This window comes from Melospiza georgiana, chromosome Z, assembly GCF_028018845.1.
Source record: "Melospiza georgiana isolate bMelGeo1 chromosome Z, bMelGeo1.pri, whole genome shotgun sequence".
Lineage (NCBI taxonomy): Eukaryota > Metazoa > Chordata > Aves > Passeriformes > Passerellidae > Melospiza > Melospiza georgiana.
This window is the reverse complement of record NC_080465.1, coordinates 21,201,314-21,336,720: the sequence shown is the minus strand read 5'-3', so window position 1 is coordinate 21,336,720 and position 135,407 is coordinate 21,201,314. Positions and strand designations below refer to the sequence as shown.

The 135,407-nt window shown below is 42.9% G+C and overlaps 1 protein-coding gene across 2 annotated transcripts; it reads left to right on the top strand.

Moving 5' to 3' along the window:
- Positions 1-22,957: 22,957 nt before the first annotated feature.
- On the top strand, positions 22,958-113,559 carry PIGG (phosphatidylinositol glycan anchor biosynthesis class G). 2 transcript variants are annotated; one of them, XR_009115912.1, is made up of 14 exons: positions 22,958-23,177; positions 26,377-26,582; positions 27,587-27,796; positions 29,290-29,478; positions 31,018-31,156; positions 34,733-34,945; positions 42,891-43,108; positions 45,477-45,758; positions 52,832-53,289; positions 60,565-60,756; positions 62,487-62,796; positions 72,763-72,926; positions 73,956-74,128; positions 111,908-111,984. XR_009115912.1 is itself a non-coding variant. In XM_058043919.1 (13 exons), the coding sequence occupies exons 1-13, from the start codon at positions 23,018-23,020 to the stop codon at positions 112,131-112,133; spliced, it is 2,967 nt and encodes a 988-aa protein (XP_057899902.1). In that variant the 5' UTR covers positions 22,958-23,017; the 3' UTR covers positions 112,134-113,559. The 2 variants fall into 2 exon arrangements, 1 of the variants encoding a protein (XP_057899902.1); XM_058043919.1 differs by lacking the exon at positions 73,956-74,128 and having other exon boundaries at positions 111,908-113,559.
- The last annotated feature ends 21,848 nt before the right edge of the window (positions 113,560-135,407 follow it).

The window sequence follows — 135,407 nt, the reverse complement described above, 5'->3', positions numbered from 1 at the left end:
GAAGGTGTTAGAGAAAGAAGAACACTTCTCTCTTGTTGACAGCTCCCAAATTTCATCTTTCTGGAGTTTCTAAAGCAATGGATTCACTAGACTTCATGTGGAAACCGGCCTCCAGCAAAGCAGAGCCAGAAACTGTTCTATAAGTAGAAACCAGACCTGCAGCAGTTAGCTCTCCCTTTCTTGCTGCACACCTGCTCCATCCACATCCTAAGTGGTGGCTCACCGTAGAGGCAGATGAGGTGCCAGGTTCTCTTCTAGGGATGAATGAACCACAATAACTGGACCCCTACATGTTTTTTCAATTGATTGAATTAAGGCTGTTGAACCCAGTGTATATTCTATCTCATTTCACACTGAGATATTTTTATATACTGTGGCTAAATTTGCCTCTCATGCCTTTACTGACTCATCATGGAACCAGGGATGAATGCAAGGTTTTTTTAGTTTTCCTTTTATTACCAATATTTGGGGTTTTTTCTCAGCTATCTTCACTATGGGAGCTGCCCTCCCTTTTTCTCCCGTCACTCACTTCTCACTAGGCTCTTCTGCTGCTCCTACCACCATGAGCCTAACACCTATTAGACCTGGAAATTCCTCACCTGCTTCTGTGCACACGCTGCAGCTGCTGCCCCGCGTGTGCAAAGTATGAGCCTCTGTCAGATCTCTATTTCTTTTTCCATGTGTGGGACTTAATGAAGACTACATCTCCTGTGGAGGGTTGAACTGCAATTGCTTACCATCTCCAGATGTATAAAAGGATGTTTGGGGGTTTCTTATAACATCTTTCTAGGAACTAATGCAAGGGGGAGAGGCAGAAGGGACATAATTCTCTGCCAGCTGCCTTGTGGTGGGTGGCAGCTGCATTGCTCCCCTGAGTAAAATGCACCTGATTTCATGTGGAATTATTTACCACCAGTAATCATGTCTCTTTATTTTGATTGCCATCTGCTGGCAGAATGATGTGTTCATCACCATTTCACACTCATGCCACATAGAGGTTTTTTTAATACTAAGCATTTTGAATGTGTTTGTGTAGTTTGCACATGTTGCAATAAAGAGCTGCTTTTGGATGTCTGAATTCACAGGCTGACAATGCCGGAGGCAGAGCTCGCAACCCATGAGAGTAGATGCTCCACTAAGTGGACAGAAGCAAGTAATCCATGCTGGAGAATGATGAAGAGGAGACATGCACCACAGGAGTCTTGGAACTTCAGGTGGGGATGGACACACAGACTGGAAACAGCGTAGGAGAACAAGGGGCCGGGCAGTAAGCATCCAGGTGGATCCCAGGGCTGTGCCCTGCATGTGCTCAGCCTCTGGTGGGTAGGTGTGACCTCAGCACAGACACACAGTGTTTTAGAGTGCAGGTATTCAGACAGCTGCAGTGGGAGGAGGAAGAACCCAAAGATTCCAGACAGTGCAAACAGCTGTATTGTCCTAACACCTGCTCTGAGTAAAGGAGGCTGTAAAATGAGGCCCTGACAGTTCCCAGGCTGCTTCCCCCGTGGGGAGGTTGTTGAGGTGACTGGGTGTGAGGTTCCCAGGTGACTCAGAGGACACCTGCCTGCAGGGCCCAGCACTAGACCAGGGTTAGCACCCTTAACAAGTGCTCTCATAGAAAGGCCATCTCTCACCAGTGTTCCTGTGCCCCACCATGAATGCCACAAAATTCATCTGGTCAGTATCTTGAATACTCAAACTCAGCTCCTGAATCAAGTTCTGCCTGGAATATTTCCTGTCTGAAAAAAAATGTTCACAGCTTCAAAGGAAAATTTACATGCATTTATTAATCCCAGTGCAGGATGGTATAAAACTCAGCCCAAATGACAGCAATTCAATAGGATTTAATACCAACAAGACCTCAAAAACAAAGTTTGAGTTTTACCTGGATGAATGACTGGAAACTGCATCTTTAATATGATGAAGCATCTTGTGTAAGGTAAATAAAATCAGATGAGTTTCAACTTTTAATTCCATTGCTGTGAAGTGTAATGTGTCTGCTTCAAATGAAAAATTATAAATGCTGTTCTTTAATTTCAGTGCTATGCAAATAGTATTAGAAGATTACTCCAGATGCTGGAAGATCACAATCTGCTGAATTTTTCAGCAGATCTTTAGCACAGACTGGAATTCCTGTGGCTGGGTCACAGCCGCAGGAATTCCAGTCTGTGCTAAAGATCTGCTGAAACAGCAACATGGTGGCATTTAATACTTCATATCCTTTTCCAAAGACAGACAGAAATGCAAATACATTTCCCAAAGACATGTCTCCTGGCAGTGTTTGCAGTTTCTGCAGAAGCATCCACAGAAGGAGATGTTAGAAGACCACGCTCCTATCCAGAATTGTGAGATGCAGCTCCAGTTCTGCAGAGCGGGGGTGTACCTCTGTATTCCCTAACAGGAAAAAGGCTGCATCAATTTTAAGGTCTGCCACTGGACAATGCACAGGAGAAGGCACACACCTGCCTACTGTGCCAGCTTTGTCCTCCAGACCCACCCTGCATTTTCTTTCAGGAAGTCACTCGAGTTCAAGGTAAAGAAAATAAAGCAAGTTTTTCCTACCTTTTGAATTTTCCCCCTATATTGCTCTCCTGGGATGGCACCTGTAGGACTGAGTCCATCTCTGTAGCCCTCAGCATAAGGATATGGACCTGTGGGAGTGAGTTCCAAGGAGGCCACGGAGATGATCAGAGGGCTGAAGCAGCTCTCCTTTGAAGAACTGGGATTACTCAGCATGAAAAGAGAAGGCCCTGAGGTGACCTCATTGTGGCCTTCCAGCGCCTAAAGGGGGCTCATAAAAAGGAGGAAAAGAGGCTTGTGGAGAGAGCATATAGTGATCGGACAAGGAGCAGGAATTTTCTTAGAGCTGAAGAACCTGGACATATGCTGGCTTTATCTTGGGCACAGCATTGCTCCTGAGCTGGCTTCTCCAACATAAGGAAAAGAGCAAAAATTTTGTCCTAAAAAGTACAATGGTCTGCTTATAGCACTGGTTACTTCATCAATATCTTGCCTTATCCCTTCCTTTCCATTTTCCTGGAAAATGTTTTGTGGATAATGGTTGCTATTTTTCTTCTTGTTCTTGGGTATTTTTATGGAGACCTTTGTATATATCAATCTTGCATGTACTGGTAGGTTATACGTTCTTGTCTGCTCTGGGTCCAGAGGGTTAATTATACCATGATTATTCAGGTCTGCTGTTTCTTTGTAAAAGGCACAATTTCTTAGGAAGGAAGAACAACACAATAAGCACAAGCTAAACAAAACTTACACTAAAAGGCATTTGAGGCAATATCTCAAAAAAAAAAAAAAAGCCCTAAGCCACAGGACAAGAGCAGGCACTGACCATCAGACAATTTTGCTGTTGCAGCTAAGACAAGCTAGGCAATAAGTGTCTAAGGTAAATTACAAATTATGCATCTCAACGTGCATTTTGCACGGATGGCCAAAATCAAGCAAAGATAGATTTAAGGCCTGACAACTTGAGGTCTAGTAAAGCAATGTTTTGAAGCTCAAGATCTGCTGTTAGTGTGGCTGAACTACAAGGTTACAATTTCTAGGTGAGAAAAGGCAAATCCAAGGCCTCTTTGATATGAAAGGTATGAAATGTCAGAAATTCTGTTTTCAGTGATTTGTTTGTGGAGAGCAAACATACGCTTTATTCTATAAGGAATTTCCAAGAGTTATGAGGAGTTAAGTCCTTGAAACAACCTATGGTACTGTGGACTTAGCAGTGGGAGGTCAGTACTTCTGATCACTTAGGCAGCTTCTAAAAAATCCAAGGTTTTCAGATTTTAGTACCTTTTAGCACAGGTGCTACGGGCCTATGCATTTCATATTTCCTGATATTTGACTGTGTCTGAAGTAATGTTTGCCCTTGTTTTACACATCCAGTTATTGATGCTGAAGCAATTTATTTTGGAGCAGTGAGCATGAACAAGAAAGCAGCCTGGCACTCTAGGCAAATGTGTGCTGAGGCAGAGCTTTGTTTTCAGGTATGTGTCTTTTGCAGAATTATCTGCCTACCCATCTCTGCAACTCCAGTGTCAGAGTAACCCAAAATAGTGCTGATTTATCTATTTTTCTCACAATGGAATTGTTTGAATTCTGAAGGTGTTCCCCTGGCCTTAAGTACTGCTGCAGTCATGCCTCCACTTATCTCTTTAGCTTTAACTCAGGTTTCCACAACAGTGGAAAGTGCTGGCCAGTGCTGTGGGATCCCTGGTTTGGGCAGAGGTGTCTCTGGGGACATGTGCACACCGTGTTGCTGGTGCTGCCTGGGCTCTGCTCCAAGCCAGGCCCAGGAATGGGTCTGCATGAGGACACAGAGGATTTCTGTGGCATTAGCAAAGTGCAGCCTTCCCAGCAGGAGAGTTTAGTAAGAAAATTATGCTTTCCATTTCTGCTCCTTGCTAAAGGGCAGAATAAATATTGATGTGCTAGTAAGGTCCAGCTGAGCTGTCTGAATAATCCTCTAATAAATTGTACAATAAAGAAGTGATTTCAGTAGGAGATCAGCTGTTTACACTGATGTGTAATTGATCTCTAGCAAATAACACATGCAGTTAGAATCTTTCTTGCTTTTAATATGGACATTTCAGCCCTGGGGACATGGAGGATGAGATGGCACAAGCCATTCCCTGCTCCTCGACTTGTAATATCATAGTTTGCAAAGCCACCAGGACCAGGAGCAGTGGGAGCCCCTGCTGGCCAGTTGAACCCTGAGGCTCTGCATGGGCAGCATGCAGCTACCCAGGCCAGGGACTGACGTCTGGCAGAAATACCTCGCTAGGCAGAGCTGGTTCTGCTCCTGCTGCTGCAGCCTCAGCACCAGGAGCTGACAAGGGAGCTGGCTCTGCATTGCTGCAGGGGAACTGTGTGCAGGAGCTTCATCCAGGGCTAACAGAGGCTGCTGCGGGAAGAAGGACAGCTCCGGGGTTCTGGATACCCCTGCTGTGGTCTTGGACCTCTGACTTCAGAGCAAATCTTTTGGAAACAAGGCACACGATAGCTGGGAATCTGCACACTGCTTCCTCAGGGATCCTGAAAGAGATCCACCCTCCCTCATATGGTCAAGACCCCTGGAAGTCAGTCTTTGAACAGTTATTCTTTTGGCTCCAGGGTTATCATATCCTGGATTTTCTGGAAAGCTTCATACAGTGTCTGTGGTGTTGGGAGCCTGAAGCATTGGAACAGCTGAATGGAGGTCTAACAGTCCAGCATCAGAGAGGGTATCTGTCCTTCTACAGGGACTGGTGTCATGCTAACAAACCCTTTTGTACCATGGGACAATGAACTGAATAAAAGGAACTGGATGCCTTCAACCAGCCCTCTATGCTCTCTCACTGTTTCCCCCTGATACACTTCATGCTTGGCCAGGAGGCAAAGGAACCTGCCTTTCCAGTCCTGGACAGGAAATCCTGTCCAAATGCCTTGGAGAGGCCTGCCCCTGCTCTTCTTTCTGTCACAGCAGCTACAAGGCAAGGGACACAATGTTCTCCTTGTAGTCCAAAGTTGCACTTCTCAAGTCTTCTACACACCTTTTGCAACAGACCCACCTCTGTGTCAAATAACAGCACAAGAGGCCCTGCTGCTCACCCTGTTTTTTCCTTGGTACCACAGAGGGACAGGCACTTCCCACAGGCTTCCCGCCTGCTGCCCAGCCTGTGACAGCCATGCTGAGCTGCCGGGCATCACACCTCTTACAGCTTGTCACCCTCTGCTGAGGACCTGCCCTGGCGCTGGGCTTTGGCCGCAGGGTTTGTGCCTAGCAGTGAGCGCTGGTCGCGCATTGGCCCCGGGACAGGGCTGGCGTGTGTCCTCGGGGTCCGGGAGCGTGTCTGCGTGCAGGGCTCGCCGGGCTGCAGGCGGTGCCGGGCCCGGGTCGCTGCCGCTGCCAGGGAGGCGGTGGCCGCAGCCTGTCCTGGTCCTGCCGTCGCTCAGCGCGGGGCTCTGCCTCCTCCAGAGGGCACAGCCCCAGCCTGCCGGAGAGCAGCAGGAAGCCTTGGGGATGCAGAGCACGTTGCCATACGCATGGCCAGCTTCAGCGCTAGGAAGGCTTTATTTAGAGCCTGTGAAATGAGATAAGCCAGACAGCGTTGTGTTGGTATCAGTGGACAAAAGAACTGAAAGTAAGGGCTCTGCATAACAGCAACAACAAAAAAAAGATGTATCGAGTCTGATGTTAGATGATTCATAAAATAATTAGCGTTTCCAAGTGTGTCCTAATTTCAGACAAAAATGAAAATACAACAAGATGAGCAGAAAATGACGGGTTATGCTTTTAGAACAAGGCACTTTAATTGAGCCAGATGGGCCCAGATGTTTCCTCACACTCTGACTGAAATGATCACCTATTCAGAGAGATATGTTGTGGGAGAAACTGTAACAAAGATGCAAGAGGAAATTTTCCACAAGCAATGAATACATTAAGGAGACTTGAGGCAGCTCTTACTGCTCTAGTGAGGCTAACTGTGTATGAAAATAGGAACATTTCATACTGACTTAAAGAGGCGCTTGCTGCTGCTAACGTTTCAGCTTGTATTTTGATCCAAGAAAGACTTAATAATCACTCTCCTCTCTCATCAACTAGTTTTGACTCCAGGTCTCCTTTTGGTCACCTGCTCTTTCTGTTCCTGGTTAATGCAAGCTAATCTCCCCTCTCTGTGCTTCAGCTTTCCTGATGAGGTTCATAACAGTGGCTGCTTGTCTTTGAACCTGCTTTTAGAGTATCAGTTTGAAGTTACACCTGAGACAAATGGTTTTAAATGCAACATTTGACATAATCAACCTAACCAGAGATCTCTAAAGAGTGTCTCACACTGTGAAGGCCTTCCTTCTTCCCTACAGATGCATTTGAAGCTGCCAAGGGATTCTGTGTTTGTGGGGAGGTGTAAAGCATGTGTGCACTTCTGCAGATGTGCCCACACAAGAAAATGGAAATTTAAGATGATAAAACTAGGACTCTATTTGGTATTAGGAAGATATTGAGGCCATCAGGTCTGGAATGGGTCTGGTGATGCTTGTTCTGTCTGTCCTGAGGGCTCCCTTGCTCCCTGCACTCCACCTCACCCTCTTGGCTGCAGTCAGTCACAGTGGTATGAGAGAGAAGGCTTGGTTTATTTTTCTGCTCAGGTTTGCTTTCATGTATTGGCTGTGGTGCTTAGGTGTGCAGCTGTGTGGAAGCTGTCCTTGGACAGCCGTGACTGCATAGCTCAGTATCCTGTTACTTGATCCTCTGCTTTGCTGTCCTTGTCCTTCCCTTTCACAGCTCAATCCCCTCTCAGATAAACAGAACATACAAAAATGACACAACAGGGGGATGGCTGGGAAAGTGAGGAAACCAAGTTCATCACTGTGAGAGTCTTTAATCGAAAACTCACCAGTCTGGGAGCCAAATCTCTTCTTCTAAATGCTCTCAGAGTGATGAAAGGGGGTCTTCCACCTGGCCTAGTCTTCAAAGTGCTCCACTGTCAGCCTCTGCACTGGATCTGTGGCTCTTGCAGCCCCACCACGTACATAGAAGGAGCTGATGGGCCTTGGATGACTTGGGGTAGGGCCTCTGTCTCTTCAGAGAGGTTCACTGGGAGCTGTGTACCCCTTCTCCATCAGCTGTATCTCAGTCTAGCTCAGCTGGAAAGGAAGGCGGGGTATAATTTTTTAGTATTATGCTAATTAACATTACAGAGCAATGTTTCTCTCTCAAGCGCACCTGATTCAGCTCCTGCACTGTTAGGAACTAGTTTCTGCTCAGGCTGCAGAGCAGAAACCTCCAATGAGATCTAGTGATTCCTCCTCTTCCTTGTATGATGAAAAATTAGTCCCAGGGACCTGGGTTTGCTTTACAGCCAAACAGGAGACTGCTCCCTGTGACTAACTTAGGGCAGCAGGCTTCTCTCCACGTGCCTCAAATGCTGTTGCAGAATGGCAGAGGACCTGCACAAACACAGCATCTGAGATGGTGCTTGAGGCAAGAGAAGCTGCTGCATCCATCAAACACAAACCAGTTCTTCTTGGGAAGGGATTCCTAAAAGGAGGACAGTGGAGAGCTGGACAGCAGTACCAACAAACATTGAGGCTTGTTCCTCCTCAGCTTGGCCCATTTCCTCTGAGCCCCCAGTGTGCACAATTGGTGTTCTGATGCTTGCTGTGGAGGTCTGTTTGCATGTCTCAAATTGTCTAGAGCTGTACCAGTAGCATAGTAGCCCCTGAGGTGAATTTTCTACTAGGTTCTATTCTTCATATAAGAAAAGCCTAAAGTCATTCTTCAAATCTTTAGCATTGCTCTGGATCCCTGTGGATTAACCACTGAGAGTCCCAGTGGGCAGAGCTCATACACATGTTCGATTGTTTTAAGCAATGCCACAAGCACACATCTGTAAAAAGAATAATCGTATGCAGGTAGTAACTCCTTACCATCCCCTCACACCTGTTACTTAGCTTACAAAATCTCCTTTCTGCTGATGGGAATAAAGAGCATTTGTTTTTCCCCCTTTTCAGCAGGTTTCTGGGTAGGAGTTAGTTGTGCAGAAACAAAAATTACACAATTTCCTGGCCTGATTTTGGTGTAGGAGGCAGTGCCCGCCCCACGCTCTCCCTGGGCAGCTGCATCACAGAGTGGCTCAGCAAAACGCAGCTGGGAGGAGGGAAGGAGGGAGGGAAGGAGGGAGGGAGGGAGGTGTAAAGGCTCCCTGGGCATCCTCAGGCACTATAGCTGCACAGAGACATAAACCTGCCTTGAAGCATACCTTGGTAGATGTTTACCCTCAGCTGTTGCTACCACTGGACCTCAGAAATGAGAGATATTCATTTAGGAAACAGACTTCTCAGGGTAATCACCAATCCTTCCTTAAGCTGCTCTGTTAATGTACAAAAGTGCCTGAACCACAGCTCCCAAATGCAGAGTGCTTTTTGCATGAACCCTGGGATGTGGGAACATCATTCCCTCAGCTTTGGCAACCCAAATGCAACCTTACTGATGATCTGGATAACCTCTCCCTTGTGACGGCATCACAAACTTACCTTGGTTTTGTTTTTTTTTTCCCTTGGAAATAGAGGGCAGTGAGAAGATGAGATAAAGACAAATTGCAGTGCTGTGAGACACAGTGGCTCCTCAGTAGATTCACAGAAACTCTCCCAGGAGTGCAAAAGCTATTCTCAGATCTCTGGTATATGTTGGTGTTTGAGCACTTAGCGTATGTGATACTGCAAGAGTCACTGAATCCTAATCAAAGCAACTTTCAGAAAGAGAGAAGCTGCTTGACAATGAATCTGGACACCAGGGGTTCAGGCATTTTGAACCCTGGCATTCGGCAGCTGTTACCTGGAGGGACTCCTCTAGGGGATCTGATATTTCAGAGAACTCCTTTCAAAGCAAGAGTCAGTTGTTAAACCAGACGCGGGGGAGTCTGAATATTTATTCAACCTTAGCTCTGCCCCTTTAAATGTGACACTGCAGCTCCCTATTGTGAACATCCACCTGCTATCAAATTACCTGCTGCAGCTTGGACAGGGCGTTGTGCTCACAGAAGTCCTAGGAAGCATGGTGAAAACACTGCATTCTGCTTCCTGGAAGCACAGAAACAAGCAAGAATGTATTCAGGCACTCTAGTTTCTTTCAAATATATGTACATCCCACCATTGCTGGTAAAGGAATTGGGTTGCCTCGCTGGGTATAAACACAGGTTCTTGGGTGCTACAGAGCTTGCAAGGGTCTTCAGGATGAAGAGAGAGACGAGAATGGTGACCTCATGTTCAGAAGGCTTGATTTATTAGTTTATGATATATTTTACATTATAACTACACTAAAAAGAAATAGAAGGAAAGTTCTCAGAAGGCTAGCTAAGCTAAGAATAGAAAAGGAATGAATAACAAAGTTCTGTGTCCAGGCAGAAAGCAAGAACAGCTCTGCCATGAGTGGTCATTAAATCCAAACATCCACGGGAGACCAATCACGGATCCACCTGTTGCATTCCACAGCAGCAGGTAACCATTGTTTACATTTGTTGCTGAGGCCACAGCTTCTTAGAAAGGGGAAAAATCCTAAAGAAAGGATTTTTATGAAAAGATGTCTGTGACACTTGGGGTTTTTTGGAGCGAGGCTATGCACTCTCTGGCCTGGAGATGAGGCAACCCCCTGAGACAAAGTGTACATGTCCCCCTCCCACTGTCCCACCGTCACAGGGACTTTCAGCATCTGGAAGGAAAACGCGCCTGAGCACCTCTACCAGAAACACATTTCTGAGGGCTCCCCTGAGGAGAGACCCCCCCTGATTTGGGTAAATGCTGCTTTCTGCATCTTGCAAACAACTATTGTAAGGATGTGACTTATTTGTCACAAGACAAGTGCCCTCCAAAACATCAGAGAAACCTTTGCCATCCTGTATTATCCGTGCAAGCAACCCCCAACATATCCTGCTTTAACAACTGCACCCTGTCTTCCTCCTTTTTCTCAGGTAGTGTCAGGTCTAACAGTTAGTAGGAATGGGAGTTCTTCTGTCTCAACAATATGATAATCATTCTCTCTCTGCCCTACTTCTAGGCTTTCTGGCATTCAGAAAGGTCAACAGTTCAATTCCTAAAGGAGCTGAATGCATACTTCTTTTGTATCTGAAGAACTGAATAAAACAGAGGGTGATTTTTTTGAGACTGTATATTGGGGATAATCTAAAACTTTCTTGTTATTCTAGTTCCCCTGGCATAGCTGCAAAGAAGTTCTACCAGCAAAAAGCATGTTTGTCAACTGGTGTATAGCATCTGTTTTGTCCATGGTTAACACAGTTTTTAAATAACACTCCTTTGTGAAAAGGAGGATGTAGCATCACTGTGCTGGAGGGGAGGGGTGTCAAACTGTCCAAGGAGTTGGTGAAAGAAGGAGGAGCAGTGGGGAGTGCAAGAGGGCTCAAGCATGGGCTTGAGAGCCCCTGTGAACATACCCACAGCTGTGCCTTAGAAAGGATGCTGAGGGAAACCTTCTTAAGGACCTTTGGAGACTCTGCCTGAGGCTGAATGGAGTTAGTGCTGGTATGACATGTGTGCCATGGAACTAACTATCCTGCCTGGAAACTGCTACCAGCTGGAGGGAATTCATTTACTATGCCTTGATTTCTGTTAATCTGATTATGAGTTTCCTCCAGAGCAGGTTGTTCAGTGCCTGTTCCGACAAAAATCTGTCCCCAGCAAGGTTCATGGTATCTTCACACACCATAGCGAGGGTAGCCACAACAGAGAGATGGTCAAAACATCACTTATGTTTGTTCAGGCTGAGCAGGAAGGTGGAAAAATGCACGTCACTCCACCCTAGTGGCTGGATGACTTGCTCTGCTTCCCTTGCATAGGTAAGAAGGAGAGAGGTTAGTGCCTACTGCTCCCGCTCCAGTCTCAGCAGGCTTAATATCAACATGGTGGTGACCCTATATGTCAGGCAGTTTCATGAGGATGCAGATCATGTGCTGCTGTTTTAGCAGATTTCCCAGGCACTGGTCTCTGGATAAGAACTCAGTTCCAGGGGTTAGCTCAAGAGAAGGCAGACTTTGCAAAGAAACTGAACTTAGAAACTATGTATTAAAAATGAACTGTGCATTGCAGCAGGTGAACTGAAATGAATGCATTATAAATAATAAATAGAATAAATAGCATGTGATTTAAATCCTATAAATATAACAGAAGGGAATACTTGTGTACTGAACATTTTGAAATCTTGAAAATGTTAAAATACCACAGATGGGTAGCCAAACATTGCAGAGACTTCTGATGCAGCTCAATTTTTTTTTACTTTGGTTTTACAAGCGCTAGTCTGGATTGTAGGCAGTTTGAGGGCAAAAACAAAAAAAAAGGCTGCATTACTTCCATAGCTTCTTACTGAAGACCATATTCTCTGGTTCCTCTTTCCTCTTTGATCCAGCTTAAACTGAAGGTCTTAACATAATACTCATAATCCTTCAAAGAAATCTAAGACTCTGAAAGAAATGCAAAAATTTATTGCCTTTGCTACTTTCCTACTTCCCTTTTTGTATATGCAGCTTGGGATTAAAAGCAGCTGCTCTTAGTTTTTGTTTGCACAACACCCAAATCAGCAGATTTGGTCCATCTCTGGGTTTTCTATATTCTGCTGAAAAGCCTCATTTTCTAGGCAACCATCAAGCTTGCATTCCTGCAGGAGCCCAGACTGAATCTGCCTGCCTGAAGGCAGCAGCAGGTGCTTTGTTCTTGCAGCCCACTTTCCCTCATGCCACTTCTGAAATGACACAGCTGTCCTTACAAGAGATCTCTGCTTCCATTTGTATCATCTGCACCAGCCTGGAAAGCCAGAAATATTCCCACTGCTTGTGAAAACAGCTATATGGTAGTGCTTACTGTATCCCATGGCAGTCCTGGAGCCAGATTATCTTTCTGGTCTCTTTCAATCCAAACCATTCTGATGAAATGATTCTGTGTTTTTACTTCAGTCCTTAAGCAAAATCTCAGGCACTCATGTGAAAAGAACTGCTTAAATGGGGGATCACTGCCCTGGAGTCTTTGTGAAATAAACTTCTGTTGTATAGCATAGTAAAAAAGAAGCTCTGAAAGCATTTCCCCATCGGTGTTACAGCATATTGTCCTTTCCTTGATTTCCACATAGTCTCTTGTTTCCTACAAACTTCAAATTAAGAATTTTTTTTTTCTATCAAGAACATACAAGAAAGCTGCTGCTTGACCACAGCTCTTGAATTTAAGATGTGTTGGTATTCCTTTCCTCAAGCAGTCCTGACTTAATAGAGCATTGTGTGCCACTCAGTGCCTGACCCCAAGACTGGCCCCATGCAAATAATCAGAACTTCCCACAGAATAAAGTTCTGCTCATTCTGAGTGAAAAAGCAGGTCCTTCATTAACTTTACTGCCTTTTACTCATGCTATTCTTATGAGAGTAGTCCCCAGATGGCACTGTTTGGCCATTTAATATGATTATTTCTTGTCTGCTTTTTATAAAGTTCGTATGCAATGTAGTCTTGAAGAAATGCTACAGATTCTCTCCATACAGAAGGAAGGGACTGCTTCCTAGGAACCACAGCTTGATGATGGGGTTATTTATTTCTTATTGCTTTTACAGTCTCCCCCTCAGAAATGGCTTCATTCTTTTTGAATGTCAGTGTTCCACAATTCTCTGCTCTCCAAGAGCCCCTTCTTCCCAGACACGTCTCCTCTCTTGCCTTAGAATGTTCTTCAAGTATTGCAGGCAGCCAGAAGCTGACAGCAAGGCCCTGCTCTACTTGGCTAGGTGGCATATCCTAAAGCATCATACTCATAGCCTGCCATCCTTCTTTGCAGCTCCAGATTCCCATACTTATACTGTCAAGGGTGTTTATGTTTTTTTCCTTTTTTTAATGTCTTTTTTTATGACTGCTTCCATTGTTAAGTCACACTTCAACTACTTATAGGAAAACCAAGGTGACTTTGATACATTTTTCTCCAGACAGAATTTCAAGCTAGTAAGGGACTTTTAAACTGTTAGTAACTACTAAGATTGTTACTGCTATGGTTTGACAAAAAGCTAAAGAATAATTTTTCTTGTTGCATTCAGTGCTCAGGAAGGGGACCCAGAACCAGATAAAAACAGGGTAGCACAATGGACAGAAATATCTGGGGAAGGATGCCATCCATAGTGGCAGTGAAACCTGTTCTTGGATGGAAAGAATTAAGTTCCTCATTTAGTAAGGAAAATGATGAGCGTCAGAAGCAAAGAATGTGCCTATTCAGTAAAGTCGTGTTAACACAACAAAATGAGGGAGACAGATTTATAGGTACTCCTCTTGGGATTCTGAGGAATAGCTGATTAATAGAAGTCAGGGGTGGTAGGTGCTGACTGCAATAGCCCATTTAGAGACAGGACTGAACTGTGCTGTCCTGTGGATAGTAACTTGTTTACATTTTTACTAGTGATTTTTGGCACAAGAATTAGAACTGGATCATTTAAGGAGATGAGAGCAATGATACAACAAGAGCTTCAGTAATCCCAAGTGATAAGATTATGGTCCTGAGAACCAGCACTTAGAATCTTTGTGTTCATCTGGAAATACATCAGAGGTCATGTGGTGGAACAAAATGCATGACAGCATGCCAGTCACAAAATGATCAGAGAACTGGTGGGGCACAGCTGGGAGAAGATCTTCAGATATATCATGGCCACTGCCAGCAGAGAGGAAAGAGACTCTCAGGGTCACTTGGGACCTACTGAGGCCTTCTCCAAACATTGCGGGCAGCGCTGGCCACTTGCAACATTGAAATGAGGGCCAGTGTGAGAAACTATAACCTAGGTGGGTGCAGCACAGCCAAAAAGGGCCAAAGTGTGGTGACAGTTTTCTCGACAAAGTTACCAGTGCAGGGAGATGAAAAACCTGCTGAGAGTGAGAGGAGATAAGCTGGATGACATGACATTCTGGTATGTGAACAAGGGATCCTCAATATGCTGACAGTGGAAATTCACAGCTTCCTAGTAATTGTAATTCATCCTCTTGGACAACCTAAGAAGCCCAAATAACAACAACATGGATTGTGACTGGTTTAAGGAAGCCAGCATGTAAGACGATACAAAAATGATGAGATGTGGCCCCCTCATCTATTTCCCTGTGCCATTTTCTTGAAAAAAAGAGATGTGATTTTTCATTGTTCATTCTTTCTTGTAGGGTTTTTGGGACTGAGCTTAATCACTGTCTCAAGCAAAATAATACAAAAAGACTCCTCCAAAAACAAACCAGAAGGGGAAAAAAAAACAAACAAAAAAATCTAGACCTGGTATTGTACCTATTACACTGTGTAGTTTTGGTGTTCTGCCTATGTTGATAATTAAACTCACAGCAGAGTCTGCAGTTTAAAATAGAGTGTGTAAGGAGGACTCCTACTTCAATAAAAGAGGATATGCAGATACCTGTCCTAATAACACAAGCATTCAAGGAACTGAAAACCTTTCTTACTAAGGGCTGAATAGAAAGAAATCTCATCTTCTTGACAGTTTTTGATTCTTGGTTATAGTAATTCTTGTGATCATTGAAAGCTTTCAAAATTTATTAAAATGGACACAAAACTACTGGGTTTTTTTCTTTTTCTACTGTCAGGAGCCCTGGTTATCTTTGAACATCTTCCAAAAATTCAGCTGGTTCCAGCGTTGCTCAGACCCAAGTCTCATTCTCCATCTACATTTTGAGAACACAGGCACTGAGAACAGCCTAAGTTAGAAAGAAATCCTGCTTAAGCTTTGTGTCATTTGATGGATATGCTGGAAGCTGTCTTGGAAATGAAAAAGAAAAAGCTCAGACAAGGAAACTTTTTCAGTTTACTCGTGCAGATAAGGTTAACAGCCTGCAATTAGATGTAAGGAGTTCTTGACTTATTTCCTCTAGAAATGGGATTTACAGGCTTATAATGTCTCTGTGCGGCACTGTCAGTCCATCTTAACACTTTATTCCCCTTATCAAGTACAAAGAAGCATGCAGAGAGGCAACAATGTTGCATGAGTTGAGGAGACAGGTGGCTGAGTAAGGTAGAGAGAACCTATGAAAGGCTGGAAGTGATATTGAGCCCCTCAAGATTTGGGTGTCTCAAGAGCTGAATCAAATGTCACAATTTTTTGTTGTTGTTGTCAATCAGTAGATGTAGATCATAACTAGACAGCTATGATTAAGCAATTGCATTGTGAACATTATATGCTTGTCTAGTGCTTGTTTTAGGGAGAAGGAAAGGCAATCCCAAGATGAATGGCCTGTCTGGATGAGAGCCACCAGGAGTAAGGTCAGGCCTGAGCAGTAACTGGGGGAGAGGTAACTCCAGCAGTGGCCACCAACTCAGTGACCACCTACTCCAACCAGACCCCAGAGTCAGACAGAGGGAAGAACTGCACCGGCAGACTAATTAGCATGGCAAATAGGGGGTTGAGCACTAATTAATGAAAGTCATGTAATCTGTAAGCAATGAATGCTGATGTTTGTTTGTTAAAATGTACAAATCGTGTAAAGTTTTGATGACTGGGGAGCCAGTCTTTTGTGGGCTACCACCCTGCTCCCTCCTTTGCACAAACCAGAATAAGAGGTAGAAATACCTCGCCTGGGTGTGTGAGTAGGTGCTACTCAACACAGAAGGAGACCACAGTTGGCATAAGAGAAACACTAAAGCAAAATTCTACCTTATTAGACCTTAGAAATCCATGAGACATCGTAATTGGCTCAGTTGGGTGGGGGAAGCAAGAGATCCAGCCATATAAAGAAAAGAAACTCTGGAAAACCTAGATGGTTCAGTTTTTCTGTCTGGCACTGTTTTCTTGGCCTGGCTGCAGTGGTCAGGTGTGAACACAGGTAATTGCAATATGGTAATGCAGATAGTCTGTCCCAGGATCTTACTTCCCTTGGGTGACACTGCACCAGGCTTGGCCTCCTGTGACAATTCAGGCAGGTCAAGTTCCCTCTGATCCTCTTTGCTCCTTCACAGGGCAGGCAACAGCTGACAGCTTCCCTCCTGAGAAAACACACCACTCTGCCATTGCAGAAACAAGCTGGGAAAACCCCAAAATCAATGCTCTTGAAGAGCTAGTTGATTTAGGGCATGGAGGAGAGAGGGTCCTGGTGTGATGACTCTGACCCATGAAGGAGCAGCTAGACTTTTTCCACAGGGGAGGAAATGGGTACATCTGTATGGCAGGCTGTTACTCTGTGACAAAGCTATCAGAGCGAGACATTCTAGGTGCACAGCACTGGAAGAGATTTATCCTGAAGCTATCAACACTTGAAAACCTTTTTCAGAATTTGCTGATGCCAGGGCTTGATGAGGCTGATTAATTACCCTAGGTGACTAAAGACAGCTAAGTTGCTGTTTCTTCCCCCCTCAAAGACACTTTTGCTTTGGATAATTTAGCAGCTGACAGTGTCTTGTTTTTCTGAACTCCCTGCAGCCACTAACACATCTTATTAAGGCCCCTTGCATAGTTTCAGCTTTTCCCTTGGCGATGACTTGGCTATCCAGCGTGAAATTTGACAAAGTGCACACTTCAGCTAGCAAACACACCCTCAACGCCTGCCAGCCTCCCTCACTCTTTGCTTTCTTAGCTCAGACAGTTGAAGAGTGTCGGAGCATTAAGATGAGCAGGCTTGTGATGCTGGCTTGGTACAGCACAGCAATTCCCTACAGTGAAAAGCAACACATAAAGATCTCTCTCCTGGAAACAATTGCAAGAGGAAGTGCCAGAGAAGAAGATGGTTTCTGAAACAAGAAGTGCTTATGTTATGTTTTGGTATTTTTTAACACAGTGTAGTGTTTAGCTAGTAAAAAATACCTAGGCCTAAGGTAAATAAAGGCAGTATCATTGAACATCTGGCACCTGCAGGTAAATCACTTAAAAATGAAGGTTTTGGCTTAGGGAAGGGAAAGATGTGAGGCAAGAAGTCTATGAAGATAAAAAAGTGTTTTACTAGGATATTTTAGGAATGTTATTTTAGTAAAGTCATGTGTCATGGAAGAATGCAGCTACATTTCCTACTTCATGGTTGTAATTTTTTATCACCATTGCTTGCAGGCACACAGGAAGAGAGGATTTCTGCAGCCTGAGAAATTCTCAGTCGGATAAAGACAATGTGAATAAAGAAAGCCCTATAGCACTAGGCATATCAGGCAAGCAAGGAGGACTGGAGGGAGTTGAATTCATCACCTGCATGCTGAGTATAATGTATTAATGTCATGGAGAAGCAGCAGCTAAGCAGGAAAAGGGACAGTCTGATTTCTTGTAGTTGCAGGGAGGAGGTGCTGGATTCCCTGGTAACCAAGATGCAAACATTTGGTTGTTTTGCACATGTTTCTGGATGGGATGCTTTGGCACCTGATAGGGAGTCAGCTTACACAACAGGCAGTTTCCTTGATAGGGGCACTGACAATGTCTGTTTACTGCTCCAGTCATCATTAAATCTGGAAAAACCTAGTATCACTGGGTTCCCTGTTCATTACTTCTCCAAAAAATAGCTAAGGCTGTCAGGAAAAGCAGGAGAGGGATAAGAAAGAAAGTGGGATTGAAGGAGGGTAAAAGATAAGTAAGATTAGTGGGTAAAATTGTAGGGATGGGAGATTATGGCTAGTTTACATGTGTCATGAAAAGATGTTGCTGCAGCTGAGCCCTGATGCGGCTCGTTCTCTCAGCACCTGCTCTGAAGACTCGATGACTGGTATTACTCTAACTTGTGGAGTCTGCTGACATTTGGAGGAAGTTTCAGACACTAATACTATCAGAATCAGTCCATCTGCTTAAGTGGTTTTGGAAGTTTTCCTTGAGTTTTTATTTGTTTTCATTCACATTTTAACCAGTTCATTTCGACTGAATGAAAAACTTACCTTGGGTCAGCATCCCACGATGTGTTCTAATCAGCAGCACATATGGGGTTCATGCTCAGTGACCCCAGTTTATGGCTGCAGCTCTGAAAGAACGTGCCTGGATGAGTGCACAAACACAGCTCTAAAGCCAGGGCTTTCTCAAGTAGGAATAACTAGTTACATCTCTGTACAACCCTGTGTAGAGAAAGAGGGATGCAGATACTGCTACTAAACCACGCAAGCTTTGAGTGCAAGGCTCTGGGGGAAACTAACAAGCAGCTTCTTTCTCCAATTAATTCTTGCTCTGCAGCTTTGCTTTCCCTTCAAAAGCAAGTAATCTCATACTGCAGCAAGTAACAAGTCTGCAGCCTACAGAAACAAACCAGGCTTTGGCTCCCAACAGCTCACCAGCTCAGGGGTTATCAGGGGTTATCTTCTTCAGTGATCCCTGGTTGCCTCAATCTCAAATCCCATAAGCTCTGCAAGCAGGGTTTCCAAAATAGCTAAATCTGAAGGCAGATTTCTGTGCATGTGTGCCTGTGTGCACACGTGCGTATGTGCACAAAGATAGACAATTATTTGATGTGGATAAAGTTATTGAATTATTTCTTAACACTTTTTTCCTATGTGAAGAAATTTCTGATTAGTCTCAGATTTCAGAAGCTGGGTTTACAATGCAGTGCTTTTGCTTTGTCTTTTGCCTCAGCAACTACAAATCTCTGGAGGCTTTGTAGTGCACTAGAATGGAGGAGGGAGAGTCACACTTCAGCAGACAGTCTTTTATAACCTTTTCTGATGTTTTACTGTGTCTTAAATACAGCAGAGACCTGACATACATTCAAATTGCCATGTACTGGAGAATGGAGAAAGGACAGGAGTGAAAAAATTACTATGTGTCCTTCTGAATTTCTAACTACATCACAGTGCTTTCAGAGTGTCAGATCACCTTGGGAAGTCTCATTTTTTATTACAGTTTCACTTAATTTTGAATTAATTCTTCCTCACACCCCTTGCATGTAAAAATGATTGCTTTTGCTTATACACGCCAATTTTGCCACTGTCCATATTCTTGCTTCACTTGTGTATTCCCCAATACAATATTAAATGTATTAGGGACAAATTTAAGAGGTATCACTCCTTACAGCTTGTTTAAAACATTGGCAAGAGGTGCTCACATATTGTCAGTGCTCACATTGTCAGTGTCACAAGAGATGTGCAGGTTTCACATAAACACACATATTCAGATGTGGAATCCTGTTAAATTAGGCCCAGAGAGGAGAATGACTGAGGCAGTTCAAAAAGCAAGGTGGTGAGCTGCAGATACCCAGAACTCATCAACAGCAGGTAAACAGGCCTGAGAGCAAAACTACAAGGGAATTATTCAAAATAAAGCTAAGTAAGAGAATGGAAAAATTGAAAAAAAAATCCCTGAGAAAACTGACTGCATATCGTCTGTATTTGAAACTAGAGGAGAAGGGAGGATAGGGCCTGTTTTTCTAGTCAAATTGTGATGCATAAGAAGTGAAAGAATCAGGAGAGAAGGAGCTGGGGAAGCAGACATGCTGAGTGCTGACTAATGGGCAGCGTTTCATTAAGGGGTGGCAGAGGACACTTGGATGTGTCTTGGATGTGGGTGTGCTCCTCCCTTGCAGGACACACCAATTTTTTACTAGCTGACTCTGTGGAGAAAAGCCTGAGGGATGCCGGAGCGACTAACAGCATCACCTGGCTGCTTTGAATGCTGGTGGCAATCACTCTCACAAAAAATGTGTTCCTATTGGTTCCTATATTTACCTGTTGAGGACAAGGCTTGGTTGGCTTTCAGTCTGCTGATTTCTCAGCAGATTTGGGAAAATGCCTCTAGAGAGGGTTCTTCACAGAGCACTAAATTCCTTCTCCCTCAACACACAGAGATGTAAATTTGCTTGAGTGGCTCTTCACAACAGCAGCAGCAGCAGCAACGTGTTCTCCTATAGAGAAAGATGCAAATTCATCTCCCACAGGGATGGGTTGTACCATGCTCTAAAATGTTTGCAGGCTCTGATAAAACAAAAGCCTTCTGAATCGCATGAAGTGCACTGTATTGCACCTTTCCAGACATTCTGGCATGAACCTTTAACCTTCCAAAAACTATTTAAGTCAGCCAGTACCCATTGACATGAATCGGTGCACGCAGCGCCGACTGTGTGCTTACAAACTGGGAAGCACACAAACACCTCCTCTGAATGCTCATGAAATCACCAGCTCTCAGGGCGTAAATGCGTTATGCACAACAGAGGGGCTTATACCCAAGAGCTTGTAAATCGGCCACAGCAGCGCACAGCTGTGACTGTCAATACATTATGTTGCAACATGCTTGCAGGCTCACAGACAAGCAGATTTGAAGTGTGGTACAACGCTCAGGATTCTCTCTGTATCTGACCCCTGCAGTTAAGTGCTACAGTAATGGACTTGAAAGCATGTTGCTGCAAGAACTTGCCAAATGGTGATGGTATCCAGTAAATGCCCAGTGATAGGTCCCAGGGAGTGTGAATCACATGCTAGATACTGTTTTTTATGTCTGTAGAGAAATCCTTTTTTCCTGAACGCAGAAATTCTGATCTTCTGCGGGAATCTGAAGGTTTGAATGACAGGAGAAAGATGCGGTTTGGCGAATTTCCACTTACTGAAAGGGAAAGTAAGCTTTACACATGAATTAAAAAGAAGACAGACATTTCTTAGATGCTGTTTTGTGTTGCATAAACATTTCCTACATTAGGTTGCTTTATATTTGTTAGGCAACCTTTCCTAGTTTCTGGTTGGAGAGTCTCACTAATTCAAGGTTTAAAGGAGAGGAAAAACACCCATAAAAAAAGCAACCAATACAGCTTCTCTTTGATGCACAAATAATGTAACTTTAAGGCATACTACCTAAAGTAATTTTAAAGTTTGAATACAATGGCATAAAGTTGCTTTTTGCCATGTCCCACTGTTTCAAGCAACATTCCTTGAATGGTTTTTATTCTGAATTTGATTGCACAGCTCATAATCAGCTGAAGTTAATTACTGAATACTGACTTTTATGGGCCTTCAGAGTTGTGCTTCTGCAAAAAAACAAGTGAATAGTGTCTGCAGAAATGCAATTTCTTTTAAAAATAATGGGTTTGGATCATCTCAAGAAGTGGAAACGCTATCAGTATTCAAGGTAGAATCATGAAGTGGTAAAAGGTAGCCTAAGAGTAGCATAGTGCTCAGGGATGCCCATACTTAAAGAGCATGAAAACACAGGACCCAGGCTCCTTGATTTTTTTTCTTTGTATTTGGAGACCCTATGAAAGGCCAAACTCAAAGCTTTTATCCTCACCCCACTCACATACGCTTCTTACATCACAGCAACTTTGCCTTGTGGCAGGTATTGCAAAGCCCAGAATTAGCAGCTGGCCAGTGTAACTGGCAGTAAAACCACAAACTGACCAACTGCAGCAGGGAAACATTTCTCAAAGCACAGTACAACGCATTTGGCCTATGTTTACACGAAACAGATCATGCGTTGTGCTGAGGGAAAAGACCCAGTGGTAAAACCACCCTGGTGTCTGCTCTCATGGTTCTTGCAGGGTCGCACGGGAGCACAGGCACACGGCTGTGGGTGGTGGCTGCAAACAGGGGCCACGCCAGCAGCAGACTGCGGCAGGGCAGCTTTGTCCCGAGGGACCACAAGGAGACACGTCCAGGTGTAAGTGGAAATGCAGCTGGCAGGGTGCTGTGCTTGTTAGATCAGGGAAAACGTGCCACTCACAGGTAAAGCCAAGGACTTGTGCACACTGCAGAAACATGAGCCACATCTTTCAAGCACAGCCATACAAAAACTTCCTGTGTAGGAATGAGGAGCAGTTTCCTTTGGGAGAATGAAATTTTGAGGCTATCTTCCTATTTCAGTATGCATAGCAAGACCAGTATAAACTCTGCTTCACTTTGCATAGATTTGGTTTCCTTTTTCAGAAAATGTAAGTTTAAAACTTACTTCCCCTCATCTTCTGATATGATCTGCCTACCATGGTCCATTTCCATTCCAACGGAAAGATTAAGAGATACCACTATCCAGTTTTATCAAGAGGTGTGTGTTTGCGCGGCGAAAGATTCTGCTTGCAAACACCCACAGCAGCCACAGTCCAGGACTCCTTCCTGCCCTGCCAAGCACTCTTAGCTGCAGCAATTCCTCAAACCTGCTTTCCGCTCCCGCCGGGGAACGCGGGGTCGGGACGCGGGGTACATTGTGGAGTTGGGTCGCAGGTGTGGGACGCGCGACCGGGATGCGGGAGGGGCAAGCGGCGGCAGGAACGCAGAGACTGAAAGCGCAATGGGACGCGAGCCCCGGAGGCGAATTGCAGAGGCGCAACAAGGATCCAGGAGGCGGCTCCGCAGGCGGGTCCGGAGGCGGGACGCGGGTCCGTGAGGCGGGCTGTGGAGGCGGAACGAGGGGCTGTACTTCCGGTTCGGTGTTGCTGTTACGCGCTCGCGGAGGGGCTGCCGGGCCGCTGGCCAATAGCGAGGCTTGGCGGAAGCGCGCGCTGGTCGCTGGTTGGCCGGCGGCGGGCCGGAGGCGGGGCCAGGCGGGCGGGGCGGGCGCGCCGCAGGTGCCGCCCCGGAGAGCCGGTGTAGTGCCGGCCGTGCCGGGTCGGGTCAGGTCGGTGCCGCTGTAGCTGGTGCCGAACCAGGATGCGGCTGCGCTCCGGGGTGTTCGCCTCCTCCTGCCTCCTCGTGCAGGCCTTGGGCGTCGCGCTGTTCCTCCGCGGCTTCTTCCCGGTGCCCGTCAGGTCCGTACCCCGCAGAGAGGCCCGCGCGGACCCTCCCGCCGAGCCGGCCCCGCCCGGCCCAGGTAACGCGAGCAGCTGCCGGGCGCGCCCGTCGCGCGGGGTCGCGGAACATCTTTCTGTAGCACCCTCGTGTTTCCAGACCAGTTTCCCGAATAGTTTAGAACTTAACTGGTTTTCACGTAGTTATGGATCACAGGCAGGTGTACTTACTCGCAGTCGAAAAGCCTCAAGCGTCAGCTGTCACTTTCTTGAAAGGTGTGTTTTCCTGTCGTTTTGTTTCCCTCTCCCTGACTCTGATGGAGCCGTGATAGCCGGGCCTGTTCAATGGCACCTTGTTTGCATTTAATGATGCCGCCTCAGCTAAAACGCCCCACGCTTTTCCTGTGATCATTCGCTGGCTGTGTTGTGCCCGAGAGTCATTGTTCATTGATGTTTCTGTGGTATGTGAGTGTCTTAAAGCCACCTCAGTGAGACTTTTAACACCTCAGTAGTGACAGAGCAACTGTGGTAATGCAGGTTGCAATATGTACAGTGTTGCCATCCATCACTGTTTCTGTGAGATCGCTGTCTTTACAGGTCGTACACTGTTCCAGAGCTGAATTTGTGAAAGCAGAATTTTCAAAAATCTTTTTAAGGAGCCTATAGAAGATGTGCTAAAAAAGTAGTTGTCTCATATGTTCAGTCACAAATTGTATTAAAGTAATGTGAAGAGGACTGTGTACTTGAGGGACTGTTTTTCACCAGTTTGGAGCTTGTGGGGTGAAACTTCAGTTTCACTTGGCAGCTAGATCGAGTTGTATTTTGCTTATACGAAGTTCTTGATTGGAACACCAGGTTATGGTTAACTTTTTGGAGCAGGACTGTAACTTCCAAACTGGGTCTTTAGCTGCTTGATATTTACTGTTAATTCTTCTGAAGTGTGTGACGTTATGCCTGTAGGGACAGGCTTATTTACTGCAAGACACAGTGGAGAGAACAGAAGGTTGTGTGGTTTAGAGTGTGGTGTGCTGGTATTGGTTAAGCAGGAACACAAAGAATCTAGTGTGGTAACAGCCTGAGCGGTTTCTGCCGAAAGGCAGGTTGATTTTTAGCTGGAGTTTACCAAGACTATCGCAGATATTTGAAAGGCTGCTGTGAGTGAAATATTGCATTCACATGTGATTATTAGCAGAAGACTTAATGTAGAAGGAGACTGTTTGGGTGGGAAGGAGATGTCAGACAATTTAGTTTTGGAAAGACTGGTTTGTGTTGAAGAGTGGAAATGTGTGCCACAGGGCTCTACAAGCAGTTTAAATTTAGGCATGTCACGAGCAAGTCTAGGTGTAGTAGGCAAAAATGGAGTGACAGTAGAAAAATGCTTACTTTGTGTAGTACTTGGTTACAGTATGCTTGCAGAGTGATGTCTGGATGATATTGTCTAAAGGCAGGGTATTGCTTACTAAACCATTGTGCAGAAGGCTTTCAACCTACTTTAGACCTATTCAGAAAACAATATTTCTCCAGTGCTTCTTTAATTCCTGAATGTTTCACTTTGTGAGTCCTGACTGCTGTTGAGTGCATCCTGTCGTAGCTGTAAGAAGGCTTGATGCTGAATGCTTGCAGCACATTATTGTAATAAGTTCTTGGTAGAGAACCTGTGGTTTTCTTCACAGAGTTTAGGTTCATTTAGAGTAACTGTTTTCTGAGTAACCCTGGCAGAGATAAATAGGCATGCTGCATGGCAAGACTTGGACACTGTGTTGCTTTAGCTGTCTTACAGTAAGTATTTTCATATGGCTTGTAAATGACTCCAAATTCATTTGAACTTCTCAACACTTTGGCTTTCTGATAAATCACACTGCAGGAGGAATTTAGGAGTAGGGCATATGTGTCTGTGATCTGAACATTTTTGGTGTCCAGCAAGCTCTCTTTCACTAAGCAGTGGATAGGGAAAAGATGTAACTAACAGGACATCTGGTGATGCCTTCTTGTTTTTCATAGAGAGCCAAAGCATGCTGCCTGATAAGTTGATAATTCAAGTCCTGAAAAAAACCCAAATTAGCAGTTTAATTAGGATTGCTTGCAGTCAGCATTTTGTTGTTGTTGAGATTTCCTTCTTCTCCCTGCTGTGTCCTCCTCCTCCTCTATTTCCTGATCTGGAAGAATCACTAGCAGTAACTAGTCTGTGAATGTCAGTTGGTTGATGCTTCTCTCTGTAACCCCAAAATAAAATTTCTGAGGTTGTTTTTGATGTTGCTGTGTTAGACACACCATTATCTGCAATCTGTCCAAACTGTCAGCCATTTTGCAGAAAAAACCTTTACTCTGAAGGACTGTAAAACCCCTGACTTTATATAACACATTTACAGAGTGGTCAATTCATCACGATGGTGTCTGGGTAGAGGCCTGTGGGTAGGATACATTCTGCTTCCATTTTGCCCTTCTGTGTTTTTTCCTGATAGAGAAATGAGACGTGTAGAGGTTGGAGCAAAAATGTTGCTGTAAGACCTGAACGTCGCCATGTGGACCAAGTTCAATGCAGATGAAGAGTTGCTGTGTCCAGAATTAAATCCATGCAAGAGAAAGAGGTGGCATTGAAGGCATGATGTTGCCTACTGCTTGATGCACAGCAGCATTTTTCTGTACCCACCTGTATGTTCAGGGAATTCTGGAATTGGATTTTGGCCCTGCAGCTGCCGTCACTGAAGTAGCCTGTCATACAGTCTTCTACCTTGAAGGGAGTGAATGTGCATAAATCTGTTTGATTCAAGTTTCAGTGAAATTGTCTCTTTCTTTGTAATCTTCCTGTTATCTTACAGTGAAATTTCATGCAGAGGTGTTGTTTAGGTTGTGTTGTGAAAAACTGGGTATTAGCACTGGTGAATGCTATGTCTTTTTTGTAACAGAAGTTGTCTGTCAGATACAATTAGTTCAGCTTTACTGAAGTAAAAAGAGAGAAGGTAGCAGCTGTTACTTTGAATGCTCTCCATTACAAAGCTTTTCCTTAGTTTTCTCAATTTCATGTCACACATTCCTTTCACATCGTATTTTACTTCCTAAAGGTAATATTGGAGTTGTTGTGTTATTCCTGTGCTGGATGGCTTGAAAACTCTTCTTCACATTACTTCTCAGGTTTGCTGTGTGCAGCTTCTTGTTTCTGGGTGTAGAATTAATAAAGAAGTTGAAAGCACTCATTTATATGGCCAAGTTGTCCTTTAACTTCTGTCTCGTCTTTGGTGAAATTTTTTGGTGACTTTTATATGCCCTGTTTTTCTTGCTTAGGAATGGTTTCTAACTGGACCAAGATTCCTCCACCGCTTTTCAAAAAGGTTGTCATTGTGCTGATAGATGCTTTGAGAGATGATTTTGTGTTTGGACCCAAAGGTAAACAGTTCATGCCGTATACTACTCAAGTTGTTGAAAAAGGGACTTCCTACAGTTTCATTGCTGAAGCCAAGCCACCCACTGTGACTATGCCTCGAATTAAGGTAACTGTAGTGATTTTTTTTCTGTCATTTCATTGGAGAAGCTTTTGAAGTATGAGGTGTTTCATATGCTTGGAGTTGGCATAAAGGACATGTGTGTGGTGTTAGTGCAATCTATGGCTGAATGTCTCTGTGCTGTAGTAGTGCACGTGATAGACTCCTGATTTGCCATGGGCAAGAGGTTAAGGACAAGTAAGACCCTAGTCCAGGCTTAAGTGATCGATGTAGCCTTTTTATTTGTAATCATGGGAAGGCAGTAGACTCTTAGTTGTCCATTTTTCCAGAAACATTTTTATTGTATTTATCTAGAAACATTTTTATTGTATTTCTCTGTGTTCTTGTAACTTCTGAGAGAAAATCCAGTTAAGTATAAAATTTTTTTGTCATAGGGATGTTTCTGAAGAGCTTAAAAAGGAAATTCTGCCAAGTTCCAGATAAATAAAAGATGAATTGTGTTGGTGTCATCAAAATACTATATCTTCCAGGCTTATCAGTGGTAGATCTGAGTAGCACCTCTGCACTGAAAAGGCCGAGGCAGTGATCAGTGGTAGGCTAACTAGCAGGAGAGTCAAGGAGAGACAGTCTGGTAACTCTTTATAAGTGCACTTCAGTGCTTCTTATAGAAGTTTCTTACTTAGTGTTTTGAAGGTACTGTTGTTGTTAATGTTGAGTCAGTTTACTTACACCTAAATTGTCTTTTGATGGTTTAATGACCAGCAAACATCAACTGTTTGTTTGATGAAAAGACTGAAAGTCTTTTTTCTGTCCATTAATTGAGACAGTAATATTTTTACTTTCTGTAAAGCAGTAATCACATACATAAACTAGCACTATGTTGTGGCAGATGAGGTTATGTGGCAAGACAGCTTGTGTTCTTTTACTTTGTCATATTTCCTTCCCAAAAATGTGATTTGTCTACCATCTGGCTTATTCCTTCCTCCCATAGCTACTGTCTTCTGAGCTCTGGAAGTTTCCTGTTTAATGTGTCTCTTTTCTTCTTTCATTAGGCTTTGATGACAGGTAGCATACCTGGTTTCATCGATGTTGTTGTGAACCTCAATTCTCCAGCTCTCTTGGATGACAATCTGATATGGCAGGCAAAAACAGCTGGGAAAAGAATCATATTTTATGGTGATGATACTTGGGTCAAATTGTTCCCAAAGCACTTTGTGGAATATGATGGAACAACATCATTTTTTGTGTCAGACTTCACAGAGGTGAGAGGTTTTGTATGATCTCAAGTTAAATGAAGTGAGTACAAACAGACAGTGTCAGTTTTTGAGAATGAGTGAATAAAGCTGCCCTTGTTCTGAGATATGCACCTGGCAATTAAATAGAAATTGAATTTCTATGTCATTTTGGTGTGGGTGCTGTAAAGCTAAGCATTTGAATCCCTCATGCATCTGCTGTAAAACATGTTGGGATGATACAGTAATCATCAATTTATCACTCTATAATTTAACTAAGCATGGCGTTTTTTCACAAAACTTGTTCTGGTTGGAAGTTAGACTAGTTGCTTTGTTTAAAAATACTGCTAACCACATTTTCATTTTGCTATCAGATATTTTTAATTAGTGCAATCTTTAAGATGTCCATTAATATATTAACTTGATGTCTTAAAGGTGTACTTTTATAGTATTGCATCACTTTTGTAACTGCAATGGGAGCAGTGTTTCTTTATGTTGTAAAAGAAGGAGCATAGAAAGTAAGTGAAACAAATGCTGATAATTTTTACTCCGGGCACATTAGAGAGTAAATGCTTTGACAAATTTACTTCATTTTTGAACCTTTATAATTTTTAAAACCTCAAGTCATTGACCTGCTGCTACTGACTGAAGTATTTTATTATTTAAGAAAGTTAAAAAGGTCTAATGTGAATTGGAAGACATGTTTAATTGTTTATATGGTTGAGAGTTGCAAAAGCTTCTACCTGGAGTAAAAAGTACCAGTGTTCTACTAGATTTGTGGTTATGTGGCTCTCAAACTCTTTATGCAGTCCTTAAGATGTCAATGTAGTTTATTAAACACAGCTTTTTGCAGTTCTTTTGGTAGTTTTATACAGACTCAACAAAGTAGTATCACATGGGAAATATTGTAGGGATTTTTAATAACTGAAGAGAATACATGCAACTAAAAATGTATTGTCAATCAGAGCAGGAAAAGTTAAGTTAGTTGACTTAGTTTGAATAGTACTTTTCAGTTTTTCTTTCTCACTATGTTGTCAGTTATTTTACTCATAGCAAGTTCCACCTTCTTGTGTTTGCACACTAACAAAAATGGAGCTGAGAAATTAGGGTTTGTTGTACCCCCAAGCTTCCCATCATTAAACTGAGATTTTGTTTGTACTTGTGATATGATGTATCACATGTAAAGTGATTATCTGGAATGTGCAGGGTGAAAGTGACTGAAAAGTTGTTGGGACAGTTTTTAAAAGTTTCTATGGAAGCTTTGCAATCAGATTGCGTTGTCTGCACGTAACCTGGTGTGTCCTTACCAGAAAAGATTAAATGGGGTGAAGAATCTATTTTGTTAGACAAATATATTTGAGTGCTTGACATTGAACTAATCAATTTTTTTCTTGTTAACATTGCCCATGTAAGCTCATCAACTTCTATGGAATTTTCATGGGTAGTATATGGTTAATTTTTTTGTGCTTTTTAAAAGAGGGAAGGTTTTTTTTTACCTTATAGTTGTTTTCCTTTTCTTTGAGGTTGATGATAATGTTACCAGGCATTTGGATAGAGTGCTAAAGAGAGAAGACTGGGATCTCCTAATACTACACTATCTGGGGTTGGACCATATTGGTCATATGACTGGGCCAAACAGCCCATTAGTGGGACCAAAACTTCGTGAAATGGATAACATACTGAAGAAGATTCATATTTCCCTTATTTCAAAGGTAATACAGCTTCTGGGGTCAGTGTCTGTTAGTTGTACACTGACATTAAAATGCTTGCTGGTTGTTGTTGTTAGCTTCTTTATTCATAGACTAAAGCGTGTGTTCTGTTCTTTGCTTTCCTGGGCTATTTCCCAGTGTAGTATTTGTAAGGATTTGGTGGCTGACCTTAGTAACATCTGCTAACAGCATCTTCTGGGCAGTGTGAGAAATAACATCCCCTTGATGTGCAGGAAGAGGAGAGGAATGCCTGCCAAAGTTCTCTCATCACTTGTGAATTAAAATGGTTGTTGATGTGCTTTCAAGTAATGAAATTCTGCAGAAGGAGGAATGGGCATGTGTAGCTAATGGCTCTGATGTCCAGAATTAGAAGGCATACGTAATTCTTAGATAGCTGATAAATTCAAATGGAAGTGATGGTCTTAATCTGCATTTTTTTATGGTAAATGTAGCACATCTGAATCTGTTTTTAGATTTGTAAATACTAGTTGTCACTTACCTAAGCAGTCTGGATACTGAAATACCAAGTCCTAGTTCCAGGTGGTCTGAAGCTCTTTTTATTGTTTGTTTTTGGTTACTGCAATTCAGAATAGCTGATCATGAAATTTTAATAATATTTTTAGTTAAGTGGGTACTATAACATGAAAAAAAGGTTAAATCCTGTGTGTGGAAGTTCCAGGAATGTTACAGTTTTCTGTTTTTTAGTATCTTTGCTTTTGCCGTTTATATTCAAGCCTTTATCTCTGTTTTAGAATACAGACATAGTAAAAGTACTTTATTTTTTGGATAGCATGTGTACTGGTGATAACTAGAGATGATACAAAAGTACTTTGTTGTCGAATGACTGTTAATTTTCTGCCGCTTTGATTTGTTAGCTCAAAATTCTTGGACAGGCCTCACTTAAGTTTCTGTTTCTCTTTATTCAGAAACATACACCTCGTTCAACATCATTCTTCAACAATCATTATCAATTAGTCTTCATTGACTGTTAGATTTAAATCCCAAATCAGTCAGATTTCCATCCCTAAAGCCCTTGGGAAACTATCAACCATTAGAAACAGGATTATTTTTTAATATTGAATTAATATTATGTTAGTATTCACAATATTAGTAATTTGGCATTTATATTAAAACTTGGTGAAGCTGAGGGAATGAAGAGAGGGATTATTTCTGTGTTAATGATGCTCTTCTGGGATGCTTGATTTTCTTCTCATGGTGATAGCCTTTATTTAATCTTCCAGAGAGTTTCTTGTAACTCTATAAATTCAAGGTTTTTTAAAAAAGGTTTTTTGTGCCTTTTTTTTTTTTTGCTAAGATACTGGCAAACATGTTAGATATGAATATGCCTTAACTTTCAAAAATTACTATTACTGAGTTACACTTAATTGCAGTGATCTCTTATTATCTGTCCCAGGGTGAGCAAGTTTCAAAACTGAAGTTAATTTTGAGACATATTCATGTTTGAAAATGATGAAGATAGTGAAATGAATATAAATGAATTGTGTTTGTATGGTAACGTAGATTTTTTTCTGTGATTTGCAGGAGGAAGCTTCTCTTCCCAATTTGTTAGTTGTTTGTGGGGATCATGGAATGTCTGAAACAGGCAGTCATGGTGGTTCTTCAGAAGGAGAAGTGCACACACCCCTTCTGTTTATCAGCTCTGCTTTTGGGAAGAGAAGTGGTAAGGATCAAAGACGCATGACGTTTTTTAGAACTGTCTTAGTTTCAGATGGAATGGAGTTAATTTTCCACTTAGTGGCTTGTACAGGACTGTTTTCTGGATTCAGTATGAGAATAATGTTGATAACAGACTGGTGTTTTGGTGTTTACTCTGAATCAAGGACTTTCCTGTTTGCCATGCTCTGCCATTGAGCAGGTGCAAGGGGAGCCATTAAGGAGCATAGCAAGGACATCTGACCTGAACTGGCCAAAGGGATATTTCATGCCATGGAACATCATTCCTAGTATATAAACTGGGGCTCCCAGTCACTGCTTGGGGATAGACTGGACATTGGTCAGCAGGGGGTGACAAATTTTATTGTGAATCACTTGTTTCTCTTGGGTTTTATTCTTCCCCCGTCTTCTTTTCATTACTATTATTGGTATAATATTTAATTTTGTTTCAATTATTAAACTGTTCTAGTCTCGACCCATGAGGTTTACCTTGTCTTTCTCCTCCCCACCAGGATGTGGGGTGTGAGTGAGTGGCTGCATGGTACTTGGTGTAAGGCTCCAGTAGATACCAGTGCATAGTGTACTCTAATAGGGTGGGAACACTACTACTGTATATAGCTGTAACAAGAATAGCAATAATAATTATGTGTAGATTATAGTAGTTATTATTGTAAGGGAAAGAGGGGAGAAAGAGGAATAAAACCCAAGAGAAACATGTGATGCACAATGCAGTTGCTCACCACCTGCTGATTGGTGCCCAGCCCACTTCAAGCAACAATCCACAGCCCCCAGTCAACTCCCTCCAGCTTGTATACTGGCTATGATGTGCTATGGCTTGGACTATTCCTTAAAGCAGTTCAGGTCAGCTGCTCTAACTGTGTTCCCTCCCAGCTTCTCTTGCTCGCTGGCAGAGCACAGGACATTAAAAGTTATTGATTTAGCATAAACCCTTCTTACCAACAGCTAAAACATCAGTGTGGTATCAACATTATTCTCATACTGAATCCAAAACACAGCCCCTGTATCAGATACTAGGAACAAAATTAACTCTGTCTCAATTGAAACCAGGACAAGAACACACTGGCAACTCTTAATTTATATTATGCTAGAATTCTTTTTGAAAAGTGCTTTGGTTTGTTTTACAGTTATTTGGGAAGCCCATTCTGTGTGGTCTAAAACGCTGGTTTCAACTAAAGTTAGCATCTCTATCTCAGTGAATCATGAATGAAGCTTTGTAACCAGTGAGAGAATTGTGTATTTCTGAGATGATAATCTTTTACAGCACTGTCCTATCCAAATGTTGAGCGCTAATGAGATGTGTTGTCAGAATATTGAGCTAATGGTAAATAAATAGGTGTATATCCAAAATCCTATTTGAAGTAGGTTGAAACTGTGTCTTTCATGGCCAGAATATTTCTTTGGCCTCTATTCTTCTCTCTCAGGCAGCTAGGATAGAAGAATGAAAATTTCTCACACAGAGTCCCCCAGAAGGAGGAAGAAAGCCCTTGGGATACTAGAGACTATTGGAAGTAGGATTATTTGATTATTTTTTAACAATAAATTGATCTGACCCTTGTGAAAGGGTGAGAGGTGATGGCACTGATAACATAACTATTGATTGCTAAGTCTTAAAGATAGAATATGGACTGTGAGTTTGTTTACTGTACAGGCTGCTTAATTTTATATAACTGATGTGAGTTCACATGGTTCTAAAGCTGATTTTCTACTTGTAGGTAATGACAAAAACCAAAAACCAGACAGTTAAAGGCAAGAGGCAATAAAGAAATAGGGTGGTAGAGAATCTTTAGTCTACTTTGTAAAGTTGTGCTTAAACAAACTTCTTGACTGAGTGGATACGTAGAATGCAATTATACCAGGAGTGAATATTTTCCTCAAAATAATACTCCCTTCTGCCTTTCATTCTGCCACTTATTCATTTCCATGTGATTTCTTTTCTTCTAAAACCTGTGTGCAGAAACTTGATTTATTTATCTTGCTGGAAGTTCCTGCAGCACGGTGGAGGTAGATTGTCCTGTAAAGTTGCTATCCAGCTGCAGTAGAAAGCACTGCTTGAGGAGTCCTTGACCTCTTCTCAGGTCTGTAAACAAAACAAAGTCAAGAGTGGATCAAAACTCTTGGCTAAATTTTTATTTTATCAATTTCACTAGCATGTGTTGACAGCCAGGCCACAAGAGTATAGCTTCTGTAAATGCAGTCTCCTGTTCATTGGAATTAGTTTCTGTGAGGTTTAACCTGAATGAGCAGTTCTTACAATTCAGTGAAATGTATCTATTTACCTGTCTTTTGGGATAGCATTTGTGATTTCTAATGCCTTTGTAAATATCCAGCAGTTTACTTTTCATTGGTACAGTAATCAGGATTCTAGCGACTGCTCCTTATGATCCTACTGTAAACAAAATGTACTGTGGTTAATTTGGTAGACCTCAAAATAGTAATCCTGTGGGCTTTTTACATTTAGTATGCTGTCAGAGTATTACTTGTATAGCCTTCTACAGAGATGTGTCACCCATGATTGGCTAAATGTGTTTGGGTAGTTTGGCTTTTTTTTTACCAGTTAAGAATTTGCCTTTAAAGATAAAATCTGAAAACTGCTGACATACAGGCATTCATGCAAAGAGGCTTTACGGATTATAGATGGCATTCTGTACAAGTACGGGATTAATCAGAGCTCGATGAGAAATGAGTCAAATTTTAATGCTCTTAAAAGCAGCCTTGAGAGGAATAAAGACTATATAGAATTCTTTCTATACTGCATTTAAGTTAAAACACTCAATGCTTGAAGTTACAAAGAGGATGAAATAAAAGCATAGAGAAAACCACTGTTACCTAACTAGCTTAGCATGAAAAGAAACAGCTGGCAAAACAAACAGAAGGTTCATTATGTTCATAAAATCATTCATGTCTGTAGATTTCTGTGGGACTGAAGGCTAATCCTGATAACTGCAGTAAGTTAATGGAATCTTACACAGGACCCTTAAAAAATCACTAGGTTTTCCTGCAGGTAGCCATGGATTTGGAGCCTCAACATTCTTTACCTGATGTCTAACTCTATTTTCCTAGCAACCTGATATTAATTAAATCTTGAGCTGTTGTCCTTATATCAAGATGCTTCTGGAATGCTGTCAGTATTATTTTAGGTTCTCATTCTTTGTTCATATATTAAATTGACCTACCGTCGTGTTTTCTATTCTTTCTAATGTAAAACTTATGAAACCCTCTTAGGATGTAGGCTGCAATTTGATATTAAGATGACGTCCTGGACCATCTGTTTTCTTACTTCTACTTGTATAACATTTATTTTATGTTTACAGTAGTTATTAGCATTAAAGAGTGGCACTGGCTAAGAATTTAATAAATATTGGATTTACAGCAGCAGAGGATGGCAGCTGAGAAAGATCAGTCAGCTCTCTGTAGACCACTTAAAATAGCTGATCTAACACCGGTGAAACAATTTTGAATCTAAAAAGGTGCCAGCTGTCTCTGGAGAAATAGAATGGGCTTGTTATTGAAACACTTCTTTTCCTCTCTCTTTTTCTTTCTCTTTTTTTTTTGGTCATTCCAGCTCCTCCAGCCCAGCCTGAGCATGTGCAGCAAACAGATTTAGCTAGCACACTGGCAATAGGTCTTGGCCTACCAATTTCAAGAAACAGTGTTGGGAACCTTATATTGCCAGTTGTTGGAGGCAAGACAATGAGAGAACAGCTACGTTTTGTGCACTTGAATGGGTTCCAGCTTAGCAGATTGCTGCAAGAGAATACGCCTGCATTTGAAAAAGGTAAATTAGCTAAAAAGATGTTACAGATATACTAAAAGGAGATTGTTTATAAAACAGTTTGGACTTTTAAATTCAATAGTATGGCATTGCACTGCAAGTTAGCTATTCTTTTGAGAGCAGGATTCAGAATAGTTGTACTGAATTCAATCTTTACTGCAACCTACTTTATACTGCTTCTGAATACAATTTTTTAAATGACTACTAATATTCCTAGTTGGCAAAAGAGCAAAAATAAAGATGGAGTAAGATTAAAGTAAAACTGCCTGTGTAGTTAAATCTCAGTGGTTTCATAACTGCTCTTTGTGAGGTGTTCTATATAGGGCACTGACTCTGAGCTATTTGGAGAATTAACACAATGGACTGAATTTTCTAGTTTAAATAAAAAGATGCTTCACGTAAAGCTGGGAGATAATTTAGGGTAAGTTATCTTTTTATTTCATTTTTATGTATTTACTTGAAATGAGAACCTAGAGAACTGCTTATTAAAAATGCGTGTGTGTGTGTGTTTATTTGGAGGAAAGAATAAAAAACAAGTAGAAAAAATAAACCAAACCTAGCAAAATGTTGTATTTCATTAGGAAGCATGATACAAATTGCAGTATAAATAATGAAGTTAATATGATAATTTTGTTAAAAAAAATGAGTCAGAGGGTGAAGGAGAATATTTTACCACTGACATTAGAAGATGTTGTCTTAAAGTGATTCTGAAGCTTGTCAGTTGATTTGTAATCTGTTGAATTATTAAAATAACTAGATGAGAATGCAGAGCTGTTGTATTGCTAGGAATAATTAAAGTGGATACCAACGTAGATTTTAGCAAAATGATTGTTCTAGGTCAAGAATCAATTATCTTTCAACATCACAGCTTCAAATCATAATTAAATCTTGTCCAGGAATCTCAACAGAACGAATTCTGCTTGTAGCAACAACATGCCTATAGCAGGACCCATGCTCCTTGTCTTCTGACATTTTTCTTCTGCACAAATTTCTTCACTTAACCCAGTTGTGTCAAGTGAGGAACTTGCCCTGTTGAGGGGTTTCAGGATATGACTGTGTTGCTGAAAGTGCCAGCACAAAACTCTCATCTGACAGTATTTCTGCAAACACTGATGAAACAGACTGGAGTTTCTACCAGCTTCTTGTTTATATCTTCATTTTATTCTTGTCTGGGAACAATTTAATTTCAACTTGTAGCTTTCATCTGAAACATGAAAGTCAAAGTTGCTGAGGATAAAAATGTGAGAAATTTTTATGGTGCTTGCTTGTGACTGCAAACTAATTAGAGGTGCTACCATACTGGAAAGAGTTTGGGTGGCAAAGCACCCACAATGACTTTCTCTCCTTTCAGTAATGGAAAGTCTCAATAACATGGTGCAAATTAAGCTTTTTTTATAGAATCTTAATGTCAATTTCTCCTGTTTCTGTTGACTTCTTAGAGGGGTCTTGTTTTTCTTAGATGTGCAAGGCTTTGGTCTGTTCAGTTAAGACTGGCAGGGAAACAGTATGTTCTGTTTCTTTAGTGTTTGATTGATGTGGATACTTCAGGCCTAGAAGCACTAAATACAATATCACTAACTCAGTGACGTACATATGTAACTCAAGAGCTGCATGGATGGCCATTTGTTTTGCATAGCCTTTAAGTGGAGATAAAAGCCATCCCACTATCCCACTACAGAAACATGGACATCTCTCTGGATTCCCCTAGTGGGAGGTTACCTTGCAGAGAAGTTACTATATTCAGTAGTCTGATTCATGTTCAAGAAGGTTGCCTGCTCTTTAAAAAAGGTAAAAAGAAGGCTTCTGGGAACTGCTTAACCAGTCAGCCTTGCCTCTGTACTTGTTAAGATCACAAAACAGATCTTCCTGAAAGACATTAAAACATGTGGAAGACAGAAAGGTTGTTGGAAATTATTGATACTACTTTGCCATGGGAACATTGAGCCTGGCTAATTTAGTGTCCTTGTATGATGGAGTAAATGCATCAATGGACAAAAGATGTGTCATCTACTTAGACTTTTGTAAGGCCTTTGGTAAGGCATCCCTAAACATTCATGCTGCTGTTGTTAGAGTGATATGGTTTGACAAATGGACTGTGTCATGAATAAGAAATTGGCTGCATGTGTGTAAAGTCGGTGGCTTAATGTCTAATTGGAAGCCAATAAGGAGTGGTGATGTAGCAAAAGATGTCTCCATTAACAGTGCTGGCAATGAATGAGATAATCTTAAAAGCAACTTCCAGCCTGAACAATTCTACAATTCTAAGATTGTAAGTTGGGAATGTGAGGAGGGAAAATTTATCTTAATGTGAGAAAGTGGTGACAGGCATGTAGCTATTCCTGGGAGGGGATGATGAAATAGTAGAGAACTTCTGGGTCAGAATTAGTGCACAGACCAACATGGGCAATATTTTATGGGCATCTAGGGCAGACAGTTGGATTGTAAGGAATTGTAGCTTTTGTTGTAAGGATTGCAGCTTTTCAGACAACTAGAGGAGGTCTTACTTTCACCATCCACGGTGCTCATGTGATGCTTCAGCCATCCCATTGCATTTCAGGCTAGATAGCTGGACAGTGAGATGGACTGAAAAGTGGCTCACCTGCTGGCTTCGTGTGAATGTGATCAGCAGCACAAAGTCCCCCTGAAGGCTATTGTGATCAACCACAGGGCTTGACTCAAGCCAGAACTATTCAACATCTTCATCAATGATCTGGCCAGTGGTACAAAGTGGCATCTCAACAAAGGAAGGACACAACAGAAATCTGGGAGAAGTGCTTGATGCAATAGGTGGGTCTCCTGCCACTCAGAAGCACTTTGGCAGCCTGGAGAAATGGGCTGACAGGAACCTCTTAAGGTTCAGCAAAGGGAAATGCTAAATCCTACAGCTGGGAAGAAGTAATCCCAATGTATCGTAGCAGATTGGGTTTTGGCTGACTGGAGACAGCTGGAAGAAGCACCATGGGATGACTGGGGATCCCAAGTTGAATATCAGGCAGCAGAACACCCTTGTAGAAGGAAGGGCAATAGGAGGCATCCAAGGTGGCATTAGGAGGACAATCATCAGCTGGTCAGTCCTGCCTCTTCTATCAGCTGTGGTGAGCGGGCATCAGGAGTCTTGGGTCTGGTGCTGGGCTTCTCAGTACCATAATTTAGTGGATGTAACGTAGTAAGTGTAGTGTGTGGTCATGAAGGTGATGAAGGGATTGGAATGTCTGTCATATGAGGAGGGGCTGAGGGTGCTAGGACTGTTTAGGAGGGGTCTTGTCAATGTAGGTAATATATGATGGGAGGCAATAAACAAGATGGGACCAGGGTCTAATTGGTGGTCCTCACAAAAAATTTGGAGGAAACCTTTTTAGGTAAGGTTTGTCAAACACTGGAATGAGTTGGCAAGAGAGGTTGTGGAGGCTTCATACCAGTAAACATTCAAAACCTGATGGGACACAGGTTCAGAGCAATCTTCTTTAACTCACCCTACTCAGAGCCTTTTAATCTGTATTTATGGAACATCTGAGCACTCAGCAGAGTTGTGCTGACAACTCCTGAGCTGTATAAATTCTGAATTCCACAGGCAAGGTCTTCTGCCAGGTTTTTTGGAGTAAAAGAAACCCCAAAAGATAGTTGGATTCAGCTGGACATCACTCATATTGAAACTGCCGCTGCAGTTTCAAGCTTTCCAGTGCAGATTCTCCTCTAGTAACAACTAGTGGATCAAAACATTTCTGTTTCAATGCTAAGAGAAATGCCTACACTTGCAAGGATAGCATAAGCCTTGCTGCTTTAAAAAAAAAATATTTTTGACTCTTGAAGTCCTGTCCAGTGCTGTAATTTACAGCACAGAGATTAGAGCACCAGCTGTTGGGACCATGAGGATGATGACTGAGTCAGGAAAAGACTCACCCATTTTAAGCTACATCATAAAATGTACATTCATTTTTGGTGGAATATTGGTTTCCTTCTTAACACAGTGATATGAAGTCAGCTGTCAGTTGAGTTGAATTGCTGTCAGATGGGAAGGCAGAATGATTTTAACAAGCTGTTTCATAAGGAAGCCATGGATTTCCTTGAATTCAACTGCTCCAATGTTAAGAGCAAACTGTAACAGTACACAAAAATTTAATCTTCAAGTATGTTTTAAATATATCAGTTAAAATAAATAAAGAGCAGAAAGAAGGTAGGTGAGTAACTCCCCCCCCCCATGTTTGTTCGCATAAACATGCATTTTCAAACAAAAATGTTGCACAACATTTAATGGGACTTGGGCTTTGCTTTATTGAGGTTCAAAAGAATCCTCACACTTAAACATATCATCAAGTAAATGAAATTTTGCAGGAGAAACTTGGAGGTTGACTAAAGGCTTTATTATTTAAAACATATATTTTTGAAATATGCTAATAAATTGTGATGTGAGGCATGAGATTTTCTTTTGATAGGTGTGGATACATGCAGCTAAAGAAAAAGTCTGAAAAAGGAGAATAAAAATAGCTAGCAAAAATTAAAAAGCTGAAAGAAGAATTATCTAAAAACACACTTTGGGTTTTTGAGCAAGTTCATACCTCAGTGTAAGATAGGCAGTCCTAGGTATCTAGCAATGCTTCCCTTATGTTCTGAACTTCTGAACATGTAGTTGAATGATAAATTAGGACCTCTTCTTTGAAAGACATTTTACAGTGGAATGAAGAGCCATTCTGGAGAGCAAGTTGGCTGGTGTTATTAAAGTGAGTGCAAGCTTTTCAATTTGGGACTGATCCTGAACTGGTGGTAGATTAAAATAATTTGACTTTTACTGGGACCTGTATATGTTGAAACTGGAGAAGTCACTTTTACATTATTCATTCTTTCATATAACTCTTTTTAAATTATTGTTGCCTGTGACTGGAACTAAGTGAAATTATTGTCAGACATGCTTGCAAAGCTTATCCATCTGGTTGTGATAAGATGGTAGTGAGGCTGAAGCAGAAATTGCTAATGTAATAATATGCAAGTAAAACATTGCCAGTGCTTTGTGAAAAATGCAGCTGGGCAAGCTTTCTTTGGATTTTGCTTCAATTTTGACTTGTTTTAGAAGTATCTTGTATGAGAGTCCTATTACCTGCCTGTTACCAAAATGCGTCTCCAACAACTTAATGCCCATGACCCATATTATTTTATGCCTTCTGCATATAAATGTGCCACTTAACCAATATAACTGGAGTTCTCCAATCAAATTTGGCAAACATGGTCTTCTATTCCTGTCTGAAAGATCTTTAAATAATTCATTCATGAGAGTTTGGCTAAAAGTCATCTTTCATAGCAGGGACACCATAGTTTTGGTGGGCAGTTAGCATGGAAAGGAATAGATGAGAATGAAATAAAAATGCTGAAGGGGCTGAAGAGGGAGACTAGTCAAGAAGCATGAAAAGGGAGCAGAGGATGTGGAGAGAATTTATTTGTGTTTCAAAATATGAACTCATTTCAGTCTTCTGTATAATGAAAAAGTGTCATGTCAAATCTCAGTTTGATTAAAGCTCATTTTAGATGATCCTTTATGGATGTCCTCAAACGTATGAATATTTAACTCTTATTTCAAATATACTGAATGAGAAACTTTACAGGGAAGTTAAAGGAATTACAGGAAGGAAATAAAATTGTCCGTGAGCACTGGCAGCTATCTTGATAAACAGGTGTTTGTTGCTGGCTGGATTGTGCTTTCTGGCAGATTCCTGCAAGTCCCCTGAATAGCAGGGTCAGCACGCCTTGGTGTCTGCTAGAAGTCTTAGGAAAACAAACTGCACATTTTGAGTTAAACACTGCCTTTTAAAATTCTCACCTTGAATTCAGCCCACAGTAAATGATGAAATGTCTTGTATGGTAAGAGACATGAAAATAGTAAGCACAATTCTTTCATGACTATGTGATTTGAGAATAGAAATACTTCATTTAACTTCATTCACTTGAAATAAAATTTAAAATATTTCTAGATTTAATAATGCACTTTTGCTGAAAAGGCTTAAAAAATAAAGGTTTTTTTTTTTTCCAAGTAGAATACATTGATCATCTACAAGGAGTGAAAAAGAACTGCAACTTAAGTCTTTGTGACAGCAAAGTTATTTCACTCATTGTTTTAACCTTTCTTGTCTGAAACTGTACAGCAAATGTTTCACCCTACTTTAAGCTAAAGAGGGAAGAACTGCACGTTATATAAAATTTCCAAGTTGACTTTTTGTACTTAAGTTATCATTACCTCTCAAATCAAATTGCAGGGAAACAGCAAGTACTATTAGTGTGAAGTGAAATTAAACTTATATTTTTCAGAAAAAATGCAGATAAATGTGAATATTCATGCATAACATAAGTTCCAGTGAGCTGTGATGTTCTGAAAATTATGCTCTTGCTTTCCACGTGTTATCAACTGAATTTGTATTGTGAATGCATACTGTATTAAATGATCAGTATTTGAAAAGCAGAGTCACAGGTTAGGTAAAATAGGACTGGATCACTGCAGGTTATTTACTCCAACTGCCCTGCTTGAGCAGGATCCCCTACAGCCCCTTGCTCAGGAATGCGTCAGACAACTTTTGCATATCTCGAGAAAAGGGCTCTGCAAACTTTCCATGCAGCCTGTTCCAGTGCTCAGCCACCCACAGTATAAAAAAGTACTTCCTCATGTTTAGGTAGAACTTCCTGTGCTCCTGTTGCCTCTTGTCAACAAGCAGACTCCTGCCTGTTGCTGGGCACTGTGGAGAAGAACCTGGCTCCTTCCTCTTGGCACCCTCCTTTCAGATACTTACAGACGCTGATGAAGTCCCCTCTCATCCATCTCTTCTTGAGGATGAACAGGCCCAGCTCCTTCAGCCTTTCTTTGTCGAAGAGATGCTTCAGTCCCTCATCATCTTTGTTGCTCTCCACTGGACCTGCTCCAGGAGCTCCATGTCTCTTGTCCTGAGGAGCCCAGAACTCCAGATGTCCCTCTGCTCACCAGGGCTGCGCAGAGGGACAGGATCACCTCCCTCAACCTGCTGGCAATGCTCTCGCTAATGCACCCCAGGGTCCCAGTGGCCTTGGCCCCCAGGGCACACTGCTGGCTCATGGACAGCTTGTTTGTCCACCAGGACCCCCAGGTGCTTCTGCACAGAGCTGTTTCCCAGCAGGTCACCCCCAGCCTGTGCTGGTGCCTGGGGTTGTTCCTCCACGGGTGCAAGAGGATTACCCTGCTCTTGCCTCTGTTGAATTTCAGATGTTTCTTTTCCCGTCCCTCCAGCTTGGCATGGTATTTCTGAAGGGCTGCACATCCCTCTGGGGTGTTGGCCACCCCCTCAGCTTTGTGTCATTAGGGAAATTGCTTACAGGAGGCCTCTGTGCCTTCATCCAAGTCGTTGGTGAATAAGTTAAACTTCTTTGGACCCAGTGTTGATCCTTAGGGGATGCTGCTACTAACAGGCCTCCAGCTAGATAGGCTTTACACTGCTGATTAAAAACCTCTGAGCTCTGCCTTTCTTTTAGTTCTCAGTCCACCTTCACCATCTACTCATCCAACTCGTACTACCAGCTGATGTGACGTGTGTCATTTGGTGTTTTCCCTAGACATCAGCTATTTGATAATTTCCTGCTTCGCTTATACAATGTGTTCCAGTCAACAGCATTGCTCTCTTCCCCCTCCAGTATCTGAAGCATTTAAATTGTTTGTCCTGGAAACATTTTGTAAAAATGAATGATTATTCTAATAAGTTTGTCAATTGTTAGAGGTCTTGACAGTTTATTAGGTTAGAATTAATTGCTTTTATTCCAAGTAGCTGGTATTGCTGCAGAAAGATAGTGTAATTTTGTACCCATGAAAAACTTCTCAACTGCCATACCAATTATATGTTTTTATACATTTTACAAGCAAATATAAAAATATGATCACTTCTCCAAATAATCTTTGTTCATGGACCCTCTTTCTTCTTTTCTTATCTCTCTTTCTCTCCAGATCCTGGGTATGAACATTTTAAGATAGCAGAAAAATCCCATGGTAATTGGATCAAACTGTATTTAGAGGGGAATAATTCAGAAATACTCTTAAATCTTGGCAAGAAGGTCCTGAAGCAATACTTAGAGGCCCTCAAGACTTTGAGTTCTTCATTAAGCAGACAAGTGGCACAATATGACATGTATTCAATGATGGTGGGGACTGTGATCATCATGGAGGTATGAAAATCTTTTCTGTGTAAAAGTTAAGTGCACAAAAGTAAAGTATCTTGGTGTTGGATATGTAATGTATACACTTACTAGTCTTCAAAATTACTGAATATGGGTTCTTAGGGTTGGCTGACATTCTTCTTGCATGATCAATACTCTTTTTAAAGTAAAATCTGGCCTTTGAAATAATTCAAGAGTGCTTTTGATATGAATTACTTACATTTTAGTGTATCTAGTTACAGTAGATATGCAGATGTGCTGCAACTTTAATTACTCCCATATTAGTTAGCCTCCTATTTTTGAGTGACTTTACTGCATTAGGAAAAAGAAAAAGAGTCTGGCAAGTAAATCCCTAGCTGTTCCTCTTTATCTAATATTGAGTATAGCTGCTCCAAACAGGCAATACCTTATATGGAAAATTCTCACAGTTCCAGGAATTGTTCCTTGTACTGATAGATTTAGAGCCCTGAAATAAATACTTGCTGTAGGGTTACCTCTTCATATCTCCTGTAGTTACAAAGATAAGATATACCGAATCTTTAATTTTAAGTGGATCTCTCCAAGTGATGTTTTGGGGAAAATTCAAGTACTGGGTCTCCTTTGTCCTGGCAGGGTTCTGTGCCTTGTCTGCCATGCACTGCTCTCTGCATACAGAGAGCTTCTGAAATGGCTTTCTGGTAGAGTGCTCAGTGGGGTTGGTCACTCTGCTGATCACTTCACACGAATGAGTTGCCCAGTGCCCTTAGGTAGATGGGATGGTAGGTTCTGTTCCTGCTCTACAGATGGAAGATCTGGAGGTGGACAAAGTTCAGTGCAAAGCTGAAGGTGCATATCTTTCTTTGTTCCTTTATTTTCAGAACCTGTGCATTCAGGTTGTTAAATGTTACTTTAGATTTTGTTTTTTGGACTGCAGTTGTAGATGCTTACTATTTCTTGAAAACAAATCTAAGGTGTTATACACAATCAGTCTTCATCAAAGAAATATGCAGCTACTAACCACAGAAATTTTTGTTGAGAAGTGTATGCTTAGCGTAGCTGTAAGACTCCAGCAAAATGGCTGGAGTTGTTTATTTTCTCCAGTGCAACACTAAAGAAACTGCCTTGCTCTCCAAAATGTTTTTGCCTTGATATTGATTTTCCACCTTCACTGAATAAATAAGAGTAGAAAAACTCAGATGTCTCTTCAAACTACATTATGCTATAAATGCCATTTATCCTGTACTTCGGATGAGGAGAATACCTCTGAGACGTGAACTGATAACAGGGCATTTGTTCAAAAGACCTAAATTTAGTTTGGTAGATACCTACAGTTTCAGCATTTTCCTGCCAGGAGTGCTGTTTTGGTTTTAAGTGATGGGCTGAAATGTAAGACTTAAGCCATAACTGCATATTTTCATAACCAAATGAAATATGCAGTAGAATATGAAGAAACAGCAGACTGTTGCAAAGCTTTTTTTTTGTCTACTTTACTATGTCTCACTGTAGTGTGGGAAAAATTTTAGGCATATGTCTTCACAAGTGACAGTGAAAGATTACAGGTTGACAGTGGTCTGATATAGTTATTTTTGTTTTGATTTGTTTTAATCTTGCTCTAGCACCAGCTGATTGAGGTCAGTCTAGTCCTAGCTCCATCTCTGCAGCTTGCAAACATTTCAGCGTGTGGCTGAAATTTCCCACTTTTTGGTAAAGATTTGTATACGAGTTGCAGAAAGTTTCTTTGTGTTGATCATCTCTGCTGCCACAGTTATGTAAGAGAAAACTTGGAATTCTGCTTGATCTGTGTGCAGGTCAGAGCAAAGTGAAAGTAAAACCGATAAATTCAGCTAAGATCAGGAGAGATAAAAGAAGTACTGGGAGAATTCATAAACTAGAAATTCAGCATACACTTGTGTGATGGTATGAGAACTTCCCCTTGTTCGGGAAGCTATTTAGCTCAGCAGGATCTCATACATATGTATTTCTCATACAGGAAATAAATTGTCTTTGACAGAGTGTATTAACTTCAGGCATTTACAGGTGACAAACAATGGGTCAAATTTGCTTGCTTAGGAGCTATTTTGATACTGGGAGTTCAAGATCTTTTACAGGGAATGAAGGTCATACATATGATTGGTTGCCACAGGTGAGGAGGCAAATGATGATTTATTAAACTTGGTAACTTGTGTGTTTAAGCCCTTAATAAATGAAAAGACAATATTGGGTTCTCCCATTTTACTGGGGAAAAGAATTCCAACATAATTCTTCATAGCTTTTTTTACAAAGTATGCATATTAGCATAGTGACATGGATGACAGCAGCATGATTTTTTATGTGAATTCTTAGTGTATGCTGTAGCTAAGCCCAATTTTCAAAGTATTACTTCTCCTTTTTTTTCTAGGTTCTGATACTGCTTTTGCTCAGTGTTCCAAAAGCCTTGAGCAAGCGGGCAGAATTTGAAGTGCCCCTCTCCCCTCCACTGTTCTCTCTGCTGTTTTACTTGATGTGTCTGATGCTGTGTGCTGTTCATGTCATTGTATGCACATCAGCGGAAAGTTTGTGCTATTTCTGCAGTATGTCCTGGTTAACAGCAGTTGGAGTGATGATGCTGATTTCTGCACTCATGTGTGGTATTTTATCTGCTGTTGCAAAGGTCTTAGAGAATTACAGACTTCCACCGAAGGTGAGAGCGTGCATTAATTGTGTTTCAAAATGTTTTATCTTTCATATACTGTCTTCTATCTTCCATAATATTGTCAGTTAAAATTGTGTTTTCTCTGCGTGTGCTTAAAGAAATTCTTATTTGTAATGTAATATGAATATGTATTATTATTTAAAATTGTAATTGAAATGTGTTGTTGTCGCTGTGGCATGATACTGACCTGATGAAGATCTAAGGAGTGCTTTTTTTGACATGATTTGAAGAATTTTTTTAAAATATTGTATGGTATTTTATGGTTGACTTTGTGAGATTGGAAACAGTTATGCATTTTACAAATCCAGTGCTTTTACATAGTTAGGTTTCACAATTGCAATTAAAACAAGATGTATAATGCTTTACAACAATATGAACAAAGGAAAAGTGATGATACAACAGAGAGTAAGGCTGTAAGTATACCTTTTCTTGTATTGGTGTTACTAATGTTCGGGTTTTTTTAAATAGTTTTGAAAATTCAACAGAGAGAGATAATTTAATCTGTCTTTTCTACTTTTTAAGCTTAAAAATAGAGTTTGTTAAAATCTTTGGAGTTCATGAAGTGTTCTCAGTGCGAGGAGTTACCTTCTCTATGTTACTTGATGAGTTTTATTGTTTGTGTTCTGTAGAATACAGGTAATTCAAAGGAAAGAGAATTTGCAATGCCTTTTCTTCCACTGTGAAACTTAGTGTGCTAAGAGCTGTCTGTCAGATCATAAAGTAAGCTTCTAGCTGTTTTTTCTACTGCTTGTTAGTCATATTTTTCAAAGGTCTCTAATGTTCAATAGCTTCACTGCTCATAGTACTCCATTTGATGGTGCAGCCTCTGTGCAGTACAGTCCTTCATCAATCTGTTTCGTAGAATCAGGCTTGGGGGTTTAGTACCTTTTTTTAGTGTCTAACAAAATACGGCAAGTACATTGCTTTTATGATATGACAACATGCTCTATCAAAGAAAAGAGCAAACTTTCCAACTTGAAGAAACATTTTGTAACAGGTATATTTCTTGCAATTCAGAAAATTCAGAATTCTTGAGTAAAGATTTATTTTGCAGTCTGTGCAGACATGTGCTATAATTCCTGAGTGTAGATTTAAATTCTTATAAGTAGGGTTGCTAATATATTTTATTCAAACTATGCCAGATTATAATTTTGTTTCCATAATTTAAGTGGTTGTTTTTCCTTAGAAAAAGAAGAAAAATATAATCTTGAAATAAGTATTAATGCTTCACTGTAGAAATCTCACATGTACTTGGTGTGCAATGACAAACACAACTACGAAAGATAAACTTGTTTTTCATCTTGTTACTAGGTTTTCTAATTTTAGTAAAAAGTAGAAATCTAAATACGATGCATTTTGTGGACCTGCATAAAATTTACGTACATACCACTTCAGTAGCATGGAAAGCAATTGCAAGAGATGATACATTTCTTCTCCAGGTGGATAGTCTCAAAGAATCACAGAATGATAGAATGGTCTGGGTTGGAAGGGATACAAAAGACCATCTGGTTCCAAATCCCTTCCATGGGCAGGGACACCTTCCACTGGACCAGGTGCTCAGAGCTCTGTCTAGCCTGACCCTGTTGGGGCATCCACAGCTTCTCTGGGCAACCTGTTCTAGTGTCTCACTACCCTCAGACCATCTGCTTCAAGTTGATAATACACGAATGAGATTTTCAGCAATGTTTTCCAGGTTTGCTTGTATGTTTGTTTTTCCAGGGCTGGGGCAGATAGAAATAAAAAATACTGGATTCTCCATCCCAGGCTGGTCTTGTGATTTTATTCCTACCTGAGATATATCTGAAAATGGGGAAGCTTAAGTAAATCTTATGAAGTTTAGGCAATAGTAATTCTGGTTGGGCAGACATGACTTTATATTCAGACCAGTAGAAATACATTTTTGTCATCCTGTCTTCACTCCTATTCCATAGGTGACTGAATTACTGGATGTATCTCATCACATCAGTCAGGGAGGCTTTGTTGTGTCTGTTCAAGTTCCAAACAAAGCTTGAAATATTTCTTGGGTTTAGTTAGTATGTGCCTTCATTCCAGATATGTGTAAAAACAGTGACTTGGTTCTGAATAACATTTTTACCAGTCTCAAGGCTGTTGTAGAATGATGTGGTGGGTTTTTTTTTTGGGTCTGCTTAGACAAATACAGAGTCTGGAGAAGGTGAAAGGAGCAGTGTATAAATCTGGCGCTGCTTGTCATGAAGATATGTTCTAAATGTTCATCTACATCTTTCATGCCCTTTCCAGTAGAATGCCTAGGTTTCAGGGAGAAATGGGTTGTTTTCATATGCTGTGTGTTGATCTCGAGGGGCCTTCTGTGTGAGTTGTGAGTATCACTTATGCTAAAATATCTCTGAATCCAAGTGTTTTGTGACCTGTGCATCTCCATATTGTGAATCTGCCTGTGGAGTCCACTTCTGACAGAATTCTGAAGCTCTCATCTTCTGATGGTGGGAATAGAATCCTGAATCTTGGCCTTTCTGGTTAAAAAAAAAAAGCTAAAAAGCCTTTTCTAAGCTCAAGCCATACGATAAAATGCAGGTATTCTAAAAGTAATTAAGATAAGCTCTCCTGTTAATAGCTTCAGAGCTTTTTTCCTTCAAATTGTTTCCGTTCTCTTCTAAAGATTTCTCTGAAGTGCTTCTCATTTGTAATGCTTTTTTTTCCCCACTGTGGCTGAATATAGAAACTGATTACCAAGTTCATGAATTTTCTGAAGACCAGTGCAGGGAGTGTTAGCATCTGCTTCCTGATGGTTATTTATAGATTCTGATTGCTGTGTTTCTAGCAGAACCAGTCCCTTCTTTTAGTGATATTTCAGGCTTTAAATAGTTCTGCAGCCCTTTATGAATTCCAGAAAATTGTTTAAAATTTTAACTTCTTGTTCATAGTTTCACTGTAAGTGCTTGGTAGTTGATATAAGCATGGTATTTACTACTACTAATTATGGGGTTTTTTTTCCCTGTTTCTGTTAGAAATAAAAACTAACCATTTTTTTGAACTAGAATATAGAAGTTAAGGCTTGTCAAGTAGAGATTTTGAGAATTTTCATTATGCAGAATTATAGTGGGTTTTTATCACATATACAAAATGTCCTTCTTTCAGTTTATTTTAAAGCACCTGTTCATATAACAGTACTTTTGATTTTCCTCCTTTTTTGATATTCTTGATGAATTGAACAATGTTACATTTTTATGCAATTGCACCTAAAATATTTTTGTCATTTTCTGATCTGGGGAGAAAAAAGCTGATTGGGTACTGTCTTTACCAGGTAGTGTTCAAAAATTATCCCAAACTGCTGTGAAAATGTTGGAGCAAGTGTGATCTGTAGTACTTTGGCATGGAAAAGTTACCATCATAGAGAATCATGGGTTCAGGGAGCTCAAGTATCAGAAGGGAACATAATGATAAGTGTTTAAATTGTGAGTGATGGTGAGCATGAAAAATGTTTCTCCTCTGAAAAGTAGTTGCAGAATTTCTCAGGCATTAGCTGTAGATGGTTAATCACAAAAAAAAAAACAACCAAACTGGAATAAGACTTAGAGTGCAGGAAGCTTTATTTCAAAGTGAAGAAGTTTCAAAATTTAATGATCAAAGGTGCATGTACTCTGTCATTTATGTACTGACACTTTTGCAAGCTGACAAGGTATGTTCAAAGACGGGGCAGAGAGGTCAGTTTCCATGTTGCTTAAATATTAGTGCTGATACATCAGTTGTTAAAATTGCCTTGGCTTGGGAGATGATATGTTTACATCATTTGAAGCCTGGCATTTAAAGATTTCTAAACAAAAGCTTTTGTTTGAAGTTTTTTTGCCAAGATACCAAACAAACTGAGAGTAATACTGTTTTTTTAGTGTCTGGAGTGTCTGCTAAGTTCCTGAGGGCTGGAAATGTTCAGCAGCTGAAAAAACAGAGCTGTGAATATCAGAGTAAGACCTACATTTCAATGCCTTTAAACCAAATATAAAAAATAGGTACAATCTAAAAAATCTAAGGTCAGACTGTATATGACCATACTCATGGCATTCGTAATAAGGCACAGTTAATACATAAGGAATTAGAAGTAAATGTAGAAAACCTTGATGAAGATATTTCTAGAATTTCTGAAGATATTTCTAGAATTTCTGAAGATTATCAGGGCTCGGGAGATTATAATTTGCATAATAATTTTTAATTTTGCATAGTGATTTAACTCTGATCTGAGTTGTGGTTTATCAGTAAATGTCATTGGATTTTAATCCTTTGATGTAAATACAGGAGTAATTTTTTTCTCTTTTCACTGAAGTTAGGAGAGACAAGCAGGCAAGAAATACAGATTTCTGATCCTGGGACATTTCACATTAATGCCATCATGAGGTTTTTGTATGTTCCCCATTGATAATGCATCACTTCTTCAGTTTTCACGTCGGTTGTTGACAGAAACCAGATACAAGAGACCAGTCCTTCGATGGATTTTATGTTATGTCTTACAAAGAAGACAAATTATATCGTGGACTTTTTCATTCTCATTTATTTAGGATCTCAGATTCCTTTGTCTCTGCAAGCTGATGGTGCTTACATGCTCATTTGTTTAGTTAGCCAAGATCTTTAAGGTCAGCATGATAGAATTATTGGGATTCTAACTTGCTGAAGATCCATCATGTACTGTTCTTGTCTCAGCTTTGTGAATTTCATGCTCTTTGGTCTTTGCAGAGACTACCTTGTCCTTTTGTTCCAAATACCAGCTTATGGTATTTGCTTTTCAGAATAGAGTACTAAACAAACCTGAGTTTGTTCTTCCACCAAAGAAATTTCAAATGCTAGTAAATTTAGATTGAACTTGGGCATTTTTTTTATTATTGGTATTTTTCTCTCAATTATTGTTGCGTGTAACCTCATGAAGACTTTTTTGGTTGCGTGGGGTTTTGTTTGTATGTTTGTTTGTGTTGTTGTGTTGTGTTGGTTTTTGTTTTAAGTTAAATGAGTTTGATGTAATGTATTCTTTAAGAAAACAAGAAATGAAGAAGTGAATAGGTCATAATTGTAGTTATAGCTCCTGCATTCTTTCACACACATCTTATTAAATTTCAATTTTGCAAAAGTTATTTTTTTTCCTAAAGCAAAGTTTTTTTTTCCTAAAGCAAAACTTTTTCCTAAAAAAGTTTTTTTTTCCCTAATAACATTAACTATCTTCTTGCATCATGTGTTTATTGTCCTCTCGGTGTTACATTGTCTTGCTTATTGACAAAAATACATATGCTGCTGTCAGTAAGTCATAAACACAAGTGATACTTGCATTTAAGATGCTCAGAGCTACTTGTATTGTTTATACCTGCTTACTTATTATTGGCTCAAAGGTCAGTTTGGTTTGATTTTCTATTAACATGACTTAAACTGTACAGGTATAATAGTACACTGTGCATCTTTTAATTTAGTAGTTTCTCTGTGAAATTTACCCCTGTGAATATTCAAGATTTTTAAAAAAGTTTTTTCATAGGTCAGATGTAGGAGGATGATGTAGTTAAAATACGCAGTTAAAGAAATGAATGTGAAAGTAGTTTCAGATATCTTTGTTCTGAAGTAAAAATGGCATGCAGTAATTTCAGTCTGGCTTCTAAATTTTTGATTCACTAGATGCTTCAAATACATTATAAGAGATTCTGCATAATATTCTGTAATAGTGCAAATTTAGACAAAAGAAATAGTAATGTGTGACAGTGTATTGACAGTGTCTTTCCCAAAATTCTTCACAAGCATGTATGCTAGCCTATTCATTAAGGTATTGTTAGGAAGCTCCTGGTGGTTCCACTGTCCTCTGGTTCTTGCTTTTACTTGCTCTGGTCTCAAGTGTTTGACATACAGGCTTGTCCCCAGCTACTCGCAGTTGCATCTTGAAACACCCACAGGTGGGACAGGGAATGGGCTTGAACAGAATAGAGGAGAGGATTTAGTAAGAGAGGATAGACCACAGTGACCAGGCATAGGGCTCAGTCTGAGATGTGCACTGGCTCCTGCTTATATGTAACTGAATCCTTTCTCCTTTCCCCTCTTACTTTGCCCCTGCTTCCAGCATGTTCCTCACCACCCCCTCTTCCCCACCCTTGACATTCTTGAAGCTCCCTTTAATGAGTTGGTACAGATCCACAGGCACTCTCAGATATCTGTAACGCCCATGTGCTGTCACTTCTCCCTTATCTGTTACAGAGTCCAGACTGATGCTCTTCAGAGCTGTGCCTGTGATTTCTTACTGGCCTGTCAGTTAATGGCTGAAGAGTTTTGGTCATCTTTATCATCTTCCTTAGTGCATACTTACCATGGTTGTGTCTCCCTATGGTCTTTTTATGGCTTTCTTTATGTGCTGAAATGGTTCTCTGCTTGATAACAGCAATAAACTGGGTACTCTCGACTTCCTCATGCCCATAGGCTTTCTCTTTTGCCCTACCATTGGAGGTAGTAATGGTAAGGCAATTCCAATTAGCTGCTGAGAACAGGAAATTGAGCTAATGAAGGCATTAGACAAAAAATATTGTGGTTTTAGATAATCACAGTTTGTAAAGTAAGTAATAGATGGTTTAAAGTAGATTTTATGATGAAAGACGCATTTCAAGCTAAGCAAGGACACAGGGTGCCATCAGGCAGCAACTTTGTTAGCTTGAGTAGTGAATGCTGTCACTGCATTGAGTTGAAGATATCACAGATTTCAACTACTAGAGAATTACCTATTATCTATATCTCAAGATTTCTGCCGGATTTCTATTTTTACTTCTACAAATATGCAACGGGGCATGAACTTCTTTTGAACCTTCTGTTACAGAGTGGTAGGGAATCTTAATCTGTAAAGTTGTGATGATTATTCATAGAGAAGTTTTATTCCTTAAACAGAATGCACTTTTAAAAATCATTACTACGTTGTAGTGCTGAGTATGCTTCACTGAAATTTTGAATTTCTAAAGATAGCTATAAGTTATCCTGCTATTTATTTTGTTTTCATTGGTGAATACATACAAGTGAAAGTTTTACATACTTTTTCACCACTGCTTTTTTTGTGTTTTGTTTTTTTTTTTTTTCAGAATCCTGTTGCTTCCAGTTATAGCTGGTCAGAAATAGATGTCCTGATTCTGGCTGGAACTATTGGCCATGTTTTGAGTTTGGGGGCAAGCAGTTTTATAGAAGAGGAACATCAAACCTGGTATTTTCTTATCAATACACTTTGTTTGGTGCTGTGTCAGGAACTTTGTAGAAATAATTTTCTTCTGAAAGAATGTGACCCTCAACATAGCTCCAGTGTGAAACAAAATTTTGATAGTACCGAGGAATCCTGTGAGTGCAAGAATATAGACATTCCAGCAGCAAGTAATTCAAAACTGGGCAAGGCTACCTCTTCCTCTGAATTCATAAAAGGATCAGATAAGTGGATAAGCTTAGCAACTCCATGGATCATCCTTATTTGCTGTCGGCTGCTTCGATCCTTGAATCAGACAGGTGTTCAGTGGGCTCATCGGCCAGACTTTGGACACTGGTTGACAAGGTTGGTATCTGATTTATTGTCACACTTTCTGCCTTATTTAAAAATTAATGTGTGTTGCATTTGGTGGAATATGTATTTTTCTATATGGTCTCTGATCAGGAAGTGCTGCAAACAAGCAGATAAATGGTGAAGTGACGTAAGGAATTTTTTCACTTCTATTTCATGCAGGAGTAATTCCTTGTGTACTATCAATAGTTTATAATCTTTGCCCTGCACCATGACATACCTAATTAATGCCAATTATACATGATAGGTTTATCAGAAGCAAAAAGTAAATATTTTCCATGTGTAAGTCAACAGTGTCTGGTTTGAGAAATTAAAAATTGCTTAATAGAATTAAACTTTTGAAATTCAGGCAGGAAGGTTCTGTGTAATTCCAAACTTTCTGAAGTCACAGGAGAAGATGCCGCACATAGAATTCTTCCTTATCTATCACATGCTTGTAATGTGTGGGTGAAAAGCTGAAGGAATTTATTGAGTGTAATAGGATAAACATGAAAGGGATTTTTTTATAACTGAAAGGACAGCAGAGAAAGGCTTTTGTTTTTTCTAATGCCTTTCAGTATTTTTAAGGATTAAAGTTATTATTCAGTGATACTTGAACTGTCTTATGTACTTCAGTTATGGATAGAGATGCAATCCTTTTTGACTATCTAGTCAATGTTTTGCAAACAGCAGATGAAGAGGCTCTGCTGTGTAAGATAAATAGATTTCTTGCCAGTATTTTACAACACATGGATGAAATGTCATTCATCATTCATTAAAAATGACATGAGGAAATGGACTAATATGAGACTTGTTATTTATTGGCAGTGTCACAGATGAAATGCTAATTGCAGTGACAGGCATAAGTGCTGAAAGACATGAGTTATGAGGGAATTTATTGCATTATAGCAGTTGTTCTATACCAGAGTGTCACAGACATCTTTTATGAAAAATCCTTTCCTTAGGATTTTTCCTCCTGAGAAGCTGAGAGGCCTCAGGAACAAAATGTAAACAATGATTATCTGCTGCTGTGGAATGCAACAGGTGGATCTGTGATTGGCCCATGTTAGATGGTTATAATTAATGGCCAATCACAGCCCAGCTGGCTCGGACAGACAGCCGAGCCACAAACCTTTGTTATCATTCTTAGCTAGCCTTCCGATGAAACCTTTTCTTCTATTCTTTTAGTATAGTTTTAATGTAATATATATCATAAAATAATAAATCAAGCCTTCTGAAACATGGAGTCAGATCCTCGTCTCTTCCTTCATCCTAGGACCCCTGTGAACACCATCACACCAGAGCTTTCAGCATGCATTTCTGCTCTTGAGGTCAGGAAATGAGGAAAAAATGTCATATTTCCTATATCATGTCCATATGATAGATAACTCACTTCTTCAGTATGAGCTAAGCCAATGTGTGAGCAGGATGAGGTATGATTTGGTGTGACTGTGAGAATTTTTACAATCAATCCTGAGCATCTGTGGAAGATTTATTTGTCCAGTTATGTCCTGAGCCAGATTTTTTTCTTCAGACAGTCCTTTTCTTTGGAGTGTGCTGGTGCCACAAGGCCATGAAACAAGGACCTGATACTCCTGCAGCTGAAAAGTTTGTTTTGTTTTAGATACATGCTTTTACTCATGTGGTCTGCCAGAGATGTTTATTTACTCTTGGAAATGTTACCAGACTTATAAAAATTGTGTGTGTGTGTATGGACTTAACTTTCGAAGATCCTCTCTTGCTTTAATATGCTCCCACCTGATTTCTTGGTGCTGTTTTTTTTTTTTTTTTTTTTTTTTTTTTTTTTTTTTTTTTTTTGTTTTTTTTTTTTTTTTTTTTTTGTGTTGTGTTGTGTGTCTCTGTGGGTTTTTTTTTTGTTTTTTTTTTTTTTTTGTTTTTTTTTTTTTTGTTATTGTTGTTGTTGGGGAAGGAGAAGGGAGAGAGGGTTCTACTTTTGTGTTTGGTTTTTGTCCCTGTGAATTGGAAGTGATGTCAATTTGAATATGTCCATATCTTTCTCTGCACTGGGTCACCCCTAACTGGAGCCATGGTTGAACCCAGGGTGAGAAAGAACCTTTGTCTGTCTTCGAGTAGGGTTCTGCATGTGCAGCTCCACATGCTGTTGGTTGCCTTTGTTACAAGGGCATGTTGCATGCTGATTGTTGAGCCAGGGTCCACCCAGGCATTCTGAGAAGATGGTCAGCCCCCAGTCTGTCCTGATATGTGTGGCTGTTCCTTCCAAGGTGCAGGACATTCCTCTCGCACTCTTTGAACTTCATAAGATCGCCGGTGGGTAATTTCTCCAGGCTGTCAAGGGGCCTTTAAATGTCATCAGACCCACCTACTGTACCAACCACCCCTCCCAGTTGTGTATTGTGTGCAGACTTGCTGAAGGGGCACTGCCACGTCCCCCATGTCATTAGTGGGGATTAGTTAAACAGTATGGGCCCCGGTGGGGGCCAATGCCCAAATCCTAGGGTTGACAGGTGCTGACTGCCCTCCACGTGGACTTTGTGCTACTGACGGCAACTCTGTGAATCCAGCATTTGAGTATTTTTCAGTTTGCCTGACTGTCCACTTATCTAAGATGAGATTGCCTATGGGAATGTTATGGGAGCTGTTACAGGAGCTGGTGATCAAGGTTAAAAACCTTGTTAAGGCACAGATAAACAACAATGTGGGTGTTTTTTTGTTTTTTTTGTTTTTTTTTTTTTTTGTGCTCTTCCACTGAGCTTGTCTCATCACAAAAATCTGTCAGGTTGATAAACTATTCTCCTTCCTAAAGCCATCACAACCCTATTATTAAAACTGTCTGCCTCCCCCTTCAGTAAGGCTGAAGAATAGCAATTAGACATCAAAACAAAACCACCAGAATTTTACAGATTAATTTCTTCTTCTGTTCCCTGTCAAATTATGGCCTCACACTAAATATATTTGCTTAGGTCTTGAAGTAAGTAGAAGAGAAAAAATTCTATGTCTGTAGTCTTAGGCTATGACTGATTGTTTGGCTAAAATGCTATATTTTGCCATACAAGGCAAGGAACTTGCTTTCTTTCTCCTCACCTCACTGGCCTGTATTTTACTTGTTCCTGTGTCAGTATGGTGAACCACTACGTGACTGCATAGACGTGTCTGGAAAAACAACTCAAGATGGTATGGGAAACTCTTGGCTTTCAGTTGGACTTTCACTTTTCACTCTAATTTACCATCAGTCTTGGCAGGCAGTTGGGCTGACTTAGTAACAGGAATGCAGGATGGGAAATGTATACAAGTCAGCACTGCTGTTGTTGGAATTACTGTAAGAAGAGAATGTGGAAGTGTCTGCATCTTTTGAAGTGCATCCAGACAAACAGTTTTTTCTTTCTGCTGTTGTCAAGCATTCCTTACAAAACTCACTTGCCTTTCAAATCTAATTGAGAAAGAAGCAATGATTCCCTACCTTGTACTTTGGGAGGCTTAAAAAGCTTATGCAACAGTTCAGAGTGTTGTGCCATGGCAGGCTAAGAGGATGTATGGTTAGGACTGTCACTGTCACAGTTCTGCCTTCTCCCTTTCATTGGTGCAACTATTTCTTCTGTGTTTAGGGACCAAATGAAAGAACTGAGCCCTGGCAGCCCTGGCACATGTTCGCTCAGGCTGCTGTGGGACTACATATTGACTTAAAACAACGGAGCAATTTTCAGCCTAACAGGAGAATATTATGTAGGTGTCCATGGTGACATAAACTTCAGTTGCAATGTGGAGTTAAAAGATTAGTAATATTTGAAGTATGACAATTTTTGAACTTGAATGATGGGATGTAGTTGAGTGTATGACTCTGTTATGGCTCCCTGAACAAGCTTTGGAAAGGTTAGTCTATGATGCAGCTAAATCTTTACACATCCTGTGGTCTGTAAAGTGTCTGGGAATTCCTATTTGGCCAGCATGCTTACATTTTCTTTGGTCAGGGGTTTTAACATCTTTGTTTCTTCTCCTTCACATGATATTAGGGTTGTAGAGATGTCTGTTTCCCCAGTGATTTGATCAGTATTGAGATGAATAGCATGAATTAAAAGTTGGTGATAAACTGAGTTGCATAAAGCATTTACTCTTCTTCCCAAAACACATTGCTAGTCTATAAGGTTGATTGTTATTCTATTTTTAGTATTAGTTTAATTGGTGTAGTTATGTCTTAATAGCATGTTTTTTACTAGTAAGAATTAGGAACCTTACTTAGATCCTGTGTGCTGTTGTTAGTTTGAGTTTGGGCTACTCAGACTTTTTCTAGCCAGCCTTCTGTTTTGTCTCTAAGATAAACTAATGAACAAACAGCCCTCTTTTTTTGTTCCTCTGTATTTATTTTCTGGACATCTGTGCTCATGCTCAGACTAGGATTTTGCTTAACTAGACAGTGCTGAAGGGGCTCAGCATTTAAAACAGAGAGACTGTTGTCTAGATTTTCCTGTTTCATGTAAGCATCAAAACACAGAAAATCAATCTACCTATAGTGTGTTGAATTTGGCTACTAGGAAAGCATTCAGCAGTGCTGAAATAAGGAAAATGTTCTTTGTCACAGACAGACTGTGAAACCCAAAAAATACTTTGATGGGACAAAAAGCAAAAGAAAATCAGACAGTAGAGGAAATGAAAGAAAACATGCAATCTAAATCTTGGCTGGAAGTCAAGTTTTTGTTTTGATTGGTTGGTATTCAGTTAGCTTTATTTGGCTGTTAATCTTGGTCAGCGCTGATACTTGAAAGTATCTTCCATGTACTTCCTCCATGGCAGTGTCAGCTTGAAGAGAAGTGTCAAGAAGCATCAGCATGGGAAGATGATAACATTTTCTTTAAACAATATATTAACCATGCCCAAATGCCCTTCCCCTCAAAGCTAGCACACCTTGTGACTTCTGTGTATTTGGTTGTAAAATGAAAAAAAACTATTTAAAAAGACCACATCCACTTAAGTTATTAATCATGCACATTTACAATTTGTTTCACTCTACTTGTATTTGCAGTAATGAGGTGAGGTACAAACAGTGGAAGAAAATGTCTTCAACCTTCCTTTTATTACCAGAAATATGAGTGTAGACCTAACAAGCTGTTACAGTAGGAAGATAGAGCCAAAGTGCTCTTTTTTCCTTCCCTTCTCACCAGATTTTCTTCTCAGGGGGCTATTGGTTCTTCACTTTCACTTTTGTGGTTTGTCCAAAACCCAGGACAGGGCAGCTGAGATCAGAATAGCTTGTTTGTGCTTGTATTTCTGAGAAGACTATCAAAACCATGCAGAGCTTTCCATTATCTTTCAAAATATACGCTAATTACATGTGCTTTTAACTGCCTAACTGTAAGAAACCTTGACTGGAAAACCTTAAAACACTAGGTGATTTGTGCTGACCTGACTTGGCTGTCTGTAAATCCTTTCCTTGTTTCATCAGCAAATGCTATGAAGCATGCGGGTAGGGTTTTTTCCAGCAGATTTATATGATTAAAAAAAAATCCAAACAAGATCACAGGAGACTGTTACAAGAAGACCTGGACATGAGATGTGTGTTAATCCCTGTGCTAGCAGTCAAGAATGTAAACTCAATGTGTATTGAGTTTTTTAGATAAAGAGACAAAGATGATGATGAGGGTGTACTGTTATTTATCCCTAATTTGTCTTGCTTTCACACAATGACTAGCCAAGGAGAATATAACCAGAATGGTTAGAGTTTTCTGTAAGTGCTCATTTGAAAAGTGGCTACTAAATTAGTTAGTTATATTTTGATCATAAAGAAGGTGGTGCTTGCATTACCTTCATAGGTTGCTGCAGGAGTCCACTGTTTCTGCTCTCTCCATGTGTAGAGGAAGAGTATTGGGAGGAGAAACATCAAGACTACATTTTCTGTTTCATAGTATTCTAGATTTTGTGCCTCTCACTTTTCTCCACTGGGTTTCAGAGAATACTTCATCTCTTGGGAATTTTGTTAAGGGGTACAAGCTACTTGACTGGGTTCTGCATGCAGAACTAACAGGACAATTTATCTGCCCTACAACCTTTCCTCCATGACTTTTCAAGCACCACACTTGGAACAGCTATTGATCAAGCTCCTGATAAAGTGTATACTGGGGAATAGGAAAGTAAACTTGTTTTTGAAGTACAATAATTGTTACTAAATCAGAGACAAAACTGGAGTTTCATAAGTGATTGAATTCAATGCAGCTAACAGCCCAGGCACACTGTTGATTTCTTGAAGTTAGTGATCTTTTATCATGGGATTTTGAGTTGTGGAAAACAGAAGATGGAGCCCTTAGCTCTATGGGCTATGGAAAATCTACATGTTGTTCATAACTGAAGGCAGATTTAACAAAATTAGTGGTTTTATGTTATTTGGGATACTGGGAATATTTTCAGGCATGGGTTGGCAGTTCTTGGACTACAGCAAGCTTTCTGAAGCTACATGTTAAGGAGTGGGTGCAGATCTTTGCCTTACCCTATTACATTTTGCATTGCTGGCTCCTACTACTGAAGATTTAAATATATAACACTGGCAGCATGCTCAGTGGAATGCCCTTGTTTCTGGAATGAGTGTTACCTATTTAAGATGCAGGGGAACAAACAAACAAGCTGTATCTGTGATCTTCTCTGCCAGTGATGCAAATTTTCTGTCTGTCTCTTGAATGTATTGACAGAATACAATGTTCTGTAGTTGCTTAAGGCAATCATATTGTGCTAACGAGTTTGTGTGTGTGTGTGTTTGTGTCTGTTTTAAACTATGTAAGTGTATTTTTGGTCATTTTGGGTAGATAATGTGCTCTATAGGTGGTAGGGTAGGTAATGTGTCTAAAATGAAGCAAATACATATGTAGTTATTTCAAAAGACAGTTCTAATCCTGTAGTGCAGAAATATTTGTGTAGTGCTAGAAAATAAAATACTGTAGTATAAGAAAAACACACAATTTCAAAATGTATAAATTACAAAACTGTAGTTTAAAAGCAGTAGACCCTTTTCCATTATGCAATACGCAGCTCAGTTTTATATAATTAACAGAATAACTAGCATATGGTGGAACACAATAATTACACTTTTAATATGCATGCTTGAATAGAAAACCTCATTAATAAAACTACTTTTCTAAAAATACTAAAATATTTTACCATACCTCTTGGAAAGTTCATAACAGACACCATTGCAGTGATTAATTTGGTGCTGCATTAATTAATACAGTTTGTTTAATACAGTGCTGTAGCTAAGGCTTTATCAAATGTGTTTAGCACTAATTACTGGTTTTAAAGGGTTTTTTTTGTTTGTTTTTTTTTTTTTCCCAGCTCTGAACATAAATCTGAACTCTCCTTCTTGGCTGCAGTCTCCCTTCTTATGATCTTCTTTCTGGTTCAAAGAAGATGCTCCCTGGTTTCAAAAATTGCTATGGCACTTGGGCTCCTGGGAGTCTACAGTTACCGGGCAGCTATTGGAAATGTCACATTTCCATGGCAACATGATGGCAAAGATATTTCAAAGTAAGTTCATCAGCAGATAAGTAACTGTTTCTAACAAGGTGTTGAGCACTGCCTGTCAGGGGATGAGGTGGATGGGATGTTCTATGTTGGAATTACATTCTTAGGAATAGAATTGTGAGTTGTAGGTAACCAGCATTGAATTTTTGTGATGCGTGCTTAATTTTAAGCTACATGAAGTGTCTTTTCACTGTGACACATGAGAAGCCAGTCAGATAAACATTAATATGAGGGAAATCTAGTAGGTATACTCTATATTTTTTGCTACTAAAACTTCCAAATGGAACTTCTCTTGTTTTCAGTTGGATTTGCCACATCTAGCAGAGCACAAGCCAAGCTCATTTAGCTACTTCTTAGTTTCAAAAGTGCTTAGTAGTTCAGAGAGCTGCTTTTCCATACCTTACTTTTGCAGTTGAGTATTCTATAACATGGGCTTTCAATAAAGGTAAATCATGCTTGACCAACCTGACTGTCTTCTGCTATGAAACAAGTACAGGGATGAACAGGAGGAGAGCAGTGGATGTTGTTTACCCTGATTTCAGCAAGGATTTCAACACTTTTTCTCACATTTCAACCCTTGTAGACAAGCTCAAGTAGTGTGGACTGGAGAGTGGACACTTGGATCTTGGCAGCCCTCAACAGGCTGGAGAGTTGGGCAGAGAAAGAGGGGTGACCTGCTGAGAGGCAGCCCTGTGCAGAAGCACCTGGGGGTCCTGGTGGACAACAAGCTGTCCATGGGCCAGCAGTGTGTCCTGGGGGCCAAGAATGCCAGTGGGGCCCTGGGCTGCATTAGGGAGAGCATTGCCAGCAGGTTGAGGGAGGTGATCCTGTCCCTCTGCTCAGCCTCCAGAGGCACATCTGGAGTGCTGTGTGCAATTCTGGGCTCCTCAGGACAAGAGACACGTGGAGGTCCTAGAGTGAGTTCACGGCTGGACTCTGAAAGTGGTTAGGGGACTGGAGCATCTCTTGAATGAGGAAAAGCTTAGGGAGCTGGGCCTGTGTAGCCATGAGAAGAGAATGATTGAGAGACAACCTCAGCAATGTCTCTGAAAGAAAGGTGTCAGAGAACCACCAGGCTCTTCTTGGTGGTGCCAAGCAACAGGGCAAGAGACAATGGGCAGAAACTGATGCACAGGAAGTTCAATTTGAATATGAAGAAGAAGTTCCTTACTGTGAGGGTGACCAGGCACTGGAACAGGTTGCATGGAGATGTTGTGAAGTCTGCCTCACAGGAGATATTCAGGAACTATCTGGAAACAATCCTGTGCAACATTCTCTAGTTTGTGCAATGTGCCCTGTTTGAAGCTTGAGCAGGAAGGCTGGATCAGATGACTTGCTGTAGTCTCTTTTAGTCTTTGTTTCTCAGACCTTGCACTTCTAGAATATAAGGTTACACTTTTTAAGCTTACTGATCCTCCTTCTTGTCAGCTTTTTTGAACAGCATGCTGTGTTTCCGTCAGAAGCTGGCTTTCACTGGAATTTAAGAGGCAAATGAATTTATAAGTGGTTTGAAGATAATGTAAGTGCTAATTACACTTACAACTTAAAATGTACATTTTTTTGTAATGGAATTGCTTAGGGATTTCAAAAATACTAGCCTTGGATTTAACCTGTTTGGCAGAACTGGTTGGTCTTGACCTCTCTTGAAAGGTTCTGAAATAAGTATTAGTAAGTAACTAATCTTTCTGGTATATTTACTTAATAACTTTTTTTCAATTTTATTTTTTCTTTAGGGGGATTACTGAAGCTCGTTTTGTTTATGTCTTTGTTCTTGGCATAGTCTTCACTGGCACTAAAGATTTACTAAAGTCACAGGTTATTTCTGCAGACTCCAGCATGAAGAGCACAGGATTATGGGAAGTATATAGTGGATTGGTTCTACTGGCAGCTCTTCTATTTAGACCTCACAATTTACCAGTCTTGGTATTTTGTCTGCTGATTCAGACAATGATGACAAGATATATTTGGATACCTTTGAAATTTGATGCAGCACAGATTACTATCATGCACTACTGGTTTGGCCAAGCTTTCTTCTATTTTCAGGTAAGCTGAATACTCTCTCTGCTGCAGAGGTGGGAGATGGAATAGTTTTTCAGAGAAATATTCCCCATTGTAAATAAAATGCTAACTAAATATTACAGTGGAAGACTTTACTGAGTTCTTAGAATGATTTAGTTGCTAAATGCTTTAATAATGTTTAATTTTCAAAATCAGGGAAAGATGCATTCCTTAGTGTCTTATCCTCATTGTAGATTTCCAAAAGTGTTACAAAGATCACAGAGCTGCACCCAGATGATTTTGGTCTGTTAATGGGCCTCATAAGTACTTTTCAGATGATAATTACTTTAAAAATGTCATCTGAGTTGATTAATACCAGTAAAAGACAAGTGGCTTTTGTCACTGGTTATTGAGAATTATGATAGGTCTATAAGACTGAAAGAAAGTGCTGTGGTTTGTAATACCTCTTATGAGAACCAGAACTAATTTTCTTTCTTAGTACATCAAATGATACCTTCTTTCCTGAGGAGCCTTACTAACTTCAATAACCTAGTCTCTGCATTGCAAATAAGGTTGCAGTTCCACAAAAACTTTGCTTTGCGCTGAAGCTGGAGAGGATCTTTCTACTTCTAGTATTGTTGGAACCTTAGCGTAGCAGGCTGTCTAAAGAGAGCATTTGTTAACCTGGGAATCAGGTTTAAAAGGTGGGGTTTGCAAAATTTCAATATGGGACCTCTATTGACTACCTCTGGGCCATGGCTGGGGATGTTGAAACTGGTCAAGCTTAGGCTACTATGACTGCAGATTGAGGGTTGGCTTGATTGAGAGTAGTGTATGTCCAGATAGGGGACTGCTGATGCAGGTAAGATCATCATGATTCATCCCTTTGTCCCCACTTTTCCTGTTCAGAGGGCCTAGCATGTCTTGCTTGAGTGGCTTTTGCATATTTTGAATGTTACTATTCAGGCAGTCAGCTTTGATTACAGTCTTCTGAGAGCATCCCTTAGTGCAGCTGGCAAAATGCTGAAGACAGAGCCATCTCTGTACTGAGGGACCAAACCATAACAGCTACCGAAAATTTAATGGTGGGGAGGCTGGCACGAAAATCCTAGTGGAAAAGAGACTAAAAAAGAATGGTTCCGATTTTTTCATAAAGCAGCAAATGGTTCATGTTTTCAATGATGTTGAGTTCTTGATATACTTTGCTGAGAATTTCACAGGACCATGAAATTACAGGAGACTTGAAGCTGGAAGATGCCTCTGGAGATCAGTTAGTCCAGTCTGACCCTGACATGAATCAGCAGATCAAACAGACCAGGTTGGTCTGAACTATGTCCATTCCCTATTACAAATGCCTGAAAGGGTGAAGACTCTGCAAGCTCCCTGGGTAGTTGGTCCAGGGCTTGACCACCCTAGCTAGTAAAAAAAGCTTTTTCTGATTTTAATCAGAACTTCTTGCATTTCTGTTTCTCTGTATTGCTTCTCATTCCTTTGCTAGTCACTATTGGGTGAGTGAGAAAAGTCAGTCTGGCTACATTTTCTGTACTTCCTCTCATCAGGTATTTATACACATTGTTATGATCCCTGCTGAGCTTTCTCCTCTTGAGAGTAAAAAGATCCAGGGAGTTGCTTGTATGACATGTGTTTTGTTCCTGCTGTCATCTGTGGTGCTTCCGTGGACTTTTTCTGGCACACCCTTGGCTTTTCCATGGTGGCAAGCCCAGAACTGGACCCAGGCACCTACATGTGGGTCTCACCACTGCTTATTAGAGAGAATGGAGATATCCCTTACATAGCTTAATGGAGTCCTGGATGCTGTTGGTCTTTGCGCAAAAAGGACAATGGCTGGCTGATCTCTTCCAAACTGCTTTCCATATGGTTAGTTCCCAGTGTCACCAAAGGCATGATTTTATTCCTCCCCAGGTGCTAGATTTGACATTTCCCTTTGGTGAACTTGCTGAATTTCTTGTCATTTCATTCCTTCAGCCTGTTGAGGTGCCTCTGATGGCACCTCTGGTGGCAGCCGACCCATGTGCTGTATCTGCCACTCTCCCAGTTGTGTATTGTGTGCAGACTTCCTGAGAGAGCTCTCTGCCCACTGCCCAGGTCATTGGTAAAGATGTTAAACAGTATCAGCCCCATTGTCAGTCCTTGTGGCTGACGGCAGCCCTGTGAACTCAACATTTTAGCAGTTTCCAGTCCACATGACTGTCCAGCTTCCTAGCCTGGACTGCATCCATTTGTTTGCCTGAGGAGATACTTCAAAGTGCTTGTGAGGTGATTGTGCCTTAGATAAATGTAGCCCATGTATCTTCAACCAGTATTGCATGATGGAAAGGAAAACAAAAGCTTCTTAAAGTAATAGTTTTGTTTTGGAAGTTTAATGTGGCAGATGAAATGTTGTGTCTTTTCTGGTCTGAATGATGCAAAAAACTTTGGACTAACTTTTCTGGAAGAATTTACATCAACTTTGAAGCAGTCATAAACATCTTCCAGAAATGAGCTATTAGAGCTATGAAGAGCTTGAGACATCTTTCTATTTTACTGTGCTGTGTCAAGGGGTTTTTTTTCTACACCAGTAAAAACATATTTATGCAAGACCAATAGAAGATAACATGATGTAGTAACATCTGTTTCAGCTTTCTAGTGGTCTTAAACTGGTGTTAGGGGGAAGACTGCTCTTTTTCGTTATGAATGTTTTGCAGTTTTAACTACCCTTGTGATTGAGGAATTTTTTCATTTTTAGAAGATTGGAAGTGATTTCCATTTTACGTGACTGCAGATTGTGTTACTGCACATTCTGCAGTTTCAGAGCATCTGCCTAGGTTCTATCACTCTGCTGGCAAGTTTGACATTTCTTCTAGAAGTGTTTCCTTTGGAAATGATAACTTCAAGTATGATACAGATTTCAGCAAACTTCAGGATATTTGAAAAATTAGATCTGACAGGGGAGTTTCTTCCACATAGACATGTTGCTGAGTCACAGCACCCAAATCTCATAAATGAGAAATTCTCCATTGCTCTATTATGAGCCAGATTTCTAGATGAGTCTTTGTGCATCTCCCGTCACTGTAAGATCTGAAAAATTATGTGATCTGGGTGATACTTACCTATCAGAACTTCTGTTAGAAGCACAGCAAAGCTCTTCCCCCCATGTTGCTTCTCCTGCTGCTGTGTATGAAATAGAACAGGCCCAGATAAGAAGCTGCCTTTTTCTGTCCCATCACAGCTTTGAAAATATTATTTTGAATAGCAGTGGCTTAGCAAAAGTTTTGAGAAATTCTTTAGCACGGTACCTTTTAAAAAGTATCAATTTCAGAAGAACGTGTTAACAGTCTTCTAGAATTTTTTTGTGTGTTGGTTCACAAAAACGAAGGTGCATGCTTATTCATGATGCCCAAGGCTGATTAAAATGAAAAATGAATTGTAATAGAACGGATTTCCTCTATTGTTTCTCTTTATTTCTCTTTTTGTTTTTCTATTTTCAGAACATCTTAGAAATGTTTCAGAAATAGAGAAATCAATTCTTCTGATAAAAACCAACAGCTTTTAAGGGTCAAGTCAGATGGAATTTTCTTCCCCCCCCACCCCCTTAGAGAACAAGTTTTTGATTCTCTTTTAGAAATGTTGTAAGTACATTCATATTAGATGCCTTTTTAGGGTGGAGATTAAGAGTTTGACCAAAATACCCATCTTTAGATGTTGGCTTGTTCTTTCATTCTCTGATGAAAAAACTGTTCTGAAGGTATGGAAAGAAGCAAATTAATTCATACAAGGGTAAGAGGGACCTTTTTTTTTTGCATTTCACAATTGAAAAAAAGTTATCTGATATGCAGAATATCAGTCTAGAAAAGTAGAATGGTTAAGCTGGTAGTTCATAAATTACAGAGGCTACAAAGGTACTTCAAAATCTAATGAATGCTCTTTCTTAAATTTGTAAATTTCTCTCAGTTTATGCTGAGAATAGTTTTTCCAGTCTGGGTCCATATTTCCAAGGACGGAAGGAACTTCTTCCAAAAATGATGTGTAATTTCATGCCTCTTTTATGTTGTTTTTCTCTGTGTGGCATTCTGATCTGCATTATCTGGGAAAATCAAAAAGCTGGTGACATGCAAAACCAAATTCTTCATTATTAGATTTTTTAAAATGTATTTAAATGTCTTCTTCTGTTTCCTTTGAGTTCTATCTAGAGATTAATGAGTTGTTGCAAAGGGAGAAGTGCTCACTCTGTACAGCTGAAAATCAGAATTGAAATGTTTCTTTGGTTTATTTGTGACACATAATTAACTGGCAACTTTATACTGATAATGAACTGCCAGTCACTGGACTGTAGATGCAGGTTCCATACCAGATATACAACAGGTGAGCTTTTACCAATATTTATGCTATTTTGTGTACCTGAGTTGGAAAAAAAATCTAAAAAATTGCCTGCACTGGGACACTAGGCTCCCAAACACATGGAGGTAGCCTCTCCCTGTTTACTCACACCTCCTTTGACAAATGCAGGCGCTCAAACTTCCTTCATGTGTCTTGATAGTACTGTAGGCAAGTGACTCAGGTGAAGCTAGAGATGATTCTGCGTAGTTTTGTACATTCTCCAGCTCTTGCTTAAGTGAGTGATGGAGGGTGGAGGCCTCGATGTACCCATACTGGTTCAGTAACAAATTTTACTTGTTTGAATAAGCCATTTGATCTTTTTCCTTTATTTGTGGGAAAACCAGGAGGATCTTTGCTTAGTGACAAGCAGATTCAGATCCCCACCTTACTTCTGTGCCTCCCCATGGAGTGACAGTGTTCTTACTGAGTACAGTTCAGGTGTCCCAGGTTTAGGATCTACCTGTCCTGTCCATGACCATCAGTGCTGAGTTCATACATTTTGACTGAGTTAGGACAGGGTTGTCTTTCAGACTGAGCATGTATGGTTTGTTCTCAGACACTGAATAAGCATAAAAGAAGTACAGCTGGGCTGTTCCTGGAGGGAGGAGTCCGTCAAATTCTCCCTTTCAGTATTGACCTCTGTTCAGCTTGCTGTTGGTAACAGTCATTTGTTTACTGCCTCAGGAGCAAGCAATACTTATGCTAGAATTCTAGGGTAGAGATGTGAAGGAAGCATAACTGTATTATTAGGTATGATATGTACTGCTGGTGTAGATTTAAATGTCTTCCTTGACTTTATTTCTCCAAGTTTTGTGGTCACTAGAGCTTCAGTATGAAACTTATTGAGTTCAGAGTGATGCTAAGGTTTTAATTTCCAGACAGACATAAAGATGTAATGTAGCATACAAAAAAATAGCAGGCTTATGGTTGAAATACAAAAACTGAATACCACTGAAATTCACTGGTGATGTAGATCACATTGGATGCTAAATTTATACTGTACTGGCTAAATGAGGCAGGAGAAGCAAAAAATAAATGAGATATGGAATGCTTCCATCTGGAAGTAGGAGAGAGGTTTGGAGAACTACTTTTTGCACATGTCTTGGTGTGATTATGAAGTAAATGAGAGTTGCCCATGTTGCTGAGTCTTTATTAAGTCTTGGTAGACGATATGTTACATAATGACTAAAGGAGTAACTCTGTCTTGCTGAGTGTGGATTGTAAGTGATGGCCTTTTGAATATGATAGTAAAAATAGCCTTGTTCAGGATAGCATTTTTAATGAATGAGGCACTGTTCTTTCAAAAAAGTATTGTAGAGTCCTTCAAGACTTCATGGAAGTAGATCTGCAAAAATCCCAAGTGTACAGAATAAGCAAGGCTGACAGGAACCGATACTACTTTTTATTAATCAGTTGCTATAACTGAAGAACATGGGGGAAAAAATGAAGTGCCTGGGTGTGGAAGTTAACTTTTTAATTTTGAATGTAATAGGAAAAAAAAATAAGGATGGGTTGAAGACAAACACCTTGATAATACACTTGGTTTTGCATTCTGCATTTCGTCTGTGTCTGAACCCTGAGTGCATCTTTTGTCTCAGTTTAGTTAGCAGACTTCAGGGTCATGTCCTTGATTGAGAGAGGAGCTGATGGTAGAAAAGCAGCAGGAAAGGCCTGGCTCTTCTTTCCATTCTGGTTCTGCTTTAATCTGATGCTTTACCATCTGTGTTTTATGCCAGCTATGTAAGCAGGTATGTGTGTGCCTGTCTTAAACTTTCTCGAACCTGCCCTGGACCTGGACCTGATGGCTGGGCTTTCTGGCCTAATCTTGGATTTGCCTTGTCACTACAGACTTGCAATCCCTGGGCTACATCTAGCCCTGATCATTATTTCTGGATCCAGCCCTGATGTAGGCATGCCACTGAAGAGTCCTGACTTACTGCGCTCACCTGCCTAGTTTTCACACTCTTTTCCCAGCTTCTCTTCATTTGCAGAACCAAAGTCCCTTTCTGCTTTCTTGCAGTTTGGATCTAAAAGGCAAATTTGTTAAACAGTTGTAAATTAAATGGGAAGGCTATGTGTAATATCATTTTTCCAGCATTTTAGCAAGATTTTTGTGAATATTAAGCAGAGCAAAAAGGTTGCTCACACAGGTTGTGTAGTCTTCATGCTTGGAGGTTTCTAGAGATTGTCTGGATAAAGTGTTGTCTTATTAATGTGGAACTGGGTAAACCCAATTTGTTTTCTAGTCTTGTTTTAGTAATTAAGGACTTGGTTTATCACTTTGTGTGAATTGATGAAGTGAAGGAAAGTTTAAAATATTCCAGTATTGTCAAAAATAGATGAAGTTAATAGATTTAGTCAGAATACTACTTATTTATTGGGATATTATTGCAAGCTTGAGAATCTCTTGATGAATTTTGCAATCAGCTTGAATAATTGATTGTTTTCTCCTAAGCCCTGAGTTGTGCACATCTCATAACTCAGCAGTCATTTCCCAAAAGTATGTTGTATCTTTATCGTTACTATTTGTCCTTAAAATACAGTAAGAGTAGAAATAAATTACTTGGGGTTTTTTTCTCTTTAATAGCCCAGCTCATAAAAAACTTATTTTGCTGTAAATATTGCTAAAAATATTGTTGTTTCCTTGTGTGAATGCTCATAAATGAACAAAAATTTGATGTATTTATTTATTAGTCTTGTGGAGTTTTGTTGCCATGCTTACAGCAGTATATCTGCAGAATGGGAGAAAGAAAATACAATTCCAGTTTCTGGTGGTTCTTAATCACTAGAAGAAACCGAAATAGGTTTGTATATTTAGAATTATTTGGATCTCATTCGACTTGCCTTTAAGTAAAGAGATGGACTGAGTGACTATTTAAAGTGATTTTAACTTTTTCTTGTTATGATTTGAAAGCATTGTAGGATAATTTACGTTGGAAAGGATTCACAGTTCAGTCCCATTTTCAGAACAGTGTCAACTGTGAGGTCAAACGAGATGGCTCAGGGTCTTGAAACCTCCAAGGTCTGTCCAGAGACAGCAGAACCTTTCTGGCCAATCTTTTCTGAAATACTAGCGTGGTATGTTAAAATAAAAGGAGGCACTCTGAATTGTCAGTTATTTGTTATTGTGTGGCATATTAGAATTTATAGCTTTGAAAATTTAGTGTAAGTACATGAATTTGTCTTGGAGAAAGATATTTAATGTGAAGAAAAAAATACTTCTTCCTACTCACTGGGACTCTTCCAGTAGAACAGTGGCAGTAGTATCCATGAGACTCAGATTCACAGTAGGAATAAGATGTTTGGACAGCTTTGCAGTGTGATTGGAGCTGTGTGTGGATCCAGATGTGTGCGTCCTTGTTCTACAGCTATGTCACTTTAAACAAAGACAGATGGAGTGAGCCCTGTGGGGAAGGGACTCAGGGAGCTGAGGAGAAGGAGAACCTGTTCCTTCCTCCAACTTCCTTGCTTGCCTTGACTACCTTCCATAGGGAAGTACATATTTTTGCCTGCACCAGGTCTGTAGGATCAGTGACATGCGCTGCAGGGTAGCATTTATTCTTGCTTCTTCGCATATACAGTGACATGGGGAGTTGCCCCGAGATGCCGAAGATCAGCCATGTGCGTGAGGATTAAGCAGTGTAAAGAGACTTTTCAGCACCTCATGACACAAGCAGGAAGGATCTCTTAATATCTCAGCTTTTCTACTGTGTATGCATCATGCAGTGAAGGGCAATGAAAAATAAGTAGATGAGGTGGGCAAAAGACCTGCTGCTGTTGACAGGGACTGGAGGAAAATGGAGCAGGTTCCTTCCCTACCTGTCCCTCTCAGACTGTAGCTTATTGAGAAGCCGCACCTTGCTCAGCACTCAGAGTACTTACTTTTCTGGTCTTGCCATGACCTCAGTCTGTACTGGTTAAACCTGAGAAGTAGTCTTATTTTGCAGCTTCCTTGTGCAGTCTCATATTACAGGTTCTAGGGCACAGACACGCTTTTTTTTTTTTAGCTGCTTGTCCTTTGTTGTGCTGTGCTTTGCTCCTGGCATTTCTGAGCATTACACTAAATGCATAACAATAATTGATATGCTGGTGCAATGATTTACTACAGTGCTACATGATGAAAGTTAAAATGAGGAAGACTAATAGTCATAAGTGAAGAATTTTATACTGTATGATATCTTGGTAAAGTCTATACCATACAGCCCTCTTACAACTTCAGGCTCCCCTTACATTCTGGGGATATCTTCATGGTGAGATTGATGGAGATGGTGACTACTCATGATGGGCTCTGAATGGTTCCATCAACACAGATGCCTTTTTTCCTCTTAGGTTTTAGAGCTGTCTCAGGAATAGGGTTTTTTGCTGATGCCTCATTAGTTATGTACCTAAAAGAGCTGCCTATCTTTTATGCTTCCCTGTGTGCTCTGGGCTTTGTGACAGAAATGTGTATTTGATGATAGCACTTCCTTGCTGGGTTAACTTGCAGTTCAAGAGGACTGCAGTCACTCAGGTGACCTGAGGTCAGGTTTGAGGGAAATGGAGAGCTACCACTCCTCATATGCTCTGTGGGGATTGAGTCCAAGGCTATTGGTGGTGACAACTGTCCTTACATTAATGTTGTTCTGGGATTCTGTAGGTGGAAAAAGAGTGTTTGATGGCTGTTAGAAGATCAGTGCTGTAGAAACTGGTCAGTTTCTCAGGGTACAGCAAGAATATCTGAGAGCTTTCTCACTAGTCTGAGGAAACCTATCTGTGACCTTTTAATTTAAGAAATATTCTGCCTTAATCTTAGGGTGTGTTTGTTATTTTAGGTATTTGGGTAAAGTTAAGTACTTTTGGATTTTCAATCGAAAATACTTCCTTCAATTTTACATTGTTTCTTGTTATTTAGTGGTCCTGGCCACTGGAAAAGAAAACTAGGTAAAACATGCCAGACTTTGACAGCTCTTTGTACTTTAATTGCTGTATGTTCCTTCTGTTTTTCTCTTGGTAGTTTTAAATGCCTTTTATTGATGATTCAGGCTATATAGATTGACTTCTGGTCTATTTCAATGCAATCTTATGTAGTACAGGGACTTGAGAAGGAGAAGCCTCTCTAAATTTGCCTGTCTTAATCTGTTTACATGCAGGAACTTGTGCTGTGAGGCAGGCAGGTGGGCGATGTAATGTTCCATTACAGCTCTGATTTAGAGTCCTGCTGTCTCTAAGGGCAAGAAATATTTATTCCTGGTGTAATTTTAGGCAGCAGACCTAAAATCTTGTGTTCTAACCTTGTGTGACAAAAATAATGCATCTTTTTCATTAATGTGTCTGAAATCAGCAAATGGAGCTGTTTATTTTAAATTCTTTATTTTTTTAATGTAACTTACTAAACAATAGGCATGTTAATTTGCAGAAAAAATAAGACTGACAAAGTAGCATGCTGTTTATGCCTTTGTTAATCTGTAAATTTTAGTTAAAAGCACTTGTTTGGTAAGCTGTATTATTGAAAGTCAGATGTAAAGAATATGGCTGTACTGTAAAGCAATTCAAAGAGTAAGTCCTTTATGGGTGCAATAGTTAATATTATTCTAATGTATTTTAAATGTATCTTTGTAGGTATTTGGATATTTACTGTTTTATCCCTATTTTCAGGGAAATTCAAATGGCATTGCTACTGTGGACATTTCAGCAGGTTTTGTGGGACTAGACAGCTATGTGGAGATACCAGCTATCTTCCTCACAGCATTTGCCACATACGCGGGACCTTTCCTTTGGGCCATCCATCTGCTCTGCTACTTGAGTTCTGAAGTTAGGAGGTAATAATTTTTGAACTAAAGTAATGCTCCTCTATTCACTGCAGTTATAAACACCATCTATAAAGTGTGTATGTTTGCAAAGAAGTTTTTGTTCACATAGTCTTTTTCCGTGAAAGTTAGTCTTGTATTAAAAAAATGCATGTGAATTTTTTTAGTATAAGTTCACCTAACTCTACCAGTTCCATTTTATCTGCAGAAGCTTTGCTTTGGGAATATACCTGCATGTTTTCCTAATTGTGTTTCTTAATGAGTTCTCAGTTTGCTGTGCTAAATTACTTAATTTTTTTTTCTTTTTATGACAGCATGTTCTGCCTAAAAACATTTTTTCTTGAAACCTTTTGAGATCTGAGAAGGGCTTTTTAAAGTATTAGAATAGAATTCAAACTTAACTAACATGATGTTCTTTGAATATCCTAGGACATAGTGACATGCCAAGTTTTATAAATAAAACACATTAATATTATTGTGTGTTACTGGTTATTGCAGTCATTTGTAGCTAAAATATTTGTACTTATTTGGGTATCTTGTGTAGTGGATGAGTTAAAGTAAAATGAATTATTGCATTGGAATTAGAATTTTAAGACGGTTGTAAAGAGGTAATGTAATTTAGGAGTGTGCATATAACATCCGATTGGACTCTCTAAAACTGCTTTTAACTCATCGTTCAGGGTATTTAAACTGTGTGGTACAATATGTTTAAATAGGGGAGTTATTGTATCATATCAATGTACAAATGCCAAACTTAATGAATTTTCCCAGAATTGACATTTGACAGTGACAGAATTCTTACCATCTCAGAGTCTTTTCTCTGTTATCTACTTTCTTTTAGTGATTGTAAAAATATTACAGTAGGCTCAGGAGGTGGGATTTTAGGCAGTATTTAGTTTATCACAAATTTTTACCTTACTTGTCAACATCTGTAAACCTCTGACTCCCTTTTATCTACACAGTGTCATTGGTCTCACTCTGTCAGTGATTTTTTGTTTTCTGGCTTCTCTCTTCTCCTTTTGCTTCTCTGTTTTGTGCTAGGCCTACCCTGTGTACTTGTGTTGGCTCATTAAAGGTGTAGGGAGATGGGATCACCAGCTGACAAAACTGCACAGACCAGTGGAGGTTTTTGAGCCAGGAGGGACCTGTTGTACCAGACTAAATTTGTGCCCAGTCACTGTGTCCATTTTTCTGGATTAACAGGCCCCTAACAGGTATTCAGAATTATTAACCTTTGTTCACTGGTTTGCCTGTCTGCTACTTGTCTCTGTAAAGATGTCGGGCAGTCTCTTGTTGCTGTGGATTTATGCAGACCAGTGCTGGGCCATTGTATTGATCTACTCATGCACTTCTTTGTGTAAATTAGAGACTCACTGTAGAACCTTACCTCTTAGGCTGAGGCCAGCTACCCTGAAGTTGTCTTTGGTCTTAAATAGGTTGATACTTTGGTCTAAGTACTGGTGTTTGAATATAATACTTCTGAAAGCTAGGCTTTTCTCTGTTCATTCACCCTGTTCATTTTTTTGCTTCAGCAAGAGTATATGTGGAGTACACTAAATATTGTTGTTTTGATTTGTGTAACCTTAGAAAGCCCTTTCCTGAATTTTCCTTACTGCCTGCTGACTTGACACCAGACTGAGTTATAACTCTATTTCTAATGCTCCCCAGTTTAGCTTTAGTTACTGCTTTGCTCAATCAATACGTTTTTCCAGTGTCCAAACTCTTCAAGTGTTCTCCATTCTTTCACTCTATTTTACAAAATAGTGAACCTGTACATATAAAAAGTGTTGCCACTTGTCTTCTGGTAAATATGTTACCCATGAATCTGGGTATTGCTTGCATTCTTTCAATGTCCTGATTTTCCCAATTCCTTTATACCTCTAGTGTGATTTGTTAAAATAGCTCTGTGCTGTTTTAAGAGTTCACATCCGTGTTTCTGCCATGTTGAGTTTTTTTCTTGTAGTCTAACTCTCCATTCTTCGTCATTGTACTGTAGGTGCTTTTGAACTGGCACTTTTGGTTTGATCTTGGAGGATTCCAGGCAGAGTAGAGAGCACTGCCTTGGTGGCATTCTCTGGGGAAGAAGGAGAAAAAAAATTTAGCTTGTGTAATTTAAAGAACTTCAATTTTATTGTTTAAAACCTAGGCTGCAGACTGTGATGAACACTAGCATACAATGAAGAGAAAATGATAACATACAGCATGTTTTGGAAAGCTCTTCTCACAAAATAACGAAAAACTTTAGGTGACAAAATCTTTGAGTGTCTGCACTTGTTTAATATTACTTCAAATAATGTGCCTCTACATTATTGTTTCTACAACAGTGTTTCTTGTTGTTCTGATATTTTCCTGGTTGAATTTTTGCAGATTAAATCTCAGCTAGTAGTGTTGCCAGGTACAGAGCTGGCTTAACCTGCTCTCAAGCGGGTAGCTATGGCCAGTAACTCCCACATCACTTATGTAAGTAGTTTCCATCAAGCAGCTTGTGTCTCTACCCTTTCTAAGGTTCATTTTTTTCAACTGGTAAGGTTGTTTCCTCAATGAAACAGTCCATAAATGTGGACTGGAATCTCTAGCTGCTGGGACTTGCTTAAATTGATTTGTTAATCTGCTCGGAACTTGGTCTATATGCTTTTTATTTTTTATTCTTGTGCTTTGCCATTGCTGTCCAAATGGTTCTTATTACTTGCTTGTTACTCCTTGGAACCAAAGCTGAAATTGAAGAAGAAGGCAGGGGGTTGGCTACTTCATGTGCTTTCTTAAGTGTATGGGACACTGAACTTTTTTTAAAAAAATGCTAGCTGCTTTAGGATGTTCTTTATAAAAGCTTCTTACTAACTGCTTTATAGCAATATGCTTTGGTCAGTGGAATTCAATCCTCTGCTTTTTGATTGTGGTTCTGAGAGCAAGATTAAGATGTGCCCAGAACCACTCAGGAGTATCATTCTTAGCAAAGAGCCTTGCATTCTGCAGCCTGTTTAACAGCTGTTGCATCTGAGGAGGTTGGCCTGGATAGAAAAGCCTGATTCCAGGGCTGTCTTTGTTAATTTCAACCACTCTAGCAGAGTCCATGTAATTAACAGCTGCATCATTTGGGTTGGCTTACCAGACCTTCTTGCACTGGGCATCCCTGCATAGGTGCAAGTACACATACATTCATTTCCCTCTCTTGGCACTTTGCATTTATGAAGTCGCAGAATACCTGAGTCTGGAGTCCAGCCCTCCTGCTTAAAGGAGGGTCAGTCAGAGCAGGCAGAGATATTCCAGGGTCTTCTTGAACAACCTGTTCCAGGAGTTAAACAGTTGTTCACCAGTGTTTAAGGGCAATTTGTTATGTATCATTCATCCTTTCACTGAGCACCAGTGAGACGAGTCTGAGTACATCTTCTTGTGCCTGTGAGACATTTATGAACGTTGGTGAGAACCCTGCCAAACTTTGTCTGCTCAAGGTTAAACAGTCCCAGCTTTCTCAGCCTCTCACTTTGTCAGATGCTCCAGTCTCTGAAACATATTTGTGAGCTTTCAGTGCATTCTCTCCAGTAGACCCATGTCTGTCTTGTACTGGAGACCGCAAAACTGGATCCAGAACCCTAGTGTGATCTCACAACTACTTAACAGAGAGGGAAGATCACCTTATTCAACTTGCTGGCTCCACTTTTTGCACTATGGCCTTGGGTTGGTTCATGGAAACATTGCTTGCTTATGCTCAACTTGTTGTCCAGCAGGAATGACATACATCCTTCTCTACCTAGCTGCTTTCCAGATGGTCAGCCCCAAGCCTGTTCTGGTGTGTGGTGCAGAATTTGGCATCTCCCTTTGTTGAACATGTTGAATTTCTTGTCAGTCCATTTCTCCAGCCTGTCAAGATGCCCCTGAGTAGTAGCAGACCATCTGCTGAGCCAGCTCCCGCACAAAGCACTCCTCCCAGTTGTGTATTGTGCAGACCTGCTGAGGGGGCACTGCCCCATCACCTGCTTCATTAGTGAAGTCATTAAGGAGTACTGGCCCCTCTGTGACATCCTGTGGTTGACCACTGGTGACTGGCCCTCAGACGGAATTTCTACAGCATCTCAATAGTTTATCAGTTCACCTAAATGTCCACTTTTCCCAGTCTGAACTAGGCTAGGAAAATATCAGAAAATACCAGTTTGCTTATGGAGATGTGATAAGAGACATTAGGAGCCTACTTGTGAGATGAAAGTGCTTTAGATACATGTAGCCCATGTATCATACCAGTATTTTGCTGGTATGATAAGGTGGAATAGAAGATAAGGATGTTTTCAGATAGTACATTTGCTGTGGAAATATAGTTGGAAGTCCTTAAACAATTTGCTCTCATCTGAATAAACTCGTGAAACTATAAGATATTCTCCTCATATGGAAAGGTAAATGTGTTTCTAAAATAATTAAGTGGCATGTGATAGACACTAACATGGATATTACTGCCACTTTTAATCGTTCAGGCTCTCCTGAGAAACTTGGCAGCATAAATGTGAAGGGATTTTCACAGACAGAAATAGAAAGAACTCTTTAGGTTCAGTCTCCATGGAAACTGTGCAATAACTCTTGAAACTATTTTTGAGATGGGGAGTACTGATTAAACTGATGCCTGAACTTAACCAAGTGTTCTGTGTGTGACTTGCATAAATTCCTGTGAGTACCTGGTTCGTATAAAAGGTAGTTTTTACAGTGACCACTCTATTGCTCTGATCTGGATTAGAACTTTGGGGTTTTCACTCCTTAAAACTGGAAAGGGCCGTGTTGTTGGATAATTTAACCTATATTATATGACCTCACTGTGCAGTACACTCCATATGGATTCAGTTTCCGAGCTCCTACCCAAACAAAATTGTCATGTGGGTGATGTTCACAGTGTTGTGTAATTACCACTCTTCAGTTAGGCATCGTGATAGTTTTCAGATTACCAGCACATTGAAATCTGTGTTTTAGTTGGTTTAGTTAGGTGTCAGGGTGAACTGGTGGGTGTTTCCTAGCACTAGAAGCCTGCATGCCTATTAGTTTTTGTTCCTCAGATATCAAAAGTTGTAACAGTGCTTTCACATTAGCAAATGGCTTTCAGGTAGCAAAAATGGATGTATGCCCAACAGGAGGGTGTTAATAGTTGCATAACTTTAATGTTATGCCTTGACTCTGTTAATGTAGAGCACTGGCACATCAAACTTAAATTTTGCTCTGAATTCTTTTATGATGCTGATCTAAACAGAATTAGGAAGGTGTTCTAGCTGAAGGAATTTCAGCAGTTCATATCAGCTTTTGCTATCTTCAGCCTAATGTGTTTGATTGATTGAGTCCCCCTTCTTGGTTTGAAAACACAGGTGTCTGTTAAGGAGGGCAGGAGCCTCTCTTAAAATGGAAAATGTAAACTCCCTCCCTCTGAATTATTAGAATTCTGAAATTAAGGGGCTCTCAGGCAAGAAAGATATGGGAGTAGGAATAACAGTTCTTTATCAGGAAAAATAAAAATGCAGTAATACAAAAGAACACTGGCAGAGTCAGAATACAACCTGACACCCCGTGGGTCAGGGTGTTGGTAGCAGTCTGATTGAATGGTGGCTGCAATCCTCCTGCAGTGACAGGGGTGGTTCTGTTGGAGCAGGGATCCTGTAGAAGGGCATGATCTTCCTCTGATGGTCCAGTGGTGGTGTAGATGGGCCTGGTCTTCCTCTGGGAATCTAATGGAGAAGAAAGCTGCTCCTGTGGGAATCCAGTGAGAAGAGGCTGCCTGTTGTGTTCCATATCTCAGATTATATTTTGGAAGGAATGCTTGGCTCCTCCCCCTGAACAAAGCATCTCACAGTGGGATGATGGCACTTTATCAATCATGCAGGGAGACTCAGTGGCCCATTAGCAGAATATATCTCCTGGAGGGAGGATGGGTCATGGAAAAGATAAAGAAAACTGCCCAATTAAGAGAAGATAACTGCCCCACCTCTAACAGATGGCAATAGAATAGACAACCCCATTTGCAATCTAAGACACCCCCATTCACTACCCACGTTAATGCATTAAAACTTTTCCTTCTGACATAAGGTGGACATGCAGTGAGTGTTTCAATACCTTTTTTTGAGTCCTAGGTAGAAAGTGTCTCCTTAAAGACAAAGGACAGTTCAAACATTTTCCACTGAACCCTTCAATATTTTATACAAACAGTTTTTAATTCTTCTGTTTAAATTCATTCTGTCTTACTTAGATTAGCTGAACAAGGTGTAAGCTGAAAAAATGTTGGCATCTATGAGTATATGCTGCTGCATTCTCTAAAATTGTAATACTTGTTATCTGTTATACTGTAGCAGTCTCATTCTCTAAATAAATAAAAAGAAATACAAAGGTCATCTACTTGTTTGTTGATAATGTATGGAAATCTGGAAGTGATTGGCTGAAACTAGGCTGGGGGTTTTATTGCCACGAGCTAGAGGAGTATTCTACTCACTTATGTTTTTCCTGAGATGCTGTCATTGTAGAGATGGCTGAAGATTTCTCTTGGATTTGTTACTACTCTGTGATGGATACCTCTTCAGTCATTCCTTTTTCATGTTGTTGAGACACTGATTTTTCCTATGAGGCTTCCTCCAGGCATCCATGACTTTCAGTGTTGAAAAGTATTTTCTAATTGGAAAGTGATCGAGCAAAGTAGGGTTGCTTCTGTTATAAACAAATAACAAGTTACCTGCAAGCCATTTGCAAAATAAATATCATCCTTTTGCTCCATTAATCAGTTTTAGGAGCTGAAGCACTTTCTATGTAAGTATTAAGGAAACTTGTGTGCACAGAATTTATGAGTAAACAGATTGAGTGTAGGTTAGGTTATTTTTGCTTTCTGTAGATAAAATTAAGTGTCTGAACAGATTTAGAGCTTAAAAAATTAAAATCTAATTTTTGGTGGAGTTAGCATATCCAACATGAGGTTTGCTTTCCAGTAATGACTGATGACCCTAATTGAGAACTTGTCCTCCAGTGTGCTAGCTACTGCCCAAATCATTGAGACTTACTCACTTGGCTTTTAAATGGTCTTATGGATGCTGTTTATTGCAATTGCTATGAGATTTGTTCTCATCAGCAGAACTGTAGTCTTAGGTAGAGACCACTTTGAGTAATATCAGCTACACTTTTAAATTGAAATGGTCTATCACTTTTTCTTTGTGGGTAATACTGAATTGAATGGGTCCTGAAAATCTTTTTTATTTCTGCCCAAGCTCTGGTTTGAGGTTGTCATGGTTACATTGTCTTCTTCCTCTTGTTCTTCTGTTTTTCATGTGACTTTTGCTCAAGAGCACATAGCTGAGTTGACAGTTCTCATTGCATCTTTAGACTGCAACTACCTACTGTGCAAGTATGTAGTAGCACTTTGCTGTACAAAAAGTATTTGTTCTTTATTTTTGTTTGGAACCTCTGTGTTGTGAGACAGCATTTTTCTGCCCTCCTATATGGTTAGATTTCCCAAAGTTGCTTGCACAAAAGAGTTCATTAAATGTTAATACATGCAAAGCTTATTGAATATATTAAGACAATCAGTATTAACTGTGTTGGACATGAGTAGCCTAGGGGAAGTTTTGTGTTCCAGTGGTAAGCATGCAGAGTATCCTCAGAGAATAATGACAGTGTAGTCAGAAACTGTTAGCAGGATTCTAAAAGGACTTGAAAAGCTGAAAAGATAGTAATGAAAGGTTGGTTAAGTTTTGTGTCTGTAAATAAACTTATAGCAGTCCTTCCTATTGTTACTGAACTGTGCTTACTGGAACTTAACAGAGGAAAACTAAAACAACCACATCATTCTGCAATAGGAGGAATTTTAGTAAGTTTGCATGGAGAAGGGATTAGGTCTTTCTACACTACCATGTAAGAAAAGTTTGATTAGTCAGCCCAGCTGATAGTAGATGAAGAGCTGTGTAGCTTGGTGCTGCTAAAAAATGAAGATTTCATTTTCCTGTGTGCTTTCCTGCTGTCTCTGACTCACTGTCCTTCTTTATATCTTGCCTGCTGTCTCTTCTCTCATTCTTCTGTATCCTTTTCTTTAGCTTGTTTGGTATCTTCCCTATACCTCTCTTGTTATCCACTTGCCACCAGCACCCCACCCCAAACTTCCCTTCTTTCTTGGACACACTTTGCACCTGTTTTTCATACTTTTTCTCGCTTGCATGTGCAACACATCTCTCCCTCTCACACTTCAATCGAGATAAGACCGCTGCATGCAGACTGAGACAGACCAAGATGGAAAGCATAGAATTACAGGAGTAAACATTTTTTTATGTATATGAGGTGTCCCAGTAAAACAGAGGCACCTGGATGTGGTTTGATACCTCTGTTCATTCTCCTCTCTCTCACTGTGTCAGTCTCTCTCTTTGTCTATGGTGCTACACCTGTCTTCTCTCCTTCCCCCTCCCTCCTTTCCTATCCTGTCAGACACTTACCCTTCTTGTGCACATTGCCTGTCTCTCATGGCTGTGCTTTCATCATCCCTTGTGTTTGGGTTTCCTGCCTCTTTTACATGCAGACTTTTCCTACTTGCCACATGTGTTTGATTTGTGCCTCTTGTGCTTCCTGTCCTGGCTATGCTTACCTCTCTCTCTTGGGCTTCCCCACTCTTGTGCTCTCCTCCTCAGTACCCTCCTGTCACTCTCATGGTTCTGCCTCTCACAAGCACGCTTCTTCCTGTTTCATGCTTCTGCATGAGCTTTCCTCCCCACACACTTCCTCACTCACACTTCATGGCTCCCTGACTCCCCATCAAGGCTTTTCCCCTTCTTTCTTCCTCACTTTTTCCATCTCAGTCATGCTTGCTCCTTCTCATGTATGTGTTCTTCCTGCTTTATGTGCTCTTTACATCTTCTCTCACACACTTCTCCCCTTCTTTCACACATCTTTCTCCCTCTCTCTTGCCTTTTTCCCTCACCTTTATGCTCTTCTCCTGATTGGCACACTTCTCTCCTCTTTTGAGTGTTCCCATCTTGCAGCTCCCCCCTTGTATGCTTCCCCCTCTCACGCATGCAACTCTCATTGCTCATGCACTTTCTCCCTCTTGCAAGCATGCAAATGCTCTCCCTCTGTCATTTGAATGTGCATGTTTGGTCTCTTGTTTCTTTCTCTTGTGCATCCTTATGTCTCTTGTTTATCCTTTTTGTGTCTTCCTTTCCCTTTTGCAGCTTTTCGCCTTTGTTGCATGCCTTCCCATGCCTCACAGATTTTCCAGCTTTCATATGCACTCAGATACTTTCAAATCCAAACTACTTGCACTGTCCTTCTCTGCCCCTTGTTAAATCTTTTACCTGGGTCCTCATCTTCTCCCTCACCCTTCTTCTTTCACATGCCTTTTTCTCTAGGACTTCCCTCCCTCATTCTATGTATCTTTATCTTTTACTTTCTCCTTTGTATGTATTCTCTTGACAGACATAATTTTCTTGCATGCACTATGCCTCCTTAAGCTTGCAATGTCTCACTTGTGCTTTCTTCTTCTCACTCGTTCTCTATCCTTTCCACCTCTATAGTTTTTCTTCTAAATCTGTAGAGCTTGCCCCAGCCATACCCTGCTTTGGCTTGTCTTGAACCTGCTTTTCCTCCCTCTTAGATTTGCATTTCCTCTTTCTTGGGGATTTCCTATCTGTCTTTCAAGCATTTTTGAGAGTCCTTCCCAAAGCAGAGTGGCTTCCCTTCCTCTCTCCCCTCTGTCGTTATCTCCAGTTGTTCTTCCTCCTCTCTGTTGTTCCTTTCCTGCATCTCTTCCCCCTCTCACTGTGAAGCTTCTTCTCTCTTTATGTCTGCACCCACATTTCCCTCTCTCTCTCTGATGGGTTTTGCCTTTTTCTCATGTGCTTTGCTTTGCCTGCCCCTCATCTGTATCTTTATCAGTGATCTGTACAAGGGGATTAAGTTGTGACACCAAGTTAGGTAGAAGTGTTGATCTACTGGAGGACAGGAAGGCCCTGGAGAAGGATCTGGAGGCAGGATTGATGGGCCTACGCCAGTGGTATGATACTGAAAAAGGCCAAGTTCCAGGTCCCTACCCTTGGATCACAACAACCTACAGGCTGGGAGCAGAATGGCTGGAAAACTTCTTGGTGGGAAAGGATTGGGAGGGGAATACTCATAGAACATCAAGGGCCCAGGTGGGTCACAATGGCCAATGGCATCCTGGCCTGTATCAGCAATAGTGTGGCCAGCAGGACCAGGGCAGTGACTGTCCCCCTGTACTTGGCACTGGTGAGGGCACACCTTGAGTGCTTTGTCCAGTTCTGGGCCCCTCACTACTGGAAGGATATTGAGGGGCTGGAGCATATCCAGAGAGGGCAGTGGAGCTGGTGAAGGGTCTGGAGCACAAGTCCTATGAGTTGCAGCTTAGAGGGATTATTTAGCCTGGAGAAAAGGAGGCTCTCTACCAGAAAGGAAGTTACAGCTAGGTGGGGGTCAGTCTCTACTTCCAAGCAGCAAGTCACAGGACAAAAGGAAGTGGCCTCAAGCTGGGTTAGCGGAAGTTTAGATAGGATTTCTTCACTGAAATGATTGTCAAGCACTGGAACAGGCTACCCAGGGAAGTAGCTGGGTCACCATCCCTAGAGGTATTTAGATGTGCAGATGTGGCACTTTGGGACATGGTTTGGGGTGAACTTGACCTGGGTTCATGGTTGTACTCAAAGATCTTAAGAGTCTTTTCCAGCCTAAATGACTCTGTATGTTTTTTGCATGTACATTCCCTCTCATGCTTTCCCTGCTATCCAGTGCTTGCTTTCTTCTGCGTGCTTTGCCTCTCCTGCCTTTCGCCTGAATATTGTGCTGTGCCTCTCTCATGTGCCATTTTTTTCCTTGTAACTCTGAACTTCCCTTTCTTATTCTGTCACTTTGTTCTTGTGCTTTGACCTTTGCTTCCACTTCTGTGTTTCTTCTTGCATGCATTTTCCCTCCTTTGCACACTTCATCTCTTATGTATCTTTCATTCCCTTCTGCATGTTGTCATCTTTACACACATGTTGCCTTCTCTCTCACATACTCTCTGTCTTTCATGTGGGCTTTATCTGTCACATGCTTTGCTGTTCCCTCCTTTGTCCCTTGTGACATGTGCTTCACCTTTCTTTCTTTCTTTCTTTCTTTCTTTCTTTCTTTCTTTCTTTCTTTCTTTCTTTCTTTCTTTCTTTCTTCTTTCTTCTTTCTTCCTTTCTTCCTTTCTTCCTTTCTTCTTTCTTCCTTTCTTCCTTTCTTCCTTTCTTCCTTTCTTCCTTTCTTCCTTTCTTCCTTTCTTCCTTCTTCCTTCCTTCCGCCACTTCCTTCCTTCCTTCCTTCCTTCCTTCCTTCCTTCCGCCACTTCCGCCACTTCCGCCACTTCCGCCACTTCCGCCACTTCCGCCACTTCCGCCACTTCCGCCACTTCCCACTTCCTTCCGCCACTTCCTTCCTTCCGCCACTTCCTTCCTTCCTTCCTTCCTTCCGCCACTTCCTTCCTTCCTTCCTTCCTTCCGCCACTTCCTTCCTTCCTTCCTTCCTTCCGCCACTTCCTTCCTTCCGCCACTTCCTTCCTTCCTTCCTTCCGCCACTTCCTTCCGCCACTTCCTTCCGCCACTTCCTTCCACCACTTCCTTCCTTCCTTCCGCCACTTCCTTCCGCCACTTCCTTCCTTCCTTCCTTCCTTCCTTCCTTCCTTCCTTCCTTCCTTCCTTCCTTCCTTCCTTCCTTCCTTCCTTCCTTCCTTCCTTCCTTCCTTCCTTCCTTCCTTCCTTCCTTCCTTCCTTCCTTCCTTCCTTCCTTCCTTCCTTCCTTCCTTCCTTCCTTCCTTCCTTCCTTCCTTCCTTCCTTCCTTCCTTCCTTCCTTCCTTCCTTCCTTCCTTCCTTCCTTCCTTCCTTCCGCCACTTCCTTCCGCCACTTCCTTCCGCCACTTCCTTCCTTCCGCCACTTCCTTCCTTCCGCCACTTCCTTCCTTCCGCCACTTCCTTCCTTCCGCCACTTCCTTCCGCCACTTCCTTCCGCCACTTCCTTCCTTCCTTCCTTCCTTCCGCCACTTCCTTCCTTCCGCCACTTCCTTCCTTCCTTCCTTCCGCCACTTCCTTCCTTCCTTCCTTCCTTCCTTCCTTCCTTCCTTCCTTCCTTCCTTCCTTCCTTCCTTCCTTCCTTCCTTCCTTCCTTCCTTCCTTCCTTCCTTCCTTCCTTCCTTCCTTCCTTCCTTCCTTCACTTCCTTCCTTCCGCCACTTCCTCCACTTCCTTCCTTCCGCCACTTCCTTCCTTCCGCCACTTCCTTCCTTCCTTCCGCCACTTCCTTCCGCCACTTCCTTCCTTCCGCCACTTCCTTCCTTCCGCCACTTCCTTCCGCCACTTCCTTCCGCCACTTCCTTACTTCCTTCCGCCACTTCCTTCCGCCACTTCCTTCCTTCCTTCCGCCACTTCCTTCCTTCCGCCACTTCCGCCACTTCCTTCCGCCACTTCCTTCCGCCACTTCCTTCCTTCCTTCCTTCCGCCACTTCCTTCCTTCCTTCCTTCCGCCACTTCCTTCCGCCACTTCCTTCCGCCACTTCCTTCCGCCACTTCCTTCCTTCCTTCCGCCACTTCCTTCCGCCACTTCCTTCCGCCACTTCCTTCCTTCCGCCACTTCCTTCCGCCACTTCCTTCCTTCCGCCACTTCCTTCCGCCACTTACTTCCTTCCTTCCTTCCTTCCTTCCTTCCTTCCTTCCTTCCTTCCTTCCTTCCTTCCTTCCTTCCTTCCTTCCTTCCTTCCTTCCTTCCTTCCTTCCTTCCTTCCTTCCTTCCTTCCTTCCTTCCTTCCTTCCTTCCTTCCTTCCTTCCTTCCTTCCTCCTTCCTTCCGCCACTTCCTTCCGCCACTTCCTTCCGCCACTTCCTTCCGCCACTTCCTTCCGCCACTTCCTTCCGCCACTTCCTTCCTTCCTTCCGCCACTTCCTTCCTTCCGCCACTTCCTTCCGCCACTTCCTTCCGCCACTTCCTTCCGCCACTTCCTTCCTTCCTTCCTTCCGCCACTTCCTTCCTTCCTTCCTTCCGCCACTTCCTTCCGCCACTTCCTTCCGCCACTTCCTTCCTTCCTTCCTTCCTTCCTTCCGACACTTCCTTCCGCCACTTCCTTCCGCCACTTCCTTCCGCCACTTCCTTCCTTCCGCCACTTCCTTCCGCCACTTCCTTCCGCCACTTCCTTCCGCCACTTCCTTCCGCCCCTTCCTTCCTTCCTTCCTTCCTTCCGCCACTTCCTTCCTTCCGCCACTTCCTTCCTTCCTTCCTTCCTTCCTTCCTTCCTTCCTTCCTTCCTTCCTTCCTTCCTTCCTTCCTTCCTTCCTTCCTTCCTTCCTTCCGCCACTTCCTTCCGCCACTTCCTTCCGCCACTTCCTTCCTTCCGCCACTTCCTTCCTTCCGCCACTTCCTTCCTTCCGCCACTTCCTTCCTTCCGCCACTTCCTTCCGCCACTTCCTTCCGCCACTTCCTTCCGCCACTTCCTTCCTTCCGCCACTTCCTTCCTTCCGCCACTTCCTTCCTTCCGCCACTTCCTTCCGACACTTCCGCCACTTCCTTCCTTCCTTCCGCCACTTCCTTCCGCCACTTCCTTCCGCCACTTCCTTCCGCCACTTCCTTCCGCCACTTCCTTCCTTCCGCCACTTCCTTCCTTCCGCCACTTCCTTCCTTCCTTCCTTCCGCCACTTCCTTCCGCCACTTCCTTCCGCCACTTCCTTCCACCACTTCCTTCCTTCCTTCCGCCACTTCCTTCCTTCCTTCCTTCCTTCCTTCCTTCCTTCCTTCCTTCCTTCCTTCCTTCCTTCCTTCCTTCCTTCCTTCCTTCCTTCCTTCCTTCCTTCCTTCCTTCCTTCCTTCCTTCCTTCCTTCCTTCCTTCCGCCACTTCCTTCCTTCCTTCCTTCCGCCACTTCCTTCCTTCCTTCCTTCCGCCACTTCCTTCCTTCCGCCACTTCCTTCCGCCACTTCCTTCCTTCCGCCACTTCCTTCCTTCCTTCCTTCCTTCCTTCCTTCCTTCCTTCCTTCCTTCCTTCCTTCCTTCCTTCCTTCCTTCCTTCCTTCCTTCCTTCCTTCCTTCCTTCCTTCCTTCCTTCCTTCCTTCCTTCCTTCCTTCCTTCCTTCCTTCCTTCCTTCCTTCCTTCCTTCCTTCCTTCCTTCCTTCCTTCCTTCCTTCCCTTCCTTCTTCCTTCCTTCCGCCACTTCCTTCCTTCCGCCACTTCCTTCCTTCCTTCCGCCACTTCCTTCCGCCACTTCCTTCCTTCCTTCCTTCCTTCCTTCCGCCACTTCCTTCCGCCACTTCCTTCCGCCACTTCCTTCCTTCCTTCCGCCACTTCCTTCCTTCCTTCCTTCCTTCCTTCCTTCCTTCCTTCCTTCCTTCCTTCCTTCCTTCCTTCCTTCCTTCCTTCCTTCCTTCCTTCCTTCCTTCCTTCCTTCCTTCCTTCCTTCCTTCCTTCCTTCCTTCCTTCCTTCCTTCCGCCACTTCCTTCCTTCCTTCCTTCCTTCCTTCCTTCCTTCCTTCCTTCCTTCCTTCCTTCCTTCCTTCCTTCCTTCCTTCCTTCCTTCCTTCCTTCCTTCCTTCCTTCCTTCCTTCCTTCCTTCCTTCCTTCCTTCCTTCCTTCCTTCCTTCCGCCACTTCCTTCCTTCCGCCACTTCCTTCCTTCCGCCACTTCCTTCCTTCCGCCACTTCCTTCCTTCCGCCACTTCCTTCCTTCCGCCACTTCCTTCCTTCCTTCCGCCACTTCCTTCCTTCCGCCACTTCCTTCCTTCCGCCACTTCCTTCCGCCACTTCCTTCCGCCACTTCCTTACTTCCTTCCGCCACTTCCTTCCGCCACTTCCTTCCTTCCTTCCGCCACTTCCTTCCTTCCGCCACTTCCGCCACTTCCTTCCGCCACTTCCTTCCGCCACTTCCTTCCTTCCTTCCTTCCGCCACTTCCTTCCTTCCTTCCGCCACTTCCTTCCGCCACTTCCTTCCGCCACTTCCTTCCGCCACTTCCTTCCTTCCTTCCGCCACTTCCTTCCGCCACTTCCTTCCGCCACTTCCTTCCTTCCGCCACTTCCTTCCGCCACTTCCTTCCTTCCGCCACTTCCTTCCGCCACTTCCTTCCTTCCTTCCTTCCTTCCTTCCTTCCTTCCTTCCTTCCTTCCTTCCTTCCTTCCTTCCTTCCTTCCTTCCTTCCTTCCTTCCTTCCTTCCTTCCTTCCTTCCTTCCTTCCTTCCTTCCTTCCTTCCTTCCTTCCTTCCTTCCTTCCTTCCTTCCTCCTTCCTTCCGCCACTTCCTTCCGCCACTTCCTTCCTTCCTTCCGCCACTTCCTTCCTTCCGCCACTTCCTTCCTTCCTTCCGCCACTTCCTTCCTTCCGCCACTTCCTTCCGCCACTTCCTTCCGCCACTTCCTTCCGCCACTTCCTTCCTTCCTTCCTTCCGCCACTTCCTTCCTTCCTTCCTTCCGCCACTTCCTTCCGCCACTTCCTTCCGCCACTTCCTTCCTTCCTTCCTTCCTTCCTTCCGACACTTCCTTCCGCCACTTCCTTCCGCCACTTCCTTCCGCCACTTCCTTCCTTCCGCCACTTCCTTCCGCCACTTCCTTCCGCCACTTCCTTCCGCCACTTCCTTCCGCCCCTTCCTTCCTTCCTTCCTTCCTTCCGCCACTTCCTTCCTTCCGCCACTTCCTTCCTTCCTTCCTTCCTTCCTTCCTTCCTTCCTTCCTTCCTTCCTTCCTTCCTTCCTTCCTTCCTTCCTTCCTTCCTTCCTTCCTTCCTTCCTTCCTTCCTTCCTTCCTTCCTTCCTTCCTTCCGCCACTTCCTTCCGCCACTTCCTTCCGCCACTTCCTTCCGCCACTTCCTTCCGCCACTTCCTTCCGCCACTTCCTTCCTTCCGCCACTTCCTTCCTTCCGCCACTTCCTTCCTTCCGCCACTTCCTTCCGACACTTCCGCCACTTCCTTCCTTCCTTCCGCCACTTCCTTCCGCCACTTCCTTCCGCCACTTCCTTCCGCCACTTCCTTCCGCCACTTCCTTCCGCCACTTCCTTCCGCCACTTCCTTCCGCCCCTTCCTTCCTTCCTTCCTTCCTTCCGCCACTTCCTTCCTTCCTTCCTTCCTTCCTTCCTTCCTTCCTTCCTTCCTTCCTTCCTTCCTTCCTTCCTTCCTTCCTTCCTTCCTTCCTTCCTTCCTTCCTTCCTTCCTTCCTTCCTTCCTTCCTTCCGCCACTTCCTTCCGCCACTTCCTTCCGCCACTTCCTTCCGCCACTTCCTTCCTTCCGCCACTTCCTTCCTTCCGCCACTTCCTTCCTTCCGCCACTTCCTTCCTTCCGCCACTTCCTTCCGCCACTTCCTTCCGCCACTTCCTTCCTTCCGCCACTTCCTTCCTTCCGCCACTTCCTTCCTTCCGCCACTTCCTTCCGACACTTCCGCCACTTCCTTCCTTCCTTCCGCCACTTCCTTCCGCCACTTCCTTCCGCCACTTCCTTCCGCCACTTCCTTCCGCCACTTCCTTCCTTCCGCCACTTCCTTCCTTCCGCCACTTCCTTCCTTCCTTCCTTCCGCCACTTCCTTCCGCCACTTCCTTCCGCCACTTCCTTCCACCACTTCCTTCCTTCCTTCCGCCACTTCCTTCCGCCACTTCCTTCCTTCCTTCCTTCCTTCCTTCCTTCCTTCCTTCCTTCCTTCCTTCCTTCCTTCCTTCCTTCCTTCCTTCCTTCCTTCCTTCCTTCCTTCCTTCCTTCCTTCCTTCCTTCCTTCCTTCCTTCCTTCCTTCCTTCCGCCACTTCCTTCCTTCCTTCCTTCCGCCACTTCCTTCCTTCCTTCCTTCCGCCACTTCCTTCCTTCCGCCACTTCCTTCCGCCACTTCCTTCCTTCCGCCACTTCCTTCCTTCCTTCCTTCCTTCCTTCCTTCCTTCCTTCCTTCCTTCCTTCCTTCCTTCCTTCCTTCCTTCCTTCCTTCCTTCCTTCCTTCCTTCCTTCCTTCCTTCCTTCCTTCCTTCCTTCCTTCCTTCCTTCCTTCCTTCCTTCCTTCCTTCCCTTCCTTCCTTCCGCCACTTCCTCCACTTCCTTCCTTCCGCCACTTCCTTCCTTCCGCCACTTCCTTCCTTCCTTCCGCCACTTCCTTCCGCCACTTCCTTCCTTCCTTCCTTCCTTCCTTCCGCCACTTCCTTCCGCCACTTCCTTCCGCCACTTCCTTCCTTCCTTCCGCCACTTCCTTCCTTCCTTCCTTCCTTCCTTCCTTCCTTCCTTCCTTCCTTCCTTCCTTCCTTCCTTCCTTCCTTCCTTCCTTCCTTCCTTCCTTCCTTCCTTCCTTCCTTCCTTCCTTCCTTCCGCCACTTCCTTCCTTCCTTCCTTCCTTCCTTCCTTCCTTCCTTCCTTCCTTCCTTCCTTCCTTCCTTCCTTCCTTCCTTCCTTCCTTCCTTCCTTCCTTCCTTCCTTCCTTCCTTCCGCCACTTCCTTCCTTCCGCCACTTCCTTCCTTCCGCCACTTCCTTCCTTCCGCCACTTCCTTCCTTCCGCCACTTCCTTCCTTCCGCCACTTCCTTCCTTCCGCCACTTCCTTCCTTCCGCCACTTCCTTCCTTCCTTCCGCCACTTCCTTCCTTCCGCCACTTCCTTCCTTCCGCCACTTCCTTCCGCCACTTCCTTCCGCCACTTCCTTACTTCCTTCCGCCACTTCCTTCCGCCACTTCCTTCCTTCCTTCCGCCACTTCCTTCCTTCCGCCACTTCCGCCACTTCCTTCCGCCACTTCCTTCCGCCACTTCCTTCCTTCCTTCCTTCCGCCACTTCCTTCCTTCCTTCCGCCACTTCCTTCCGCCACTTCCTTCCGCCACTTCCTTCCGCCACTTCCTTCCTTCCTTCCGCCACTTCCTTCCGCCACTTCCTTCCGCCACTTCCTTCCTTCCGCCACTTCCTTCCGCCACTTCCTTCCTTCCGCCACTTCCTTCCGCCACTTCCTTCCTTCCGCCACTTCCTTCCTTCCTTCCTTCCTTCCTTCCTTCCTTCCTTCCTTCCTTCCTTCCTTCCTTCCTTCCTTCCTTCCTTCCTTCCTTCCTTCCTTCCTTCCTTCCTTCCTTCCTTCCTTCCTTCCTTCCTTCCTTCCTTCCTTCCTCCTTCCTTCCGCCACTTCCTTCCGCCACTTCCTTCCGCCACTTCCTTCCTTCCTTCCGCCACTTCCTTCCTTCCGCCACTTCCTTCCTTCCTTCCGCCACTTCCTTCCTTCCGCCACTTCCTTCCGCCACTTCCTTCCGCCACTTCCTTCCGCCACTTCCTTCCTTCCTTCCTTCCGCCACTTCCTTCCTTCCTTCCTTCCGCCACTTCCTTCCGCCACTTCCTTCCGCCACTTCCTTCCTTCCTTCCTTCCTTCCTTCCGACACTTCCTTCCGCCACTTCCTTCCGCCACTTCCTTCCGCCACTTCCTTCCTTCCGCCACTTCCTTCCGCCACTTCCTTCCGCCACTTCCTTCCGCCACTTCCTTCCGCCCCTTCCTTCCTTCCTTCCTTCCTTCCGCCACTTCCTTCCTTCCGCCACTTCCTTCCTTCCTTCCTTCCTTCCTTCCTTCCTTCCTTCCTTCCTTCCTTCCTTCCTTCCTTCCTTCCTTCCTTCCTTCCTTCCTTCCTTCCTTCCTTCCTTCCTTCCTTCCTTCCTTCCTTCCGCCACTTCCTTCCGCCACTTCCTTCCGCCACTTCCTTCCGCCACTTCCTTCCGCCACTTCCTTCCTTCCGCCACTTCCTTCCTTCCGCCACTTCCTTCCTTCCGCCACTTCCTTCCGACACTTCCGCCACTTCCTTCCTTCCTTCCGCCACTTCCTTCCGCCACTTCCTTCCGCCACTTCCTTCCGCCACTTCCTTCCGCCACTTCCTTCCGCCACTTCCTTCCGCCACTTCCTTCCGCCCCTTCCTTCCTTCCTTCCTTCCTTCCGCCACTTCCTTCCTTCCTTCCTTCCTTCCTTCCTTCCTTCCTTCCTTCCTTCCTTCCTTCCTTCCTTCCTTCCTTCCTTCCTTCCTTCCTTCCTTCCTTCCTTCCTTCCTTCCTTCCTTCCTTCCTTCCGCCACTTCCTTCCTTCCTTCCTTCCTTCCGCCACTTCCTTCCTTCCTTCCTTCCGCCACTTCCTTCCTTCCGCCACTTCCTTCCTTCCGCCACTTCCTTCCTTCCGCCACTTCCTTCCTTCCGCCACTTCCTTCCGCCACTTCCTTCCGCCACTTCCTTCCGCCACTTCCTTCCTTCCTTCCGCCACTTCCTTCCGCCACTTCCTTCCTTCCGCCACTTCCTTCCGCCACTTCCTTCCGCCACTTCCTTCCGCCACTTCCTTCCTTCCGCCACTTCCTTCCTTCCTTCCGCCACTTCCTTCCGACACTTCCTTCCGCCACTTCCTTCCTTCCTTCCTTCCTTCCTTCCTTCCTTCCTTCCTTCCTTCCTTCCTTCCTTCCTTCCTTCCTTCCTTCCTTCCTTCCTTCCTTCCTTCCTTCCTTCCTTCCTTCCTTCCTTCCTTCCGACACTTCCTTCCGACACTTCCTTCCGACACTTCCTTCCGACACTTCCTTCCTTCCTTCCGACACTTCCTTCCGACACTTCCTTCCGACACTTCCTTCCGACACTTCCTTCCGACACTTCCTTCCGACACTTCCTTCCTTCCTTCTGACACTTCCTTCCTTCCTTCCGACACTTCCTTCCGACACTTCCTTCCGACACTTCCTTCCTTCCGACACTTCCTTCCTTCCGACACTTCCTTCCGCCACTTCCTTCCGACACTTCCTTCCGCCACTTCCTTCCTTCCGACACTTCCTTCCGCCCCTTCCTTCCGCCCCTTCCGCCCCTTCCTTCCTTCCGCCCCTTCCTTCCTTCCTTCCTTCCTTCCTTCTGCCACTTCCTTCCGCCACTTCCTTCCTTCCTTCCGCCACTTCCTTCCTTCCTTCCTTCCTTCCTTCCTTCCTTCCTTCCTTCCTTCCTTCCTTCCTTCCTTCCTTCCTTCCTTCCTTCCTTCCTTCCTTCCTTCCTTCCTTCCTTCCTTCCTTCCTTCCGCCACTTCCTTCCTTCCGCCACTTCCTTCCTTCCGCCACTTCCTTCCGCCACTTCCGCCACTTCCTTCCGCCACTTCCTTCCGCCACTTCCTTCCTTCCGCCACTTCCTTCCGCCACTTCCTTCCGCCACTTCCTTCCTTCCGCCACTTCCTTCCGCCACTTCCTTCCTTCCTTCCGCCACTTCCTTCCTTCCGCCACTTCCTTCCGCCACTTCCTTCCGCCACTTCCTTCCTTCCTCCCTCCCTTCCTTCCAACCCTTCCTTCCTTCCGCCACTTCCTCTTTCTCTCTCTGTCCTCAGTGTTTTGCACTCATGCTTTGTCTCCTGTGCATGTGCACTTCGACTTTTGTGTGTGCTTTGCCACTCTGTCTCCCACAAATGCATTTTGCGGCTTTGTCTTTTGTGCTTTGCAGTCATTGTGTCGATTTAGGCATTTTACTCTCCTAGTCTCTCTTCTTATAGTGTCTAACATTCTTCTCTCTCATGCATTTCCATCTTTCAGTTTTTTTCTCCTTGGACTTTGTCTCATGACATCTTTCTGTCTTTCACTATCCCCTTTGTGTCACTTGCTGTCTCATTCTTTGCCTCACTGTACTTCTCTCTCCTGCTCACTCACTATCCCTTCTTCTCACTCACACCCCCAACCATTCCTCTCCCTCCTGAAATTTCCGTCTCACTCTGCATCTCTTTTTGCCTCCCTTTTCCCCATCAATCTGTGGTCTCTTTGACCTCTGTCCTTCTCTTCCTTCATCTCTTCTGCTGTTTCCTTTCTTTCTGCCTCCATGAGATGGGCTTTTCCTCTCTCATTTGTATCTCTGCCCTGCAGCTTTTCTTGTCTTCCAGACATATTTTGCCTCTCACTCACTTCACTTGCATGATGTTTTTTCCCATGTTTGCCTTTTTACATTCTTCCTTGCTTTGCCTTTTTCACTTTCTCCATTCCTCATGTGCTTTCCCACCTCTTTGACACATTCTTGCATGCACTTTCCCTTCATGCTTTCATTTCCTTGCTTGTGCTTTCCCTACACTGCTTACTATTTCTTGCTCTTGGCATTCCACTGCCTTCCTTTCTCTATCCATCTGTCTCTTGGGCTTTTTCTTTGTCTTAGATGTGTTTTCTCTCCCTCCCCTCCGCACAAATTACCTCTCAGTCTCACTCTCTTCTTCCCTTTGTGTAGCTTCTGCTTTTGTCTTTTCTTGTCTTAGGCTTTCTCTGGACTCCTCTTTGCATTCCACTAGTCTCTATCCTTCCCTGTTTTCCCTCTTAGCAGTGTGCTTTTTTCAGTCAATTCCCTCTTGCCTCTCAACCTTTGCCTCCCTCTTGGCCATGTTTTCCTCTTCCCAAAGAAACTGTCTCATTTTTGTAGAGGCGCTTTCTCTTCCATTCTGATCAGCCTTCTCTTTCACAGACCTTGCCCTCCTGTTTAAGGTTGTAAACTTAAACACATCTGCTTTCTCTCGCATACATAACATCTCAAACACACGTTGCTTCTCTCTTGGTTTGCTTTTCCCTTATGTTTTGGTGAATGTTCACGCTTTTATATATTTCTTTTCTGTTTTTCTGTGTTCCTCACTTTTTCCTCCCTGCTGTCATCCTGTTGGCTTCTCTTTTTCTTGCTTTCACTTTCCCTGTGTATTTTTCTCTCTTCTGTCTCCAAATTCCCTCCCTCCCTCCTTTGATCTTCCCATTTCCCTACTCTCTTTACCCTCCTTTTACTCTATCTCAGATGTTTTCCCTTTCACATTCACTCTCTCATATGGTCTTCCCTATTTACTTTCTTCACCTCTCTCTGCTTCTGACATGTCCTTTGTCCCTCTGTCACATGCTTTGACTCTCTTGAGTGTTGTTACTTTGTTTTGCACTTCCCTCTTCTCACTCTTTCTTCTCTCTGTCATTCTTTCCTCCCCTTTGGTTGCTTTTCCATGTCAGACACATTTTTCTACTTTGATGTGCTCACTTTCCCTCTTGCTCATGCTTGCCATCTCTTGCTTATACTTTCCCTACCCCTGATCTCTTCCCATTCCCATGCCATTCAGGCACGCTTTTCTTCCCTGATGTGCTCGTTCTCCCCTTTCCTCACAGATTTCTCTCAAAGGGAGCTGAGCAGGTGGTCTCCTTCCTCTCAGCAGCCATTCAGACACAGGGAGGTGCAGAGGTGCTATCAAAAGAAGGCTCTAAGGAGCATGGTGAACAGGGTGTGGCCTGTGTTTGAGGGAGCAGCGTGGCAGTTTGTGCAGGCAGGGTGGCAGTCATCCTCCTAGTGGAGTTTTTATTTTGGTTGGTTGGTTGGTTGGTTGGTTAGTTTTGGGATTTTTTCAGCAATGGTCTCTAAACGATGCCATAGCTAGAAAAAGTGTGCCAACCCAAACAGAACCCCCCAACACATCTGTCCAGACCCTTTCCTGTAAGGAGTGTTTGAGCCTGTGAGAAGTACCAAAGGATGGATGATGCCTGCCTGCAGTGTGAACAGCTGAATGATCTCCCCTGTCTGGTGGTCAAGCTAAGGAGGAAGTCGAAAGACTAAGGAGTATTAGGGAAAGTGAAAGGGAAATATTGTGGAGTTTCACCCTTCCATCTGTGAGAGAAGCCCACCAGGAGCTAGAGGACTCCTGAGCCTCCTACAATCAGGCAGAAGGAGGAGACCTAGTAGAAGAAGGAGAATGGAAATGGGTTCCTTCTTGGGGACTTAATAAAAAATTCTTCCTGACCCTCATTACCTGCCCAGGTGCCACTTCAGAACAGGTATGAGGCCTGGATCCAGAGAGTCAGCCAGATGATATTGAAGAAAATAATCTGCCTGGAGAGCCTCCAGGTTACATTTCATCTGTCAGATGGATCACTAGCATTAAAAAGAAAAGTAGTCATAGTAGGTGACTCCCTTCTGAGGGGAGTAGAGGACCCTGTATATTGACCAAACCCATCCTACAGGGAGGTCTGCTGCCTCCTTGGGGCCCAGGTATGGGATATCACCAGGAGACTCCCTGGGCGGATTCAGCCCTCTGATCACCCTCTGCTGATACTCCAGGCTGGCAGTGATCAGACTGAAAAGAGGAGTGTCAGGGCAGTTAAAAGGAACTTCATGGCTCTGGGTCAAGTGGTTGGTGGGGTAGAGTGGTGTTCTGCTCAGTCCCTTCAGTGGCAGGGCAAATGATGAAAGAAACATGCGAACCCACATTTTCACCAAGCAGGCTGGTGCCATCAGCAGAATTTTGGGTTTTTTGATCATGGGGCTGCTTTTACAGGACATGGCTTGCTGGAGTCAGATGGGCTTCATCTGTCTATTAAGGGCAGGATTCTAGCCCATGAATTGGCAGGACTCATTTAGAGGGCTTTCAACTATGTTCAGAGGGGGAAGTAGATGCAACTAGGCTCTCCACAAACAAGCCCATGGGTGGTAAGCCTGAGTCAGGGGTGAAGTCAGCAGCCCAGTTGAAGTGCATGTACACTAATGTGTGCAGCGTGGGTAACAAACAAGAGGAGCTGGAAGCCATGGTACAGCAGGAAAGCTGTGACTTTGTTGCCATTACAGAAATGTGGTGAATCGACTTGCATAACTGGAGCGCTGCAATGGATGGCTACAACATCTTTAGAAGGGACAGGAAAGGGAGAAGAGGTGGAAGGGGGTAGCCCTGTATGTTAGGGGGGCTCTTTACACCACAGAACTTGAGATTAATGATGATAATGTTGAGTGCCTATGGTTAAGAACCAAGGGAAAGGCCAACAAGGCTGACATCCTGGTGGGAATCTGTTATACACCACCCAACTAGGATTAAGAGGTGGATGATATTTTCTATAGACAGCTGGAAAATGTTTCACAATCACCAGCCCTTGTTCTTGTAGGTGCCTTTAACCTTCTGGGAACTCAACACAACAGAGTAGAGGCAGTCTAGGAGGGTCTTAGAGTGTGTGGAGGACAACTTCTTGTCGCAGCTGGTGAGCAAGCCTACCAGCAGCTAGACCTGCTGTTTGCAAACAGAGAAGGGCTGGTGGGAGCTGTGGTGGTTGGAGACCACCCAGTGCTCAGTGATCATGGAAATTACAGTTTTCAGTATTTGGTGAAACAAGGAGCGGGGGGTCAAGTCCGCACTGGACTTCCAGAGAGCAGACATTGGCCTATTCAAGAGACTTACTTAGAGAATTCCTTGGGAAGCAGCCCTTAAAAACAAAGGGGTCCAGGATGGATGGGTATGCTTCAAAGCAGAAATCTTGAGGGCACAGCAACAGGCTGTCCCCTATGTGCCAAAAGATGAGCCATCGGGGAAGATAACCAGCCTGGGTGAGCAAAGAACTTGTGAAGGAGCTAAGGAAAAGAAAGAGGGTGTATCACCTTTGGAAGGAGAGTCAGGTGTCTCAGGAAATGTTTAAGGGAAATGTTGCTTATTTGGTCATGTAGAAAAAAAATTAGAGAGCCAAAAGCCCAGTGGGAACTCAATCTGGCTACTTCTGTGAAGGAAAATAAAAAATATTATTTTTAATACATTAATGGCAAAAGGAGATGCAAGGATAACCTCCATTCTCTATTAGATGTGGAAGGGAATTTAGTAACTAAAGATGATGAAGAGGCAGAGATACTTAACACCTTCTTTGCCTCAATTTTTAACAGAAAGGCAGGTTGTCCTCAGGACAGCTATCCTCCTGGGCTGGTAGATGGGGACAGGGAGCAAAATGGTCCCCCTGTTATCCAGCAGGAGGCACTCAGAGACCTGCGGAGCCACTTAGATGCTCACAAGTCCATGGGCCCTGGTGGCCATCGCAGGGGGAGGAGGGAGCTGGCAGATGAGCTTGTGAGCCTCTCTGCATCATTTACCAGCAGTCCTGGCTCACTGGGGAGGTTCCAGATGACTGGAAGCTGGTCAGTGATGTCCATCCACACAAAGGGCAGGAAGGAAGATCCAGGACACTACAGACCTGTCAGCCTTACCTCTGTGCCTGGCAGGAGAATGGCACAGATCATCCCAAGTGTGGTCACGTGGCACCTCCAGGATGGCCCAGGGCTCAGATGCAGCCAGCATGGATTTAGCAGGGGCAGGTCCTGCCTGACCAACCTGATCTCCTTTTATAACCAGGTGACCCACCTGGTGGATGAGGGGAAGGCTGTGAATGTTCTCCACCTGACCTTCAGCAATGCCTTTGACACCATCTGTCCACAGGACTTCCACCCCTGGAAAAGCTGGCAGCCCATGGCTTGGACAGGAGCACTCTGCTGGGTTAGGAACCAGCTGGATGGCCGGGCCCAGAGAGTGGAGGTGAATTGTGTCACATCCAGTGGGTGGGCAGTCACCATGGTGTCCCTCAGGGGTCTGTGCTGGGGTCAGTCCTGTTTCATATCTTCATTGATGATCAGGACAAGGAGATTGAGTTCACCATCAGTAAATTTGCAGATGACATCAGGCTGGAAGCAAGTATTGATCTGTTAGAGGGTAGGAGGGCTCTGCAGAGGGACCTGGACAGGCTGGATAGATGGGCCGAGTCCAAGGATATGAGGTTTAACAAGTCCAAGTCCCAGGTCCCAGACTTGAGTCACAACAGCCCCCTGCAGCACCACAGGCTGGGGATGGTGTGGCTGGACAGGGCCCAGGCAGAAAGGGACCTGGGGGTGCTGGTCCGCAGCCAGCTGGACATGAGCCAGCAGTGTGCCCTGGGGGCCAAGAAGGCCAAGGGCTCCTGGCCTGTGTCAGGAATAGTGTGGCCAGCAGGGGCAGGGAGGTCATTCTGCCCCTGTACTGGCACTGGTGAGGCCACACCTCGAGTGCTGTGTCCACTTCTGGGTCCCTCAGTTTAGGAAGAATGTTGAGATGCTTGAATGTGTCTAGAGGGAGGCTGGTGAATGGTCTGGGACACAGGTCCTGTGAGGAATGGTGGGAGAGCTGGGGTTATTTAGCCTGGAAAAAAGGAGGCTCAGGGAAGACCTTGCCTCTCTCTACAACTGCCTGAAAGGTGTTTGTAACCAGATAGGTCTCTTCTCCCCAGCAACAACTGACAGAACGAGAGGACACAGTCTTAAGCAGCGCCAGGGGAAGATAAGATTAGATGTCAGAAAAAAAAAAAAATTCACTGAAAGAGTGATTGGGCACTGAAACTATCTGCCCAGGAGGTTGGTGAATTCACCATCCTTAGACATGTTTAAAGGAAGACTGGATGTGGCGCTCAGTGCCATGGTTTAGTTGATGAGGTGGTGTTAGTTCATAGGTTGGACTTGATGACCTCAAAGGTCTTTTCCAACCTAGTTAGTTCTGTGATTCTGTCATTCTCCCTAAGTATCCCTCTCTTTTCCCTTTGTTATCCCTTTCCCTTTGGCTCTGTCATTTGCCTCTTCTACTTTTTTTTCCTCACACTTGCCCTTTCACAGGCTTCCCACACCCTTTTCCTCTCTGTGTGTCTTTTACCTATGTGTGGTGCACCTATCTGTCTCAACAGCCTCCCTCTCAGATGCATCCTCCTCACTCTCATGTGTTTCCTCTCTCACATAAATTCCGTCTGTCATGCTTACATTATCTCCCATGTATGCTTTTTCTTGCTTGCTGTTCTCATTCTCTGGCACTGCCCTCTCTTACGTGTATTGCTATTCTCCATTTCTGTGTCTTCCTTCCTCTCTTGTGTGCTTTCTGTCTCACAAAATTACCCTTCCTGTTTGCACTTTCAATGCCACTTGTGCTTTCTGTCTTGTCTAGTGTCATTGTTCCCTGTCTTGCTGTCACTATACCTTTGTCTCGTTCCTTCTCTTTTTCTCTAGCTTTCCCTTTCTCCTCATTTCCCTCTTTCTTATTGTCCTCAGTTCCCCCTTACTTCTCTCTTTCTTCAACTTCCACCCTCTGTCACTTGCCTTGTCTTTCTCACACACTTTCCCAGCAGTATATGATTTGCTTCCTTCTCACCTGCCGTGCCTCTCTCTGTCATGTGCTTCCCCATAACTTTTCATGATTTACTGATGTCATGTTCTATTCACCTTGCACTTTCTCACACCTCTTCCCCATCTTCACCTCATCCATATTCCCTCTGTCACACACATCTTCCCTCATGCTGTCATTCAGTTTTATTGTCTGTCTGGTATGTGGTTTTTGTCTTGGACGTGCACTTTGTGCTCACTCTCTAATGCTTTGCTTCCCTTGCATGCTTTTTCTTCCCCTTGTGTTATACTGTTTCCTTTTTTTATCTTGTGTTAAGTCTTTCTCTCTCACTAACCTCCTCTCTCACGCTTTCTCACCTTTCTCACATTTTAACTCTTGGATTTCCCTTTTGCTTATCCTTCCAGCCTCTGTCTAATGCTTCCCCCCCTAGCTTGCTACTTCCCTCTCTATTGCTCTCTGTCCTTGTCCCACTTGCTGCCCTTCACACTTCCTCTAGCTTTACATTTCTCACAGTATGTTTCCCTCTCTGGCCTATGCCCTTACTGCTGTCCTCAGTGTTCATGTCCTCTCTCTTGAGTGTGCATTTTCTCTGTCTTGGATGCTCTTTGACCCCTTCGCTTGCATGTCTTCACTTATTTGTGTGTATCATCTTTCTCTTGCACACCCTTGCCCTCTGTCCCTTTGCTCTTCTGCTGCCCCTCTTTCTTGCATTGCTATACAAAGCACACAGTTCTCCTCTCCTCTGCTTGTACTTCTTCTCTTACTCCTACTGTCAATTTCCTGTGCCCCTTTCCTCCCTCTCTCTCATGCTGCCCCTTTTCATCATTTATTATCCCCTTTGCTTTCCCTTCTCCCTTCTTTCTCTTTCTCTTGTTTTCTTCCCTCTTGCACGATTTCTTGTTTGTCTCCATCTTCACTTTTCCCTCTATCATGGGCTCTCTCACTTTGCCATCTTGTAGTTTGCTCCCTTGCATGCTTCATGTCACTCACTTGCACTTCAGCCCCAGCACATGCTGTCACTCTTGGTTGTGCTTCTTGTCTTGGTTGTGCTTCTTGTGTGTCTCTCCCTCAGTAGCACTTCTCTCACTGTCTACTTGCTAGTTTCCTCTCTCTGCATTTCTCTCTCCCATAATTTAATTCATCTTGCTGCCCCCTCACCCTCCAAAATTCACCCTAACACTCCTTCTCTTGCTTCCTTACTCTTGCCTCTCACACACCTTGGCACTCACTGGCATACACAGGTTCTCTCACTCCCACATGCTCCTTCCCCATCAGTCTGTCTCTCCTGGAGTCTTTCCCTCTCCCTTCACCCCTCTCTGGACATCCCTTCCCTCCCACCCACTGTACCTTTGGCTCCCACTATCAGACATCTTTCACCTTCTTACCCTCTTTTACTTTTTCACACACTCTATCACTTTCTTCCTTGCTTTCTCAGACTTGCCTCACAGAGCTTCTTCCCTTTCTACCATGCTTGTCTTGCCTCCTGCTCTTCTGCATATGCATTTCCCTATCCCTATGACACTCCTTACATGTTTTTTTCCTTTCCTTGTGGGTTGTCTCACATATTTTGTTTCTCTTTTGTACTTCATGGCCTTTATTGCTTTCTCTTGACCACATTTAGTTTCAGTTGAGCAGTATCCCAGTCTCTCTTGCTTGTACTTTTCTAATTACATGCACACTGCCTTTTCTTACCCATGTCTTCACTTGCTCTTTCACTTCCCCTCTTCTCTTTTGCTCATGCTTTCTGTCACTTTCACACATTCCATCCCTCTTTCACACATTCCATCCCTGTTTGTTTTTATGCTTTCCTTTTAGCTAATGCTTTCAATTCCTAGAATTCTGTATCATGGCTTTACCTTGTTGCATGTGCTTTTCCTTTAGTCTGCTGCAGTTTTCCTTGCTTGCCCTTGTACACTTTGCTCCCTTGTGTATGCTACCCCACCCTCTCTACCTCATACTCTGTTGTTGATTTACTCATCTTTTAAGTTTCTACTTCCTTGCATGCGTGCTTTCCTTCTCTCTCTATAGTGTGTCCCCCTTTTTCTGCATGTGTTTTTCCTCTCTGGTACACTTTCCCCATCTCACAGTCTTACACTTCCTATCTATTGCTTTTACTTTCCCTCTCCTGGGCATGCTTTCCCTCCCTTATGCAGCCGTTTTTCTCCTTTCCAGTGCTGACTTGGAAACCTTCCATCTCATTTGTGTACTTTCCTGCTCTGTCACATGCTTGTGATTCCACATGTGTATTCCTAATAAAATTATCTTCTATGTAAATTCTCTCTCATTTTTTCATCCATTTTCCCATACCTGTCCCCTCTCTGACACCTTTTTATTCTTTCTGTTACACCTTTCCTCTCTCTTGTGCACAAACTTTCTAATCTTCTCTCTGGCGTCCCCATATGCTCACACCCACAGACACATTCAGTGTGTTCCTGGTATGCTTTCCCTCCTTTTCCCTGTTGTTTTTCATCTTTCTCCCGTACTTCTCTCATGTACTTTCTTTTCCTCAGTGTCTTGCTCTATTGCGTGCATTCCCTCTCTGACAGGCTCTTTCACTTTCCCATACACAATTTACCTCTGATTTGCTCAAGTGTCCCATGTCTCTACTGTGAATGTTTATCACTTTTACACTCTCTTGGTCTTTCTCAGTCAACATAGGTTCCCCACTCCCTCCCTTCCTTCCTTCCTTCCTTCCTTCCTTCCTTCCTTCCTTCCTTCCTTCCTTCCTTCCTTCCTTCCTTCCTTCCTTCCTTCCTTCCTTCCTTCCTTCCTTCCTTCCTTCCTTCCTTCCTTCCTTCCTTCCTTCCTTCCTTCCTTCCTTCCTTCCTTCCTTCCTTCCTTCCTTCCTTCCTTCCTTCCTTCCTTCCTTCCTTCCTTCCTTCCGCCACTTCCTTCCGCCACTTCCTTCCGCCACTTCCTTCCGCCACTTCCTTCCGCCACTTCCTTCCGCCACTTCCTTCCGCCACTTCCTTCCGCCACTTCCTTCCGCCACTTCCTTCCGCCACTTCCTTCCTTCCGCCACTTCCTTCCTTCCGCCACTTCCTTCCTTCCGCCACTTCCTTCCTTCCGCCACTTCCTTACTTCCTTCCGCCACTTCCTTCCGCCACTTCCTTCCGCCACTTCCTTCCTTCCGCCACTTCCTTCCTTCCTTCCTTCCTTCCTTCCGCCACTTCCTTCCGACACTTCCTTCCGCCACTTCCGCCACTTCCTTCCTTCCTTCCGACACTTCCTTCCTTCCTTCCGACACTTCCTTCCTTCCTTCCGACACTTCCTTCCTTCCTTCCGACACTTCCTTCCGACACTTCCTTCCGACACTTCCTTCCTTCCGACACTTCCTTCCGACACTTCCTTCCGACACTTCCTTCCGACACTTCCTTCCTTCCGACACTTCCTTCCGACACTTCCTTCCGACACTTCCTTCCTTCCGACACTTCCTTCCTTCCTTCCGACACTTCCTTCCTTCCTTCCTTCCTTCCGACACTTCCTTCCGACACTTCCTTCCTTCCTTCCTTCCGACACTTCCTTCCTTCCTTCCGACACTTCCTTCCTTCCTTCCGACACTTCCTTCCTTCCTTCCGACACTTCCTTCCTTCCGACACTTCCTTCCGACACTTCCTTCCTTCCTTCCGCCACTTCCTTCCGACACTTCCTTCCGCCACTTCCTTCCTTCCTTCCTTCCTTCCTTCCTTCCTTCCTTCCTTCCTTCCTTCCTTCCTTCCTTCCTTCCTTCCTTCCTTCCTTCCTTCCTTCCTTCCTTCCTTCCTTCCTTCCTTCCTTCCTTCCTTCCTTCCTTCCTTCCTTCCTTCCTTCCTTCCTTCCTTCCTTCCTTCCGACACTTCCTTCCGACACTTCCTTCCGACACTTCCTTCCGACACTTCCTTCCGACACTTCCTTCCGACACTTCCTTCCGACACTTCCTTCCGACACTTCCTTCCGACACTTCCTTCCGACACTTCCTTCCGACACTTCCTTCCGACACTTCCTTCCTTCCTTCCGACACTTCCTTCCTTCCTTCCTTCCTTCCTTCCTTCCTTCCTTCCTTCCTTCCTTCCTTCCTTCCTTCCTTCCTTCCTTCCTTCCTTCCTTCCTTCCTTCCTTCCTTCCTTCCTTCCTTCCTTCCTTCCTTCCTTCCTTCCTTCCTTCCTTCCGACACTTCCTTCCTTCCTTCCGACACTTCCTTCCGACACTTCCTTCCGACACTTCCTTCCGACACTTCCTTCCGACACTTCCTTCCGACACTTCCTTCCGACACTTCCTTCCGACACTTCCTTCCGACACTTCCTTCCGACACTTCCTTCCGACACTTCCTTCCTTCCGACACTTCCTTCCTTCCGACACTTCCTTCCTTCCGACACTTCCTTCCTTCCGACACTTCCTTCCTTCCGACACTTCCTTCCGACACTTCCTTCCGACACTTCCTTCCGACACTTCCTTCCGACACTTCCTTCCGACACTTCCTTCCGACACTTCCTTCCGACACTTCCTTCCTTCCTTCCTTCCTTCCTTCCTTCCTTCCTTCCTTCCTTCCTTCCTTCCTTCCTTCCTTCCTTCCTTCCTTCCTTCCTTCCTTCCTTCCTTCCTTCCTTCCTTCCTTCCTTCCTTCCTTCCTTCCTTCCTTCCTTCCTTCCTTCCTTCCTTCCTTCCTTCCTTCCTTCCTTCCTTCCTTCCTTCCTTCCTTCCTTCCTTCCTCCCTCCCTCCCTCCCTCCCTCCCTCCCTCCCTCCCTCCCTCCCTCCCTCCCTCCCTCCCTCCCTCCCTCCCTCCCTCCTCCTTTCCCTTCTGCAAATTAACAACTGCAGTCTTCTGAAAGTTGTATTCTGTCTGTTTACATTTTCTGTCTCAGAGCAATTACAATTACAGTATCACCAAAACTAGGGCATGAAAAATCCTGTTCTGATTTGTCTGTCTTCTCAGCTGGGGTCCAAAGAGGAGGAGGGTCTGCAGCTACTAATCAAGGTATCTTCATAAAACATCAGATTAATCTTGCAATTAATTACATTTTGTTCAGTGTTCCTTCTGCACTTAATGATATTAGCAGTGTTTCATCTTTTCCCTCCTTGCAGAGGTCTTAGGTCTACAGATCATGCTGTAATCCATTTTGCTTCCCAGAGGAGGTATGTGGGGCTCTGCAGTCTTTATCCCAATGCTGAGTATTGCTCTTAAAAGTAATTTGGACAAAGCTGAATTACTAAGAAGTCCAACACTCCTATAAACTTGCCTAAGTAAAAAGTGTGTATAACACTTGGGCTTAGTAAGAATATCCCTGTGTAATCCCAGAAGGCATCTCATTGCACCACAAGGAATAAAAAGTCTCTGAAGATGAATATGCTGTGCATTGTGCTAGAAAAAGCTGTGAAGAAAGTTGGGAGCAATATTCTGATACAATGCATGAATGCACAGTTCACTGAAGAAATTATTCCATTGCCCCTTTCTCTTCTGTATTTTGCATATTCCTCCCTATTTATTCTGAAACAGATTGGAGAATAGTACCAACTTTGTTTCCTCTCTTAAATCAGCAAGAGCTGCGTGATGATGTTGGACTCTGAGTTGTTATTGCTGCTGCTCAAGCACAAGCAGAGTCATTCAGAAGAGCGCTGCTGGAAAGAGAGGGTCATACTTGCAGAGCTTTGCTTATATACCTCTTTATTGTCCCTATTATACCTCTTTACCTCTATACCACTTATACCTATTTATTGTAGCAGTGTTTCTAGATATAACCTGTACTTTTGCTGGTATTGGCCTGGTCCTACTATTCTTACAAGTTTTTTTTTCCTTTTTCTCCATTACTTAACTGTTCTCCTCTGTTCCATGACCAACATAACTGCTTGGTTCTGGTAGCTATGGATAGGACTGTGCATGACATACTGTCATTCTGCATTTGTCTAGGATTTTTCTATCTTCTTTTCTCACACCTTTTCTTGAAGTTAACAAATTCTTATTGAATGTGTGTGTTACTGGGATGGCAGGAGTAATTTGAGGAGAGAGCTGTTATTTTATTTAAGTTGTAAGTTTAAAAATAGTTATTGTAGTGGAAAAACACAAGAAAGAATTGAGTCTGCCCTCAGTGCAGAAGAGTGAGAATTGCTTCACAGAACCACAAGACACCCCAGGTTGGAGATGCCCGTAAAAGATCATCTGGTCCAACCTTTTCTGGGAAGAGGAGCGTCCATGAGATTATCTAGCATGCTGTCCAGTCTTGTCTTGAGAATTTGCAATGAGGGGAACTCTACCAGATCCCTGGCAAGATTGTATCTGTAAGTGATAGTTCTCACTATAGAACATATCTTTTTTATACTGAGATGAAACCTCTCCCAGTGCTACTTGTACCCATTGCCCTATATTTTCTCCATGTACCACCTGGTGAGGAAAGCATCTCCATCCTTTGTTGCCATCTTGAAATAATAAAGTACAGGAATGCTGTGATGAAGTCTCCCTGAGCCTTCTCCATGAAGAAGAGACTTAACTTCTAATATCTTATGTTGTACAACTCTTTCATGCTCTCGAGTCCATCTTTAGAGCCCCTCCAGCCTGTCCATGTCTTTTTGGAAGGGTGGGGAGCAGAACTGAACGTGGTACTACAGGTATGGCCTGACAAGCACTCAGTAGAGTTGGGATAACCACATCTCTCCCTGCTAGTAGTGCCCTTGAGAATGCAGACCAGAACGTGATTTGCCTGTTGCTGCAGCAGTGCCCTGCTGACTTGTGTTTAGCTTGTTTTCCCCAGTATCCCCAGGTCCCTTTTGGCAGCACTATTTCCCAGTCATGTGCATCCTAGCCCACAACCCAGGTGCAGGACTTTGTGAAACTTCATATAGGTCTTGATCAGATCTCTCTGTAAGACAGCTCTCCCTTCTACTCTGTCCACTTCAACGCCCAGTTTAGTGCCCAACAGCACATTAGCAAAGGTGTTTTCAAGTCCTACCATCTAGACATAATTAATCCAGAATTAATCATGTATTTATGAAAATGTTCAGCCATTTGGGGCTCAGTAGCATTCACTGTGATACCCTACTTGTGACTGACTGCCACAGTGAGTAAAAAACACAGATTACCACCTATTCTGGCCTTGCTGGCCAGTTTCCTATCCACACTTAAATAAATTGTGCTTTACCTTTCTAGAAATGCCTTGTGTCACTGTCAATATGTCTTGTTATACTGGTATATTTTAACATGTTACATTTGAATTTAATTGAATAACTTGGACACTAACAGTCTGTTTTAAATTTCTTCAGATCCCATCTGTCAATAACAATTATCGGATGCAATTTTTCTTTACACCTTTAGCTAAGGTCATGAAGAATAACTGTTTGTTTACAAAGATGGGCAGGAAATTGTGCAGATGCACCTTAATAGAAAATCAACCTGTGATTTTCCTTGTTTTTCCTTGCATGTATGATGCCATTGTAAAATGCTTCAGGTTTTTTTCCTACTGGAAACCTTATGAAGTGTTCAGTGAATTTTGGAAGAGTCATCACAGAAAATTGACTGATGCTGGGCTTTCAAATATTTAGGGTTTGTGTTTTGCTTGTTAGGATAGTTTGGTTATACCTTACTGCAATAAAATCTGGGACAGTGTCAAAGAAGTAGACTGACTTGGTTTAGTGGGTTTTTTTTCTTTTTTGTCTTTTTTTGTTTTGTTTTGTTTTTTGTGGGGGTTTTTTTGGTTTTGTTTTGTTTTTTGGTTTGGTTTGGTTTGGTTTTTTCAGAGTTTTTTCAGGGTTTTTTTTTTGTGTGTGTATGTTTTTGTTTTGGGTTCTTTGTGTGTGTATGTGGTTTTTTTGTTTTGTTTTGTTTTGTTGGGGTTTTTTTTTTGCTTATTTTGCTGACATGAAGCTCACAGCACAACTGATTATGCCAGCAGTGAGAACAGGAAAAAACATTGATACAATTCTACTTTTCATACTCTTGATGCTGAAATCAAGAGAATTGAAGTTTTAAGTCCTAATAGCTTTTTACAGCTAAGTCTGTGTGAGAACCTGCTGAACGCTGTACTACAATCCACATGTCCTACAGTCCCCTGTAACTTACTGCCACAGACGTGACCTTGCTCAGGTAGTTGTACCTTCTCTGCCTTTCTTACTGGGAAAAAAATGCAGAGGGCAGAGAAAAATCAGTCCTCTTCAAGTTCCTCATTTCCATGGCAGCAGAATACACTTTACAGCCCTTTTATCTTGCTGGCAAGCACCATTTTTGACATCTATCCATTGATAGGGTGTGGTGACAAAAATCGTGACTTCATAGCATTAAAACTGTGGTTCTGATTGGTAGTTTCTACCAGAATTAATCATGTAAATTTCCAGAGGACTCTTGGTTCCTTTGGAACTGCTAAATATATAAGGTGTTTTTCCATGAAAATGCAGGATTGTGTTCTATAATCTAAAATAGTGTTGTAGAATTATACTAAGTGAGAATGGGACATGTGGGAGAGATACAGCAAATTTGTTCTTGCTGCTGAATTGATGGATACTTGCTTAGATCAGAGAAATTGCAGATACACATTGCAGATACACTGAGATGATGGAGAAATTTGGAATGCTACACAGCTTGTTTCTGAGTGCAACCCTTCATTAGTATGTATGGGGCAGATGAACAAAATCCTGAGTATTTTTCAGAGGACACTAAGCAGGGAGATCTTTGAAACTGCAGAATGCCTAGAAAGAGAAGTGCCACTTAATACTGTAGAAGATGTTAATACAGTAAAAATTGCCTTCAAATAGGCAAATTCAGGATCTCCAATAGGAGATAACTTAGGCAGTGATGTTCAACTAGAAAAGGGGGGGGTGGAAGGGCAGAAATGCTAGAGGGTAACTTGCATTGAAAGGACTCAGCTCATTCACAGTGAAACCCTCCACAGCGACCCTCCTCTTCCAGCCCCAGAAGAGCGACAATGCTAGGGTGTTCCACCCTCATATGCCTGCATGTTTCTATGCTGTTTATTTGGTATGGTGTGTTGGAAAAAGGGTTGGAACACTGTAAACACTGTAAAGATTATTTTAAAATTCCTTGTGGATACATTTGTAGGGCTGTTAGTGGAGATGTTTTTCTTGATTTTTAAGCTACAAAACTTGTTGCCACCAACTGCCAAGTATTCTGTATAACTACGAGACATGTTTTCACAAGAAAATAGTGGTTTGGGGTTTTTTGTTTTGTGGGGGTTTTTCCAGGGTGGATTTTTTTTTTTTACATTGTAGTTTTTTTTCTTTTTGCAAGACTTGTATTACTGAGTGGCACCTTAGAGATGGATTGTGAGGTGAAAAATCTGTTGATGGAACATCTACTACTAGGGTTTAGGATATCAAAAGAAGTGGTAAACCTATTAATATAACAGTTTCTTGGGCATATTTTACTACGCATTAAATATTTTCTGTTAAGAGACAGTTTTTGCTGAAAGCCAATGTTTTCTACACCATACTTAATGTTTGCATTCTAATTACAGCATGTCTAGTGATTTTAATCTGTAGTGTTCTTTGCTTCAGAACTCTCAAAAAATGTTTTTTCCGCGATCTCACATGAAGTTTGGATATGCTTTGTCATCTGTAACACATATGGGTCTCTCTTTCAAGTCCCCATAAGCTGACTTTCTAGATGAGATGATTATTAGAAGCTGAGTATTCCTTTTTGTTACTCCTGCATTGTGCAGAGGCCTTAATAGTGGGCTGTTTTTGTCAGAACATGGAGGTAGTTTATACCTGTCTGTGCTCTTCTCCTTTAAATAATGAAAGGTATTAGTTGCTGAAGAACGACTCAGTGTGGATTAGTTACAGTTTGATACTTTAGATGTGTCCTGTAGTCTTCCATTATTTTAATTGAAACAGCACTGAGAATTTGCAAGCTTGTTCATTACTGGCTGGTCCAGATCATAAACATGAGCATACATGGGTGGCATCCCACAGACAGCTTTCTCTGTTCTTCTGGTGAATTAGTTTGGATTAACTCAGAAACTGGCAGAACTAGCTGGATTGTCATGGTCATGTTATCAATAGCTGCCTAATCCATGGATGCTGCCTTCCTTGTGGCCTGGAGATGCTGTGTGCACCATGTCTGTAGAATGAGAAGAAGGAGCACACAAAGGACATGACTACTTGCTGTGCAAATTTTGTCCCTGGCCAAAGTAAGAGAAAAGGATTATGATGTGCTAAGTTGTTGCCTTAGGATCAGGCCAGGTAGGTCTCACTGCTTGTGCTCAGTCACTCCAGTGCTCTGTCCGCAACGATGCATGTATGAACACTTTCACCAGCTCTGAGATAAACCCAATTATTCTGCTGCTGAACCCCACTAACAGTTTAACTTTGTGGATGCAGTGTGCTTTTGCTGCCTTCTCTAAATTGCACGACTGAGTTATACAGCAAAACTGTCCAATTTTCCCTCTAAAGGTATGTGTCAGTGTTATCTTGAGAACTGAAGTGAGTGCTGAGAGCTTTTGTAAGTAGAGATATCCTGTGTTAGCTGTTTTTATGATATCAGAATACAGAAAGAATTGGATCATTGACCTGGAGATTCATCTATACGATCTATTAAGTGCATTTTTTAACTCTAGAAAATATTTTTAAAAATGCCTGTTTGTCTGACTGAAAAGCCATTTCCTCTGTTTATTCAGTGGTCATCTGACTATTACAAATACTATTTTACTACAAATACTGTTTTAACGCATATCAGCATCAAAACAGCTAAGACTGAGTGAACTGAACTTTGTTTAATCCTTGTCAATAAAATCAGTTGTTAAACATAAAGTTGGTTATTTACACAAGCTCACTGAAGATTAAGATAGTTATGCAGAAGCAAGGAGCAGTCTAATTCACTCCCAAGTCTCAGTTTTCTTGGCTAAGCAGCAAGGGAAATAGTTTTCTGTGAACTGAATATATGTTTTTCAGTCATTCATGCCTGCTGTTCTTGATTTTAAAACTCTGCTTTCATTACCTGTTCTTCCTTCTACTGAAAGCCTTGGGAATTTAGATCTTGACTTCACTGGAAAACAGGGCTGTATCCAAGTTATTTTTATTTTAAAAATAAGAAGTTTTGAAGAAATAATGGTTTATGTAAAATACTGCGTTCTGTAGCTTACTTAGTCATAAGTAACTAATTAACATCTTGCAGAAGTGCTAGCCTTGTTAAATTTTTATTACTTGGATCAAGATTAGAATTAAAAACTGGGAGGAGCAGAACAGATTCTCAGATCAGGATTTTGCTGTAAAACATATCCACTCTTTTCCAGTGTGTTCTTTTGGGAACTGCTTATGTAAAATATTTTGATGGGGAGAGGAAAATGTTCGCTTATTATTCCAGTGAAATAGTTTTTTGCTTCCTTTTATCTGAAGGGGTAAACATCTGAATTTAGTGTGAATTAATCTCAGCAGATGTATTTTGGGGAAATTAAACAGGGGCCAACCCAGCATTGCTTTGAGTTGGTGCCTCAGGAGAGAGAGGACAATCAAAGTGCAGAAAACCTCACTTCCATTTTCATCTGACTCTTGTCACCCACCAAAATACATCGATGTGGCAAATATGGTCCATGTAAGTTACATGGGGCAGACATTTCTTGGGATGCAGTGGACCCAGCTGAGCTAAGCACCTGTGACAGGAATGCAGTGTATCACTCTTGTGAGCCTTAGGATGTGGTATTTGGAGAATGTTGTTATGTTAGTTAGCTTTGTGAAGCTTTCCAATAGCACAGTTTTTATGTTGTTCTGTACAGTGTTGCTGGCTATAGGGGCAGTGGTGCACTCTGACAAGTTTAATGCCCTTTACGAGGGGGCTGCATGCTCCATCTGATTGTCTGTTGAACAGGTTAGAAGCTTTGTGAGAAGTACTGTTGTCCTGTCTTCCTCCTACCATTCAGGTTTGGTGGAACGGCACTATAAATCCAACAGGAGACAAAGCGATCTTGAAACTGCTTAATGGAAACTTTGACAATTAGAATAAAATACAATAAAGTACAGAACAATCCAAGGTTGAAGTGAACTACTGGACACCTTTATTATAATCTATGCTTACATCTGACGTACACGTTATAGGATATATAGAGGTGACAAGAACAAATTTTATTGGTTCATCATTGCATTAACAATCAGTTTCCTAAAACAAAGTGGAGATCTCTGAATACTCCTTGTGCCGTGAAGTAATGCTGCAGAGGGGGGGGAACTCAGGTGTTTTTTCTGAGTTTGTCTGAGAATGGCCTACTGTGTTTTTGTTCCCAGGAACTCTGCAGCAGTGGGTCACGGCTGTTTCTGCTACGCTCTGATGCGTTCCATCCCCGTTGCCATCTACGTTGTTTTGGTGACAGGTCTGCGCTACCACCTGTTCATATGGAGCGTCTTCTCGCCAAAGCTCCTCTACGAGGGAGTGCATGTGTTCATCACAGCTGCTGTCTGCCTGTTCTTCACAGCAATGGATCAGAACCACTCCTACAAAGTGCAAGACTGAAAATGGGTGTGTGGTGTGTGGTTCTGCATTGCAATGTCCACTGTGCCACTGGATTGGAAGAAGGAAAATACTGGCTTTAAATTGTTGTGGGGATTTTGAAGAGTAAATTGTTAAAAGAGTTGTTTATTTTAGTCAAGATCAGTCTCGTGTTAAAACTGAGTTTGCTTTAGAAATGTTGAATTGAAATAAACTGTCTTTTCAAGGATACCTTTTGTTCTATAGCTGTCATTATAGCACTTCCAAAATAACAGATTGGTGATATTACATGTTTTGAATTTGAAAATATACATCTTGATATAAATGCAGACCAGTGCCTCGTAGGCACAGAAGAAATCCTGTGTGCATATAATTTTTTTACATTCTTAGACTACAGAATCCTAAAAATGTGCAGGACTTCTAGGTGCTGTTCAAAAGATCCTGAATCCATTAGCTTCAGGGGATTTTTGTGTTTGTTTTCTTTCAAGTGGATGCATTGAAACTTTTATTGTACAAAGATCCCAGGTAAGAGATTTTGTTTTGCATAAGCAGCAAGCATTTCTGTTTAAAAGCAGCATTTTTCTTTGTAGGATGAGTGCCATCATTGTTTGTAATGGATTTCGATCTGCACTTCAGACACTGAATAAGAAACACTTATGGTCTAACAAAGTAATGAATCTTTTATGGAGTCCATTCACGGCTAAAATGTTGTTTCTTCTTATCAATGTATAAATGATAAATCAGGTCGGTGCTGCTATGCTGAACATTTGATCATGTTTTCCACACATGGATACAGAGTTTTGAGCAGTAAACAGGAAAACAGTTTAATGGATTAAGTTAGCAGCAGAATAAAATGTGTAAAAGGTCTGTTTGCAGTTTGCATCACCACCCTCCTAGTGACCTGTCTAGCCATCTCACTTGAATTAATTTCTGTAATTTCTGTAATTGCTGTAATTAATTTCTGACAATGTTGTTTTTCCTTTCTTCTGTAAAGAAGATACATGTTAATGACTATACTGACTGTCAGTATTCATGTGGGGTCTTTTTACTTCTTAGTTTTGTCCATGTTTTGTCCATCGAGTTACTCTATATTTGAAGTATATCAGAATGGAAGCAGACCTTTTAACTTTTGTTACAAATATGGAAAAATAAAGCTTTCAAGACCGATATAGCTGACAGCACAGTTAAAATAACTGATGCACTTTTTGTCTCATGTTACAGATAATGCAGATATCAAAATGTAGGCCTTTAGTTTTTATACATTAATACTAGGCCATCTTGATTACTCATAATGAAATATTTTTTCAGCTATAAAACGACTAAAATTTTCAATATACTGGCAGCATATTGCTCATTACCTGAAGGAGAGAATACTCCATCTTAATGTCCTTTACTGTGACCTGCTGGAAGATTGAAAATTAAATACTTCTAATAAATCACATTTTACTGGCAATTATGGTTATTTAAACCAGTTTGTATTTGTGAATGTACATCTACCATTTTCCCAATTCTCAATTTTTTTTTTGGTTACCTGCTGGCAAGCAGCCATGTTGGCATTATCAACATATTCTCTGTTTACTTACATTGTTAATTTGTAAGCTTCCTCCCTAAAATTCATACAGATTATGTTTATAAGACATTTAAATCAGTGGAAGAGGTTGCTAATAAAGAGATGGAAGGCATAGAGCAGAGCTTCTGGTGAACAGAATCCTAAAACAATGTGGGATGACGTTTACAAGGTCTTTTATTGCTTTCTTCTGCGTTTGTTTTTGTCTTTTGTTGTTGTTGCTTTTTTGTTGTTTGGTTTTTTTGTTTGGGTTTTTTTAGGGTTTTTTTTTTTTTTTTGGTTGGTTGGTTGGTTTCTTTTGTTTGGGTGGGGTTTTTTGTCTTTTTTTGTGGGGTTTTTTTTGCTTCTAGTATATCTCTTTTATTGAATAGTGGAATCTAAAGTATTGTGTGTGTATTAAGATTGAATTTTTTCAGATTACTTAGTTAAATGATCAGTGTCCTGCTTCCCCTCTGAAGTTGAAAGATGTCCAGATTGGATATAGGATTAAATGGCTTGGGAAAGCTGTTACTTAGGTCTTCAAGACCAGGAAAGGGGGGAGGAAGGAGAAGAGACTGCATCTCTGTCTCAAGTCAGCTCATGAGTTTGCGTGATATATGAAAGAAACATGGTGCTTTCAGCTTCAGAATCGACATTTCAATTCTATTTCACCCTTTCCCTTTGGGTGTAGGTAAATGAAATAATGCTTCATGAGCTTGTGGGCTGTAGCAATGCAAATCTTAGGCAGTGAAGGAATGAATTAGTTCCTGCTGCAGGCAACCAAGCTTTAACTGAGGGATTATGTTACAATAATTTTATTTTTAATCAACATGAAGCAAATGCCTGAATACAAATTCTTATCTCACTAGTAAGTTGTTGCACCTCACTTCTTGTCATGTTCAGCATGTTTTAAACCCTCAGACAAGGAGACAAGTGATGTGGGAGGCAGGAATGCTACTGGGGATATTTTTTGCCATTCTGAGCATATCAGTTTCTTCTGTCCAAGTCACCTGTAGTCCCTGCTCCAGTGTGGGATCAGACTGGAATTCCTTGGTAGTGCCCTGTGCATGGGCACAGACTCCTCCTTTAAATACCAGAGGAGGGATGTTTTCTCTGTTTGGATAAAGTTTTGCCATGTTAAATATTTCTGCTCAGACAGTGCAGCCAGTTACTGTGGGCTACTGCCTGCTCTGCTAGATTTCACTAGGTCACCACCAGCCAGCACAACTCAAAGCTCCTAGCTGATGTCTGGTCTGGTCCCATGGATTCGCAATGGTGAAACTTGAGCTTCATTCTTGTAAATGAATTCAGGTTTAAGAAAAAATATTAAATCTATTTGTATTTCAGGTTCTGCATAGATGTATTTCTGCTCTCTAGGAAAAGAAGCCTCCATTTTCCCTGCTTGTATATAAGCCAGCACAAAATCCACAGTGAGAACCCCAGTCTTTCCATCAGGCAGGACATGTGTGTTAGGCCACTGTTCCTCTGTGGTTCTCTCTGTAAGGGTCAGGGCAGTTTCTGGAATCTCTCACATCAGGCATTTGCAAACTAAAGATCCAAGATTTAGCTCCACAATTGCACAGTTGCAGAGGAGGAGCCACAGTTGCAAGACACCATGAAAGACTTCCTCTGAAAAACCAAAGTTTTCCTGAGTGCTTCACCAGCAGAAGTAGGGTAAGGGAGCTGTGATCCCACTGGTCAGTGGGGCAGGAGAAGGAGCTGGCTGATGTCATTAGAGGCATCCCACTCTCCTGACTGTGAAAGACTGTGTTCAGGTGATGTTTGTGAGGCTGGCATTGCACCATCTAACAGAAGTATGGAAAGTCTGGGAAATAGCCTCTCTTCAGTCCACAGGCAGATAATACAGAGGGACACTCTTTGCCAAGAGCTAGATGGAGGGAAAATGACTGAGAGGGAGTTTGCCCAATGTGTTTGGCCCATTGGTACTTGATTTCTTCTTTTAAGAGATGACAGACTCTGTGGAGAAGGGAAGAGCGTGGATGTTGAACAACTTGAGCAAGGCCTTTAGCAGGGTGTACTTGGCAGCCACATGTTGAGCTAATACATGAGTAGGCTTGAAGGATGGACTGGATCTTTGGGCTCAATGTCTCAGTCACCCCATCTCAGCCTTGTTTGTCAGAGAAGAAGTGATGTGATACTAGGGCAAGGCACTTTAGGATCGTTCTTAAGCTGGATGAGGGGAGAGACCAGAGCAAATCTGGAAATAGTACCAAGTAGGGGGACTTGTGTATATGCTAAAGGGAGGATCAGCCTTTGGAGAGAGCTTGGCATGCTGCTGACAGCCTGCGGTACAGCCTGGGCACATGTCCCTGGCTGGTGATGGTGCAGGATGGTGCCCACCGGCTGCTGAGCAGCCCTGACAGCCTGATCCTGTTCCCCAGCTCATCACTGTTGGAGGAGCAGGCGCGCACATGTCTGCGTGGACGGACAGTGTATCTAGTACCTGGCCTAGATCCCAGTGGCCTGCCTTGCTGCTGTCAGTCAGACAAGGGAACCCCAGCTTTCCAGCTTCTGTTGCTGGTATACAGACCTTTTCTCTTACGAGTGAGCCCAGCTTGAAGTTCACTGCTATTCATAAACATCTATCAAGAGTAGAGGATGCACTCAAAAGAAGTAGGATTTAATGAGAGGAGGGAGCACTCAGCAGCGATGAAGTGAAGGACACACACAGAAGTACGCATACTAGAGGCCTGTTTATATGGAGTCAGCATTTTTTCTCTACATTTTCCTCTGCTTTTCCATGCTTATTCCTTTCTGAGCCATCTTGGTCTTTCCTTTTCTTGTCCTTTTGTCTCTTCCCTAAGTATTATGTAATGACTTGCACGTTCCATCAATCCCCTTAAACACACATCATAAATTTTACTGAATCCTGAAGTGCTTTTCCCTGTGGATCCCATGAGTTGTGTGCTCCTCCAGGCAATAAATTCCTTGAGTCTGCAAGGTCTTCAGGAGGAGACATTTCTTTTTTTTACTAATCCTGGTGTACTTCACACCAGGGATAATTGTCCAGTTGCTTAGTGAGTGATTATATTGTCATCTAAATAAATTAGTATAAATTGCTGATTGAGCAATTAGGATAGCTGAGATCCTCAGCAAGTCCTTGCCCATCTGACCTTTGTGCAATCATGAACAGTCTGTTATCACCTAACTTCACAGTGATTTGTCCCTGGTTTCAGCCTGGGCATGAGGATGCATCAGAGACCTTTTGGCTGCCATCAGCTCCAAAGAGGGAAGGCACAGAGGTGAATTTTTCTCAGAGGAGGAGAGGGAGAGCCTCAAAGACAACAGGCACAAGTTGGAGTACAGGATATTTCCAGGAGTTCAGGGGACTCTTTTCTTACCTGTGTGTTTACTGTGGGGATGAGCCCCAGGTGTCCACCCTGGGAGATCTTCCAGTACTGGAGCAACCTCATTTAGTTACCCCCACTGTGTGTTGGAAGTTGTACTGTGTGTGAAGTTCTCTTCCTGCCAACATTCAGCAAGGATTTTGTGTTTTTATTGTGCTTGAAGCCGTCTCTGCAATTTCTTACTGACCATTTCACAGGTTACTTCCTGAAGTCAAAAACTTTGTAATTGATTTCATAATTAAAAAACCAACAAAAAAGAAAATATCTGTGTCATTTAAAAAAATAGATAAACCTCACAGTTGAAAATTGTTACTAGTTTCTGTAGCCATGCATTTACACCCTAGTTGTAATGTCACCTGCCCTTCAGTGCCTCTGTAGCTTGAGTATTTCCAGACTTGATTGCAAAAGGTTCCCCATTCTGTATTGCCTCTGTTATGATTCAGATGGTTCCCCAAAGTGTTCAACTTGCCTATCAGGCCTGAAGTGACACTTGTGGCCTGACTGTGATTTCTGCAGGCCCAAGTTGAGTATGTTTGGTAGGACACACATAGGTGACTAACTTACCGTTTTCGGATTGAGAAATAGGCCTGTGGACATTAATTCCTTTTGTTTTCCTAATGGGGGACAGAGGGTCATCCCAAAGGACTTGTTACCTGTCCCTCAACATTTGGTGAAAAGCTTGGGTTGCCATGAGGAATAGCCCTGTTCCTTCAGCTGTCTCTCCCACTCAATATAACACTGTTGTCCTCCCCACCTGCAGGGTACTGGGGACACATTTTCCATGTAATACAGTGGTTAAGGTGTAACTCAGTGAAAAGTTCAATCTGTTGCTCAAAGCACCACAGTTTTTGCATAACATCATTGTCATTTGAAGAACAAAGGATGCCAGCCACTAGAGATGGGCCTTAAGCATGGTACTTAGTCTCAAGATGAGCTATACATGGCAAAACTTTACCCACCTAAGCCTTTTTTTTTGACCTCTGACATTTCCACTGCAATGTGTTGTATTTGCTGATGTCTGCTGCAAAGGCTACCTGTGATGCAGAACCTGACACAGTCCCATTCAAATGGGACCCAGCAAATATGCACCCAGTGCTGCATGTTGGTGTGTCAGTCGCCAGCAGGAAGACATGAGGTCCCAAACACTCAGAAGACCCTGCACCCGTTACCCTGAGAGCTGATTCTATCTGTGTAGGTAGGAAGACTTGAGGTCAACTTTTCCTAATAGAAAAAAGCCCTGAAAAGCTGATGTCTTTGGAGGCTGAAGGAGTTCCCAAAATAGCCCTTCTTGGTGTTAGGCTTTTGCTGACCTGCAGAGGCTGTTAGTATGGGGTGGTCCCCTGGGGAAGCTGAGTCTGTAGTTACAGGGACAGCACTGGAGAGCCGTGTAGTGTCTGGCTTGCTGGTTTGGCAAGTTTTTGGTTTGTACTGTGGGTAGCTTTTTGTTTTGGATAAATGTTTAAAAGAGTAACATGGCTGGAGTCAACCCCCATAGCAGTGAGTGGCTTAGGAGTGGGTGAACAGCTTCTTAGATTTTGCTTGCACATGAACTCACCCTACACATCAGTGGTCAGGCACTTTTGGCAGTGGCAATGAAAGCCTAGCTCCTCCACAAAAGCCCTGCTGGAAGGGCCTTGTCAGTGGAGTAAGGTCTCTGGTCCTTCCCTTTCACAACTGGAACATAAGGCAGCTGCTGAGAAAAGACAGAGGCCTGTTAGAGAGGATTTTCACAGCTGGAGGTGCAGTTACGGCTGGAGATTTGTTGTCCACAGCTCTGACAAAGACATGCTTCTGGGAGCATGAACATCTCCTTTCTGCTCTGTGAGGCAGAAACTCTCCAACGTTGCGTGTTTAATGTTGCTCAGCAGTGTGCCACAGCACATAAGTAGTGGCTTCCCTCCTGCTTTGCCATAAGCGTGAGGGCAGCCCTGTGGAGATCCACCATGGGAGGGAAATGGGTGGCACTGCCTCAGGGACCCCAGCACAGCACAGCACAGCACAGCACAGCACAGCACAGCACAGCACAGCACTTTGTGTGGTCACTTGCACTGAGGTGCCTGCAGTGATAAATCCTTTGGTGATCAGCAGCGTGGGGCACAGCTTTGGTTTACAAGGCGCAGTCTGATGTGTGCAGTGTGTGAAAGATGGATATGTGGAGAGCCATTCTCAGCTGTGTGTGATTAGGATCTCCATGCCTGGCAGGTCTGGGTGCACAGAGGGCAGCCCAGGGAACCCCTTTAAGGGAACTGGAGTCATTTGTGAGGCTCACAGTGGCAGACTGAGAGGATTCCCTGGTGGGATGTGAAGAACATTTAAGGGAAAGTAGAGTTGTTGTAAGGGATGTGCAAGGATGAAACAAAACGGTAGTTTTTGAGAGCAATGATGTTGAACTTTTCTGTTGAGGGGTAGTTTTTGCAGGGTGGGTTGTGTTGTCAATGCCATCTGCCCTTTCAACACATGTAGCGTTTCTGAGCGAGCCATAATAAATCCCTTTTATGAAAACACCAGAATTTTTAAAAAGGGAAAAACCAACTAAGCAAAAACCCCAAAACCACATCAAACCAAACGAAACAAAATGAAACCAAATGAAACCAAACCAAACGCCAACTAGAAAAACTCAATCACAATAATCAAGACAGTTGTCTGCTTGGAACCAATAGTTTAGCTACATATAAATTCACAACAGCTGATTTCCAATAGGCTTTGATTTCAACATCCTACTGAAAAAGTTTTGCTAGTGGAGAGAAAGGGGAACAGAAGGAAACAAAAAGAATGTGAGTGACTGTATCTCTCCTGCTGACCTGTTTAAATCAAACCTGGAGAAAAACAGAGTTTGCAGGATATTCTGAGTTTCCATATCCCTTGGCTAAACATGCACAATGTCTAAGGTAGGAAGTTCCCAGGATAGGCCTCTGCTACTACCCTGACTTCAGCAAGGCTTTTTACACTGTCTCACATAAATCCTGGTAGGTAAACTCAGGAAATGTGGGTTAAATGAACAGACAGTGAACTGGATCAAGAACTGGCTGGAATGGCAGAGCTTGGAGGGTTGTGACCAGCAGAGTAGAACCCAGTTGAAGGCCTCTAGTGGTGGCATTCCCCAGGGATCAATACTGGGTCCAGTCTTACTCAGCTTGTTTATCAACAACTTGGATGAAAGGATAGAATGAACCCTAAGCCAGTTTGCAGATGATGCAGAACTGGGGGGAGTGGCTGGCACACCTGAAGGCTTTGCTGCCACTCAGAGGGACCCTCATGGGCTGGGGAGCTGGGCACAGAGAAACCTAATGGGGTTCAACAGGGGCAAGTTTAGAGTCCTGCACTGGGGAGGAACAGCCCCAGGCACCAGCACAGGCTGGGGGTGACCTGCTGGAGGGCAGCTCTGTGCAGAGGAGCCGGGGGTCCTGGTGGACAACAAGCTGTCCATGAGCCAGCAGTGCCCTTGCAGCCAGGGGGGCCAGTGGGATCCTGGGGACATCAGGAAGAGTGTGGCCAGCAGGTCAGGGGAGGTGATTGTGCCCCTCTTCTCCACTCTAGTGAGGCACATCTGGAGTGCTGTGTCCAGTTCTGGGCTCCTCAGCACAAGAAAGACAAGGAGCTACTGGAGAGGGCCCTGTGGAGAGCTGCCAAGATGATTTGGGGCCTGGAGCATCTCTCCTATGAGAAATGAGTAACTGTGAGAGCTGGACCTGTTTAGTCTGGGGAAGAGAAGAGAAGACCAAGAGATTTGTAATTGCACACAAATATCTCCAAGGCACATGCCCAGAGATTGCTGCCAGACTCTTCTCAGCAGTGCCAGAAACAGAACAAGGGTTAATGGCCACAACCATGACACAAAAAATTCCACCTCAACACAAGGAGGAATTTCTTTACATTGAGGGTGGCAGAGCACTGGAACAGACTGTCCAGGGAGGTCATGAGGTCTCCCTCTCTGGAGGTGTTCAAAACCCACCTGGGCATGTTCCTGTGACACCTGCTCAGGGTGACACTGCTTTGGCAGCAGGGCTGGACTGGGTGATCTTCTCAGGTCCCTTTCAACCCTAAAAATTCAGTGATTCTGGGCAGTCAGAATTTAGGTAGTGTCCATTCCACATAACAGCAGCCTGACCAGTCCATGCACATAGGCTTTGGACAAAGAACAGCTGTTGGAACCTGACCTTGCTACTTCCCCTGGTCCTGGAACAACCTTATTTAAATGCAAAGGGAAGAAGCTCCTACAAGTTCCTCCTTACTCACTAAAGAGACAGTCATCTGACAAATGTGCCTCAGTAGTGGAATTTTGCTGGGTTTTTGATGAAGGCTCTTATCCACAACCATGGCCAACACCTGCACCTCTGCCTTAGCATCCTTGTGGTGGAGTCTGGACAGCTGCTGCCTGTTTTGATTCCTGAGTACAAGTGCAGGATCAAAATGAGTCACACTTTCCATCTTTCCCCCACACTGCTGCACTGTCAGGGTATGTGACACTGTCTGCACTGCATTCCCATCTCAGCAGAAAGGGAGTCAGGAATGTCACACACCCTGCCTGAGACTTGGACAGTGAGCAGGGAATGAATGCTTTTTCCTCCTCATTGAATGCTGTAGGGCCGTGGCTGGGGGCTGTCTGCCACCCGAGGAGACACACAACACTGTCCTAGCTCACAGATCAGCACAGACAGACAAAGGTCTGACTTTCCTTCTGCCTTTTCAGGATCACTTGTGTGGAACCTGCTTGCTTGCCCTAGGGTGAATTTTGCACAGCAAAAATAACGATGCCAAAAGTATACCACGTGCTATATACCACAGCTAGCAGACAGGTATAGACAAACAAGATATTTAAAGCCTGAAACTCAGATGATAAAATACTAGATGATTAGCAAAGTAATTTTACTCCATTTGTAACAAATGTGCTCATTTGCATGAGGAGTGCAATGAACGTAGATTAGATGAAACAAAAGCACAGAGATTGGGCAGTTTTCCTCTTTTATGCAAAGACTATAATTAGTCTGTATTTTGATATGTGATGGTTTGAAAATATCTTAGCTGCATACAGAGCAAGTGTAACTTCCCTGGAAGTGTTTTTCACCTGCTGTTAGATGCCTAAATCAAATTGCTGGATTTTTTTTCATCAGACCAATTACAATATTTTACATTGTTACATGTGACGTGCCTCCCCCACCCCCCGCCCCAACTCCACTAAACATACTGTTTCCCTGGAATGGGCTTTTTAATTGAGCCTTGCTTATTCCCACTGAAATCAGCGGTGTTTTTCTCATAGTGCCAAGAGAGCCCTAACTTGCAAATAATTTCCAGTTGCCATCACTGAAATCTCTTACTTGCCTGATGCTGTACTGCTTGAGATGTATGAAGTACTCTTAGAAAATAAAGACCGAATCAGTTTAATTCTTCATTTGAAATGTTAGTGCCATGCTGCTTTTATGTAGGCAAATGCATATTAAGTCCTATTTTCCGAGTGTAATTGCCTTAAGTGCTGTTGATCTTGCAAAGAGAATGGTGCATTCTCTAATTCAAGGGCACAAAAGATCCAGATCCTGAAAATGCTTAAGCATGTGGAGAAGGCCTTCCCAAGGGATGACACAGACATCCAGCTACTCTTGTGCTCAAGGCTGGCTCTGCATTTGCCAGACTGACACAGGAGAGGCACTCTCCATCTTACCCCTGAGCAGGGCCGGTCGTTGGAGGGAGAGACTTGGCAGGAGAGGAGAAGTGGTGAGAACAGTTGCAGGCAGGAAAAGAGCAGTGTGGATAAAGTGTTTGGAATCAGATGGAAGTAGCCAGATGGGACATAGAAAACACCAGGAAGGCAAATGAACAGAGGCAAAAGAGGAAGACTGAAATATGTGAATCCAGTGTCAGAGAGTGATCCTTCAACTTATTGGTGGCAATGTGAAAAAGCTGGGTTGAAATCTGTTTTCAAGGTGTTTCTTGAGGGCTTGTGATCAACTTCAATCCACTCTATTTGTGAATTGAAATACAAAGAAAACTGAAGGGGGTTTAAGAACATAGGCTGGACAAAATGACTAGCCGTGGAAAACGAAGTTATTTTGAAGACCAGTAGCATTTATAAGAACTACCAATTAAAACTCTCTGCTCTTACTGAGAACTCTCCCTCTCCATCTCATGGAACATTCATTCTGTTCCACACTGGATGATTTCTAATGAGCAGCATCCCACAGTACAATATCTGAGTGCTGGCCAGGCTCACTGTGTTTAGCCTGGCTTGCTGACTAGCAAGCTCTTCATGGGATCCTGTCATGATCACCCTCTGTGCAGCTTCAGACCTGCACAGAGCAATGTGCCTTGATGTAGTGCAGGTAGAAAAACAGCACAAGACAGACCTGAGCAGGTCCACCTAGTGGATCCAGAGAAGAGCCACAAGAATGAGGGCTGGAGCACTTCTCCTAGGGGGACAGGATGAGAGAATTCAAGCTGTTCAATCTGGAGAAGAAAAACATCCTAGAAGACTTACAGCACCATCCAGTACTTAATGGGACTTTATTATAAAGATGGAGACAAACAATTTATTAGGATCTGCAGCAATAGTTTTAAATTAAAAGAAGATTTAGAATTAAGAAAAAGTTCTTTACTGTGAGGGTAGTAGTGCTCGGAGAAGCTGTGGATGCCCCATTCCTGGCAGCAATCAAGGCCAGGCTGGGTTGAGCTCTGAGCAACCTGGACTAGTGAAATGTGTCCTGGCCCATGGTGAGGGGGTTGGAACCAGATGACCTTTGAGGTCCCTTCTATGTCAAACCATTTTATGATTCTAGGATTCTATGAAATTTAGACTAGATGTAAAGAAGAAATATTTCATTATAAGGGTGATGAAACACTGGCACAGGTTTCCCAGGGAGGTGGTGGATGCGCCATTCTTGGAAATGCTCAAGGCCAGGTTGGACAGGTCTCTGAGCTATCTGATAGAGTTGAAGGTGTCCCTGCTTATTGCAGGGGTCTTGGGCTACAGGATCTTCAAAGATCCCTTACAAGCCAAATCTTTCTACGATGCTATGGAGAGCAGGAATAGGGTGGGAAAGCTGTAAATGTAATGTACAAATATCCATAGAGATTGCACCCTGAGCATTGCTGGAATTGATAGTACAGAGCAATTTCCTTTTTCATGCATAAATGTTTTACCAACACTCATTTTATGGCTCGCACTTCACAGAGCTGCTTCCTCCCTCAAGGCAACATCTCAAGAAAGGTCCTGTCCCTGCTTGTGAATGAAGGAGGGAAGCTTGTTTTAAGAAGGACGAAGTTAGAAAGTGATTGAGAATTTTCATTGCTTTAAAGAGACAGAGTTTTACTGGTGAAAGAAGAACACAGCAAGTCCATGAATAGATATGTATCTAGAAATCCCTTATTTTGAGGGAGCACAGCCTCTTACAGAATATGCAAAACCACTCCAAGTGGAAGACAGCATCTGTATTTGCTTGTTTTGCTTGTTTCTGTGTCATGGCTTCTATCTTTCAGGAAACTTCTACCCTCTCTTTCTTTAACTGCTGAGTCCTTGCACTACTCACAAACCAGCTTGTGGGAGCACCACTACCATGTGCCTCTTTCAGGGTGCATCTCACAACTTCATGCATGCCTTTCTGTGTATGTGTTTGTCCCTCTGCTGCATCTCACACAGGTATGTTGAGAGAAACGACTGTGTTTCAAGAGGGAGAAAAGCTAGCTTAGATCAGCAGTGCTGTGCCCCTACTTTCACAGGGCCATTACTGCCTTGTTGGCATGTAGACAAAAGGGGTAGGGGGAAGTTTCTGGGATTCTGCTCCTTTAAATGAAAAATTAATTTTTTTCCCAAATAAAATGGCAGAGATCAAACGCATCCTCTTCTGCATGCTTCTCCATAACTGCTGTCTGTTTTGTAAAACAACACAAAAACATCAGTATTTCAGTCTGCTAACTGATGAGGCTGACAGCATGCTATGGCTGGAAACTGCAGCTGGTCTAGCTCTGATCTTGCGGGAGGAGGAATGAGGAAGGCAAAGGGAAACACTTAGCCTATCCTTTCTTCTGCTGTGTAATGTATTCACAGGAAAATGAGCTTCTACCCATGCTCAGCTTCCTCAGTCCAGGCTGAATTCCCAGCATTGATTTCATGCTTAGAGATGGGTCACAAAATGGGAGAGAAAACTGGCAGAGGCAGGTGTTTCTCCAGAGCCCTCTGATTAGAGCTTCAGTATGGCCAAGACGAGGAGACAGTTCTCTCTGGGTCCCTCCAGCTCTAGGCAGCCAGGAGCTTTATTTAACTGCAGTGTGCTTTTACCCTTGAAGTGGTTTGACCCTGGCTGGATGCCAGGCACCCACCAAAGACACGCTCTCACTCCTCTCCAACAGTGCACAGGGGAGACAAAATATAACAAAAGTGTTCATGAGGAGAGATCAGGACTGGGAGAGATCACTCACCAAATACCATCATGAGCAAAACTGACTGCACTTTAGGATTTTAATTGAATTTATTGGTAGCAAAATCAGAGGAGGATAATGAGAAATAAAAAAGTATTAAAAACCATCTTGCCCTCCTCTCCCCCTGCCCCTTCCCAGATCTACCTCCTTCGCCCGAGGAGGAGGGAGACAGGGAAAGGGGTTCAGTTCATCACACATTGTTTCTGCTGCTGCTCAGGGGCAGGAATTGTTCCCCTGCTCCAGTGTAGCATCCCTCTCACTGGAGACAATTCTCCATGAACTGCTGCAACACGGGTCATTCTTACACAGGGTGCAGTCCTTCAGGCACAGCCTGCTCCAGCATGGGTCCCTCACAGGGTCACAAGTTTTACCAGGAAATCTGCTCCGGCTCCTCTCTCCATAGGTCTGTCAGGAGCCAGTTCCAGCACAGGCCTCCCAGAGGTCCCAGCCTCCTCTCAGGCATCCACCTACTCCAGTGCAGGGCTCCTCCATCGGCTACACGTGGATCTCTGCCTCCTGGTGATCCTTCATGGGCTTCAAGGGCACAGCTGCTCACCAAGGGCTGCAGCAGGGGCTGCAGGAGAATCCCAGCTCCGGTGCCTGGAGCAACTCCTGCCCCTCCTTCCCCACTGACCTTGGTGTCTGCAGAGTTGTTCCTCTCTCATATTCTCATCCCATTCTTCTCTGGCTGCAATTGCATCTGCACAGTAACATTTTTTTCCCTCCTAAAATATGTTACCACAGAGGCATTACTATAATTCTTGGCTGTCTCAGCCCTGACCAGTGGCAGGTCCATCCCAGAGCCATTTGGCATTGGGTCTGTTTGACATGTGTCACCACTGAGTCGGGACTGGGAAGGATAGGTGGCACATAGTCTGTACATGATCAGAGGCTAATAATAATTTTATTAGGAAACCCATTCTTTTTATACATGGTTTTATACAGGTGGACCTGATTGGTCCTTTAATCAACACACCATCACCATTGGCTAACTAAGACATCACCCTCTGGTAAACATCTTCCCATAACAGGTTCCATATGTTCACAAACACCAGGTGCAGAAATGTAAGAATTGTTAAATTCTTTTCTCTGACCTTCTCACAGCCTTTCCCAGAACAATTCCTGGAAAATTTTCCCTCTCTGACCAGGCTGTCAGTATCCACAGCCATGGGACCACTCTTGTAGTGCCCCCACTACCAAATCCTGTCCAAACAAACCCAGTACAACCCCCTCTTGCTGATTCTCTTTTCTTTTGTATGAAGCAGCTGAATGTCCACCAGAGCTGAGGTCCCTCCCTCAGATAATGAGTTGTTTTCCTCTGTGCTGTGAATATTTACACTACTTATGCAAGCTGAAGGACTGAGAGGGAAAGCAAGGAGCCCTGCCCTTAGCACAGCTTGCAGTGTGACCTGCAGGGAACCCGGAGAGATGTCCCTGTGCACAAGGCCAGGTCAGATCTTCTAGAAATGACTTGATTTCTTGCAGAGGCAAGGCATGAAGGGGAGAGAATAAATTTTATTAGCTAAGGCAAAAATCAGGTAAGTTCTTGTATGAATGTCTACACAAAGGGAGGGAAATATCCGTGATAAAAAGTCAGAAAGCCAAAGGAAAACATGTGCTAGCTCCCAGAAATCCCAACTAACAACATTCCTTGATATGGCCATCCACAAGGGCTTGTGGAAGAAGGCAGCTTACTACACTGCAGCATCTCACTGCCAGCTGACCTGCAGGAAGGAAGAGCTTGGTAATTCCTGCAGCTCTGTGGGAAGCTTTCAGCTGGTGCTCTTAGAGACTGATGTCCTTTAAACTAGTACTCAGCAGTCCCTCTCATACCTGTGAATGTCCATGTTCATGTAAGTATCTAGACAGAAATGATTTCTCTGTGAGTCTGCTCCTCTGGTGTGTGAGAACGACATTTCAGTGGTTCCTTCCAACTGTGGTTCCTTCCAGCTGGAGACTTCACTGACCTGAAAACAACTGTTTCCCAGACCTCAAAGATAATATGTGAAGAAAAGGCAAAAACTTTTTTAAACTGCACAAAGTGAGCAGGGCCATCTTGTCCAGAAAAAAAGCCTGAAAGAAAAGCAACACAGAATTTCAAGAGGCTTGTGCACAGCCAAGAATAGAGTTATCTGAAGGTGCATGTGGATCTCCAGTCTAATCTAAGAGGGGAGCAGTTTTCTGGGCATGTTGCTCTCTCAGGTGCACCCAACAAAAGCAAGAAGCTGGTTGATGAGTTGCTGACGGGTGAGGGTGGAGCTCCTTGAGGACATTACCTCAAGGAACTAAGGGCTGCCAGAGGATGAGGCTCCCAAATGAAATGGAAGATGGGGAGCTCTTAATTTCTGTGCTTTACAGAAAGCCACCACCATTTTCCCAGGTGTGCACACGCTCATTTAGGAGATTTGATTTTCAGTGTGTGAAGTTCTGGCACAGATAGGTTATGAGGGAAGACAGAGCCCCATATCCATGACGTGGGCACTAGCCCTGCCTGGAGTTAACTTGTTGCCTCTGTCTTAAGAGGATCTACCTCGAGGGTCTGACACAGGCAGAACGTGGCAGGAAGGGAATTTAGTGTGAGATCCTTGGTGAGGAGGCCACCCTCTGCAGACAGGGATGGGCCAGGGCAGGTGGTTCAGGGCTTGTGCTGAGGCAGTGGCACTGGGACCGTATGAAGGTGAGCAACTTCACTGGGGCTGTGGGGCAAGGTGTAAACTCAGCCCTGGTCCTCCACAGGCTGATTTTGGGGTGTTTTCAACATGTCCTTGAAAGCAGATACATGCCCACACAGATTGTGGAGCCCCAGCCCCAGCCCCTGGCCTCCTGTCTCACAAATGCTGCGTGGGGGCAGAGCAGCTGGAGCTCACTGCACGGATCTGTGCTGTGATGTCTTCTGGAGAGCTGAGCAACAAGGCAAAAGCCAGCCCTTACATTCGGTTGTCTGCTATGTGCTGCCATTAATCCACTTCAGTTTATTTGGCAGCAGAGATCAGAATGAATTAATTTGGGATTTTCCAGCTGTTGAATGTTTTTCCTCAGGCAGCTTTCTGTTGAGTTCTGGGCTCTGGGAATTAGCTGCTATTTAAAGCAGCAGTGTGTGAACTTTCCTGATGGCTTGTGCTCTGTCTGTCCAACTGAGACAGAGGAGGAAGTGATGTGTGTGGGTGCTAGTCAGTGCTCTGCCTTGGCTCCTCCATCCCCAGTGGGATTGATCTTGTTGAGTTTCTAGGAGGTAGGCTTTCAAATCCTCCTGAGTGCTGGGGCCTGCTCTGTGGCAGCGAATGTCACACTAGACACCTGTATAGTCCCCATCTCTCCAGGAAGGGAAGGGGCTTGGCATCCAATTCTTTAGGGCTAAAGAAGAGGGGTTTTTGATGTTTGCTTCTTGATGCAGACAATTCCATCTGCTGATTCTACTTACAGAGCTGCCCCAGGGGACCTGTCGTCGGTGTTGGAAGTAAAGCAGCTAAATAGAAAGATTGAGCTATGAAAAGGCAGCCGGGGAGGTTGGGGAGAGGTGCAGGGACATGAGGAGCTGCTGTGGGAGAGAAGCTGTCTCCAAGCTGTTCAGAATAGAAGCAGGAGCCTGTGTCCAGGGACCTGAACGTGCCGAGCAGGGGCTGCCCTCTGCCCAGCCCAGCCCCAGCGTGGGCAGGAGGGTTCACAGCAGCAGCAGATGTTGAAAAGGATGAGCCATGTTTCCCTGCCTGCCTGAGCATTCAAGCACACCCTTCATACCTTTCGTACCTCCTCCTAACAGATTCTTTGACTTGGGTGCACACAGTAAGGGTCACAGGAGTCTGTGAGAAGAGCCTGGAGTCTGGAAATTGCTTGCTAAAAGGCTTAAAATCTCACATAGAGGCTGAGATCTGCAGCCTGACCTTCAGATGGGCAGAGAACATACCAAAGGCTTTAATATTTGGAAACAAAATGACAGAATTACCCAATAGCTTCGCGTGACTGACACCCGGTTTTGAGCTTCTCTTTATGTTCAGCTCCAGTTCTTCCCCTTTTTGTATCATGAAGGAGCTTTTGCTTTGCTCTGCAGTGAGAATTTAAAGGGGGAGCCAGGATGAAAAATAGAATAGGTGCAGTGGGTCTGGTCTTGATCTTGCAAATGCACTTGTCTGGGATGCTGCAACACAAGGTCTCTGAGATCCACACAAAAGGCTGTGGGCCACAACTGGCCCAAACTTGCACTGGCCAGAAGCTGACCATCAATCCTGTGTTCAGAAGCCATAGCTCCATTTCCTCCAGTAGCTGCAGGAGCAAGCCTTGTTCTAACCCCTGGACAGACTTATCCTTTGACCTCACCTGTAATCTCACCTGTGGTTTAGAAACATGAATCTGTTTTTTGAAACATTTAGATAAAAATCAGTGCTCATCTCACACCTTTCTATTTTCAAACTAGGAATTTTTAACTGGACAGAAGTATAGGTCTGTGACAAAAAAGACAGCAGCTAGAACTGTCCTGGTGACTGATTTTGTATTTGCAAGTTACTATAGAAAACTTTTCAATCCAGAAATATTTTAGCTGGCACTTGTTTAAATTGGATTCTCTGAAAATAGCATGAATTATTTTGGAAATCTTTTCTGCCTTGAGCTTCTTAGTACCTATTAGGAAATTTTAAGTGTGCATTCACTATGCTAAAAGAATAATGGAGAACTCAGAGCAACCAGTTCTGTGTGGGATGCTTAAGGCATTAACATATTTTGAAAAGATTATTTCCAAATTAAGATACCTAAAGTTGGAACTGATTGTAATGTGAAATTCCTGCCGTTGAAAGATACAGAGTGGGAAATGTAGAGACATGGAGTCATGTACGTGTTCTGGATTAGGATTAAGTGTTTGTGTGTGCACTCTTCCAGCCTACTGCTATAGCATTACTAATATCCATTCATACATAACAGATTTAAAAGCTATTCACTATAAGAGTCAGTTTTTGTGGTCCGAGAACTTCACATGGAGACATACTAAACTAAGTTCTGACAACTCAAAACAAACAATATTATTTGTTATTATATAGGCGGTCTTATTGTTTCTCTTTTTGTACCTTGGAGGAAATTTTCCTTTCAGAGGGGAAATTACCACTGCTTCCACAGCAAGGAGAATACCCTTTTGCCTGTGCCTTTATTCTGGATGGAGGAGTTAGTGCTGGAGGAAGCCACATGATACTGGATGGAGATGCAGAGGGGTGAGACTCTGTCAGATATGGTCTTGGCCACCCTGCTGCCCCCCAGGAACCCTGTGACTTTGGAAATGTTAATATTTGCTTCTCTCTGAAAACCTGAGATATCTTCAGGATCCCCTGAAGCTTCACCAGATCTTGATCTGGTGAAGGAGTCCTGGGAGGAAGGGAGTGGGATATTTGTATTACAGGCTGGAATATCTGCAATGTGCAGGAGTACTCTTGTAAGCTTCTGGGAGCTATTCTGAAAATAATGAAGAACTGCAAGGTAGGGACAATCTGTAGGGATGATAAAACTAATGCCTCTTTTCTCTTTTAAGTCACAGGACCACTCCTGAAGCTCTCCTCACAGCATCCAAATGCACCTTCCTCTATTTATGCAATCATATGGACCCCATTTATGGCCCTTTTCCTGTAATGTGTGCTTGTAAAGTGCTAAATCCCTCCAAAACCTCAACATGCATGACAAAATATTTGGCATAAGCCACAACATGAAAAAAGCCATATGCTCTTCCTCCTTGCTTGTCCTGCTGCTTGAAGCCACCAATTTAGGCATAGCTATGTGAATGCTCACTCCTGAGGGACAGAGATTTCTGTCCACCGCTTGGACTGCTGCATCTCTTTCTTGGTTTCTTGGCCCACCTCCTTACAGAGTTCACTGCTACTCAGTCAATGAATTCACTGCAAGCACACACACACACACACACACCTACATCCAAAACCCAAAAATGAAACGTCTGATCTGCATTTATTCTAAAACATTATCCATAGTCTAATTTCTGAGTTAATTTCTTTTCCTTCAGTAATGAGCTGACAAACCTGCTCTTAGAAACAAAGGATAATGTCTGCATTTGAGGTTTTCTCCTTACACAAAATTAACTCAGCCCTCAAGCTCCTTTGTGTTGTGTTCACTGCATTGCAACAGTGCCTCCATGCTTATCAAAGGAAATGTGAGCTTTTTGAGAGTGTCTTGAGTAATAGTCAAGCCAAACAGCTACTGGTGGGTATTAAAATACTTTACTCATTAAAAAGTTCACACAGCAAACATTTGTTAATGTACAAGAGTTCTGGAAGGGCAATCAAATGAATCCAAATCAAATTGAAACTTATTATGGTCATGTCTCACCTGGCCCACATTAAATGAATCTTGAGAGAGTGTTTGAATACAGCCCTGTTGAACATGTCATCAGAATACCTTCTAAATGAAAAGGCATTAAACAATTATTTGGCTAAAAAATGTTTTCCAGTGCCCTTCATGCCCCAATGCCTTGGAGTGTTTTGGGCTCACAGTGCTAAGCAAGATCTTTAAATCTGTGGTAAATAAGTATCCTGGAGAAAACACATAATGAAGAAGAAAAGCCCTGGTTGTCTCTGTGGAGTGGTTCTTCTTTTTTAACACTCTCTGATGACAGGCTGGGTGACTTAGGTCAGATTTCCAAGCACATCTTCGCTTTCACAGCAGTTGGAGGTATCCTCTTGTGCCTTTGGATAGGATGCGATCATGGAGCAGAGCTGGGACAGACTCTTCCATGCATTAAACTCCCTCTCAAACAGCTTTAAATACCTTCAAGTTTTTTCTAGCAGCTGGGCACAGAGAGACAATGTTGATGCATCTTCTTTTTCTTGCAAGGGGCCACCCTGAACTTTATAGCAGTGATTGTGACACTGCTGCAGGTGCATGCTGGATGAAGAAATGACACAGACTTGGAGACCAGCAGCCTGCCACCTCGGTCAAACCCTGCTTGACCCAGGAAGGATTCAAGGAATACACACTGGCCATGATGCAGGAATATAAAAGGAGGTGGGATCTGGGAGGCAATCTTCCTTCACACGATGATGTGAAGTTGCTGAGCTGTGTCACTGCTCTGGGAATGGCTGCAGCCTGGCACAGCAGACATGGCAAGGGGACAGGAGCGTGGATCCTCCCTGTAGGGCCACTGTTCTGTGGTGGAGAAGCCATGGCCACAGAACCACTTCCCTCCTTCCTTGCTCTTGGCTTTTGCTACACAAGGTACAGAGCTTGGGGCTGAATCCCACTCTGTGCTGGAGAAACTCTCTTCCAGGAGTTTCTTCTGGCTGGTTTGGCATATTGCAGTCAACTATGACAAGGGTGTGCTGGTGGCACGCACTGACAGCTAGGGGGACAAAACTGCTGGCATGGCCTGGGATGTGTGCCAACATATCCATTGATAGGTAAATATGTCTTTCTGCCTAGGAGGAGAAGGAATTTTCCTGTCCACTTTAAGGGGACAGTTAACAGTGTTAACAGTGGGATGTGGTGCTGGATTGGATCAAGGCATCAGGGGGCATAAAAGAAATTACAATACTAAGGTTGTAATAAACACAGATTACAAAATAATTACTGAGATATGTCACTGCGCTATAAAAGAACCTGGAACCATGTGAGCTGGGTGCTGACAGACCATTAGAACAAAGATCTTGTCAATGAAGAAGGCAGCCCATATTCAGCATGACAGATCTTACGCTGGTATTCACCCAGAGGAGTATCCTAGAGAGAGTCTGGAAAGAAAAGAGCACCACTGGGATAGCAGTGGAGCAACAGTGTCACCACTGCGCACACCACTGGTGTGACTGCAGGACTGCAGCAGAAATGCCGTGTCCAGCCCTGAGCCTGCAGCTCAGACACATGCTGCTAATTTGAAGGAGGCTCTGAGAGGAGGGAGAAAAACAAGTAGGACACCAGGAAAGTTGCTTTTGTAATGAAACAGTTGGGAGTTCAATTTATTTGACTAATCACCCAGGAGGCCCCTGGCTGACTTGATCCAAATCTGTAAGTACCTGCTGGAAACAGAGATGTGATGACAGAGGGCTCTTCAGTAAAGCAGGCAGACAGATAACAAGGCCCAGTTGCTGTGGATTAAAACAAAACAAATTCAAAGCTGAAATGAAGGGTAGTTTCTCCCATCTGGCTTAATTGAGGGCTGTGATGGAGTTGCAATCTTCCAGAGATTGCCCTTGAACCTCAGCACTCCTGCCACGTGCATCTAGCAGAGCAGCAATGCCCACCTTGCTGCTCATCTGGGGAGGTCTGGCAGGCCCTGTGGGCTTGCCTTAACCCCCACTGCGGCTCAGTCCTCTTCCCCAGAGTGACTTGCAGGTGTTGCATCCTTCAAAAGTGGAGGAATCACATAGGAATGCAGCAGCAATGCATCAACCCCCTGGCTCATCTCAGGGCTTGCTTTACCGCACTCTGGAGGCACGGGGCAGGCTGGACCACTGACAACCTGCATGGTGCTGGTGCTGCAGGAAGCCCTGTCCTGGCATGGGTTGCTTGGCCAGGGGTCTGAGGGGAAGGCACTGCCTCTCTGGTGACAGCCCCCAGGGTACCCAGACACTTGAATATTAGAGAGGGGACTGTCTCCAGATTCAGTGATCTCACTCCATGCCCCTTCCCTCCTTTATCTCAGCATAACCCTTTGCTCCCCCAGCCCCTCCTGGGCCCCAAACCTGGCTGATCCAAGTGCAAGGCCAGTCTGTCCTGCTAGAGCGCAAGGGAGAGAGGGAAGAATTGGGGGAGAAGGGCCGCAGCTGGATGCCAGATCAGCCTTTTCTCTGTGCTACTTCAGGAACAGAAAGACTATACAGAAACTTCTTCCTTGGCCTAGGCAAGGAAGGCCATGGACAGAAGAAGAATTGGCAAGGCACACGGAATTACAAGCATGAAGTTTAAGCATGTACATTTGGGCTGTCTATGTTGCCATGACTCTACATGGCCTGAAGAGACAAACATAATCTTAGGCTGAGACTTATCTCTTTCCTGCTTGTGGGAACTAGCATGTCCCCATTTCATGGTAGACAAACTCTCAGGTGTTCTGTTTTCCATGCTCTGTTGTCTGCACCATGAAACAGAAAAACCTTTAGGGGTGCAGGTCTCTTAGATGATCATGATGGAGACAATAATGGAAAAATTATCTTGTCAGCTATGCATTTTTCCTCCAAGAGGGAGTTAAATGAAATCTTTGCTATCAATCTGGGATCAGAGTCTGGGAGTGAAACAGATGGAGCCTGGACCTGGGCTGTTGACATGGCTTTGTCTATGGCTGTATTGAACCTTACTGCTACTCCTGCTATTGGATATATTAATGTTTTATTAGTTGCACAAATATTCAGGGATGGTTTCCTTGCTAGCTGAATGGCCAAGTTCTCACTGGTAACTCAATGGCCAAATTTTCACTGCTATGCCAAGGACTAATTCTAGTGTTCAGGTAGCTATGCAAAATTCTATCCTAGCAATCGAAGCAGCTATGAAAATAGGAGATACTGTCTCTGAGACATTGTATGACCTTTTGAATCAAAAGGGAAAAAGAGATTTTCTGTGAGCCGTTCTGCTCTACTAGGCAGTAACACTCTGCATTTGTTAATAGCAAACTGCTGCTCCCTAGCAAAGGATTTTCTGCTCTTTGTGAAATATGCACTGCAACACTGAAGTACTCTAAAGAGGAAAATTTTGTTTGCCAGGAAGAAGATTGTAAGAGTCATTTGGGTGCAGCCTTTCTTCCCTTGGAGGAAGGTAAGAAGGCTACTACAGGCATGATGGAAGTTGCTTTTATGCCTACATTTTTATCTAGTTTTAACACATTCCACAGACATGATAACAAGAAGTGACTATCTGTTACCCAGAGCTGTAATGTTCTTCTGACCAGAGGTCTAATGCTGGTTCTTCCTCTGTCATAAACATTTCACTTTAGAAGCTGTAGACCCAAGTGGTGTGCCCTGTGCATGTGCATCTCCAGAGGCCCCACACCTGTGTATACCAAATCCATGTTTT

Bases quoted from the DNA above. Each gene is read 5' to 3' on its own strand.
- PIGG (XM_058043919.1), top strand. From the start codon at position 23,018: ATGCGGCTGCGCTCCGGGGTGTTCGCCTCCTCCTGCCTCCTCGTGCAG. The intron at 26,583-27,586 runs GTAACTGTAGTG...TTCTTTCATTAG, and splicing joins TGACTATGCCTCGAATTAAG to GCTTTGATGACAGGTAGCAT. The intron at 34,946-42,890 runs GTAAATTAGCTA...CTTTCTCTCCAG, and splicing joins TACGCCTGCATTTGAAAAAG to ATCCTGGGTATGAACATTTT.